This window comes from Panicum virgatum, chromosome 7K, assembly GCF_016808335.1.
Source record: "Panicum virgatum strain AP13 chromosome 7K, P.virgatum_v5, whole genome shotgun sequence".
Classification (NCBI taxonomy): Eukaryota; Viridiplantae; Streptophyta; class Magnoliopsida; order Poales; family Poaceae; genus Panicum; species Panicum virgatum.
In genome coordinates, this window is record NC_053142.1 from 34246636 (window position 1) to 34389288 (window position 142653).

General features: G+C 46.1%; 8 protein-coding genes, 3 long non-coding RNA genes and 3 pseudogenes across 20 annotated transcripts; 6 read left to right on the top strand and 8 right to left on the bottom strand.

Annotated features, from left to right (window-relative positions):
* Window positions 1-3347: 3347 nt before the first annotated feature.
* Window positions 3348-7921, bottom strand: LOC120641161. The gene is made up of 2 exons (XR_005662157.1): window positions 7694-7921; window positions 3348-3955 (listed from the first exon to the last, which is right to left on the bottom strand). It is a non-coding gene; the product is annotated as an uncharacterized LOC120641161 (long non-coding RNA).
* Window positions 7922-11976: 4055 nt separating this feature from the next.
* LOC120641163 lies at window positions 11977-19461 on the bottom strand. 9 transcript variants are annotated; one of them, XR_005662166.1, is made up of 5 exons: window positions 19109-19461; window positions 17297-17407; window positions 17096-17195; window positions 12856-16999; window positions 12725-12739 (listed from the first exon to the last, which is right to left on the bottom strand). It is a non-coding gene; the product is annotated as an uncharacterized LOC120641163 (long non-coding RNA). The 9 variants fall into 9 exon arrangements; XR_005662163.1 differs by having other exon boundaries at window positions 12856-17195; XR_005662165.1 differs by lacking the exon at window positions 19109-19461 and having other exon boundaries at window positions 17297-19102.
* Window positions 19462-19587: 126 nt separating this feature from the next.
* Window positions 19588-23795, top strand: LOC120641162 (mitochondrial phosphate carrier protein 3, mitochondrial-like). Its single transcript, XM_039917161.1, has 6 exons — window positions 19588-20081; window positions 20541-20902; window positions 20979-21022; window positions 22815-23029; window positions 23111-23235; window positions 23333-23795. The coding sequence occupies exons 1-6, from the start codon at window positions 19806-19808 to the stop codon at window positions 23379-23381; spliced, it is 1071 nt and encodes a 356-aa protein (XP_039773095.1). The 5' UTR covers window positions 19588-19805; the 3' UTR covers window positions 23382-23795.
* Window positions 23796-25495: 1700 nt separating this feature from the next.
* LOC120641165 (zeaxanthin epoxidase, chloroplastic-like) lies at window positions 25496-31530 on the top strand. 2 transcript variants are annotated; one of them, XM_039917163.1, is made up of 16 exons: window positions 25496-26170; window positions 28031-28193; window positions 28281-28355; window positions 28437-28537; window positions 28631-28746; window positions 28856-29067; window positions 29181-29272; window positions 29466-29580; window positions 29772-29875; window positions 30034-30079; window positions 30156-30220; window positions 30333-30422; window positions 30508-30562; window positions 30653-30741; window positions 30832-30919; window positions 31053-31530. In XM_039917163.1, the coding sequence occupies exons 1-16, from the start codon at window positions 25665-25667 to the stop codon at window positions 31143-31145; spliced, it is 2010 nt and encodes a 669-aa protein (XP_039773097.1). In that variant the 5' UTR covers window positions 25496-25664; the 3' UTR covers window positions 31146-31530. The 2 variants fall into 2 exon arrangements, with proteins under 2 accessions (XP_039773097.1, XP_039773098.1); XM_039917164.1 differs by lacking the exon at window positions 25496-26170 and adding an exon at window positions 26877-27578 and having other exon boundaries at window positions 31053-31527.
* Window positions 31531-45430: 13900 nt separating this feature from the next.
* LOC120641166 (mitochondrial uncoupling protein 3-like) lies at window positions 45431-48099 on the top strand. Its single transcript, XM_039917165.1, has 2 exons — window positions 45431-45982; window positions 47315-48099. The coding sequence occupies exons 1-2, from the start codon at window positions 45614-45616 to the stop codon at window positions 47849-47851; spliced, it is 906 nt and encodes a 301-aa protein (XP_039773099.1). The 5' UTR covers window positions 45431-45613; the 3' UTR covers window positions 47852-48099.
* Window positions 48007-56462, bottom strand: LOC120640164 (annotated as a pseudogene).
* On the bottom strand, window positions 48701-52505 carry LOC120641167 (annotated as a pseudogene).
* Window positions 56463-59633: 3171 nt separating the features above from the next.
* LOC120643046 (probable fucosyltransferase 7) lies at window positions 59634-61692 on the bottom strand. Its single transcript, XM_039919581.1, has 2 exons — window positions 61386-61692; window positions 59634-61151 (listed from the first exon to the last, which is right to left on the bottom strand). Exons 1-2 carry the CDS (start codon window positions 61623-61625, stop codon window positions 59673-59675), a joined length of 1719 nt encoding a protein of 572 aa, XP_039775515.1. The 5' UTR covers window positions 61626-61692; the 3' UTR covers window positions 59634-59672.
* A 6941-nt stretch (window positions 61693-68633) lies between these two features.
* On the bottom strand, window positions 68634-73407 carry LOC120641168 (probable protein phosphatase 2C 40). The gene is made up of 9 exons (XM_039917166.1): window positions 72699-73407; window positions 72418-72589; window positions 71948-72098; window positions 71798-71861; window positions 71117-71224; window positions 70586-70711; window positions 70251-70498; window positions 69345-69547; window positions 68634-69259 (listed from the first exon to the last, which is right to left on the bottom strand). Exons 1-9 carry the CDS (start codon window positions 72927-72929, stop codon window positions 69225-69227), a joined length of 1338 nt encoding a protein of 445 aa, XP_039773100.1. The 5' UTR covers window positions 72930-73407; the 3' UTR covers window positions 68634-69224.
* Window positions 73408-76149: 2742 nt separating this feature from the next.
* On the bottom strand, window positions 76150-81070 carry LOC120641169 (uncharacterized membrane protein At3g27390-like). The gene is made up of 9 exons (XM_039917167.1): window positions 80465-81070; window positions 80194-80302; window positions 79763-79958; window positions 79484-79617; window positions 78828-79116; window positions 78631-78737; window positions 78343-78520; window positions 76838-77280; window positions 76150-76687 (listed from the first exon to the last, which is right to left on the bottom strand). Exons 1-9 carry the CDS (start codon window positions 80589-80591, stop codon window positions 76519-76521), a joined length of 1752 nt encoding a protein of 583 aa, XP_039773101.1. The 5' UTR covers window positions 80592-81070; the 3' UTR covers window positions 76150-76518.
* An 8969-nt stretch (window positions 81071-90039) lies between these two features.
* Window positions 90040-91499, top strand: LOC120641170 (probable carboxylesterase 13). The gene has a single exon (XM_039917168.1). The coding sequence runs from the start codon at window positions 90310-90312 to the stop codon at window positions 91258-91260; it is 951 nt and encodes a 316-aa protein (XP_039773102.1). The 5' UTR covers window positions 90040-90309; the 3' UTR covers window positions 91261-91499.
* Window positions 91500-107193: 15694 nt separating this feature from the next.
* LOC120641171 lies at window positions 107194-108343 on the bottom strand. The gene is made up of 3 exons (XR_005662167.1): window positions 107830-108343; window positions 107648-107743; window positions 107194-107490 (listed from the first exon to the last, which is right to left on the bottom strand). It is a non-coding gene; the product is annotated as an uncharacterized LOC120641171 (long non-coding RNA).
* A 10391-nt stretch (window positions 108344-118734) lies between these two features.
* On the top strand, window positions 118735-119958 carry LOC120640165 (annotated as a pseudogene).
* Window positions 119959-123278: 3320 nt separating this feature from the next.
* Window positions 123279-134065, top strand: LOC120641173 (polyadenylate-binding protein RBP47-like). The gene is made up of 6 exons (XM_039917169.1): window positions 123279-123726; window positions 124634-125087; window positions 132339-132394; window positions 132476-132606; window positions 132694-132790; window positions 133614-134065. The coding sequence occupies exons 1-6, from the start codon at window positions 123355-123357 to the stop codon at window positions 133767-133769; spliced, it is 1266 nt and encodes a 421-aa protein (XP_039773103.1). The 5' UTR covers window positions 123279-123354; the 3' UTR covers window positions 133770-134065.
* The last annotated feature ends 8588 nt before the right edge of the window (window positions 134066-142653 follow it).

The following is a 142653-nucleotide window of genomic DNA, read 5'->3' on the forward strand; positions in this document are numbered from 1 at the left end:
TTATCAGTCAATAGCCAGAGCCCCTCGTAGATTCATGGATCCCAGGTACGGTTGTTCCGTGCCGTGGTAAGTGATGAGCGGGAGAAGCTCCAACGCATCATGCGGCAGGAAGATCCGGAGGCGAGACGGCGTCTCCTGCAGGGAGTGACACCCGACGGGGATTCGGTGCTCCACGTCGCCGCCAGGTTCGGCCGTGAGGATATCGTACAATATGTGTATCTAGGAGCAGAGGCAGACCTGGTGGGCGGTGCCGCCGTTGAATACTTGACGGCGCGCAACAACCGGGGTGACACGGTCTTGCACCATGCCGCAACCGAAGCAATGGTGCGGCTTCTGTTCTCGATCGGCGAAAGGTTGCCGGCGGAGCAACCGTGGCTGATGGCGGAGCTGCTGAGGGCCGCGAACCACGGCGCAGAGACGTGCCTGCATGAAGCTGTACGCCGTGGACGCGTAGATATCGTGAAGGTGTTGGCTGAGAAGGATGATCAAGTCCAAGATATAGTGGCCGCCCACTGGCGCAGTAGTGGACGGCGAGGGCGTCTCGCCGCTCTACCTGGCCGCTACCTTAGATTATCGGGTCGGGTCGACTGTCTTTCATGAAATCACTAAAATTCTCACGGACCCAGGTCGCAGGTATCGAGCGTCCTATGCTGGACCTCAAGGGAGAACTGCGCTTCAAGCTGCCGTCCTTGTCAATTCCATGGGTATCTCATCATATGTTGTATACTTCCAATCCAATCACTGTATATACACTAGTCTATCAACTCGTGCTCCCGCACGAGCTAGTTAAAGATATCTAATAATTATTTATCTTACGCTCAACTAATTATTAAATATTCTAATTCAGTACATATTTATCATTATGTAATTGTAATGAATGTGATAGGTTTAGTTACTAATAATTTTTTCTCACTTTGCATCACCCATCCAATATGTTCGATATGTATTTAATTGAACATTTTGTTTGAGCTATGTGAACAACATAAAAATTGATATTTTTATATCTTCTCTTATACACGAATATTTGGTGACACACATATTGTGGTTAGTATTTTTATGTAAATAATAACATAAATAATATATCAATAATGATAGAAATAGTAATTTAGAATTTTATATTGATGCGCTTTAAGATTTTATTGTAATAATATAATTTTGATTCAGATTTCAGGTTTATTTTAACCTTTTATTATGTTAGCATTGCATAATATATATAAAAATTTAGGGAGTTATTTGATATTATTTTATAATGGCATAAGTGTGTAATTTACATGAAGATTAGAGGGTTACTTTAGATTATTTTTTATAATGGCAGAGGTGGGTAATTTAGATACATGTTTAGGGGTTACTTCAGTCTATTATCATAATGACAAAGGTATGGTTAGTATTTTTATATAAATAATAATATAAATAATATATTAATAATGATAGAAATAGTAATTTAAAATTTTATATTAATGCGCCTTATTTTATTGTAATAATATAATTTTGATTCAGATTTTAGGTTTATTTTAACCTTTTATTATGTTATCATTGGATAATATATATATAAAAATTTAGGTGGTTATTTAATATTATTTTATAATGGCATAACTGTGTAATTTACATGAAGATTAGAGGGTTACTTTATATTACTTTTTATAATGGTAGAGATGGGTAATTTAGATACATGTTTAGGGGGTTACTTTAGTCTATTACCACAATGGAAAACATGAGTAATTTATTAGAAAAAAATAACAGATCTAATGGCTAATATGATTAGAGTTGTCGAATTGATGACCTGATGTTTTTTATTTTTTTAGAGTTTCTGATTTTTTTAGAATTTGTAGGATTTTTTTATTTTTTAGAATTTGTTATTTAATATCATCTGGAGGCTTTAGTAATAGTAGTAAGATAATATACATAATCGGCCTGTGTTGCGCGCGAGCTTAAATAAGGTACACGGCGGTGTGCTGTTCAACTGAACCACGAGTTGTCCTCAATTTTCAGTTATCAGCACTGCGCTTGTGCATTGGAATTCCGGCACCGACAGCGATCTCATCAGAGAAGCAGATGAATCTGGGAGCACGCCGCTTCACTATCTCGCGTCCTCGCGCTCCTCAGTTGCTATCGCAGAACTCATCTTAGGAGGAGCAAATGCAAGGACCGCCTACTGCGCTGACTGAAGGGGCTCGCTTCCCATACACGTCGCAGCCGGACATGGGAGGCTCGAAATGATCAGGCTGCTCCTCCAAATGTGTCCCGATTGCGTGTTTTCACGCAATTCCTCCGGCAAGACCATCCTTCACATCGCCGTTGAGAAGGAGAGGTCCGACGTGGTGGCATACATCTGCCGCCTACGAGGCGACGACAGAATGATCGCCACGACGATCCTCAACGCGAGGGATAACCAAGGAAACACGGCCCTTCACCTGGCAGTGCACAGAGCAAATCAGCCGGCATTGTTCCGCCTTCTATTGAGTAGGAAGGAAGTCGATCTGAATATCGCCAACAGGGACGGGCACACCCCGCTTGATCTTGTTTTCTTGAGCGGAAAAGTGGACCCGGATATCACCGGCGCGGAGGGGTACGTCGTTCCTCATCTGGCTTTCTTGAGCGGACAACGTACATTCAGATATATGCAGGTACCTACGACGTATGTGTCCTACTCCTTCCTACTCCTGTCTTAGGTTTATGAAAGATTTACTATTACTAGTAGTGCCCATGTGCGGCACGCACATGTTTTAAAACCAAGAGATTTCTATATATGTCCACATGCGGCATTTACATATTTTTTTTAAAAAAATTAGAAAATAACCACTTTATATTTAAAGCAATGTTGTGCACGTGCTACAGGCATGTGTTTTAAAAAACCAAATAAATCTTCAATGCATAGGAGCACACAATGTCATACAAGATTTGCATTTTCTCAGTGAAATCTATGTTGTGCAACAGATCCCATTAGATCATTTTGTAAGTCCAAGTTTCCTGATGAGACAAATATACAAAATCTCTAACACAGATTTTTTATTTTTTCATTACATAAGTCAAATTCAGACAAAAACCTTCATAACTCTGAACCCACGCATCTTCCTTCAAAAACCAATTATCTATCACATCTCGACCTGAGGTCTGATCCCACCATGCGCTAGTCTAACCATCAGTTTATCCCATTTGCCATCTTCCAATGGCATCGTTCTCCTTTCGCATGCCTCCTCTCAACGTCACATTTTAAACACGAAGATGATGGTTTAGAGCTCCCACTTATACAAAGGAAAATTATAATAGACTGGCACTTAGATATATTGGAAAAAGAAGACGAATTATGAGGGACCAACACAGGCTACCCATTTGAAAAGCGAAATCAATGAAACTGAAATAGTGCTGCACAATGTTAACTTAATTATGAGACTTAATAATCTCCATCGAAGTTCCCTACATTAGCAATCTGTCATAAAAAATTAACTTATAAATTTTATATCAAAAACTTTTAACTCCTCTAATTTGTTCTAATTAGCAAATCATCATCACAATTAGAAGGAAACAAAATAATACTTGGTACTCCACCAACTCTTTAGCTTGCTCCGTTTACTTATCACTCGATCACATTTTAGCAGAACAAGAACAAGACAAGCAAGTCTTAAAAATTTAAAATACTAAACATGTTTCTATTAAAAATACAAATTTGATGAGATGAGCTAAAACATTCAGATCATACAACATTGAAGTAAAAATATATAGCAATCAATTTAAAGTATATACACATTTGAACTAACTAACCTTAGATTGGAATTCTCAACTGCTTAAACATTCAGATTTGGCAACTTGGTCCAGTGTTAGATGACAACAAATTCAGTCAGCAAGCAGAGAGTCCTCTATGATACCCTTTGCACAGCTCTGCATTAGCTTTGGCACCACAAGCTCTACTTTCCTATTTGAAGCAACTGATGCTCGGATGCGAGATATACTTGAGCTTCTGTAAAGAAAATTTTAAATTTCTTAAGCTGCACATAAGCATGGCTTACTATCAATTGAATATATTTTAAATTTGTGAAGGGCTAACATCAATGACCGAAAAGGAGACAAATAGCAAGGTACATTGTGACTGGTTTAATAAATAGACAAACTATCAACAAAGAAGAAAACAAATATTTATATATACAATTGACGAACAAGTGAACAACAAACATAGCATCTATCTGTAGCCTCTTGGTAGAATACCTATGTAAACCACAACACACTTGGTAGAATACCTATGTAAACCACAACACATTTACCCAATTGCATTAAGAACAAACTCACTGTAAAAATGCATATCCACTAACTGAGAATTGAAGAGTTATAAGCAGAGTTTTAATTTCCGACCGGACCGGCCTAACCGCCGGGCTCTGGTACCGGTTTACCGGTCTGGTTAGGCCGGTTACCGGTCGGAACCGGACAAAACCCCGTTTGAATTTGTTTGAATTCAAATCTCGGCGTTCAAACGGTACGGACCGGTATACCGGCCGGCCGGGCCGGTTTACCGGCCGGTTTGGCTGGTATACCGGTGATGTGGGAGGGGCAGCTCGAACCGGTATACCGGCCGGTTATACCGGTATACCGGCCGGTTGGACCGGTATACCTGTTAGTTTTCCGCCGCTTCAAAAATAGATCCCGGTGTAAAATAAAAGAAAATTTCGGCATGAGCTATGCACATTTTAATGTAAATGACCATACCAAAGCAACAAGTTATAATCATACATACAAATACAACAGTAATAAGCGTGCATACAAATACAGAGTCATACACCTAGACACATGAAACGAAAGTTCAACGTAGAAATGGGAAGACCCCATTTGGGACGCGGTTTGGTATTCGGCGTTGGACATCAAAGCGATACCTCGCACTCTAAGCAGCTCAGCCTTGTAGTGTTGCCAAGTTTGGCCCGTCCACACCGATGTTGTCTGCCATTCCTGAACTAACATAGTGTAAAAATGGGGGTCTTCCCATTCATACACCCATCTCGTCGGTGTCTGCATGCTGATGTCAGGAATGGGATAGTGAAAAGAGTGCCTCGAATCGCTGTAGGAGGAAGAAGAGTGCTGTGGACTATCATAGTCCGTTGGTCCATCTGTTCTCCTCCGCGATTGCGGTGCTCCATGGTCGGTGTCCTGAGTAGCATGTGTGAACTGAGTCTCCCCTGCAATCAACCATATTTCATAATTAGTAGTCAATAGTTAGAAATATGTGTCTATTTATATGTGCAATGTATACCTATAAAACGAACACCATGAGCACGACCACTACCACCAGTAGCAGCATCAGCACCACTACCACCACCACCAGCATCAGGCTCAGCACCGTCACCATCATCACCATCATTGGCCGAGCTGCTATCCTCGGACTCCTGATATGGAGGACTACGCTCACCTTTGCCATCATCAGTCTCGGTGTCGCTGCTCACTGGTTTTGCTGTTCCTTTGCCTTTTCGACGCTTCGGGTCACCCTTCTTAGGTCCCTTCTGCAACTTTCTCTTCCCTAGGTGAGTGTCACCTATATTTGTACGTGCCCAATCGCTGATGGAATCATTCCCCGTAGCCTCACGTAGATCTGACTCGTTTATTTGATCTCTGACAATATGGGACGGGAGAGGGATGTCGCCGTCATCATCATCCTCGTCCAGAACTGGAGCCCGGTTAGATCTACCATATTCCATCCATTCCCGCACCGGATTTTTCTCATCATAGAAAGAAAGATGGGCTAGCTGGTCAATGAAATCACCTTCTTCACGCATCAGTGGGCCGGAGACCTCCTCAAGTCGGAGACGAAGATTGTAGTTGACATAGACAAGCTTATTAAGTTTCTTGTGCAACAACCGATTGCGAACCTTTGTATGCAGCAAGGCAAAAGTACTCCAGTTCCGCTCGCATCCACTGGACGAACAACATTGTGAAACAAGCCTCATGGCAAGGTACTGTAGTTTTGGAGTACTTGATCCGAACATCATCCACCAGGACGCTGCATGTGCAACCGAGTATGTAAGCAATATTTTCGAATAGAGAAAATAACAATTTCATACAGAATAACTCTTACATGGGGATGTCTTTGGGTCCATCGCCATCCGCATTGCCATCAATATCCCGTCCAGTGGGTGATGCGATACCTTCACCTGCAAACCATATGAAAATCATGAGACACAAGGATGTACGCTCATAGGTATCATTGCAATGAAAGAAAACTTACCCCACTTTTGTGTCTCCCTGACCGCACTGATAAAGTATGGACTATCATACTGTCTTTCAGGAACTCCTGCAATATGGAAAAACTTTGACCAAGCTTTACCAATAGCTTCCTTTGCGTTCTTACCCTTCTGCGTCCAGGAGCCTGTATCAATCCTTGGTTGCATCATTCCTCTTCTCCCACCAGCTGTCAAGTTATAGTCCTCCACCACAGGACTTTCCCTCTGCGAAGTGGACCTTCGAAACATCCTCTGCATAACATTCCCCCTCGTCGAACCACTACCCCCTCCACGCTCATATGCACCTCCTCTCTGTTCCACCCCCCGTCAGAACTCTACTTCCGCTCTTGATAGATCCATGGCACGCTGCACCTGAGCTTCCTCATCTTCTTCATCACCGGGATAGTTTCCCTCCGCTGCAGCCTTCTCCCGTTTCAACCTCTCTCGAGCCCGGTCAGCAGTTGCCTTCTTTGCCCTATCCAACTCACGCTGAAAGAAGTCCCGCACATCAGGTAGCACATTCCTGCAATGGACCACCTCCGCCCCGCGCCCAGCCAAATGTTGTTTCAATCTAGTCGCACCACCTCCTCCTTTCTGCGTACGACAATAGTTGCATCGCCATCCGGGATAAAGATTTTCCCCGTGTTCCCATACAACATCTCTGCTTGCAATTGTCTATCTGCATACATGGACAACAAAAATATATCATCTAATATTCTAACTCCTAAGTCATAGTGTCAAAAATCATCTAAATACACCTAAATCCTAAAACATTCTAAATCCTAAAACATCCTAAATCCTAAAACATTCTAAATCCTAAATCTTACCTACATTCTAAATATACCTAAGTCATACACCTAAATCCTAAAAAAAATCATCTAAATACACCTAAATCCTAGGGGGGAAAACCTCACCTGCCGGCGGCTTACCGCCGCTCGTGGCGGTTTACCGCCTAACCGGGCCGGTAAACCGGCGTCCAAGGGCTGCTAACCGGTCGGTACCGGTAGATCTGGTACCGGCCCGGCTTACCGGTGTGGGGGACCGGTTAGCCGCTCTCAGGGGCCGGATGGCCGGGTCAGGGCGGCGGACGGCGGGTGCTGGCGGCGGACAGGGGTGCCTAGGAGGCGAGAGAGCGGACGGGGGGCGGTTGAGGCTGCGGGACACTTGGGGATAGGTTAAATACGCTGTGCCGCGCGATGGGCTTTAATGGGCCGTCGTTTTTTTTCTTTTTCTTTTTTGATTTAACTTCTAAATTCCGCAAACCATACTAAATGATCAAATATTTGGGAAATTTTGACACCATTAGATTCGTCGTACCTTGAAATATTTTTAGGAATTTTTTGAGAATTTTTCATTTTTATGAATTCAAATTCAAATTTTAAAATTTGGCCGGTTTCATACCGGACCAAACCGGTACCGGTCCGGACCAGTTTGACCGGTTACCGGTCAAACCGGTCCGGTTACCGACGGTTTGGTAAACCATGGTTATAAGTCACCTGTGCAGAAATCTCCCCAGCAGTGAGGTGCTTGCCGATGGTGGGCAGTCGAGCTTGACGAGAGAAACAACCATTCATTCAGAATCATTTGCTCACAATCGTGTGAAGCAGAGCAACTTAAAATGGTTGTCATCGATTGAAGTGGGTGTCTGAGAGTGCCGGGGCCGCGACCTCGCTCGTCTGCACATATTACTCGTCAGTGCCAGCGGGCGTACGCTCTTTACTGATATTTTAAAAGCTATCAACATATTCATAGAGCCATATCCATTGCTTATAGTTCCAGATTCATATCAATATATCTTCTAATAATGCTTGACCTCCAGAATTGCTCCCACATTGAAATCATTCTTCATAGAGCTTTGACAAATAAAACTCGGTGCAATACTGAAGTTAATCCCTTATAGATCTTTTTGATATCCAAAATTTGTTGTAGTAGTAAAAATAATATCTTTTGGATGAAATCTATAACTTCCAAAACTTGGTGAAGCATTCAAATCAAGATCTCTCCAACCATTTTGACGTATTGAGTCTCCTTTTGAGACTCATGCTTGTTGGGAGCTTGTTTTTTGAAAAACTGCACAGTGATACTATCCTCATCTGCTCTTGTTAATCGTTAATCTGTAAGGCAGTCAAGAACCAATTTTTTAATGAAAATGTCTATAAACTGACTTGGTTTTCCTGTGACTTCTGAATAATGTTAATCTAATGGTCATGTAAATGGACAGCACGTATACGAAAATAACATCGTGATCCTATCTGCATTAACAACAATGAGTAATTGTATCATCCTAGTTTTAGGAATATCACATTAAACAAAATGACAGGGGCAACAACCATGAGTTAGACATAACTTGCTTTTAAACATGCATTGTGATGTGTGACATATATCTTTTTACTATATAATTAAAAGAGAAAAATAAGGAAATTTGTTCATCTAAACATGCAGCACGCTTCAACTAAAATAGATCAAGCAAGCATTCCGAAAGTTTTAGCAAGGCATTGCTGCAAGCACCTTGCCTGCTTTATATATATATATATATATATATATATATATATATATATATATATATATATATATATATATAGACACACACACAAAATTCAAGCAATATATATACAAACCAGAGAGTGAGTTATTTACCTCTCATGACTGATGTCATGGACTGCATATGCATGCCCAAATGATCCAAAGAACCTGAGCCCCTCACTTCAATAAATCCACCAAAAATCTTTACTTTATGAAACCCATTTCATGTGGTGCTGTCCGCGGCCTTCTCTTCTTTGAACACCGCTGCCATCTTCTCCTTTGTCGCCACCACTGTTGATGTGGACCTAAACAACATAATATCATATCAAAGTTATAAGAAAATAATCAAAGAACCACCAGCATAACATGAATAATATATAAAGTTTTGTTTTTACATGTTAATTTGGAAATTTATCTAGCAAGTTACTCCAATATGTCGGCTTTCATCAAGGATATATAAAGAGCATTTATCCTTCAACTCTATTTCTAAAGAACAACTGTGATTAAGCATTACGATTGGGACATCAAGTCACTGATAGAATAAAAAATAGTCTAGAAGCATAGGCATTCATGTAAATGTAATACTCAGCAGCTGCATTCTCAAAAAAATTAGTTCTGCTTTCAAACTGTGCAACTTTGGTTCATACATCCAACTAAATCAAAACATAATCAGAACCTGAATATGTTTAGAATAGTAAGATTATCAGCAATCTGAACTTGTTTGGAATAGTAAGATTATCAGTCCAAACTTGTTTGAGCACTGCCAGAAAAAGAAGGAAGTGGCCTTGAGATCTCGATGGAAAACAAAGTCTGAATGCAATATTACTCAAGTCTCTGTGGGTTATTCACAATAGTTAGCACAGTCCTAGCAAATTCTTTGCTCTACGAAGTAAGCGGATAAAAGAAAATTACTGACCCTTTGGCGACCAGACTTGAGGCATCCCTGTATCTGCCTTGTAAGGTGTATTTTCTTCAACACATACCTGCAGTTGCAAAGCAAGCAGCTGTCAAATAGAAAAAAATCAGAGAGGAACATACTGGATACCTAAAAACTTAATATCTCGGCCACACAAACATACAAAATCGAGCCCCTTCTAACTCAGTTGAAAAATTATAGACCACGAACCAGACAAAGAAAACTCCAAAACTATGAAACAAGAAGAAATTATCCACGAGCAAGCTCCCTAGAATAGAAATGGCATCACAGAATTAGGATCAGGATAAGAACGGAAATAAAAATAGAGCAGACGAAAGATTCCGGGAACCTTTCCAGAGGCGATGACGACCGGTTCTCCAAGACCTCGCGGTTCTGGATCGACAGACCAGTGTTGCAATCAAGGGATTCGTGGCGAGGACGGAGGCCGCACCAGGCTTTGCGTTGGCACTGCTTACGGGCGGGTCGGCTGCAGGAGTCGCTCGGCGGGCGGCGCATCGCAGGATCCGGCATGGGTTCCTAGCATTCGTTGGGAAGGGCCCCCGGCCTCCAGGAACGCAAGGCCCACGCGCTTGGTTGCCGTCCGCACATGGGGGAGGAGGAGGGTCCTAGATTAGGGTTTGGATGGAGAAGAGGCGGCGGTAGGGGCAGAGGTAGTGGGGAGGCAGGCGAGTCGCATACGTGGCGCCGGGGACGGAGTGCCGGCGCGGACCCCGGTGACGACTGGGGCCGGATCGGCACCGAGGACGGAGTGGCAGCGCTGACGGCACGGATCGGCGCCACCGGGTGCGGCGCAGTGGCAGCGAGGACGACGCGGACCGGCCGCCCCTGGCCGCCGGTCCTCCACAGCCGCCCGGATCCGCGGACACCGCGCTGCCCAGAGCAGGGGACGGGCGGAGCGGAGCAGAGGAGGGGCCTCGCCATGGGCCGCCGCCCAACGCGTCACCGTCTTGCCATGGCCGCCGCCGCGCCCTCCCTCCCCCCCCCGCCCTGCCATGGCCGCCGCCGCGTGCCCCCGCCCCGCCGTGGAGCCTCGTCGGGCCCGCTCCCCCGCCGCCGCCCTGGCCCCCAGCGTGTGGACGCCATGGCCGCACGCACGGACGGATCGGCGCTCCGGGATGGATGGGATTTGCGGAGGGCAAGGGATTGAGAGCAGGCGTCCGGCGGGGATGGAGGATGGAGGCGTGATTGACGGGGTGGATGCGCGGGGGACCGAGCAGGGGGGAGGAGGGGTGTGATGTGGGGGAGGAGGAGCGAGGAGGGCCGGTGCAGCGAGGCAGGGTCGCAGGGAGGAGGGGAAGGAAGGGGATCAACGCCGCGGTGGGTGGGGAGGGATCAACAAGAACTCGACGCTGCAATCACGGAAGGCAGCACACGGACCAATAGGATGGCGGGTACACAGGGGTGGGTAGAGAACCCCGCGGTGAAAAAAAATCGACGGAGGGGGGTCGTGGGATCGCGAACAACGGGAGAAGGCGTCGTTTTCGGCCTGCCAGGTTCCCTGTCAAACTTTTTCAGCTTACATGTGGGCCCCAAAAGGGGGTTTGTGAGGTGGGTATAGGTACTAAATTTGGTGAGGAATATTTCAATTGTCATGGATCCTTATAGTATAGATATGGAAAAGTCTAGTTTACAAAACTAACACAAAAATCTGATTTTCAACCTTTAATAACTACATAATTGGATAATAAGAATCATCCAGCTGTTGACCCCTTGAGTGGTTTCCTAGGTGATTTTTATTTTGTTAAAATTAAAAATATTCAAGGTTAAACTAAAAAAATTATAAGTAATTATTTAAATTAAAAGAATACGAAATGGGTCCCAGCATTTTTCTAAAAATGTAACATATCTATTGCACTCTATTTGTCAGTTCTTCGGATCCAAACTTTTTTTATATTCTAGTATTTATTGCCTTGTAGTTATGCCTACTAATTTTAAATAAATAAGATTTAATAGAGTAACAACAAATAGTTTATATTTTTGGAAAAATTTTGGTATTAGTTTCATATTTTTTTGATTTAAAATAAATTTGTTTTGATTTCTTTTAGATATAACTAGAGTTTTTCATTTTTTTAAAAAAAATATAAAACACCTTTGAAACCATCCAAAAGGTTACATTTGTCTGGTTTTGATAATTAGATGGCCTCCGTGACCTAGTTTTGTAGTTGGACGTTGAAACTTTGACTTTTGTGACAATTCGAGGGTAAACTAGATTTTTTTTCTTTATTATTATTTACATGTACAATACTAGTACTACATATAGTATGTTCATCTTTCTAAAGCCCTTTCATGGTGAGATTTGTTTTTCAACTTAGAAAAATCCTTTTTTCCCATGGTTTTTCACGTGTTGTGCCCGCATACTATTTCTTCAACAGAATAATCACGACACGACTGGATGGTTTACGACTTGGTCGTTGCTGGGGCGTCTGGTGGCATCCACCGGTGGGACGACATGGCCACGCGGTTGCCGGCAAAGCACGACATGGACAAGGACTGGGAAAATGTGGGCAAGTCCGCCGGCGTACTGGCCGTCTGCGCAGTGCTCATTCTCAACGCATCGGGCGCTGCCTTTCAACGTAGCCGCACGGTACAACGAGCACCCTCCGACACGGAGGGCGAGCATTGCTTTCAGAGCATTCCTTGCCCTCGACGCCGTGGCGTTCGTCTCCTCGGCCGTGGCCACTTTCTGCTGCACGTACGCCGGATTTGCGACGGCGGAGAACGTGTCGCGCCGCTCGCACCTCTACTTCGGAGCCGCCTGCCTCGTAGCAGCGTCGTTTGCCATCGCTCCTGCATTCTCCGTGGGGATGTACGCGGCATTCGGGGCAGGTCTCATAATCTTCCCTACTCTTGCCGTCTTGCTGTTTAATCTGGGTACGCTCAGCGGAATAGTTGTGCCGTTCCGGTCGGCCATTCTCCATAACGGCGCATTAAACGCCAGGCTTGGCACCGGAGCGTTTCTCCGCAGTCTTCTCAATGACAACAGCAGGATGTTCTGCCGATTCTGTCGCCGGCACTCTCTCTCTTCTTCTCTGTGGCGCTGGCTTTGGTTGCCTATTGCGTTGTCGTTGGTACCACCATATTCCTGGACAGAATTTAGCAGAGCTTAGTTCAACATGCATTGCAAATATGTAGAATGCTCAATCAAATTCCATGTTCAGTGAAGTTGTTGTTATTGCAGTTTTGTTGTTGTATACGTACTTGTCCTTGACCACTGAGGCAGACTTGGTCACAATCTGTGCTAGCTGCTTCTTCCTTTTTTTTCGCGACCTTGCTCTAACAAATCATCAGACAATTGAACTGCCAACATGGTAAAGCAGTTGCACACTTGCATTCCAGTCGATTAGCACCTGTAATCAGCTAGGCTTTTCCACGCTCTCGGGCAGACACACTGTAACATTTCTGATAGCGTCAGGTGACAATACTAGATTGTAGTTACCTTCGGTGGTTCCTTGAGAGCTACCAAGTTGGGTGAGGAATGGAACAAAATTGAGCTTAATTGGCTCACCAATTAGGAACATATACCACCTGAACAGCTATGGGAGTCGGGAACTTCCAAGAATAATGTTGTTTAGAACATTTATCATTAGATGGGCATCACGCACCATCTGCATGACTGTCGACAGATAAACTACTCATACATACATGTCGTCCTTGTAAATTGTGACCAGCCTTCAAAAGTGATTGGATAATAAGAAAGGAAAATGGTGTAGACTTTGCCCATTAGCAACAAGAGAAGATTGAACCAGCTACACTACTCACTTGGTTCTATTTCTCAGGCTAGTATTCTCAGTAAATGACTGAACCAGTTTCTAACTCAGCAGTTAAAAGAACACTGAAGTAGTCTCTCCTTTCAGCAGCAGGCTAGATGTTCCTCCTCTCTTGGGCAGATGATTTTAACTTCTGGACCTCCTCCTTTGTCTACAAAGTAACTGATGTAACAAGATGTAATGAAATCAATTGCCATCATGTATGTAAATCTAGAACACAAAAACAAAATTATCCGACCAAAAGGCTTAGTGTAGGCATGCTTTTATCGTGACTGACGGTGTGTTCTTTGAATCTGCACATAAGGCTTTACATGGCGCTTTATCTAATAATTGATATTAAATCCACTGGCAAACCAGTGCTCGAAGCAGATTGACTAAATATAATTATGAATTGAAGCACTACACCTCAAGATGAGAGAGGCAGTGTTCAAGAAATCATAGGATTCAGGTGCATAGTGGTTACTTGTTGCTACTACTGCCCCAAAAGGAATGTTTGTCCAGGTGCATAGACAGAATCACATTCTTTTTGGGATGGAAGTAGTAACTTGTATTGTATACCAGCTCAGAAGGTCTCTTATGGACATGGACAACAAACCCAGCTCCTTCAGAGAGCAGAAGCTCTCTAATAGAAATTTGAATCATCATAGCCACTCAAGTAGTACAAAACAAAAAGGAAAGTCATAAAGCATCATAAAATAAACCATAGAAAAAGGGCTCAGCATCACCTTTGCTCAATCATGCAAACCGACTTCTCATTTCTCTTGCAGCACAACTTACTCATCCAATGTAAGTGGAACTGCGCTGGTTGTCACATATCCAAATGACCCTCCTAGGCAGAATGACAAACAAAAAAGGAATGATACTCACATATGCTTCAAGAGGGGAGAGGGTCACCTCTAATTAGATACTCACAGCTGCCTCAATCGCTCAATGGCATGCAATTCAGAAAAGGTGGAACATCATTGCCCCTCGGCAGCACTTCATTCACAGGTTCGGGCCCATTTCCATGTCTACACTGTCACCCTAAGTTTCACTTGCAATGGCCACTGGGTACTTCCACCCAAGCGGAAAAAAAAACACCTCTTTATATCTCATCATCACATATCCTGATCCCATTCGCACTGTCTAACAAAATGCCACCGAGGTGGGGAGGATGAGCAGAAGGACGAGGAACATTAAGAGCAAATCAGATCAAAGCACACAAAACCACATGTGCTCATCCAGTAAAGGCCATGGGTGTGCACATGTATGTCTGATAATCTTTGAAAGGGATTAAAGTTAGTAGGCATAATACATGTATACACTTGTAATTAGATCAGATTCGAATATAAAGAGCCAAATAACTAATTATTACAAGTTATTTGGCACACAACCGCTACTCCCAATCAGAGCATCTCCAATAATTCCCAAAACCCACTCCCAATCTTGTTTTTTGGCAGGATTGAAAGAAAGCCCTCTCGAACAACTCATCCCAACTCCCAATGTTTCCGCACTTGGGAAAATCGATCGATACGCAAATGAACAACACATGTGAATAGCACACGCATAGAGAAGCTTTCGCACACATGACCAAAAAAGTACAGCCATGCCATGGCAATGATTTAACATGTCTATCCTTTTGAATCATCAATCAAGATTCATCAAGGCCATGGCATGCTATTAGGACCACTAATGCCAATGCTGGCAGTCCAAAGGGATACCACAAAAGTAAGGACACATTAGGGAACCACTTATGAGCGGTGGAAGAATTAAAGCAGTTAAATGAGAATGTGGAAAAGAAACCATTCTTTAGAACGAAATGAGCAATTCATCCAATTAATCTTACGTGACATCAAATCAAAGTTGACATATTGGTCCCATCTGTACTAAAATCCTGGTCCCAAGTTGAAATCACTGAAAAAGGTAGGATACATGAATGAAATAGAATCATAAACAAAAGTATATGACGGACCAGAAAGAGTAATGTCACATTGAATGGCTCAGATTTGCCCCGGTATCAACACAACACTGACAGAAGAAACATATACTCCTCCATCCCTCTCTAAATGAACTTTTGAGTAGAATTGTTCATTTGGAGATATACCACACTACCACCATACCAATGACAACAATTAGTTGCAAACTGGTTGCTTGTATATGGTACAAGCCATCCTAGTTTAGCAGTATGTGGAGCAAAATACCAAAAGTAACAATTCAGGATGCTAAAAAGTAATAGCTCTATAGGACTGGGGCATTTGAAATCACAGCCACTGAAGAGCAGTTCCAAACAAGAAAGGAATATCAACAACAGACAAGTGACAACAAAATATCTGAAAAACAAAGGAATGCATAGGAACTACCAAAATGGATCAATGTTGCACACTGCAAGGTACAATAGTTATGATGGCTCGAAGGAAGTAATTGAGAAAACACAACAGCCAAATATAAATACAAACAGAATGAAGCCAGGAAATATCTACGTTAGACAAGAAAACATGAAGCAACAACATATTCAACAAAAAAAGGGAAGAGACAGCATAAAATCGTGTTTCCTTATTCCCTTCTCTCTGTGTGTACGTGTGTGTGTGTGAGGGGGGGGGGGGGGCTCAGCTTCGCCTTTGCTCAGTCATTTAACCATATCCCACCATCTCTTATCACCACATCAACATGTCCTGATATGATAAAGTGGAGCTGCCCTGGTTATCACACATCAAGAGGGCATGACCATCCAAGGACAAAGCCACTATCATTACAGGATAATTGAAAAAGGTTTCGAAGAGAGGAAGGCGAGGATTCCAGTTTGGTACCCATATAGCAGCCTTGATTGCTCAAAGGCACTTTTGTCAGCCATGGTTGTTGATCATTGCCCCACACTTAAAATTTATTTCTTTGTCAACCTAAGAGATGAAAATGACTTGGCATATCAGTCCCAATAATATTGACCCAGGTCGCAGGTTCGAACCCAGCAGGAAGGCAAGTGAAGAACAGCCTTAGATCAGGGTAGAGGCGGACAGCATCAACAGGACATGCAAAAGAGCACAAAAGAACAAGCAGATAAGAACACAAAACTGTTAGCCTAGAGCCCTAAACGGTCATTTAGCCCGTTTACACACCATTTAAACGCTACACTGTGGTACACCGTTTCCGTTTATCGGTTGTTTTGAACGTTTAAACGGCCGTTTTGCCCATTTAAACACCCGTTTTTGCCCGAATAATGGGCTAAACGGCAGGTGACCGACTGTTTACCATTAGTGTTTAGGATAACACTAAAATATAAATTCAAAACAGAATAAAAGTATGAACAACTCAAGGAGAAGATTAAACTGCTGTGGGAGTAGTGTGGTGGTGGTGCATGGTGGGTATTCATACAGTGGTACTAGAAGAAAAAGGAGTTCACTTGAGTGGCTCAGATTTAACCATTATCAGCATATCAACTGCAATTTATAGTGGAAGCACAGTGTAATCCCCCTCCCTCCCTCTCAGCCACATAACTGGTTACTTGTTGCTACCACTGCCCCAAAAGGAATGCTTGTCCAAATGCATAGACTGAATCGCATTCTCCTTTTTCCTTCTTAATATATTGATGCGCAGCTCTCCTGCGCATTCGAGAAAAAAAATTGCATTCTTTTTGGGACGGAGGTAGTGAGTTACAAGCCATCCTAGTTAAGCAACAAACAGAGAGGATTGCATACTTTTTTGGACGGGAGGTAGTAACTAGTATGGTATTAGCCATCCTAGTTAAGCAGCAAATGGGAGGTACCAGCTCAGAAGATGGTAGAGTGCAGAAGCAATCTAATGGAAATTTGAACCATCATAGCCACTCAAGAGTAGTACAAAATAAAAACGAGAGACATAAAGAATCATAACATAAACCATATCAAAAAAGGGCTCACCATCGGTTTTGCTCAATAATGCAAACCAGCTTCTCATTTCTCTTGCAGGACAACTTACTCATCCCAATGTGAGTAGAACTGTGCTGGTTGTCACATATCCGGATGACCATCCTAGGCATAGGCAGAACCACAAACAAAAAGGGATGGTTAAAATAGGCTTCAAGAGTGGGGAGGGTGAGCTCTAATTAGGTACTAGGCCTCAATTGCTCAAATGGCATATACTCCCTCCTTCCACATTTGTAGGGCGGATAACCTCCTACTCCAGAGACCAAGGAGCATTTACTCCCGTTTGCATGAAGGCATGCAGCCCCTTGAATCTCGTCTCTGTTTAACCGCTAATTAAACTTCCTCCGCAGCAAACTTTCTCTCACCCAACCACGCGCGCCATTTGCCTGGCAAGGGGCTTAATTACGTGGCTTACCGAGGTAAAGAGCTGCTGAGCGACGGGGTGCGCCCTATATTTATAGAAAAGTTAATTTTGCTCATACGCCTAAGAAACGGGGAAGGAGGGAGTAATTCAGAAAAGGTTGAACATCATCACCCCAGGTCAGCACTCTATTCATCGGTCTGAGTCCATTTCCATGTCCAGCATGGTTGGCATAAACAAATTTTTCACAAGGGTACTTTGCCCAAGTCTAGAAAACCAGCTCTTTATATCTCAACAAGCCCCCCTTCTTATGTGGACAAAAAGGAGAGCTGAGGGTGCCATGGTTGCAGGAACTGTTGCCATGGCACTCTCCAGCTCTGGGGTCTGATGAGTTCTTAGCTGGATCTCTTTGCCATCAGGTCTCTCTCTGCAACGAGCACCCACCAGGTATGCCCACCCATCTCCCTTCCTGCTGTACGAAACCGAGCACCTAAACTTAAGACATTTGTATTCAGATCAGATACGATCCAATTACAAGTGCCGATCCTTTTGCAAAGCAAAGATTATCAGGCATACATGTGTACAGCCATGTCCTTTACTGGATCCGCCCCTGGTGGCAGCGGCTCTCCGAGACCCGATTAAAATCGGATTCTGGGTTTGCCCCAGGCCCCCACGACGAGGATGAAGAACATCTCGACAAACGTCCAGTGGTATCGATGATTATTTTCACCGACAAAGTTCTCGCAGTAACAATGATTCTTTTCAATGTGCAAGACACAGGAACTGTGACATTGAACTAGCACTCTCTCTGTGCCGCGGGTGGGAGGCCGCGGTAAACAGTGGGCGGGGTGGAGAGAAGAAAAGGCAGGGGAGAAGGAGAGAAGATGTGCCCCTTGGATGTTGATCCGGTGGCCCAGATTGAAGTTTGCATGGTTTGCACGAAGGGGTTGGTTTGCACCCGATATGTTCCCAAAGTTAAATATCCCACAGGCAACATCATGGGAAGAGATCACCACTGCGTCGCACCGCAGGGGTGCAGTATCCATGATCCATTCATCCATCCATCAGGAGTAACGCAGCAGGGCGCCGCATCGGGCGAAACCCGACTCGGAAGCCGCGTCAGGCGTCACCGCACGGTTCCCTGCCCCTGCCGCCACCGACGCCAGTTGCCAGACAATGGAGCGGCGGCGAGGCGGCACCGTACTGGTGGCTAACTGGCTATGTGAAGCGAAATCCGATCCAGAGAATGGTCCGTGCACAGCCTCGATTCGATCTACGGTTTGGGTTTAGGGGATATGGAAATATACAGAAACAAGAGCATCTCCAGCAGATAAGTACTCCCTCAATCCCAGAAAGAATGCAATCTAGCATTCAGGGTTAGTGGCACGACGGCGACGGCGAGGACGAGGCGGATAAGGACGAGCAGGAGGAGACACAGAGCGTACCAGAACAAAATATTGGCAATCAATCGAAGAAGATTCCACCAATGGCGGCTCAGATCCCGCGTCGCCCGAGGCCCGAGCACGGGCCCCGACCCCCGCGGCCCCGCCGCCGCAGCACCGTCGCAAGCCCCAAGGGTCCGCAATCCGACGCGGCGTGGCGGGGAAGGGTGGCTCCGGGGGGCGGATCTGAGGACGGCCACCGCTCGGGAGCCGCCCCAGCGCCAACAGCGGCGCCCTTCTTATCGCGCCGCCATGTTTGTTCCAATGAGCTTGTGGGTTTCAGTGGTGTCGTCGCCGGCACCGCGAGTGGGAGAGCCATGCCACCGAGCTAGCGAGAGGAATGGCAGGCAGAATCTCCAAGCTAGCCGGGCTGGATCGTGTTGGGTTTCTCCTTGAAATTGGGCCAAAAATTTAAGCCCATTGAAACACCATCGCGTCGTCGCCACCTCTATAAAAGCCCATTCCTCTCTGGTGGCGGAGAGGGCGGGGGGTTGCCCTAGCAACCCGGGGAGCCACCGGTGTCTCCTCCCTCCCCGCGAGCGAATGGCGGCGGGCCTCAGGCCGTCGCGTACAAACGCAGCGCGGCCGCGCTCGCGGGGCTCGCCGCCGCACACGCACAAGCGCACCCGCCTCGTCGAGCCCGAGTCGAAGCCCAGGGAGGCACGCGAACCGACGAGGGAACCAGCCCGCGCGCTGCGCCATGGCCCTCTCCGAGAGCTCGAGGAATGCGCTGCTCCCCGCCTTCCTCTACGCGTCCCCTGCCACCGCCTCCCCCGGTGGCGTGGGCGGGCGCGCGGTCGCCGCTCCGCCTGCGGCGGGGCCCGCGGTGTGGGCGCGGGCGCCGAGCGAGCCGGGCCGGAGGATCGAGATGTACTCGCCGGCGTTCTACGCGGCGTGCACGGCCGGTGGTATCGCCAGCTGCGGGCTCACGCACATGACGGTCACGCCGCTCGACCTCGTCAAGTGCAACATGCAGGTGAGCGTCTCTGACGGCTTTGTTCTTCTAGTGGGTAGTGTGTGTTCCTTAGTGATCTGGATGCTGTTTCGATTCGGATCAGATGTTTGGGGTCTGGTTCAAATCCTCATTGTTTATCATTTGCGAGGTATAAAAAATAGATAGTCGTTTTATTGATGCATCCGTGTTTACTGCATTGCTCGTGTCTCTTTGGTCATTTGATCCATTTCCTGATCCCTATGTCTATATTTGAGTTTGACATTAGTTGTTTGATGCCACATGCCAGTATGTGATACTTGAAGCTGTTACTGTAAATTCTGTGAAACCGTCAATAATTATGTCAATCACATTTTCGTGCATATCTCATGTGCCCGGATCCAGGAACTATTGGTTGCCTTGCTTGCATGTTTATGCTCATTTATGTGATAGGTGACAATGCATACTGATTACTAATGAAACATTGTATTGGTTGAATTTCAGATTGATCCGGCTAAGTACAAGAGCATCACTTCTGGTTTTGGTGTTTTGTTGAAAGAGCAAGGCGCCAAGGGTTTTTTCAGAGGCTGGGTACCCACCTTGCTTGGATACAGTGCTCAGGGAGCATGCAAGTTCGGTTTCTACGAATTCTTCAAGAAGTATTACTCAGACATTGCTGGCCCTGAGTATGCTGCTAAGTACAAGACCTTCATTTACCTCGCGGGATCTGCTTCGGCTGAACTCATTGCAGATATTGCCCTCTGTCCAATGGAGGCTGTGAAGGTCCGTGTGCAAACACAGCCTGGCTTTGCAAGAGGTTTGTCTGATGGTCTTCCCAAGTTTGTGAAAGCTGAAGGCTATGCTGGGTGAGTTGTAGCATTGCGTCAGCTCTACTTTCATACCTGTGTCGTGACTTTTCTGACACTATGTGGATTTATGCAGGCTGTATAAAGGAATTGTTCCTCTCTGGGGCCGACAAATTCCTTGTAAGTGCATATTTCCTGTTCCGTTAATTTCTTTCTGTTTATTTGACATAGGTGGTATGTAATTCTGGAAAGCAAATTCAGTATCTTATCCTCTAGAAATGCTTAGGTTTTCTGCAGTTATAATGTTGTATGTGATGTCAGTGATGCATTTGAAATACATTAATGATGTCAGTAATATTATCCCTATGATATTTAAACACCCTTATTTTTTGAAAAACCTAACACCCTTATGATATCATGCATATTTATGATCATCTCATAGTTCTGTTTGACACCCATATGATGCATTTCCGTGCATATATTTCTTGAGATCACAATGTGATGAGAATGTTTAAGTCTACACATGAATATTTCCACCTTGATAAGTCGGTTTTTTTAAAAAAAAATTGCGGATCACAGTTGAACAATAATTTCATTTCTTACTGATGATGAGTCTTACCATCTCATTGCTGATATCTCACTTTTTTATTAAGGTATAAATTGTTAGTTTTGATAGAATAATTTTGGTGCGCATAGTTCTTGAAATTATATAATGTTTTCAAGATTTTATTTGCGCATATATATAATTTTATCACACTGCTTGAGTCATCTCCATAATTATAGCTGGACCTAGACTCCAATAACATGGTGTATATTTATTTAAGAAATTGTTGTGCTCTTGGATTTATGCAGACAAGTCTTACTGGCATTCTTCTCTTTTTTGTATGCCATTTTTTATTATTCTTGTGCACATAGTTCTTCTTGAAATCATATATGATTTTCAAGATTTTATGTGTGCATAAACAAATTGTCCATACTGCTTGAGTTTTCTCTACTACACTAGAGCTAGACTCCAATGACGTGGTATACATTAAAAGAAGTCAGGTACTTAGGTTTATCTTGTTGAGATTTAGCTACTTGTCTATTTTAGATTTGCGTCTTAAATCTTCAGTTATGAGCTAACATCCATGGCTGTAAAATTACGGTGATCATTTGCGTGGTGTTTTTCCCCCTTGCACATAGTTCTTCTTGAAATCACACTATGATTTTCAAGATTTTATGTGTGCACATATAAATATTCCACACTGCTTGAGCTATCTTTGTTGTTATGGAGCTAGACTCCAATGAAGTGGTGTACATAGGAAAATAACCTAGCAGGTTTGTTTTGGAGTTTCCTGCCATTTTATTTCAAATTTGCGTAATGCTATTCAGTTTGGGAAATTGACATTCAACCATGTCATGTTTTGTTGATGCTTTGCATGTAGTTTTGTTTTGATGTGGCTAATTGTACCTGTTCCTGCATGCTAGTGCGTTTACTTTCATGCACATAGTTCTTCTTGGAATCACATTATGATTTTAAAGATTTTATGTGTGCATATACAAATTTACCACACTGCTTGAGCTATCTCAGTTATTATGGAGTTAGACTCCAATGAAGTGGTGTACATTAACCTAGTTCTCATTATCAGTACCCTGGAATAAACATACTGTCTGCAGTGCAATGCATGATTCTTGGACCCTGCTTATATGTTCATTTGGATAGTGTTTAATCCACTTCTCTCCATTACAGTGGGGTTTAAACTCCTGTTTTGCTTGCATTTATACAATGGCTACTGAAACTTTTTGCAGAACTAGATTTATTTTTCTCGCATGTAGGGTGTTTGCATTGAGCTTGCTTGCTTCTGGCACATGCTTCTTCAGTTCTTATTTTTGCTTTGATATTGTGTTAGTATGCTGTTGCACCCAACTTTTATTATGAATCTTGAATATTTAAGAAGGCTTGTGCGCCATCTTATGATTTTACTTAATGCAGACACTATGATGAAATTTGCCTCTTTCGAGACGGTTGTTGAGATGATCTACAAATATGCCATCCCTGCACCCAAGAGTGAGTGCAGCAAGAATCTCCAGCTTGGAGTGAGCTTTGCAGGGGGCTACATCGCTGGCGTGTTCTGCGCCATCGTTTCTCACCCAGCTGACAACCTCGTTTCCTTCCTCAACAATGCTCAGGGGGCAACTGTAGGCGATGTAGGTTTCCAAGATATCATTCTCTGCTCAGGAATGTACGTTGTCATGTATAAAAACCTTAATAACTTATTGCTTGCACAGGCTGTGAAGAAGATTGGCCTAGTGGGGCTATTTACCCGAGGGCTGCCATTGCGGATAGTGATGATTGGAACCCTAACCGGAGCCCAATGGGGTATTTATGATGCTTTCAAAGTCATGGTTGGACTGTAAGTATTTCTTTTTTTGTCGATATTGGCTCCTCGTCAACAAATCCTAGTCTTTCAGTTCATGAAAACTTAACGGGGCTAAACTATGTTTGTCCAGCCCAACTACTGGTGGCGTTGCTCCAACACCTGCTGCAGCTAAGGCCTGATCCTACACTGCTGAACTTCAGAGAGCAATTTTGGCGCCAGCCTGGATGATGACCAAACAGCTCCTGTTTCCCTGAGCAATTCTTTAATTCTTTTAGGAACGCCTAACTGCGGGCCCGCTAAAATTTCAGATGAGCCACAAGCTCAGTACATCGTGGTAACTAGAAGAAGAGAGATTTAGGAACATGTTTAGTAGATGGTCATCAGGGGTATGATGACTGCCGTGGAAACCGTGGAAACCATGGCGTCCTTTTCTTTTCTTTTTCTTTTTTTTTTGCATGTCATGATTCTGGAAACACATTTTTATAGCCCCTTTTGACTAGAGCTGTGTTTTGCTGGCTCGATGTGACTGTGTCCAGTACATTTACCATTTGATACTTCCGTGAATGAACACAATTTTGAACTGGGATTGCGAAGCTCTTGTGTATATGCTGGTTGTTTGTGTCCTGGACTCCTGGTACCCTTTGAACCCGTGCGAACTCCTTTTCCTTGACGGTCGAACAAACGGAAGGCTGGCGCCCAGCCGCCCAGGCCACGGCTTGGTCTCTGGAGATGCTGAGGATGTCAATGAGGTTTGCCATTTCTGACCGTGGCGCGGAGTAATAGAGTCGGCAGATATTTGAACTGTCACTCTCGGTTGGAACCGAGCCCGACGTCTGGGGAATCGGATGAGCCATACGCGTCCTGGCGAAAGATGTCCAAACTCACCTATGACGTAGCAACTTGCCACGTCTACGCGCGAGCTTCTCAAGTTGTCTTCCAGATCTTTTGTGGCATCCTAGTACGTTCTAAAAACAAAGTAAAATAAACAATTTCAACCCTCAGCTCTATTCAAAGGCTCAAATTCATCCTATCAAAGATGCTAATTTAGTCCTCAAACATTTCATTTGAATTCATTCAACTCTGGTGTAATGTGGCATGCCTATGTAGCATGTGAAATCATCCCAAAGTCTATGTAAAATTCTTGGTATATTACCAGTGCAACACATGTATCAATCTAAATGCTATAATAACCCATAAATTACTATGGCTGAAGCAGTAGCCGCTACAGCAGCTAGCCGCTAGCAGCCACTTTCTGCAGCCATGCAACCAGGAAAAATGGCAAACAACCAAGCGGTTGGGTTGTGCAACTGCAGCTGCAGCCGCAGCCGGTGGATTTAGCTGAAGTGAACAGATCTCTTTGTACCTATGAATAAAAGGTTTACAATTTTGTTTATATATGCATTATAATTGACTATTGAACCATACTTTTTTTACGAGATATCGAATGAGGAAAAATCAGAGGTTAAAGAGTTATGGACTCATTTTACATCCTCCAACGATCGCAAAAGTCTGATTTTCAACCTTCAACTACAAAACCGGACAACATAGGCCATCCAACTGTCAAAACCGGGCAAATTTAGCCTCTGAGATGGTTTTGAATGTGGTTTTCTATTTTGTGAGAATTAAAAATATTCAATTTTACACTAAAAATTTTATACGTAATTCATTTTAAGTCAAAAAATTATGAAATAGGCGTCAAAAGTTTTCTAAAATGTAACATATCTATTGTCACATGACTTGTGAACTATTCGGATCTAATTTTTTTATGTTTATAATATTTAGTTGCTTGCAGTTATTTCTATTATTTTTATTAACAAAGATTCAAATGGAGCAATAATAGATATATTACATTTTTAGAAAAAAATTTGTACTAGTTCCACATTTTTCTGATTTAAAGTGAATTAGTTTTGATTTTTTTGGTACTAGTTTCACATTTACGTCACTCATTGTTGGACATGCCAACATGGCACGCCGCATAGGATTAGGGATGAATAGAAAAATTGAGGGTTAAGTCTGACTTATTTCACCTTAATGGTGTCCATCATATACAGTAGCTTTTTTAGATATTTTTCCAGTGTACCTACCTACTGTTGCACGGTTAGCTACAGAGTTGCCACCACACCGGAGGCTGCCCGCAGAGGATATTGACATGGCAGGATAAAATCCTGGTCCCGCACGATCGGATTTTCCAAATGGGATCAGGCGATTGGCTCTGGTTCATCCTCCGCCCAGCACCACCAGTCCCCCTCCAGCTCCCCGTCTGCTTCTCCTCCCTCCACAACCCTTGCCCGATGGCGAGTTCTAGAAGCAAAGCTGCACGGCGGCATTAACACCTCCCCCTCCACCGCGCTCCAGTTCCACCTGCCCAACGCCTTCTCCTACGCGAGCTTCCTGGCTCCCCCCTGAGGCAGCTTAATCGGCAAGCTATACATCTCGGTGCGCGCGCGATCGCGGCCGCGGCCATGGCGCTGCTCTCCGCCACTTCCCCGGCCAAGGCGCACTTCTCGGCGCTCTTCCTCTGCCACGACGAGCCGCAGCACGGGCTCGCGATCCCGGCCCCGCACCCGCAGTGCTCGGGCGCCGGGAGGCGGCGGCAGCGGGCGCGCAGCAGGCTGTCGGTGTCGGCGGCAATGCGGCCCCCGGACGCCGCGGCCGCCACTCAGGCGGCGGGCGAGGCGGGGGGCAAGATGAAGGGGAGGAAGCCCCGGGTGCTGGTGGCCGGCGGCGGGATCGGCGGGCTGGTGCTGGCGCTGGCGGCGCGGCGCAAGGGGTACGAGGTGACGGTGTTCGAGCGCGACATGAGCGCGGTGCGCGGGGAGGGCCAGTACCGCGGGCCCATCCAGATCCAGAGCAACGCGCTCGCCGCGCTGGAGGCCATCGACATGTCCGTCGCCGAGGAGGTCATGCGCTCCGGCTGCGTCACCGGCGACCGCATCAACGGCCTCGTCGACGGCATCTCCGGCTCCTGGTACGCCCATCCCCTTCCCCTCTCTCGCCAGCCTCACCTTCTTCCTGACTGTTCGCTCGCCCAGTGGTTGCCGCCGCGCGCGCTCTGCTGCTGCTGTAGTCTAGTCTCCGAGTCCACGCGATTTTATTTAGGCGTGCGCGAGCGCGACGTCACCTGTGCCAGCGCGCTGCCTGCCGACCTCGGCACGATGGCCACACGTGGTGCGCGCGGCGTACGAAGCCAACCAGGGGCCCATTTCAGGGAGGGGGGAGGAAGCACCGTGCCGCCCACGGCGGGCGGGCGGGCGCGCCGACCCGCCCGACGGGACCCGACCAAACGATCGAGTTGCCGGCTCGCCGCTGCCAATTTCGCCAGGGGGGTATGGGCGCGCGGCGCCGTGTCCCCTGCCCACCGCGGGCGCGCCGGCTGGTCGGCCGGTACACGGCGCTCGTTTCCTTTCCCAATCAGCGACCCCGCCCCCACCCCACCCGGCCACCCCGCGCGCTCTGCGCTGCGCCGAGCGGCGAGCAACCCGCGGCCGCCACGTACCGTGCCCACCCCGGCCGCCCAGCCGCACCGAGGGAAAAGCCTCCACCAGTCCGCGTGCTGGCTCGCCGGTACGGCCACCCCCTGCTGAGCTACAGGCTGAAAGCTCCACTCAGCGGCGAATTCCATTCTCCTCCGGCACTGCCATGGTGCCATAAAATTCGTTATCTTGGCGCATCGTGCATCCATCGGGACACGCCTCTGATCTTGTGCTTCAGAGATTCCGAGCTTCCTCCTCTCTTTACAGCTCCCAGTTCTTCAGTCAACCCGACAACCGATGCCAAATCGACAGCATACTCAAGCAAGGCATGAGCTCCTGAGCTGAGAGCTGAGGTTGACTCCAGCCACGACCTCTGTGACTCGCCGGCGACGCAGTAGCAAGAAACAGCCACCTCGCAAAGCTTTCCACTACCATGCCGAGCACCACGCCGGCCTCTCGGACGGCGATCTCGCTCCCCTCCGCCTCCCCGGCGTCCCGCCTCGGCAGCCGGACTCTCCGCCTGCTCGCGCTCCCCGCCCCGCCCGTGCCGCGCCGAAGGATCGGCCTCCCTCCTGGCCGCGCGAGGCGCCCGGTGGCGGCCGCGGCCAGCGCGGCAATGCCGGCGCCGGGGCCCAAGGCGCGCGTCCTCGTGGCCGGCGGCGGCATCGGCGGGCTGGTGTTCGCGCTCGCCGCCCGGCGGAAGGGGTTCGAGGTGCTGGTGCTGGAGCGGGACATGAGCGCCATCCGCGGGGAAGGGAGGTACCGCGGCCCGATCCAGCTGCAGAGCAACGCGCTCGCGGTGCTCGAGGCCGTCGACGCCGCCTCGGCCGACGAGGTCATGGACGCCGGCTGCATCACGGGGGACCGGGTCAACGGCATCGTCGACGGCGTCTCCGGCTCCTGGTAAGGGAGGCAGGGTCGTCCCGGCGCCACAGCAGAATTCTTACACTAAGTCACCGAGAATTTGATTGTTTTTTACGCTGCGCCGAGAAAGATTTGGCCTTCTTGGCCAGTTCGAGTGGTAGTGTGGCAAGGGTTCATTGGCCTGTAGTGTTGGCAGTTTGTACGAGCCAATTGGTAGTTGACTAGTCGTTATGCTCTCCTGCTTTAGTAGATCATAGCTTGTCTATGTTGACGCGCAAACCTCCTACTTGTTCTGGAAAAAAAAACTATAGCTGCCGAAGCAATTTCGGCTCCTATTTAACAGTGTTGATGTGAATGTGATGCTTATCGTTTCGTGCTTAATTGACAGCATTTGTTTTGCATTGTCATCCTACGTCACTTTGCTGATTAGCTTTAAGATTGCAATTCCTTTGCTGGAGGCATCCATTTGACAGTGCCAAGTTGATATTCAGGTACTGCAAGTTTGATACATTTACCCCTGCAGCTGAGCGGGGGCTCCCAGTCACGAGGGTCATTAGCCGCATGACGCTGCAACAGATCCTAGCTCGTGCGGTTGGCGATGATGCTATATTGAATGATAGCCATGTAGTCGATTTTATAGATGATGGCAGTAAGGTGAGTGAGCAATTATACTTTGGTTTCCATTCGAGCTGAAAAGTGTTACCAGTTTCTAACGCTGTAGTATTTGTTGGATGAGTGTAGGTTACTGCCATATTGGAGGATGGTCGGAGATTTGAAGGTGATCTTTTGGTCGGTGCTGATGGAATATGGTCAAAGGTAATGTAGTGACTTCACCTTTTTGGTCAGAAACAAGCACAGAAGTGGCCTGATTCGCTTGAGGTTTCCTTCACTGGATAGGTGAGGAAGACACTATTTGGGCATTCAGAAGCCACTTATTCAGGTTACACATGCTACACTGGAATTGCAGACTTTGTGCCTCCTGATATTGACACAGTTGGGTATGTTTCGTGGATCCTGTAATGATTAATGTTATTTTCAAAGATTTTGAACTTTCATTGGGTTACAACCAACTTTCTTTTCCTCTCTTGAAGGTACCGGGTATTTCTTGGTCACAAACAATACTTCGTCTCTTCAGATGTTGGTGCTGGTAAAATGCAATGGTATGCTTTTCATAAAGAAGAGGCTGGTGGCACTGACCCTGAAAATGGTGTGTGCTTGGAGTGAAGTTTTTGTACATATAAGTGAAATGGATTCTTATTGACAACAACTCTACCTTTATATGCCCAATATGCTTATCATCTCCTAAACATTGACAGGTAAAAAGAAACGATTGCTCGAGATATTCAGTGGTTGGTGCGACAATGTCATAGATCTGATTAATGCAACTGAAGAGGAAGCGATTCTTCGCCGTGACATATATGACCGCCCACCTACTATGAATTGGGGAAAAGGTCGTGTGACCTTGCTTGGTGATTCTGTCCATGCTATGCAGCCAAATCTGGGTCAAGGTGGCTGCATGGCTATTGAGGTATGAAATTTCTTGCTTGTCAGGGATATGAAAACACTATCAATCTATCATAATGGTCTATATGTTTCCTGTACAGAGATAATCGCACTAACACCTTGATCTTGTCTTTATAGGATGGATACCAGCTGGCTGTGGAGCTTGAGAATGCCTGGCAGGAGAGTCTCAAGTCCGGAACTCCTATGGACATAGTTTCCTCCTTGAAGCGGTAATTACTTCATATATTTTAGCATGCTAATTGGTTTTATGTAGCATTGATTTAAACTTGCACTTGGTAATTCAATGCTTCAATTGAATCCAGCTTCAAAACCATCCTTTTCTTTCATGGTTTTTGATGTGTGATATACTGTTCTGTACTATTTAGTAAATTGACTTACCATTGTTTGCATATTGGGCTGCAGTTATGAGAAGGAGAGAAGGCTGCGTGTTGCTGTTATACATGGATTGGCAAGAATGGCAGCAATCATGGCAACCACTTATAGACCATATCTGGGTGTTGGTCTTGGACCTTTGTCGGTATGTCTTAAACTTCACAGATTTATACTAAATAATGCACTTTCTTAAACTTAATTTTCAGGTATACTACTAATGAATTTATTGGATTTCTGAATTAGATAGGTTACCTCATTATCATCCTCCTAAGAGGATCACAGTTTAACTGCATACTGAAATCACTTGGACTGCATGCTAAAATTATTCACCTGTAGTTTTTGACCAAGCTGCGGATACCACATCCGGGAAGAGTTGGTGGAAGATTCTTCATCAAGATTGGAATGCCTGCAATGCTGAGCTGGGTGCTTGGTGGCAACAGGTGCGTACTTAACTGCCGTCATTTGTTCTCATTTCAAGCACATACATAATAGTAGTACGTTTTTGTTGGTTTTAGATGCCCCATCCAAAAAAAACTGCGCCAAGTCTCTTCTTAGCATATGTTACTCTACAGAAATGAAACTTTTCATTGATGTGCAGTTCAAAGCTAGAAGGAAGACCTCTAAGCTGCCGGCTTTCGGACAAGGTATGTTTCTGAATGAACTACAAATTGAGTTGGTAACATCCCTTATTCTCTACTGACATTTAGCATCATGCTGAAGGCCAACGACCAGCTTCATCGATGGTTTGAGGATGACGATGCATTGGAAGAAGCTATGGGCGGAGAGTACGCTCTTTGCTTTTTTCTAGTTATATGATAGTTAAAACATAATGCTTGATTTGTCCCTTGATTTCAGCACCTTTGCCTAAGCCATTCCTTAAACTACTATTATTTGCAGATGGTACCTCTTCCCCACAAATGAAGGAAACAGCAATAGTTTGCAGCCTGTCCGTTTAATCGGGGATGAACAGAGGACAATCTCTGTTGGGTAGGTCTAAATAGCAAATCATTTTCTTTCCTAATGGCAATCAATTAAGTCCTTTTTGGAATTAAAAATACATTTTCTTTTGCAGAAGTCGATCAGATCCCAGTGGCTCTGCATCTTCCTTGGCATTGCCCATGTCGCAGGTTAGTTAAGAAGAATGAAGCAATGATTTTTTTTAGTGCACCTTCTTCGGGATTTGCATTATATAAAGTTTTTTGTCAATAAACGTGCAGATATCAGAAAGGCATGCTACCATCACATGCAAGAACAAGGCTTTCTATCTGACTGATCTTGGAAGTGAACAAGGCACATGGATTACTGAGTAAGTCCTGAAAGAAGTATTATTCCATGCTCTTCCTCTAGAATTTCAGTAACAATATTGTACTCAAATCAACTTCATTTGACTATCTAGCAATGAAGGTAGACGTTACCGTGTCCCACCAAACTTTCCGGTTCGTTTCCACCCCTCTGATATCATTGAGTTTGGTTCCGATAAGAAGGTACCTCAACTTGACTCCCTCTTACCACCTTCATCTTTTTTTCTTCACATTTTGGTTTGTTCCCCCGATTTCTTAAATTATTCAGTTGAATGAGTTTCTTCTGAATTCTGAATGGACTTGTGGGAAATTACAGGCCATGTTCCGGGTGAAGGTGCTGAACACGGTCCCATATGAATCCGCAAGAAGAGGGAAGCAGCAGCAGCAGCAAGTCCTTCAGGCTGCATGAATGGAGACACGAGCCACCACTCCTATCATCAGCCACACTGTACTGTACAGCATTCAGTAAACGCAACACTGCATCAAGGGAAGGATATAGAAGATACGTCAAAAATAAAGAAGTGATTCTTGCATCCATCCAGATGCCAAATAGGATTTTGAGTACTAGCACCTAACGGATTGAAATTGCAGTTCTACGAGAAGAACTGAGTTGTACAATGCAATAGGGATAGGCAATTTATCTGTTGCCGGACCGTGTACATTATTGTACCATCAAAGAAAATATTGTACACCAAGAAGGCATATTGTAATGAACACACGAACACAGTTACACTGTGATCATGTAATGTATACTGATACCATAGTTATTTAGCATTGAGTCAGATAACAAAGAAGCTTATATGTCACATCAATTAAATTGGAAAAATAAATTACGCATACATAACTTATGCAATTTAGTCAACTCACAGGAGACCACTCGAGAACTACTTGAAACAGGTTTAAAAATTACATAGATGAAATTAGGAGCAGTATTTATGCATATACAACTTGTGCATTTTATTCAACTCACGCATGTTGGAGATTATTCCATAATCACTTGAATGAGCGGAGAGTACATTCTTTGCCTTCTCTAGTGATATGATTGTTTAACCAATGCTTGATTTATTCCTTGATTTCAGCACCTTTGACGCTTTGACAAAAAAAAATTATTATAGACTAACAAAAACTCAGCCTGCATATGGTAGGAACCCGAGGCATTGAATACGAGAAGACCTCTCACGTAGTCCAAGAAAATTCCCGAACCCATGTGCCATTATCCATACTATAACCCGTGTGAGAGCGGGTCAGAACCTATTTTTCATGTGCTTTGGTGGACAGGATAAAGATGGAGAAAACTCTATAATTGTAGAAGAGTGTAGAAGGTGGACACATGGCAACACCATATGATACATGGAGTCCTATAAACAGAGATGCTCTCCTTCCCCCTTGCCATACCATGGCATAGAGGTCTCAAGTAGAAGATGACAAGGTTGCCATGTAGTGTAGTGGTGTCATGGTAGAATAGTCACATAAAGAGTGTAAGTGTCTGCTCTGTTGTATCAAGTTGAGTTGTGAATAAAGATTTGAGTTCTTTTATACAGAGTCGGTCTCCTATATTAGTGCTGGTGTGAAGGTATCCACAGAGAAAGTGGTGTGGATAAGGGTCCACATAAGGAGTTGGTGCTAAGGTTAGGGGCACCGATTTCTCAAAACTCCTCTACTATTTTCTCTGTGCTAGTACCCGCCTTATCCTTCTCCACGGTCTTCTCTATGCTAGTGGCCTTCTGCATGCTAGCAACCTTGATGATAGTATCCATTATTCTATTAGCATCCACCTGTAATGCAAAAGGTAAGAAAATTGAACCAATATTTTATGATTTGTATTGATATTACTAGAAAATTTTGGAGAATGGTTTTAATAAAATAAAATACACGGTACTTATTGTTACACCTATTATGTAGCCTATATTTTTCACCTTGCATGCTGACGAATTCACAAGTGAACTCTCGGTACTAGCTCTTCATCTGTTTCATAGCTAGAAGCAATAGATTCAACACAGATTTGGGAGCTAAGTGTTAATGAATAGAAGCCTAGTAAAAAAATTACTCAGGATAGCACAATTTTCAATACAGAACAACTGGGTATGAAGTTATGTTCTAATAAAGAACTATAACATTGTCCACACAACTAATGCTAGAATATAGAGTTATTTGTTGCAGATTATGAGTCATCTTAACTACTTATTAATATAGGTAAATGAATGGATCTAGGTGATGCCTAGAGGGGGGTGAATAGGCGAACCTGTAAAAAATCTGAAAAAAATTTCGCAGCGGATTAGTCTGAAGGAAGTTCCGACACCTTTGTAGGAAGTTCCGATGGATAGGAACTTCCTACAATTGTATAGAAACTTCCGACAATGGTAAGAATTTGAATGAATTACAAGTTTTTAGATGAACCTGGAAAAAGTGTTTGAATCAAAAGTTTGCCAATAGGTCCTAGAGCAACCTGCAAGTGATCTCCCACAAAGGAACACTCCACAAAAGTAGATCGGGACAAAATGAACTCAAAGTCAACAAGAACAAGTTAAGAACAATAAGAACAAGAGACACTCGATTTGTTTCCCGAAGTTCACACCCAAAGGTGCTACGTCTCAACCGTTGAGGAAGGATTCAAGAGTCGACACTTAAGAATCCCTATGCTCCTCCCCAAGGGCGAGATCACCTCTCAAGCCCAAGGTCACTTACTATGAGATGTTGTTGTACAAACTTCCCGAGGCGCACACACACGAGAGGACGCTCCACGGGTGATGCCTAACCGTCTAGAAGCAAGCTTCAAGAGTAACAAACGTGAATCGACGGTTGGAGATGCGTCAAGTGCTCATGAACCGGAGAGGGTGCCTCACAAAGTCAATGGCTTAAGTCTCACACCTCAATCCTTGTCTCACCCAAGCCCTAGCTCAAATCTCTCAAAGATTAGCTCAAGAATGCGAGTGGGGAGTGAAGTTTGAAAGCTTGGAGGTGTTTCTTGCGAGTGTAGGCAGCAGCAAATGAAGGAGGGGGTGAAGGGGTATTTATGTTAGATTTAGTATGGGCTTGGCTCATATTTTATTTAATTAAATCAAATAAATTCTAAGACCTGTATTAAATTTTGCGCTTTGAGAACGCTAATTATGGCTGGAAATAATCTTTGTGGTGCATGATGCGGTGTGTGCATGCATGGCGTGACTGAAACTCAATGCTATTAACGTTGGTTGGAAGATGTTTGGTCTTCTAATGAGCCAAGTTAAATGCTAGCTAATGGAGAGCTAATGGAGGGGGTTACAAAAGTTTTTGCTCTTGATAATAATAGTCTTTTTCATGCATGCACTACATACTCTCACGTGAGTTACATGAGAATTAAACGTCACTAATGGAGGGAGTTACAAAATTGATGAAACGATTTTGTGCTCTTCCGTGAGGCTCAGGAGTTTACTCCTCCACCGTGACTAATGTCTATGCACCCGTTCGTTTTCTGAGCTGAAAATAAATAGCAAGACTCTCTCATGGTTTTGGACTTGATCGCGCACTTGTCTCCACACTTTTGTTGCATCCATATCATCTCCGTTCTAGTAAGTCTGGGCGCACAGACTTGCTGGAAGAGCAGGCCTCTGAAACTCCGTCCTCTTCGAGACTCTGCACCGAGTTGAGGGCGATCAAGTTTTTGGGGAGCGCATCAGCGCGACTGCTCACTGCGAACAACTACTTCGTCTACTTCTAGGCGTTCGCCTCTGCACAGCGAACACCTGCACGGCATCGACTTTGATCGGCTACATCGAACAGGCTCGACTAGCGATGTCGGGTAACGGCGCATCTGGTTCCTTCGGAACTGGCCCCGCCTCTGGGTACTTTCTGAACTTCATGTTCATGTTTATTGTTTTTGTTACAAGCACGTTGGATCATGCTCTTAATTTTATCTATAAAAATGTCATGATTTATGCTCTCATTTTTTGAATTAAAATGAACCATATTTGGCCTCTAATTCCAACAATCCAAAAACTTGATAGGGCTTTTTCGGTTTCTGGTTTCGCTGCACATCTCAAACCAAATCCTTTTGATGGAACAAATTACAAGAGATGAGTCCGCAAGCTTGAGTTGTGGCTCATATCGATGAGCGTATGGTTCATCACTGAAAGTCCTACTACTGGACCTCACACTCTCGAGGAGGAAAGAGCATACCAGACTGCTGACAACTTGTTCAGAGGGGCTGTGATCAGTGTTCTTGGAGAGAACCTGGTGGATGCTTATATGCATATTCCCTCTGGCAAGGAACTGTGGGACGCACTTGAAGCAAAGTTCGGTGCCTCCGATGCAGGCAGTGAGTTGTACGTCATGGAGTAGTTCTATGATTACAGGATGGTTGATGATCGTTCTGTCGTCGAACAAGCTCATGAGTTACAGGCGCTTGCAAAGGAGCTTGATAACTTCAAGTGTAATCTACCGGAAAAGTTTGTGGCCGGCGGAATAATTGCTAAGGTGCCTCCTTCTTGGAGGAATTTTGCTACCTCTCTGAAACACAAGAGACAAGAGTTTACTATAGCCAGTCTGATCGGCACTCTTGATGTTAAAGAAAAGGCGAGAGCAAAGGACACGCATGCTCGTGGCAATGAGGGAGGTTCTAGCGCCCATGTGGTGCAGAAAAAGAATTTCCAATCCCACAAGAACAAAGGCAAAGGGAAGGTTGATTACAAGCACAGGGTTGCTAAGACTACCAACTTTAAGAAGAAGAAGAACACGGGAAAATGCTTTGTGTGCGGTGGTTCTGATCATTGGGCGCGGGACTGCAAGGACCGCAAAGATAAGCAGCAGCACGGGTAGAAGAAGTCTGCAAATGTTGTTATTGGCGATGCTGAGAAGGGAACATCAGGGTATGGTAATCATGCTATTGTTCTTTCAGTTTGTCATTTACTAAATTGGTGGATTGACACCGAGGCTAATATACATGTATGTGCTGATATTTCTCTATTTTCTTCTTACCAGGTCACAAGGACTGGATCTGTGTTGATGGGAAATGGCTTGAATGCGGCTATTCGTGGTGTTGGTACGGTCGATCTGAAGTTTATTTCGGGAAAGATCGTGCGACTGAGGAACGTGCAGCATGTCCCCTAAATAAATAAAAATCTTGTTAGTGGATCCCTTCTTTGTAAGGATGGTTTTAAGTTGGTGTTTGAGTCGAACAAGCGTGTGCTGTCTAAATTCGGTTCCTTTGTTGGTAAAGGATATGAATGTGATGGTTTGTTTCGCCTATCGTTGTCAGACTCTTGTAATAAAGTTGTGAATCATGTGTGTAATGATGATGCATCTAATATTTGGCATTCACGACTTTGTCATGTGAATTTTGGTTGTATGTTGCGGCTTGCCAGTTTGAGTTTAATTCCAAAATTAACTTTGGTCAAGAATTCTAAATGTCAAGTATGTGTGCAATCTAAGCAACCACGCAAGCCTCACAAAGCTACATAGGCAAGAAACCTGTCACCTTTAGAACTCATTCATTCTGATTTATGTGAGATGAATGGTGTGTTGACTAAAAGAGGGAAGAAATATTTCATGATTTTGATAGATGATTCAACTAGATATTGCTATGTGTACTTGCTTAATCAAAAGATGAGGCGTTTCATTTTTTTCAAGGTCTATAAAGCCGAAGTAGAAAATCAGCTTGAGAGGAAAATAAAACATGTTAGATCGGATCGAGGTGGAGAGTATTTTTCAAATGAGTTCAATTTGTTTTGTGAGGAGCATGGTATTATTCATGAGAGAACTCTACCATATTCTCCTGAGTCAAATGGAGTGGCTGAAAGGAAAAACCGCACTCTAACAGAGATGGTTAATGCCATGTTAGAAACAGCTGGACTTTCTTGGGAATGGTGGGGTGAAGCCATGTTGACAGCTTGTCATACTCTTAATAGAGTTCCTATGAAAAACAAAGAGAAGACACCATTCGAGGAATGGGAAAATAAAAGATTAACACTCTCATACTTGCGTACTTGGGGCTGCTTAGCTAAGGTTAATGTACCAGTTGCTAAGAAACGTAAGCTCGGACCAAAAACAGTTGACTGTGTTTTCCAAGGTTATGCTTTTCACAGTGTTGGATATAGATTCTTGATAATTAAATCTGGAGTACCGGACATGCACGTTGGTACAATCATGGAGTCCAGAGAGGTTACATTCTTTGAAAATATTTTTCCCATGAAAGAAACACCTAGCAATTCTAGTCATGAATTTGGTGAAACCCCTGAAAATAATGATGAAATAGTACGCTTTGACCAACCACTTGAGGGAAATAATGAGAAGGATGACAATGAAGTAACTCAAAAGAGCAAGCGACAAAGGACTGCAAAGTCTTTTTGTGATGACTTCATTGTGTACCTTATAGATGACACTCCAAGAACCATTGCTGAGGCTTATGGATCACCTGATGCTGACTATTGGAAGGAAGCAATCAAAAGTGTGATGGATTCCATAATGTCTAATGAGACTTGGGAGGTGGTCGATCGTCCATATGGGTGCAAACCTGTAGGATGCAAGTGGGTTTTTAAGAAGAAGCTTAGGCCAGATGGTACTATTGAAAAGTACAAGGCAAGACTTGTGGCTAAGGGTTATACCCAGAAAGAATGCGAAGATTTCTTTGACACTTATTCACCTCTTGCTAGACTGACAACTATTCGTGTACTACTGTCCTTGGCTGCCTCACACGGTCTTCTCGTTCATCAGATGGACGTTAAGACGGCTTTTCTCAATGGAGAGCTGGATGAGGAAATCTATATGGATCAGCCTGACGGATTTGTAGTAGAAGGTCAGGAAGAAAAAGTGTGTGAGCTATTAAAATCTTTGTATGGCCTGAAACAAGCACCTAAGCAATGGCATGAGAAATTTGACAAGACTCTTACGTCAGCAGGCTTTATTGTGAATGAAGCTGATAAGTATGTGTACTATCATTTTGGTGGGGGACAAGGAGTGATCATGTGCTTGTATGTTGATGACATATTGATCTTTGGGACTAACCTCAATGTGATTGAGGAAGTGAAGAGCTTTTTGTCTTAAAGTTTGAGATGAAAGATATGGGAGTGGCTGATGTGATTCTGAACATTAAGCTACTGAGAGATGGCAATGGTGGGGTCACACTTATGCAGTCCCACTATGTGGAAAAGATTTTGAGCCGCTTTGGATATAGTGACTGCAAATCTGCTCCCACGCCTTACGATCCTAGTGTGATGTTGCGAAAGAATCGAAGAATCACAAGAGATCAATTGAGATATTCTCAAATCATTGGCTCTCTAATGTATTTAGCTAGCGCCACGAGACCTGATATTTCGTTTGCTGTGAGCAAACTCAGCAGGTTTGTCTCAAATCCTGGAGATGAACATTGGAAGGCTCTCGAGAGAGTGATGCGCTATCTAAAGGGCACAGCGAGCTATGGAATTCACTATGCCGGTTACTCTAAGGTACTTGAGGGCTATAGTGACTCGAACTGGATATTTGATGCTGATGAGATAAAAGCCACAAGTGGATATATGTTCACACTTGGAGGTGGCGCTGTTTCCTGGAAGTCTTGCAAGCAGACCATCTTAACAATGTCAACAATGGAAGCAGAACTCACAGCATTGGATACCGCCACAGTTGAGGCTGAGTGGCTTCGTGAGTTGTTGATGGATTTGCCGGTGGTTGAAAAACCAATACCGGCTATCCTAATGAACTGTGATAATCAAAGTGAACAGTTCAAAAGACAATATGAAGTCATCAAGGCATGTGAAAAGGCGGTTGAAATCTGTTAGAAAAATGAGAAACTCTGGAGTAATAGCATTGGACTACGTTCAGACTGCTAAAAATCTGACAGATCCTTTTACGAAAGGTCTATCACGAAATGTGATTGACGAGGCATCGAGGGAGATGGGACTGAGACCCACATGAGAGTTATGTCATAGTGGTAACCTGTTCTATTTGATCGGAGATCCTGTGAATTAGGATAGCGAAACAAACTATTGACTAACTGAGAAGAAGAATACTATTGTATAAACCCACTCTATTGAAGATGCACTTTTTCCTTTTTCTGCATGGTAGGTTGGTGAATACCTTAATGTGATCCAAGTGGCTTCTTGGAAGCAAAGATGTTGTCATGCAGAAACATCTTTTGAGGAACACACCTATATGAGTTCGGCTACTAGTCACAGTCTATGAGATCGGGTAATTTCTAGAGACTCATGAAAGGACTCGAAGTATGACTTATATGCTTCAACTAGAGGGGATGCTTGTTGCAGCCTAGTACCAGATAAAGAACTTTGGTGAAACTCATTTCGCACAAAACTGTCAATTCAAGGTTTAATCCATTGTTCAGTTGTGAATGAGTGTAACTCTTGTTCTAGGCGGATGTTCAACTTAACAGTCTTCGTCAAAAGTCTGGTATATAAAAAAATAGTGAATTTGAGAAACATTTAACACGTGTCGTAGAATTTGGTGGGGATTGTTGGATTTAATATGGGCTTGGCTCATATTTTATTTAATTAAATCAAATAAATTCTAAGACCCGTATTAAATTTTGCGCTTTGAGAATGATAATTATGGCTGGAAATAATCTTTGTGGTGCATGATGCGGTGTGTGCATGCATGGCGTGACTGAAACTCAATGCTATTAACGTTGGTTGGAAGATGTTTGGTCTTCTAATGAGCCAAGTTAAATGCTAGCTAATGGAGAGCTAATGGAGGGGGTTACAAAAGTTTTTGCTCTTGATAATAATAGTCTTTTTCATGCATGCACTACATACTCTCACGTGAGTTACATGAGAATTAAACGTCACTAATGGAGGGAGTTACAAAATTGATGAAACGATTTTGTGCTCTTCCGTGAGGCTCAGGAGTTTACTCCTCCACCGTGACTAATGTCTATGCACCCGTTCGTTTTCTGAGCTGAAAATAAATAGTGAGACTCTCTCATGGTTTTGGACTTGATCGCGCACTTGTCTCCACACTTTTGTTGCATCCATATCATCTCCGTTCTAGTAAGTCTGGGCGCACAGACTTACTGGAAGAGCAGGCCTCTGAAACTCCGTCCTCTTCGAGACTCTGCACCGAGTTGAGGGCGATCAAGTTTTTGGGGGAGCGCATCAGCGCGACTGCTCACTGCGAACAACTTCTTCGTCTACTTCTAGGCGTTCGCCTCTGCATAGCGAACACCTGCACGGCATCGACTTTGATCGGCTACATCGAACAGGCTCGACTAGCGATGTCGGGTAACGGCGCATCTGGTTCCTTTGGAACCGGCCCCGCCTCTGGGTACTTTCTGAACTTCATGTTCATGTTTATTGTTTTTGTTACAAGCACGTTGGATCATGCTCTTAATTTTATCTATAAAAATGTCATGATTTATGCTCTCATTTTTGGAATTAAAATGAACCATAATTGGCCTCTAATTCCACAATTTATACCCAAGCCCCCAAAACTAGCCGTTACAGAGCTGTTATGCACTTATCGAAACTTCCTACAACCCCGTCGGAACTTCCTATAAAAATAAATCAGCTGGCCGAGCACCCCTTATAGGAACTTTCAAGAAAGTTCCGATGGGGGTAGGAACTTCCGACAATCCTTGAAGGAACATCCGACCCCTACAGAAAAAATAGGATTAAGTGCTCAAGTTTGTGCAAAGTGTCTCTCAAGGGTAATTAGCATTACAGTTAAGCACTTTTGCATCTCCAGGCCATCTTTTCGCATCCCTCTTAATAGTACGGTGTTTCCTATACTCAAATTCAAAATAGAAATTCATAAAAGATCTTCCATGGAGCTCAAAACACCGTCTCATTAGCAAATATGACGCCGTTACATGCTCTTTCTCATTTCAATGATTTTTGAACCTGCTCATCACTTGATAAACGCATTAGCTCCTTAATTGTGCATGTCATTAACACCAAAACCAACATTGGGGGCCAAATGCACTTTCTGTAAATAAAGAAACAAAGGTACATATTTGGGTAGAAATCTAAATGGAAACTAGGAAATGGCTCCTCATAAATGAATCCATATAGTTTAGTGAATTTAAGTATATGGATATTTTTTGAGTAGTTTACAACTTTATGTAATGTAATCTTATGAAGTATGACCATGCTTAATGCATGGGAAGCCTGGTACCTAATTGTATCCTGGGTCATACATAAAGTGTTGAACAGTAACACTAAATGTGCTTACCCCATCAAATTCAAACGGAGCATCAAAATCAGCAAGCTCAGCTTTAAACTTGATCGGCATTTTTGTAAGAACCTTCTGTAGTCCACCTTCAAACTTCTTTCATCTTGAAGAGGGACATCATCCTTTTCTAAAACTCTGTACCAGTGTACCTCTTCATTTGAATGCTCGATTAATTCGATTTTGGTCACTATGTTGGCACGCTCTGAAGCCAAAGCTTTTACTCTAGAGTTTTCTGTCTTCATATTCACAAAATCACAAGTGCTGCAACAAGATCAGAGTTATCTGCAAATAAATAGATATAACACACAATAGGATACAAGCTGAGAAAGAAAAGAAGGACAAACAAGTTCAGGAAACAGAGTTAAAAGTCATAGGAAGCAAAAGCTCGAGTTCATGAATAGACACTAGTAGACAATATTGCAAAAAAAATGATGCTAGAACACATGAAGGGTGAAAAATAAAAGTGGCTTGCTATAGCAAATACAACCTTATTGCACATTAAAGGTTTCATTGCTCTTTCCATTAATTTTTTGCTGAAGTTAATCTACCACTCCTGCTAGAATGCCACAGGCAACCGACAAAGGTAAACCAATATTTTGGTTGGTTGGATACAAACATCTCAGCTAATCATGTATTTTAAAAATACTTGATAGGAAATAAAAACCTTTTGTTGAATGTTTCTTCACACTTATTTGAATAGAGTGTAAGGCTTTAGGTCTCATAGAAATTTGTAGGCACATATCCTATATTTATTTTTAAAATGCACTTTGTTCTGGCCACAACTAACACATCATATTTTGTGAGACCATGTTTTGTTGTTGCATACTTTCTTGCTATCATGAGGGCCATGTACCATAAAAAAAATATGGGTACGAGTGTGAAACATGAACAGTTGGATGTCTCTACCTACACATGCAACACAATCAACCATGCAGGTATTTTTAACTTCCTGACTCCTGAAGCTACTAGAAATACAATAAACATGCATTGACACAAAATAATGCTCTTTATGTTTAAATGAAAAAAACACTAGGAGAATGGTAGTATCATGTATGCAGTAACTAAATGTACGAATTCGCAATCTTGAGCTACCAAGTAATATCATGTATGCCGATGGTGAATGCTGAATACACCAATACATATCAAGCCCATATGAAGCATAGGAATGATACACCATGCTGTACTATTGTTATTATAGCTATGGCATGCAATATATAACAATAAGCAAGCCAATTGCTTCTGAAGGAAAAGAAAGAAAAAAGAGAGGAATCAAGAAAGGACTGAAATTGTGATATAGCTAGTGACAGGGTTAGCAACAGCAGAGTGAAGCAGGGGTCAGGATCCAAATGTCAAGTAGGTGAAAACTTAATATAGCATATGTTATATAATCTGAAATAGTACCTCAACAGAACGGCGTGCATGACATAAACTGAAGGCCTAAAATTATTCTCTAATAGCTGAAGTAGCTAAATTACAATGTCCCTCTTAAAAGTAACACCGATAAGTCATTAATTTAGTTATTATTTTAGATAACATATCTTGATTCTAATTCATATTACTAAACCAGCTCCTAAACACCAAACTCTGAAAACCTGCATGGAGAATGGTTATTAGGCATCTAAATTTGCATGATTGTCACAACTAAGCCCCTAACTTGACAGATTATGTTCTTTTTTTTTCCTCAATGGTTATAATAATACTCATTAGCTACCAAAGTTGCAGCAAGAGGTCCCATCAGCATGAGGTGATATTCAGTAATCAAGCCAGATCTAGCTTAATTAAAATGGGGGAAAAGGGAACATAATATTATTTTTCAAATTTCTAGGTCGCTAGGTAGGACAACTATCAAAGCCAAGGCAGTAGGTGAAACTCTTCTAGACACTATCAAAGTGTGCTTTAATTTCAAAATTTTCTCGCACTAGTGCCTCTGGCTCAATATTAGTATCACAGTAATATACCTTCAGTGATCCATGAATCACCAACGCAAAAGAAATAGTTCACATTGCCATTGTCTATGTTACTCAAACCTATTACTATTTTAATTCAACTACAATTACTACTCTTTTAATTGCGAAAATATACCATCAAAAGTTACCTTCATTGATAACGATGAAGGTGAGGTGGGCAGTCTTCAGAATCTGCTCAAGTTTAGACTTCTTGAGAACCAAAACATTTAATAGTCCACTGAGTTTGTGGTACTCTTGCTCAACCTACATTGAGATGAAATAATACATGTTAAAAAAAAACTCGACCGGGCGGGGGAAAGACCGCCCCCGCGGCATTATATTAAGAAGAGGCCAAGTTGACCCCGGCCGAGAAACGCCCCGAACCCCGGCTCTTGATCTTGGGACAGGTGCCACGTTCCTGGGACCGTTACCCAACGGGCCAGGACCAAGCTGACCACTCAGCCCACTGGGTCTGGCGCCACGTTCTTGGGACCGTTACCCACCAGGCCGGGTCCAGGCTGACTACACAGCCCAAGCCATCAAGAGCACAGTGAGGGGTTTTTTTCCGCAGGCGGGGGAAATCCGCCCCGGTGGGGGTTCGAACCCCCCACCTACGGGTGCTGCCGGTTGTGCCCAGACCGACTGAGCTAACAACCTTAGGCTGAAATAATACATGTTATTGTAGACAAACACAGCTTCACTATCAAATTATACAGTTTTAGAAACCAAAGACTTACTTTGTTGATGAACTCTAGCGACAAAGCATTCGCTTCAATTATCTCATCTGCCAAGTCCACATCAATGTAATATGCCAAACATATGAATTCCTGCTTCTACTCAAAAGGCACAAGTAAAACATCCCACTATGATAGAATTGCCAAGCCCCTTTTCATCAGCTACACACACATAGACACAAATGTCAAATTTATGAGCCTCGATAAAACATTACAATACTACATAAATGGGGAAACATTTTAATCTGAATACGAATGTGAATATGGATCTTATCGAATGCAGAATGGGAAAACATTTTAATCCGAATACAGAATGTGAGAACATTTTAATATGATCTTACTTCCCTTTACGTGTTATCATATTACCAAATTTATTTATAACTAAATTTGTGCATTAAAGATTTATCCAAAAATATGAATGGATAGCATGTAAGTATCTATCATCATGCAAAGTTTGAAGGTTGAACAAAAATTTGTGGAAGAAGAAACAAAAACAAGAGAGAAACTTGTACTCGAATAGTTGCGGGTTCAACTATTCATGGATATCCGCAACTTGTAACTATTTATGTGCAAGTTTTTCTTTTTTGTTTCTTCTTGCACAAGTTTGTATTCAACCTCAAACTTTGCATGATGGTATATGGTTATGTATTCTATCCATTCATATTTTTCAATAAAATTTTGATGCATAAATTTAGATATAATTAAATTTGGTAACACGATAACCATAAAAGGGTGGTATGTAACACCAGATATGTTGTTATGTTATCACACCCTTGACCAGTCCTTACTGTTGTTGTATCGTCAATGCATGAGCTCACGTCCTGACCGACCGAACGCCCAACAACATCATATAGCGCCATAGCCTCACCATCGCTTACTCTCTTTTTTTTTATTAACACAGACACTCACAACACACACGCATCACTCTTACTTGTGTGATGCAACATAATATGGGATTGGCCGAGGCAGTCGTGGTCGTCGGTGCGGGCATTGAGGTGGTCATGGTCGTGGCGGCAGGAAGCGCGCAACCCCTTGCTAGACATGGCAGAGCTGAGTCGGGGGTGGTGAACTGGGCGGAAAGCGGCAGCGATGGCGCGCGTATCTGGTTGCCTGGGCTTGCGATCACCGCGGCGGGTCCGGCTAAATAGAGGCATCCGCATCGCACGGCCCCCGACAGCAGGTGGAGGATGGGCTATGGCAGCAGTGACCGGCGACGAACCCGGTGGGTGAGATTGGGGGTGGCAGGGTGCCAGCGATGGTCGTGACCACAGCGGCGTCACCGGTTGGGGCAAATCGTAGGATAAGGGAGTGGGAGACGGCAAGGCGGATCCGCCGGCAGGGTAGCTGGGTTAAGGCCAATCCGGAGTGGCTGCTCCGGTGAAGGCTGCCTCCGATTCGGAAAGAGGCAGCGGTGAGGTAGCGACTAGCGAGGGGGTGGCAGTGGAGGCCCCGTTTGGTTTCTCATAGCACAACTTGCGCTACAAGAGAATCTTGCATGCATAGAGTAATAAAAGAAATTTATTTGTAAAATTTTTTACATATAAATGCAACTTTGCGCGACGAATCTAATGAGCCTGATGAATCCATAATTAGCTACAATGATGCTGTAGTAATTCTCTAATCATGTGATTATGTAATCAAAGGTCACGTTAGATTAGTCTCGCGAAGTAATGCAGGAGTTGTGTTTATTTAATACCTCTAATTACTGCCAAACCAAACAGGCAGGCAACATCGGGGCATGTACAATGGGCCGCACCTAGCAGGCCGACAGACGCGCGCAGACAGGCCCAGGGACTTTGAGACGTCGTCGTCGAATGTGAGTGACTTCTGGCATTTCTGAAGATGGAGTTCGTCCAGGAACGACGAGAATCTGGTTAGGCTGGAGGTGCATATTCTGGCAAGGAGTGCTATTTCAGATTCTTTTGTCAGGTTGTACTCAGCAGTTTTGTCAGGATTTAGGTTCCAATTCGCTTGCGTTTCAGAATTTGGGTGGGTTCCAATTCAAGAAAAAAAATCTAATCGCTGCATTGCCAGAGAAGCCCAGAGAGATGCCAGCCGACAGTGCCGAGGCCGGCGGCGGCCGCCGGGGGACCCTGGCCAAGGTCTCCCTCTCGTCGGTCTCGGCCGCCATGGCGGAGGCCTCCACCTACCCCTTGGACGCCCTCAAGACGCGCCTCCAGCTCCACCGCAGCCCCGGCGCCGCGGGCGGGGGCGGCGTGATCCGCGCCGCGGCCGAGCTCGCCCGCGACGGCGGGGTGTACCGGGGCTTCTCCCCCGCCGTGCTCCGCCACCTGATGTACACCCCGCTCCGCATCGTGGGGTACGAGCATCTCCGGTCCACCCTCGCCAGCGGGGGGCGGGAGGCCAGCGTCGTCGAGAAGGCGCTCGCCGGGGGACTCTCCGGCATTGCTGCGCAGGTAAAATTTTCTTAGGAACGTAGGAAAGGTCACTTTATTTAGATCCATGTCCAATCAAACGATGCAAATTTTGTGATGTCCTCACACTCATAAATCATAATGTGAGCAGTGAGAAATAACAACATGAAAATACAGTTGTCAGAGAAGGTGACGAGAAGAAATCAGGCGAGTTCTGAAAAACAGAACTGCAATTCGAAGTGAGATTTGCTGATAGGTCGTGACGTTGTTACTATCACAGTTTGATTAGTGATGGATTAAGAACATATTTCGGGTTAGTAGGCCCTGAACTTTGAAATGGATGAGAGATATAGCAAGATGTTGATCCAAAGCTCCAAACCATAGTTGACTCACATGCTTTTTAGTTTCACAAGCTGTTCATTTCAAACAATGCTGAGAGAGGCGCTTTTAATTGATCCCTGTCATTAATTAATCATCGGCCTCAATATTGAAGTGGTGTGATGGATGATAAAGAAGCGCACCCTCAGTCTAGACTTTTTTGTTCAACTGTTGTATGGCACAATGATTCAGTGACTACATTGAGCAGTAGCAGTAGCGACAAGCCAAAAACTACAGTATATGGTCCAGGAGTATCACTATCTACATGTGCTTGTATTCTTCAACCCCCATAATATGATCATTTGCTTCCAACACCTCTGGTCCTCCCCAACAGTTGGCAGCTGCTGACAGGGCCCTCTGGCAAAGGTACTTACCACAATCAGGTCCCTGTCACTGCTCCCTAGGCCTTGATGAACTATCAGATCATACCAAGACTTGTAGAGAGTACTAAGGTGCAGGTTGTCAGTATATCTTGTAACGAGGTGCCTCAATGTGATTCATATAGAAAGGTGACTCCCATGATGGATATAGATGGATGGGATGATACTGGAGGAGCTGGTGATTCCCATGATGGTGAGAATATGGTTGGACAAAATATAGAAAGGTGACTCAACTAGCAGTTTTGTTCAGGCCTAAATTAATCCTCTTTAATAAATTTACCAATGAAACTTGAAACAAAATAGACATCCTGAATAGGTCCTGATGGTAAGGGCTTTATCTTTTGGTTGAATGGGATCGAATAGGTCAGCACATAAGCGTACCATCAGTCAGCTTAACTTGGTTTTTTCCCGGAGCTCATTGGAGGAGTAGGATCCTCAGATATTCAATTCTTTTAATGATAACATAATATTAGTTGAAATGTGATGTTTTAACTAATTATGGTCTGGTGTTGACTTTCCAAAATCATATTTTGTATGCTTTATGTAAAAGTTGCTAACTGCTAAATTTTCCTAGCTTCACCATTAGTATTTTTATTCCTGCCACTCTGCAGTGCAGGTGGTGGCGAGCCCGGCTGACCTCATAAAGGTAAGGATGCAAGCAGACAGCAGGTTGTTAAGCCAAGGTATCCAACCACGGTACACTGGAATCACAGATGCCTTCACAAAGATTATACGAGCTGAGGGCTTTCTGGGACTTTGGAAGGGGGTTGTTCCAAACGCTCAAAGGGCATTTCTTGTCAACATTGGTGAATTGACGTGCTACGATCAAGCAAAGCATTTCATCATTCGCAAGCAGATATGCGATGACAATCTATATGCTCACACATTGGCCTCTGTCGCGTCTGGGCTGTCCGCGACAACCTTGAGCTGTCCAGCAGATGTGGTCAAAACTAGGATGATGAACCAGAGGAAGGAGGGCAAAGCTCTGTACAGAAATTCTTACGATTGTTTGGTCAAGACCGTCAGCCATGAGGGCATAAAGGCTTTGTGGAAGGGTTTCTTACCCACATGGGCGAGGCTTGGCCCGTGGCAGTTTGTGTTCTGGGTTTCATATGAGAAATTGCGTCGTGCATCAGGTATTTCATCATTCTGACCTGATAATGGCGGCTGGATTTCATATGAGAGGCTCTTAGATCACAAAAGTTTGCATTTCTACACCTTCATTGTGGTTTCATGTAGGATACAGCCCTTTATATGTGCATTTACTTGACTATGAGCATGTATCCTTATTGTTTCTGAGGGAAAATGTAAATGAAATTGCTATGCCTCACTTTGTATTTTTGACAGTTTTTGTAATTCAGACAGTCTCAATTTGTCATCTATATAGAGGTTTATTCATAATCTTTGACTAATCACAGTATACGACGAGAGTAACAAAAATGAATATGTGATGCATGGAACTAAATAGCAGTAGCTCATGACTCCAGCAACTGGACACCCTCCGGGAAGTCCTCGCAGTGCCGGATGTGCTGGACCATCCTGCCGGTGTCACCTCTGGCCTTGGCCCGGCAGTCGTAGTTGGGCGGCTTGTGGTAGCACGTCTCGATGGTGGGGGCCAGCCGGCACGCCGTGTCCGGCGCCTTCCCGTGGTTGGGGGGCATCAGCACCCACGGTCTCAGCCCGGCCAGGCCCTGGCTGACGTACCCGAACGTCGAGACGCCCACTTGAACGTTGAGGATCTGGCCGTAGAACTCATCGGTGGAGATGGGCGCCCACTTGAACGTGCGCACCTGGATCCCCACGCGCTCGTCCGCCTTGGCAAAGTAGGCGGCGTGGTGCCGCGCCACCATGCCCCACACCGAGTTGCTTGGGTGGAAGAGGTAGCAGCCGAGGTGGTGGAACACGGTGTCGCGGCGTGGGAACATGCGGTGGAGCTCCCGCTTGAACCATACAATAGAATTGAGATTTTGAGAACCATATCCCAGATTGTGGCATTAACATCTTACACAACAAACAAATTAGGTATGAATTGAATATAGCGCATAGATACCACGTAATTCGCCTACAGCAGAGAACATACTTAAACATCAGTTCGCAATCTTCAGTATGAGAAATACAAAGCAGGATGTAATCACATAAGCAATCCCTGATACACAAGAGCAAGGAAGAAAAATCCGTTTAAAAGGATTCAGAAACAACCTCCTCTGTACACAGTAAAGAGTGGTGCAACAAGACTTGTCTGTGTTCAGGGATTGCTATCTCAGTATTAACTGCTGTTCAGGGATTGCTATCTCAGTATAACTGCTGCATTTCTCAAGGTCAGATACCTTTGGACGTATTCATCGGGAAGCATCCTGATCCGCTTGAACACCTCTGGATCTGCATAGCGCAGCTTTGTCCTCGGATCCATATACGGTGCCTGCACCGAGAAATTTAGTTCACTTGCCTCTTGGCAGCCAAAGAGTAAAGAGAGAATGCAGTAGTAGGGAATGACAAGTTTGATAAAAAAATAGCAACGCAAATAAGTTTGTCCAGATTCTTCTTTCTAGAATTCTGTTTCACTAGGGATTATTGTCCACTGCTCATTGGCTAGGACAGGACTGCGCAACTCAGCCAAATTAAAACATAGATGTCAGTGGAGGCCTGAGGATATCCAAAGCACAAACTATTAATATCAAGGAACTGCAATAAAGCTTCTACATGACATCATCTAAGGAAGTCCAATATACAAGTTATTAACATCATAGGAGGTGAAGTTCATCAAGGCTTTAAATCTCCCGCTATAGCCCGCTATAGCTATTTGAGGCATGGTACCGCTATTTAAACTCTTGTGTAATTTAGCCGCAATAGCCCGCTATAGCCTCATTTAGCCTGCTATTAGCTGTTTTTTTTTAGTCCAGCCGCTAAATCTCTTATCCCGCTATTTAGAACCATGAAGTTTATACATTATGTCACTCTATGAGTTACTGAGTTGATGCCAAACAAGTTAGTAAAAAAGTCTAGAAAAAATAGACAAAATCCTTGCCATTAAACAAAGTGCACTAAAAAATGATGTTCAATAATTTCAACAGCTAACTGCAAAATGTCAGAATTTAGATAGTCAAACCAGCAATCAATTATCACTTAAATTTGAAGACATACAAAATATGCACAAAATCTTGTATCATAAGGGTTCCAACACAGACTAGCAACTTATAGATACAGGTGACTAACTTGTATGAAATGACTGCCAGGAACCTATAATTGCCTAGTCATTCTAATCTAGCGCTACAAACTCCTAACAGTTCCTAGTCTAGCACTATCAAGTACAGGTTTTCTTTCTCATGGCTTCCACACACACAAAATATAGTAAAACGAAAAGTCATACTGTGTGAGTCCTAATCAGAGGTTTCATGAAGGTGGAAATACAAGCTCAAAAGAGTATCATGATAGACACATTCTCAAAACACCCATCATCATCTTCACAGCTCCCAAAGAAGAAAATCATACACATTTTCAAAAGAAAAAAAGACATGCAAGGCTTCTTTAACATAATAGTCCACTGTTCAAAACTCAAAAAGCACCAGTATTGACAAACATACTACTAACAGTTTTGTTTTTCTTAGCTCTAGCTTCTTATAAGCTACCCATTTGTCTTTCTTCCAACCCAGCTAATTATTGCACATAATGTAAAGAAAGATCAGCTTTTATGTCCTACAGACAAGTATTAAACAGGTCCCATGCGGATAATACAATTACATATCAGATCACAAGTTAGCACTACATCAATATACAGAAATACAGAATGGCTGGTATTGGTAGTAATCCCTCCTTTACTGCAACAAGTAGCACACTGTCTAAACGATCCATAATTTGGAACGGAGGGAGTAGTTAGGAACACAATGTGACATTTTGTTTTTTTTTATCTTCTAATTTGACATTTAAACGCTGAATATAACCATTTAATGACCTTCTCAGATATGTATCCAAAAAGATTCCCAAAAGAACTAATATTAAATTAAACTTACCTCAAAACCTGTTATGTCACAGTATCTCTTTGATGGGTAAATGGATGGGGGCGATTGAATATTCAGATCTGCATAAAACCAAATTGTGTCACATATGATGTTTGTCTCGAACTAGAAAAACCACATATGCAGCATATTTAAGATAACATCAACCATGCAACACTCATCAAAATCTCATACAGGATTACCAGAGGCCATATTCTTCAGTACATGATATTATATTATCTAAAAAAACTACAAATGACAAGAATAAAAACCTGTCAATTTTTCTAGTACCATCAATGCCAGTTTGCTGGATTTTTAATATTTGATACTAAGGACAGTTTTCTGCTGATTTTTCATGTCACGAGCTTTCCAATAATATAAAATAAAATGAGAAAGCGACAATTTATATTTGTTCTCAACAATTTATTACAAGGTTCCCTCTACAATGGTTTGCAAGAACCTAAAAATTTTATCAGTTTACATCAAAGATCTCGACATTATTAATTGTATTGACATAATACAATAGAATTGTAATGATGACATTAACCTAATGCTTTGTGTGTGAACAGTCGAGCAGTTACTCTAAAGACAAATTTCAATATGATATGATACTTCTGCTGTCCAAAACTGTACACGGCTCCAGTTCTGAAGCTCTTTTTCTTTACTAAAACACATGCATCCACCAGCCATGAAGAGTAATAGAGCATGATCTAAATCTACCAAATTTTATTTAAGGTAAAGTAACCCAAATAAACATGGAGAACGGAAGGGAAACACCGAAACAGGAGATTTGCAAAGACAAAGGAGGCAGCAAAGCCTAAGCACGGCCATAGCGCACAATAATCGAGCAAATCTACCAGAACTCAGATGGGGTATCCAATCTGAGAAGAAAGGGTGGATCGGACGGGGCTCACAGTTGGGGCGGTCGGGGGGGCATGGAGGAGGCATCTGCAGCCTGGAGGAGGTGGCGTAGGTGCTTCCACTGGCGCCCCCGGAACTGGCCCTTGGGATACTTGTCCGCCGTCTGCACCTTCTTGAAAGGCAACGACGGCGCCAGCACCATCTCCGTCCTCACCACCTCAGATTCCATCCTCTTATACTCTCCTGCGCTGGCAAGGCGGAGCAGGATGAGACCAAGTCTCCGGCGGTTCCTTCGCTTCGGGCTCTAGGCGACGTCGGTTGCCGGCGAGCAGTGGCGGAGCTAGAATCTCACGGCTGAGTATTCCACGTACATAAAAAAATTCGATGTAAATGTGCAATAGTAATAAACAAAGTCTAAGCATAGTGGCATAGTGCCATTGTCTCTATTAATTATTAAGAAAAAAATACAAAACATCAAAGCAGGCTCAAAGCTACTAATAAAAAAATGTAACTCTACAATGCAAATATGCTATTGCTAGCACCATTCTTCTTCATCTATGTTACAAGAATCCAATGCAACAAAAAATCAGAAAATGAAATCTTAACTTTTTACTTTGAAGAATGCTCTGACATTGGTGTGCTCACCTTGCGGCCTTGCCTCAAGCAGCACGGCAAGCCGGAGACGAACCGAGGCCGTCGTGGCGCGCGGGTTGCCGGCAGTGAGCGCCGGGCTCGCCGTCGTCGTCGCCTGCCGGTCGCCGGTCGCCAAAGTCGGGATGCTTGCCGCTAGGGGTAGGCTCAGCCGCGTCCGCGTGCCCTCGTAGCCGCAGCAGCGGCAAGGCACGACCGCCGACGGCCGAGCGCCGAGGGGAGACTGGGAGGGCAGGCCGACCGCCGTTCTTGGTCGGTCGCCGTTCCGCGTCGCCGCCTGGATGGGTGGGCGTTCGGCTTACCGAAAAAATTCAGGTCGGATATTTCGGATTTTCTAATATTCGGGTTTTTAGAAATACTACCCAAAATTTATTCGGGTTTTTAGAAATACTACCCAAAATTTATTTAAAAAACAATACCCGACATTTCGGGGACTCGAAAGTTGAGGTTCGGGTTCGGATTTATCCGATATGCCCGAAATTTCCCAATCTGCAAGCCGCCGCCGGCCGGCCGGCGCTCCTCTGCTCTCCCCGAGGTCGATGCGCAGCCGCCGCCGGCCGGTGCTCCTCTGCTCTCCCCCGAGGTCGATGCGCAGCAGCCGCCGGCGAGGGTGGCGCTGCGGCACTCGGGAGCGGCGGCGACGCGAGGTGAGTGTGCAGGTGGAGGCGGGCACCGGGCAGTGGCGTGGCGGCGGCCGGCAAGAGGGGGCGCAGTGCTCAGCTCGCGGCTAGGCGGTGGCCGGTGGGCGCTGCCGCGCTGGGTCTGGGGGCGGCGCCGGCGGGGCGCTGTGCAGGCGGCGGTGCGGGTGGAGTGCGGCGCTGGGGCTATGGCATGGGAGTTGGACTGCCGGGGGGCGCTGCTGCACTGGTCGGCTCTCGGCTTGGGTGCGGTAGGGTTAGGGTTAAGGTACTTTGTGCCTTGGTGGGCTGGGATCAAATGAACAAATACACATGGGCTGGGCTATTTTTCGGATTCTTCGAGTATTTCGGATATCGTGGCCTAATACCCGAATTACCCATACTAAATTTGGGTACTGTGGGTTGTAACTCGAATTGGGATTCGGGTTTTTCAGGCTCGGATTTTTCAGGTTCGGACTCGGATTTTTCGGGTTCGAATTTTGAGTTTTGAGTTTTCTGCCCAGCCATAGCCCTGAGGAGAGCGATGCGATTTGGGGGAGAGGCAGCTAGCTAGCCACGAAAGAGGAAACAGGATGTGACCTTTTTTTTCCTTTGGTGCCTTGGTGGGCTGACTATCGCTGCTTTTCTATTAGGCTTTGGGCTAGATACAAGTTATACCATGATACCGTACATTAATATATATGTATGTATTTGTATTTGTTTCTAAAACCTTGGGTATTCCATGGAATACAGGAGAATACCCCTAGCTCCGTGCTGGCATTTTTTATGCCCAATAGAATATAAATTCAGCAAGCGCACAGAATCACCGCTGTAGCACTTCACCTTGGAATATTCCAGGATATCGTATTTTTCCTCAAGGAACCACTATGGTAAAGAGTATCGTAAATCGAATGATAATCGTACTAGCTTAATCAACCGACTAACTAGACGGGATTAAGCCAGATATAAGGATATGATAGATGGCCAGTCTATGACCGAATGACACGCGGAGGCTCAACTCCTTAGAGAGCAAGCAGCTGGGAGGACAACGAGCGAGATAAGACACCTGATACACTTCTGAACTATCGAGCTAGCCTCTCTAGATCAGACTAACTATCTGACTAATTCTCGGAAAGATAGAGCTTACTTCGGCGGCCTCAGAGAAGGACTTAGACTAGGATGAGCAGGGAGTCCAATGGCAGTCGGCACTACTGCTATGAAAGCACCCGAACATGGTGGACTACGAGAAACGGACAGGGCTATCACCACCTGCCGCCTACCACAACGGTTCTGTGGGGTGGAATATACTTTCTAGCTAACACTAAGTTCAGACACCATGCTGCACTCAGTGTTAGGATTTCTCTCGAGGCCTTCGAGAGAAATTCCCCTCAACCTAGAGCACTAACTGTAGATACACTAGTCCGGGCGAGAAAACCCATAAGATAGGATCCCGAAAACTAGAAAGATAACTCAGCCTAAACTAAAGGATACAACTTCCGCACTCGAACTGAATACTCAGACTCGAGAAGGTAAAAGAATGCGGAAAGTAAAACTGACTCAAAAAAGTAGAGAAGATAACTTATATTAATAAAGTCGAAAGAAAGATACAAGAGCTATACCAGACTTTCGATGACTCCGGAATCCCGAGCAAGCTCGACTCGACTCTAACTCCCAAACTACTAGCCTACTCTCGAAAGTAAAGAGAGGATGAGCTCCAATGGTGTGTGTGTGTCCACAAGTGATGGATGGGGGTTCTATTTATAGCCTTCCAAGGTCGGTTCTGAGCAGGTGAAGCACGTGGCGTCAGTTGTAAGCGGTTGAAGTTGGTGTGCTTGTCTTCCACGCGAAGCCGGGGCGCCAGAGGCTGCCAGGTAGGGCTGGCCGGCCTCCCTAGGCTGGCCGGCCAAGGGGTGTGGCCACGTGGCCACCGCCTTTGCATGGACGTCTGTGATCATCTCCTGAAGTCGGTGTTGGTTGCGTAGCTCTGAAACAGACAAGGCCAGGCCGGCCGGCCTCCCTCTGGCTCCTCTCGGCCCTTCGTTGCACCAACATTACACTTGTACGATTGTGATCTTCCTGAGAGGTGGATTGGTGACTTGGACACGAGTTTGCACTGAGTTGTGAGTCCTTTGATCCTTGTGCAAGTCTTTCGGTCCACTCGGTCAAACCGACATCCAATCCTCGACTCATAGGCATTTGAACGTGTCACATTGCCCCTGGATCGAAGACGTGGCACGATGTGTGGAGGTGACAGGCTGACCAGCCTAGGAGAGGCCGGTCGGCCTGGGTTTTTGCCCGTTTTCGTCCAACTTTGGTACATGTTCACCTGAAATCACAACTCATCCAAAACTTGTGGAATTTATTAGAATTAAATAGAATATGAATGAAACATAGTGTAAAGCTCAATTTATTTCCGGGAAGTTGACGGTCAGAATATAAAATTATGGCCATCAACACTCCACTAGTGCCCGGCTCGAAGTAGTTGTCCGCCTGGAACACGAGCTAGAGCACGCACCGCAGCTGGGCGTGCACGTCGTCGCAGAAGAAGAGCTTGTCCTGGGCGTTGTAGTTGTGCACAAGGTGCGCGTACAGCCACAGCGTGTTGCCGAGAGCTGCCGAGGCTCTCGAGAGTGTCGACGGCGAGCTTCCCAAGGGCGGGGAGGTCCCCGCGCGGCAGGATCCACGTGGACCCTGGGAACGGCTCGCAGAAGAGGTCGTCGAGGTCGCCGCGGCTGCCGTCGTCAAGGAGGAGGACGCGGTCGGTGAGGAGCGCGTAGAGGAAGCCGGCGGTGATGGAGAGGATGCGGTTGCCGAGGCCCGCGTTTGGGGTCCACACGAGGTAGCTGCACGAGGGATCGGTAGCGCCGTCGCCGGAGGAGGAGGCGTTGGGCGGCGCGCGAAGGCGCTCGATGGCGCGCGCGTAGGCGAGGGTGCCGGGGCCGCAGAGGCGGAGGGACTCGTACCAGCGGAGGGAGGCGACGAGGTGCGGCGAGAGCACGTGCAGCGACGCCCGGCGGTACCGCGAGGCGCGGTAGCGGCTGAGGCAGGAGCGATCGTCGAAGTCCGACGAGAGGAGGCCGCCCAGGAGCCTGTCGCCGGGGTCCGGCACCGTCGCCAATGGGACGGTGCCCTTGTCAGACACTGTCGTACGTTCACACAGAAAAACAAGAACAAGTTTAGGCCCTAGTTCCTAAAAAAATTTCTACCACATCGAATATTTGGACATATGCATGGAGCATTAAATATTGTTGAAAAAATAACTAATTACACAGTCTAACTGATTAGCACGAGATAAATTTTTTAAGGCTAATTAATCCATAATTAAATATTATTTGTCATGTAACAACGAAATATGCTACAGTACCAAAAAAATTCAAACTTTTCATCAACACACCTTAGCAAAGCGATTACAATTTTATGCGAACGTCGTCTATCTAGTTTATCACTAAACCGTGAGAGGATGTATACCGGCGTTCATGACGACGCGGACTCCGGCCGAGACCCATGTCCCGGCGTCGCTGGAGGGCGTCCACCGGGCGCCGAAGAGGACGGCGGCCGCCACGATCGCCGCGGTCAGCAGCACCGTGGTCGGCCGCACGGCCGACGATCTGCTCCTGCCGGCGAGCTGCGACCGTGCCGCCATGCTGCCACGACTCGGCCTCCGATCCGGTCCGCCGCTAAGCTGCCTAGCAGGAACGTCGTGCTCCGGCTTGCTGCCATCGTCGTGCCTAATTATGGTGCTATAGCTGAAGCTTGCACCTCGAGGACGCAAGGTGGTGCGCGCGCTGGACTGAAGCAAGCGATCGACACTAGCTGCAGAGCTTCAGGGTCAATGCTTCGATCGTGGCGGAGCCGGATGCACCACCAGGACAGGCCAAAGGCCAAACCTACCATCAATAATACAGGGCTGTGAACTGTACGCAATCTGGGCATGATTTCGGAGGCAGGACCCGTTCCGACTGTCCAATGTTAAGCAGCTTGGCGAATAATCAGCAAAGAGGAGTGCAAAGGTGATGAGTAATGTTTTCGTCCACATTGTAAAACCTCGAGAAGCTCCTTACTCAAGAACCAAGCAACCTTTACCCAGTTCGGACAAATGCTTGGTCAAGGAAGTTGGCAGAACCTGCTGGCATGTAAGCGTATTTTACAATGTGCACATGTAAACGGCTGCCTTGCCCGAGAATCAACGTTGTCGATCGTCCTTGAGAGAGTTTGGTTTCATCTCCACTCATTGGAACCATTTTTAGAGACAGGTCATGCCGTCACCCGTTATAAATGTATTTATAGAAACCGGTGATGCCAACATTGATGCCCTAAAAATATATTTCTAGGTACTGGTGATTGTATCATCCGCCTATAAAATGGTGGCTATTTTCAGGGACGATTGACGTCATCACCCGCTTCTAAAAATACATTTTCAAGGCCGGCGAATTGCTACAGTAGCACCACTCTCTTTGTAGGAGTGGATTACCTTTTAACCCGTCTCTAGAAAAAATAGAGGCATTCCTATAAAATTATTTTTTAAGTAGTGATAAGGTATCTATTATCTTATTATTTAGCCAACAAACGGAGCCTCCACGTTCGGTCTCAAGGCCTAGAAATTCTCACAATAATCGTAGAAAATAAGAGAAATTAAAATTACCCACCACTGCCATTATGATAAAAATCGACCCAAAATACCCCTGTGTCTGATTAAATATAGCCCACCATGTCATTATAAAGAAATTAATCCAACCACTGTCGTTATGATAAAAATCGACCCCAAATACATATGTGTCTAACCAAATATAGCCCACCACGTCATTATAAAGAAATTAATTCAACATTTAACATAGTAACGAGACTCCAAACAACTAGCTTTGGATAAACTAGGAGATTCTTAAAAGTTACTATCATGATTTTTAATTTATTTTTTCTACAGCCATAAATATTGATAAAAAAATTTCGGAAAAGCTTCATAAAAATATTTGCACACCATAACACCACGCTAGAAAAAGTAGAAAAGTTGTAGCCTCACAGTTTACTGAGATATCTTATTATTTGGCCAACAAACGAAGCCTCCACGTTCGATCTCAAGTCTTAAAAATTGTCACGTTAATCGGAGAAAATAAGAAAAATTGAAATTACCCACCACTGCCATTACGATAAAAATTAGCCCTAAATACCACTGTGTTTGACTAAATATAGCCCACCATGCCATTATAAAGAAACTAATCCAATATGTAACATAGTAATGAGACTCCGAACAACTAGCGTTGGATAAACTAGGAGATTCTTAAAAATTACTATCATAATTTTTAATTCATTTTTCTACAGTCATAAACATTGATAAAAAAATTCGGACAAGCTTCAAAAAAATATTTGCACACAACAGCACCACGCTAGAAAATGTAGAAAAGTTGTAGCCTCACAGTTTACTGAAAAATACTATCATTATTTTAGTTGAATAATTATAATATTATTTTTAGCATACAATAGAAACATGTATAGATAAAGTTAATATGTGTTCTATTTACTAACATTTCAGTCAAAAGTCATGTTGAAACTAATAAATGGCGCTGAAAAAACTAGAAACAACCTTATGTCAACCATTGTTTATCTCACTATCTTAGTCAAATCAGTTGCAGCATATTTGAATTGACAAAATGAGTACACAAGGCTAAGAGAGGAACAAAATAGGTGCACTAAATCCATATTCCATTGTAAACAATAAGGGAGATGAGAAAAAATAAGAAAAAAGGAAAAGGAAAATGAGAAAAAGAAAGGCCATAAGCGCGCGGATACGGAGTGGACGACGCGGAGGAGTGGAGTGTGGAGTGCGGAGGAACTATTATTAGATTAGGGGCAACAGCGAAGAAATGAATGGTTGGGAGTGAATAGAATTCACACGCTCTATCAATTCTACGAATTAAGTTGGGAATGAGAGAGTAAACCTCTCCTTTTTGTGTCTCCCCTTGAGCAACCAAGATAACAGCAAACAAGAAGCAGCAGCATCAGCAGGTGAGTACCAGGAAGACGCCAAGAAGTTGCTGCAAATCGTTGACTTAGAATCCAAATTAAATAAATAAAAACATTACGCTACAATATTAACTGTATCACATAAACCTAAAAAAATGCTCAAATAAATTCTTATGTCAAATATAATACTACCTCTAAATGAATAATAATTTGTTTGCCATTTACGCGATCCTCAAAACACAACTTTGAGTACTATTAAAAATTTACACTTTAGTAAAACTAAATAATTTTTAATCAACGTATACAACAATAAATTTAGAACTATCTCAAAATGGTATTCAATTCAAACCTAGAAGGAGTATGAAAATAAAATCAAATTATTGATCCTCAAAATAGCTTTAATAGATCTTGATTTTCGTCAACAAAAAATTGCTTTATGAAAGACGATTAAAAAAGTGTAACCTTAAATACACAAATAATAAATATAAATTATTAAATTATTAAAATATGTAACATTATAGATGGTAATATCTAGCCACTAGGGGTGGTAATGGGCCATGGCCCTAATGGCATCTTCACAGCCCAATAAAGCCCTTAAAATTTTTAGTTCAAAAATACATATGTTTAGAGCCCGGTCCTTTTAGGACCCGATCCTTAGATTTTCTAGTTCAAAATGTTGGGCCCTTTACCACCCCTGTAGCCGCGCAAATACGCAGGTGGCCTTCCTAGTTTTTATATAAATTGGTAATGTATAGTACATCTAGTTACAATTGGATAAACATGGTGTATAATATATCACACTTTTATGAAAATCTTGTTTACCGTTATAATATGATAATACAAACAAACAACCCTCTCCTGTAGCAAGCACAGATTTGTTTACATGAACAGTTCATCACTCCACCAACTGCACGCCCTGCGGGAAGTCCTCGCAGTGTCGGATGTGCCGCACAATCCTGCCGACGTCACCGTTGGCCCTAGCGCGACAGTCATAGTTCGGCGGCGCGTGGAAGCACGGCTCCATGGTGGCGGCGTGCCGGCACGGCGTGTCGGGCGCCTTCCCGTCGACGGGGGTCAAGAGCACCCAGGGTCTCAGCCCCGCCAGCCCCTGGCCGACGTACCCGAACGTCGAGACGGCGGTGGTGACCACCGCGTCCGAGAAGCTGAGCAGCACCATCTCCGCGAGCGCCTTCTGGTTGTGCTGCTGCTCGCCGGAGCGCTGCGCACCCAGCTGCGTCGGCTGGTGCACGCTCACCGCCGACCCGTTCTTCTGGTACAGCTCCCTGAGCTTCTCCGAGTACTCGCCGTGCAGGGACACGACGAGCACGGCCTTCTGTTTCGCCGGCTGGCCGCCGTCGTTGGAGCCCCCGGCGGCCGTGGCTGCGGCGGCGGGGACGGGCAGGATGCCCTCGCGCTGTGAGCAGTTGAGGATCTGGCCGTAGAGCTCGTCGGCCGAGATGGGCGCCCAGCGGAACCTGCGCACCTGGATGCCCACGCGCTCGTCCGCCTTGGCATAGTACTCGTCGTGGTACCGCGTCGCCATGCCCCACACCGTGTTGCTCGGGTGGAAGAGGTAGCGGCCGAGGTGGTGGAACACGACGTCGCGGCGCGGGAACATGCGTTGGAGCTCCCGCTCCAGCCCCGGGACCAGGAACAGGCCCGGCACGAAGTAGTTGTCCGACTGGAACACGAGCCACGGCACGCGCCGCAGCTGGGCCTGCACGTCGTCGCAGAAGAACTGCTGGTCCTGGTGGACCTTGCGGTAGTCGTGCCGAAGGTGGACGTACAGCCACGGCGCGCCGCCGGGATCCTCGCCGCGGCGCAGCACGGACCGGAGGCTCGCGTGGTGCCCGGCGGTGAGGTGCCCCATGCCGAGGATGGGGAAGCTCTCGTCTTCCTCGAGGATCCACGTGGAGCCCGGGAACGGCTCGCAGAAGAGGTCGTCGAGGGCGCCGCCGCTGCTGTGGAGGAGGAGCACGCGGTCGGTGAGGAGCGCGTAGAGGAAGCCGGAGGTGATGGTGAGAATGTGGTTGCCGAGGCCCTCGATCGGGTTCCACACGAGGTAGCTGCACCCGGCCGCCGACGAGGAAGAAGACGGAGCGGCGGCCGCCGAGGCGTTCGGCGCCGCCGCCGCGCGCAGGCGCTCGACGGCGCGCGCGTAGGCGGGGGTGCCGGGGCCGCAGCGGCGGTGCAGCGACTCGTAGCGGCGGAGCGCGGAGACGAGGTGGGAGGAGATGGCGTGCACCGACGGCCGGCGGTAGAGCGCGGCGCGGTAGCGGCTGAGGCAGGAGCTTTCGTCGAACTCCGGCGCGAGGAGTCCTCCCAGGAGCCGGTCGCCGGGATCCGGCACCGTCGCCAGCGGACCGGCGGTGCCCTGGCCGTTCTGGTTGGACACTACCATGCCACATGCACGCAGAAAAAAGGAGATCAAATCTTTTTTTTAAAAAAAAAGAAGCCTTTGCACGCACGTTGCTTGGCTAGTTCATGCCTGCAGATGCTTCTAAAATTTCATGTACGTAACATTTTAGGGGCAGGTCATGCCTGCAGATGCCTAGCACACATGTTTAGTTTAAACCGTATGGTCACGTGTTGAGAAGCATATATATACGTCGTTGTGCGTACCGGCTTTCAGGACGTCGCGTACTCCGGCCGAGACCCAGGTACTGTTGCCGCCCGAGGGCGTCAGCCGGACGCCGAAGAGGACGCCGGCCATGAGCAGCGCCGCCGCCACGCTCGCCGCGACCACCAGCACCGTCGGCCGCGCCGCCGCCGCTCGGTACCACCGCCGGCGCGCCTCCAGCCCACGACACGGCGACAAGTGAGATCGTATCGCCTTGTTCTGATCCATCACTGCCTAGCTAGGAACGAGCGCGTACGAACTTTTGCTGCTGGCTGCTATAGAGCTAAATGCTGTGTGTTCCGGCCGGCCGGCGCACTGCACTCTGCCTGCTGATAGAGCTAGGGCTCGGCGTGGTTCTTATGAAGTGGGAGAGCTTGCAGCTTGAAGACGACGCAACATGTAGTAGGATAGACTTGCTGGGTCAATGCTTCGATCGGGCCAAAGTCGTCCGGCCACCACGCTCACCGTGATCACCATTCACCGCCGTTGAATTCCTGGAGGAGTTGAATTGTTATTTTTCCTATACGATCTTGTAACCGAATTTCTATATGCAATGAAGTCCACAACACGGAAAATGTGCCCTTTTCTACCAAAATGTACATGTGCGTAACTGCATTATAGCTGCTACACAAACTAATTTTTCTAATTAAGTAAAACTCGAGAGCCGTGGAAGGATGGAGTTGGGTGGGCGGCCACTTCAATAGTTCAATTGGAAGCCGTATGTGTGCATTGATTTGGCCTGACGACCAAGCCTGGACTGACAGAAGTCACGATAGGTGCAGGAACGGTGGAACGAGGTCTTGCAAGTTTGCGAACAGACGCACGCGCCCGGCGATGGGAGCAGCTTGCTGCTGTGCTTGGTCGGCCGCAGGAGAGGAAGAAGATAACCAGAGGCAGGACAATCATCCATTCGCATCATGCCTTCACGCTGACAATCCTTCGTGTCATGCTATATCAGTAAAAGTAGGCAAAATAAACGTATCTTTCTCTCACCAATGGTAAAAGTATGTGTCATTTTAAAGCTAGTATTTGAAGATATACCATTAATAACGATGATAAAAAAGTTGCAAAAGAGCATCTAGTCTAGTGATTACAAGAGCATCAGTAGCACCCAAGCTCGACTCTTGTGGGAGCGAATATTCTAGAATTAAATGACGAGTGGTAGGTAACGTTCCCGTCGAGGCGTCGACATCGAGGCGCCTATGGTGACTTCGTCAATGCTGGTGTGGCTCGGGCTTTGATCCCACTGATCTTATAAAGAGAAATACAGTATATGGCTGCATGGCTGGTGTAAACTGTACACAATGTGAGCATGATCTCGGTGGCACGACCTGTTCCCATGTACACTGTCCAATTTAAGCAGCTTGGCAGATCAGCAAAGAGGCACGAAGACCATTTCGTCGTCTTATCCTAGCTAGTAATGTCCCGTCCATATTGTCAAACCTTGTGCAGAAGCCGGAAGATGGAGTAGAGATCATGAACTGGTGGCTGAAAGAGCCGGCACTTTTGCCAAAGAAGACACGAAGACTCGAGGCATCGCTGATGATTTATGGCGCTTGGAACATCTATCTATTATATTAATAAGAGAGTGTTAAAAGAAGTCACCACGTTCGCCGAGAGAGTCTAGAAATTCTCACGTTAATCTAAAAGAGAGAAAGATTTGAACCGTCGGATTTTATGAAGATCTGACGGTCTAAAGTAATGAGAAGAGTCCATACCAATTCAATTAAGATGCAACGTGCAAATTAATGTAGAGTCCATATCCAATTAAAAACTATTACTTGGTTGAGTCTAGAGTCCGTATTGCATTAGAATCTGGCTTATCTGCCGCATGCTTAAAATGTTCAATAAATAATATTATAGGATTTGGACAAGAAAAATAATCCAGCCAAATAAATAAATAGATGGCCCACTAGCAGGTTCTGCGTAGCAAAATCAACTAGACCTATGAGCTTTTTTCACGCCTTGATCTTTGCGCCAGTTGTTTTGACTTTTTTGTAGCCGGATGCTCCACTTGCTAGGAATTCAAATCGCATTCTTTTTGCAAACATGTATTAACAATCCAGATTACCACTACACCTTATCATTTTCTATCAAGTTCAGGTATTATCCCATGCCACCTCTTCATCATGTTCTACAGATACGTATCATCTTTTTGCAAAACTTTTATAGGTAGTAACAATATGGCATACAAGAAAGATAAGACAACCGACAACAATGGGTAGTCATGGAACATTAAAGTCATAAGAATATGAGAATAAATTAATTTTGCAACACATAAACTTATGAGCTTAGATATGATTCTTGTGGATGAGCAGTTTTCTTTGCATCACATGTTTTTTACAGGATGAAACGATTCATGCTACTATTTGGAAATACGATTAGAAAATAGCTAAATTTGCATTTAAAAAATTAGGAAATTAGAAGTTAACCAGAGCGTCACTATAAAAACATCTTGCGTTATATTTTTAGACAAAAGTCAAACAACAAAAGGAAAAAGTAACGGCACCCTTCATGCAAACACAACTTGATACAGTCATCTTCAACCTCTCCTGCAATGCATGCAATGCTGAACATGGACAACACACAATCGTTCAACTAATAATGTGAGCCTCATGTGTTCATACTGTCACTATTGATCTCGATTTCATATATGTACGTGGGCTCGAGCTATAGTGAGACATTGATCGTTCAACTAATAAACAGCTCACCTTCAACCCAATGACCTAGAAAGCTACACTTTGTGGCGAGAGAGAATTGAAAAAAAAATATAACATATAAAGAGACGATGGTGGGAGAATCTTGCTTGCACAAAGGCCAAGATGCAATATGAGAGTGGTATATGGGTAGGTTGGTTGTGGATCTAAAGAATTCAGGCAATACATTTTATGGATTGGGTTAACAGTTGACTTGGATTGTGAGGGGGTATTATGACCATAATTACTAACTAAACCAAGCTATCGTATTACTGAATTAAACTTAGTAAAACAGTGCCAACAATTGTATGCAGTAGTTATTATTGAATTTTTTCCAGTAATTTTACATGTAGTTACCCCTGAGGTGTATAATAACATATATAGATATAGATTCAATTAAAGAGAAAATTTCATGATAGAAAAAGACAAATGATCAAATCGGCACCCATACTATGACAATAGATGTACCACAAATGATGAATTTAACCAAATAATAAAATATCATCTTTTGGCCATTGGGAATTATGGTGGGAGAAAAAAAAGAATCACTCCATCAAAAACCAAACAAAAGTGTGGTATATTATCACGTTGCCATGCATCATCGCGTCTTAAATGTTTGTTTCCATGCCATCTCTCATCTCGCCAGCCACCTCAAACTAAGAATAAAATTTGAGCAGCATTGTTGTTCACAACACATCAACACGAAGAAGAGCGCTTCTCTAACTGCCTACTAAGGAGTTAGAAATCAACATCAACATGGAGAAGTGCGCTTCTCTAACCGCCTACAAAGGAGAATGGCTCCGGAGCAGATAGCCAAAAATGTATAATACTTGAGATTTAAAAGGCTACAACATACCACATCCATTTGATGTCGGTCGGGAGTTAGAAATATGCATGTTAATTAATATGAAAAAAATAAATATATACAATTTTTATTTATTTATTTGGTGAATTAACTGCATCAACACTAGAGAGTTATAAGTATAAACAAAAGTTTAGATTAAAAAGAAGTAAAGAAAACCAATCAATTTTGTCATGTTATATAGAGTTGTTAGTGGGTTTAACTTAAGTTATTTCAAAAGCAACATGTGGTATAGCCTTGAAATGAAAAAAATAATAATTTAGTAGTGTCTAGACTAGCTAAAATAGGGGCACTAAAATTATCCCTAGGTACCATAATGGGCTAAATATGGAGTTTAGCTCTAATCAGGACTAACATGCTCTAACAACCAACTAAGCATTATCTTGGCAATTAGATTACCAATTGGCCCATATTTAGCCCTCTTATTTGGCATCCAAATAACAGAGCTAAAGTTTAACTTTGAGATCCAAACACCCCCTTAATACTTAAGTGTTAAATGAATCCAATAGACGCACTTATGGGTTTATAAATTACCACAATAATAGGTCAAAAATCATAAAATATCTCCATCATTGATCTTAGTGGATCTATGTCATAACAGATCAATTTTTTATGACACAAGAGTAAACTAAAAGCATCTCGATCAGGATGACACACCTATGAAGATTACCTTAAGTGTGTAGTATATAAGTGCAGAGTGAATTAGTGTTCGTAGAATCGTCAATGTGCAATGAGGGAAGTTGAGGAGATCCGTTGCACCCTAATTTCTAGAGCCAGTCTAGAGAAAGATCAGTGGAGCAAATGCAAGAAGCTAAATAGAATCAGTGAATGAGCTTGCGGAAGGTAAAGAGGCTTCCTAGCTACGGGAGGGTGCACGAGGCATTGGTACATGTCAATGAAATAATTTTAGAAGTAAATTTTTTTGTGAAACTATAGAAACAGTAAACAAAATAAAAAAGTATGAAACAACTAAAATTAAAGATCCATAGTGAATCCAAGAAGACAATAGAATTAAGTAAAATTAGCATCATAATTTTCATACAATAGTAAAAGTAATCAAATAAGACTGTATATCAGATACATAAAAGTAACTCCTAGAGATTTTTAAACAAGTTAAGCAAATCAATATATTTTCATACATATTTTTTATGAGACTATTTTCATAGGTATCAGGAAGAAAAAGAAGTAAAAAAATGACTAAATCTAATTCATAATAACTAAATGTTTAGACAAAAAATGGAACAAAAAAGTATCAAATACAATATTAAGAAAAGGGACACTAGGGAGCAAAGGAGGATTGAAAGAATATAACATAACCCCTGCTTTTAGTGTTTTGCTCTTAATTTCATAATTTATACGTCCTAATTGAGGTACATGGATAACGAGATGGGGACTAATCAACCAAGAAAAGAGTTTGTAGAAGCTCCATCAAAATAAGGCATATGCATCTAAATTATGTTTATACATAGATATTCCCTTTTATCATGTACATGTTTTGCGCAATGAAATAAGATGATAAAAATGTGATATCATAAATTGGGATATTTTGACAAAATAATAACAATGAAATAACAAAATAAAATCATTTATATATATATATATATATATATATATATATATATATATATATATATTTACTTTTAAGTTGAAATGATGCCAAATATTATCATGAAATAAGCTAGCTACCCGCGCTATTAGCACGGGCCACCTTGCTAGTTTGGAAGGAAAGAACCGACGAGTTTTTTAACACAAGCAAATGTCTTTGGCTGAAGTGCTGCAACAAATCAAGGCTGACGTGATCGTCAGGAAGATGGTCCTCATGGAGGGCTAGAGTTATCTTAGTTTCATGATTAGTTTTTTTAGTTTTGAGCTCGAGTACACTCCTTTCTGTGTAAGAGAACTTTTACAATGATTGAAAAGATAAAAGCCGTCCATCTGACAAAAACGTATGATAATCAAGATAGAAAGTACCTAGAAGTATCTAGACAAGTAACTGGTGGTACAAAAATGTGGGACCAAATACCACATAGTTTTTTTGCAATGATTGTAAAGTACCAATAGGTACTTTCAGATACTTTTACCTTACATTTTTTATAGCTTTTATCTATGAAAAGTATTTATAAAAATTAAATTAAATTAGTATCCGGTCCCATTTTTTGGTACTTGGTCCCATATTTTGGAAGTACCAGGTACTTTATTCTAGGTATTTCGGGGTACTTTCTACTTTCACCGTCGTAGGATTTTATCAGATGGATGACTTCTACTTTTTTCAATCATTGAAAAATTTCTCAATACCAAAAAATGGGATCGAATACTAATTTAATTTAGTTTTTGTAAATATCTTTCATTAATCAACGGCTAGAAAAAATTCAAAGACAAAAGTACAATGAAAGTAATTATTGGTACTTTATAATTATTGTAACAGAGCTCTTTGTGTAATTTTAATTCTGTAAGACTCTATGTTTTTTTCCTTGAAAACGTCAGGAGAGTTGTGCTTCTTTGTATTAAGATAAAAGAAAACGGTTCTAAGTTACACTTCGCGTCACGACTTCATATACTGGCTCACCTTTTGCCAGATTACACAATAAAAGTCTGGACCAAGAGCAACAATACAAAAACGACTACTTATACTAACTAAACAACTTAGATTTGCTTAGTGCGCTGACTCTAGGTTTGCTTCTACTCTCTTAAATGATATAGCCGTGCAAGCTTTCCAAAAAGAACATCGAGAGGCTCGAATTGAAGGAGGGAGGGAGGGAGGGAGAGAGAGAGAGAGAGAGAGAGAGAGAGAGAGAGAGAGAGAGAGAGAGAGAGAGAGAGAGAGAGAGGACAAATCTTCTTCACTCGAGAACCGATGATGGCACCTTTACTGAATTCGTACTGCCCTGCCCAGCCTGCTGGCGTGTCGCCGTATTTTTACATTGCGCACATGTAAAAGGTCGCCTTGCCTGAGAATCAAATATGCCCTCTTTGAGACTTCAACAACCTTGCTAGATGTTAAATCGTGAGAACTGAAAGGATAAGATATCTATAAAATTTATATAGTTAGTCTTTACTAGAGATTTCTCTCAACATACAAACTGTCCACCTCAACAATACACTATCACATGCAATTAAAATCCACTACACTAGCATTATATTATTCACGTCAACATGTCATGCAATCTAGCATTAATTTATTAGAAGTTTGCACTGGAGCACACTCTTGAAGGATGGCACTCCAGTGTTCCACACATCTCCAAATCTCTTCTGATTCAGAAAGAGCTATATATTTGTATTGCCTACACGTACGTCTGCCTTGCAAATACGCTTCTTTGTATTCACACTAACTATAAATAACAGAAATATTTTGAGACATTAGCATCGACCTGGCTTGTAGAAACATCCCTCTACCAAGATTCCAGGGCGATGTCACGCTCCCTCTAGTCGGTCTTGGCTGCCATGGTGGAGGGCTCCGCTTGGCCACCTTAAACGCCGTCAAGACTCAAGATTGCATGAAAGGAGACGCCAGCCACAACTGTCATCAGCCACACAATTGTACACCAGTAAGCACGCGACACTGCATCAAGGGAAACGAGATTCTAGTGACAACCCCTGCATATGGTCAAGGCTCACAAGCCTCAGAATCCTTATCAAAACAGTTGTAGGTCATCAAGGGAAACAAGAGGGACAGATAGATAACCATGAACAATTCTTCTTCACTCGAGCTTCAAGTGCAGCATTTCAGTACAAGCATTTCAGTACAGCCTGGCATGCCAGCGCAGTATTTACAATGCTTACACGTAAACGAAATCATCGGGTCTACAACACCGATCTTCTTGGATGTAGTAATTACAGTGTTGAATCATGAAGATTATAGGGCACCATACATTCTACATGAGAGCGGGCTACATTGTTGTTGACCTTTAATTGAGGCCTCCCAGTTGAATTACAGGGTCTCAATGCTTAATCCTAGTCGAGAATTACAAAACCGCAGCTATTTGTCACACACCTCTATAACATGAATAATTTACATGACTATTGGCCATCGTCAACATTGTTTGCTAATCTCTTGGCATCACGCCTGTCTGCCACTGCCAGAGCCCTCTATATCAAGAGTCGATCAGATTTGCTTCTACAATCCAGTACTGTATAACTTCTCCAACATATATAGGCTAGGCACAGTGCCTCCCAACATCTGTTACAGGGATAATGCTGATTGCAACAAAAGCATTAGCCCTGGTGCACGCCACTAGTTGGTTGCCTCAAGATGACTCCTGGCCTTGGATACTATTCACTTGACCCACTATTTCTTGATGATGACTCTGTGAATGTAACATTAATGATTTGATTGTTAATACTGCTGGATTTGATAAAAGGTATGAAATATAACTTGGGACAAATATATACCTCGTGAGTGACGCTTCCCCTCCATTGCCTCTTTCTTTTCCTGGCAACTGTGACAAAGGAAAGGGCCATCCCAGGGACGCAACTTTCCGGGCTTTGACAAACCCTCGTGTATGGATACCCCCTGACCAGATCCCAAGTCAATTTGGCAAATTGCGCATGCAAAGAGTTTGAACATATTCCGGACTGGATATTCAGAATTAAGCCTGCATTCACCAAATACCAAGTGTTAGACGTGCCATCATGATCTAAAATTTGGGATGCTTCAGAGGCTCCAACTCCACATGATGTTTTGAGAAAATAATCTTGTTTTCACTTATTTCATCATCTCATGGTCTTCTCACATCATAAAATCACCATAATTAACAGTTGCTCCTTGATGACTCTGAGAAATTTATATTTATAAATTAAAATAAATGCAAATGAAAACACTACAGCAATCAGTTAAACATATGCCATAGATTGAGAAATGTATGGGGAACGACACGCTTGAAGTGTCAACATAACAGCACATGCTCAAATAACGACAAATATAGCACCTTGAGTCCCAAATTACAACACTATTAACTTCCCTGTTAAATACTTGACAACAGCATTTGTTATGCTCTGTCAGGATCTAAATTTTTGTTGTCAAGGCATGTCATCAGCCATTTAAAAAAAAAAGTTTGTATTCCAGCACAAACAATTTCTGCATCCAGGAGAGGTCCTTTTCAGTTGCACATGACAAGGTGCTCCATGAAAAGGTAAATAATTCCAGCTCAAATGGAATCAGGCAAGTAGCAGGAAACATCGTACTTCTTTGCTAGCTACAAGCACCTTAGCAGTAGTGAAATGGTGCTCCATAAATGATAGTCAATTTATTTGCCAACTGTTATGCATCCATCATCAAGATGAGGTAAGGGTACAAACCTCCTTGAAAGGAATGGACATCCGTCCTCGAAGACTTCCTCCACCAAATCTGGCTCAGGATAATTATCCTTATCCGCAACAGATAATGAGTCAGACAATGTTTTCCTCAAAAAGAAACTTTTGAGAAGGCCAAGGCCTTTTCCTGGTGTTTTTGGAGATTCTATAGTGGATTTTGGTTTCTTTGGTGGTATTATATCAATGACAATGCAAGTTGTATCATCTCTCAATCCTTTTGATGCAACAGCTTCCTGGAAACAATGGATTAGTTAGCAATAGTACCGCAGAAGATTTCAGGACAAATGTTATGATGGTCAAGTAGGGTATTAGGACTGTACTTTGACAATTTGATCAGCTGCAGCCTCAGGAGAAAGACCTCGTGCGCAACTAAAAGCCATTTCGGCAGTTAAAGCATCCCAAACACCGTCACTTGCAATAATAAGGCGGCCTCCAGAATTAGACAACTGCAGCAAGGATTATGAGACTATAATTCTTCGGAATGTGATCAAACTAAAACGAGTTAAAAGGTACTTCAGAGAAAACCACATAATAATCCTGTAGTAAAGAAAACATAGTTACAAGCCTACAGCAATGGACAAATTTTGGAACTAATGAAGTAAGGATGAAAATCGGCAGTCACTTCATAGATACTGCAAGATATCCAACTTGACAAATGATCTAACATCTGAATGTAACCGGGTAAATATACAGAACAGAGTATAGTTTGACCTCAAACATTAACCAATTTACAAGGACAATCACATAGCAACAAGAATACAGGTTATGAAATAATAAGAATACCAAACAGTAGATCATTTTGTATATCTGCGAAACTTTGGAATTTGGTATTTTCCAGAAATGGTGTGTACCTTCATCTGCTTCACATAAGGGACAGGAATTATAAATTCACCTACGTCCTGATCACCAATTGATCTTGACAGGCACAGACCACCTGGCCAACATCTAAGGGGACCAATCTGGATGGGCCAAAAAAGGGATCATGGATCAACAGAAAGGAATAAATCAGATGTACAAACCAAAAGATGCCACTGTAAAGGAAAACCTATGGAAAGCTATCTAATACATGTGGCTACTAAAATGTCCAAGACAGTACTCACACGCAGGTTGACTTATCAAGTTATCAGTCTCATAAATTCAAAAATAATAAAAAATAATAGAATGGATACTAGGTGCAGAAACATAGATTTGCCTGACAATTTAAGAGCTGCATCATTTTAGTCAAAAAAACAAAAGCTGCATCCAGCTACCAGCTAGCACGACTTGAAGCCCCACTTACCCAGTGAAAACACTAGATGTTGATTAACTAGACATACGCCATATATTAACCACTAACAGACATCAAACTTCCCGAAGCTGTTTTCCAAAAAAATGCACAGCCTCAAAAACTTCAAAAAAAAAGAATATTGTACCAAAAACTCAACAACAAAAGACCATGCCGGCTGTTTTTCAATAAAGACAGCTCTTTGGCTACCAACTGCAAAAATTAAATGGGAAACTTTTGAGTGGCCATAAAAGGCAAAAGAACAAACCTCGGCACCACCGACGACATTTAGCCTTCCAACTTCGCCTCCGCATTCTGTTACACGTCCAACCCTGCAAATCAAAAACTAACCATTGAGAGGAGCCAAACGTATAGCCAACAGAGGACGACGGCAGGCTCAGTGACAAAGCAATCTTACTCCTCTTCACTGGCATCAAAACGATGGTCAGCCGACAAATAGTAGATGGATCCCTCAGCTTCAAGGACACAACGCGAATCGCCCACGGAAGCAACAGTCACAACGGAGCCGTCAATTATGACGAGCGTCACGGTTGTCCCTGAGGAATGAGCTGAAATGAAAGATATCACACATTAGTTGACAAGCAACGCTCGGCTCTTGTACTGGTTAGTACGGCGTGCCACCAGACCATGCACACGGTCAATTTGAATCAATCACCAAACTGCCGCCTGGCCATAGAGACGCCAGTTTTTTTTTTCTTGGCTTTTTTTTTACAGGACGCCAGGTTGAGTAATTATGGATAGATGTGTTGGTACTCTACTAAACTGGTAGTACAGCGGAGTAGTACTTTCTTTGCTATAGTTGCTCGGGAGGGCACCAAACAGATTAGTTGCATTTCCATGCATGGAATTGGAAGGAACTTGGGTCACCTTTAGTCTGGAAGTCCTTGTCGGTCTTGACGAAGCCCGCGACGAGCGCCCTCGGGAGCGCGGCGAGCCACTCGTCCCCGCTCAGATCGGCGGGGACGCAGCCGAGCACGTTGCCGAGGAGGTGCTCCTTGGCGTACACCGCGGCGGCGCTGCCGTTGTGGCCGTCGAACAGCTGAGGAGAGGCGAACCGTCTCAGAACACGAAGCAGGCGGACTAGCATTGGGGGGAGTCGGCCGAGACTCGAGAGAGAGAGAGAGAGGACGAGGGGGCGGAGCGCTTACGGCGAAGGCGGAGAAGGAGGTGGACGGCGCGCCGGGGCGGCGCTCGCAGGCGGGCTTGAGCAGCGCGAGGTCCTCGCCCTTCTTCGCGCGCCCGGCCTGCCCCGCCGCGACGGCGGGCCGCTCGCCCCCGCCCGCCGCCGCGGCGCGCTCCGCCGACGCCTCCCGCCGCAGCAGGTCCCCGAGCGCGACGCTCCCGGCCCGCCGCCTCACGCCCCGCGGCGTCGCCGACATCCTGTTCCTCCGCGTCACGGCCCCGCCGGCGTCAGATCCCGGCCGCGGCGGCAGATCGGGCGCGGGCGCGGGCGCCGCGCAGCATGCCACCGCCACCCCGCCGCGCTGGCGCCTAGCTAGCTAGCGCGCTGTGGCCTGGCCTGGTCGGGGAGCACGAGCACAAGCGCGCACCCCACCTTTCCGGTCTCCGCTGCCTGCCGCGCTCGCCTTTTTGGGTGGTGGGCGGGCGGGGTTTGGCTGGCCGGGGACCCCGCGCTGCCCCGCTCGGCGCCTTTGCTTTGCCTGCTCTGCTCTGCGGGATGAGGGAGAGGGAGGGAGAGGGGGAGCAGGCGAGCGACCCGTCACATGGGGCGCGCGGTACAGGACGCGCAAATCCAGCCCGCTCCCACGCGCGCCGGCGGCCTCTCTCTCTCCCTCTCGGGTGAAACGAAAATCCCCGCAAAGCGGCGGCCGGGGAGCGGGAGTGCGCGGGCGCGGCGCACTGATGACCGGCCGTGGGCGCGGGCGCGGGCGCGTGCGGCTTTAACGCCCGGGACGCGGCAGGCGGGTGGGTCAAGGCCGCCAGGTGGCCCAGTGGGGGAAGAAGGGGGGCGAGCCCGGCCGAGCGGGTGCGCGCGCGCGCTGGGCCGCCGGCCAGTGGGAGCGCGGTCGCGACGACTCGTGCGTGTCTCGGTCCTCGGCGAGGAGGTCTGCCTCTCCACTCCAGTCGTCCGGGTCTCGGGCAGCGCCCTGTTGCTGCTGCACACCAGCCACCGGCATGAATGAATTTTCTGCTCCCTTCGCATGTGGACTGTGGCCGCGGAGGCGTTGCTGTCCCAAGAGGCAGGATCTGATGTGCGGTCAGATTCTCGGAAGCATTTCCTTTTTTTTTCCAAACTCAAGCGGCCGCGTCGGCTTAAGATGTGTGCATGTGGCTCGCATCGCACGAACGAACGCATTTGCCACTGAAAATGTTTTTCTTTCCAATTATTCCTTGTGCGAATGGGAACATACTGAAACCCTCCATTCACCGTAATCCGTAAGACAATGTTCTTCCAACTTTCCGAGCTAGGGACCTAGCAATCCAGAATGACAGGGCAACTTTCCAACCGAGCTACCGCTCGTTCTCAGCTGTTATAACGATCCCTTCGTGCGAGTGTTATTAACCTAGTGTTGATTATGTCATCATCACCACATAAAGGAAAGTAAAATTTCGAATAGCGGCACAACACGGGGGATTAGCTGAGAACGAGCGGTAGCTCGGTTGGCAAGCGAGCCCGCCCGTGTTCGAGCGCGGGTGCTCACCCGGGAACAGTAGTTTCCTGTTTAATGTGCAGCCTCTCACGCATGGAGCCACAAAGAGACTGCGACGCACTTGTCGTCTGTAGAGCCTTCTGGTGATTTCAAGATGGACGCGATTTAGATTTGAGTGTAGTTGTAGGTTAGTTTGTACATGTGTAGTATGAGTGAGATATGCGCGTGTAGAGTTGGGTGTGTGTGTATATGTACGAACAGATGTTACAGTTGTACCCAGACGTGAGGCTTCAAAAAAAAAAGGGGGCTTAGGATTTTTTCCCCCAGATACAGAAGTTTGATAAGAAGTGTTAATGCCATACTACATGAAACGGAGCTCTGTTTCTTTTTGTTGATTGTTTGACGTCAAGTCTGCGTCTTCCATTACGTACTGGCCATGATGCCCCTGCGCACTGTGCTAGTTCATCAGTGTGGGCCGACTGAAAAGCTAAGGATCCGGCCATCCAATGTCAAGCTCTGTATTTTATTCCCTGTGTTTCTGCGACGGATCTTTCTACTACGATTGTGATCCTAACAAGAAAGCTTCAGTCAAGCCCCACAAAAGAAAACAAAGAAACTAACGACCCAAGGCTGAAAGCAAAAGGGTAATCGAGAAGAGCTTTCGTTCGGTTTTCTTTGTGTGTTAGCGTGGATGCAAGCCCGTCTGAATGTCTGATTTCTCCCGTTCCCTATCATCGACCGGCTCCTGCTTGTTTCCTACCTCGCGTCAACTTGGCGGGATCGACGCGAGCTGCCTCCGCGTGACCGGATCCAAACAGCAACGTTTCTCGTGTCATTCCTGTCACCTCCCTTTCGAGTTTGGAACCGGCTTACACCCCTGGCCTCTTCTATCCAATCCTCCACAAAGATGAAAAGAACCCCCTGTTGTGTTGTCTACATACACTTGGTTTAGCCCCCGTCTTCTTCCTCCCAAGTTGGCGTCTCTGCTTACGACTTGGTTGCTGTGTCCCCTACTCCCCTGCCGTTGGTTGTGGGCGGAGAGACGACGACGGAGCCCGTGCGAGGCGGCCGGCCGCCGATGGCAATGGCGCGGAACGTTTCTGCGGTGGGTACGTGGAAGAAGCAGCTGCTCCCGCGCTGCCACCTTTGGTCTCAACATTGGAGGTGGCGACGAGCCGACGATCGACGAGAGGCCGAGAGCCACGAGACCCCGTCGCTTACTGTCATCACCAAGCTGTTACCGTTAGTAAGCTAAGCAATGCACTAGAAATTTCATTGGAGTTTCAGGCGCCCAATTAACTGAACCGAAACACACGTCTATCAGTGGCAGCAGGCCGGCCGGGCATAACGGCGAACGGGCCCGGTCAGAACAGTCGGTTTCAACGGCGAATCCGAGTCCTCCAGCTGGTGTCAGCATAAGCCTCCAGATGGCCAAACGGGCGCACAGGAAAGTTCAGCTACCGGACGAGCCGAGGACAAGCGACAGGGGGCTAAACGAACACCCCGGGAATCTCGCCCGGATTGGCCGAGCGGAGGAGGAAATCGGGGGCGTACTCTGAAGATTTTTGTTTGGTTTCGGCACCGTCGGGCTCGGCTGAATTCTTGCTTGCTTCCTCAGTTCCTCGTTGCTCCTGTGGTGCCAGGTGCCCACCGTGCCAGCTTTCGACAGGCTATCGATGGACCTTTTCTTGTAAAGATATTGATAAAGAAAGAGGGAACCGTGTGAAGAAAGGTCACAGCTTTTGTTCGAGGGATAAGGGCGTCCGCAATGGTAATAGCCACTACTAACTACGTAATCGACTAATGTGGAGGTGAGAGATAAAAGAAAAAACTATTTTATATTATTGGACCCACACACTCTTCTCATATATTCTTGGACTACGTGAAATATACTAACTATTTACTCATCGCTAGTGACTATTCTCTTTTACTTTTTTATTGCCACATCAGATCTAGCTAGCCAAATAGCTAGCCATTGCAGACGCCCTAAGAGGGACAACACATGTGCATTGGATTGACAAGCTATACACAATCTTTCGGGAAAAAAAGACAAGCTACACACAAAAGAAAATGTACCAAGTGTGCGGTGCAGCCGCTGACTTGTGCCTGAAGTTTCGGCACGCGAACGCCTCTGATCAGCATCTGCAAATGGCGCCTATCTCCTGTAACGACTACTAGTCGACACTTGTACAGAAACCTGAAACCTCCTTACTAGGCTTGAGACACACAAATGGCAGGCACTGGCAAAACGGCGTGCGATATTTACTGAAGGAAAAAAAAAGAACGAAAAAAAAACTGGAGCTACCTGATCCTAAGATGGCTTTAATTACAGTTCGGGATCGCTCCGAAATTAAATTTACACGTCGAGCTGTGTTATTTCGAATAACGAAACCGAGTGGTTCGACGCCGACGACCAGCACGAGCCATCCCGCTCGATGGAGTACGCGATGAGCAGCTTCACGACGTGCCTGTACCTTCTCCTGTACGTCGGGAACTTGGACAGGCTCCTCACGATCCCGACCAGCCTGCCAATACATGCGCGTCACCACCATTAGAACAAGCACCGATGACACAGACGACGAGGAAGATGAACTGATGATGCAGCGGTCGCACTGAACTGAGCAGAAATCAATCAAATCAAGCATGGTTCTCTGAAGAAACAGCATCAAGTATACCTTCTGCTGATGGCCTGAATCTGCGCCAGCCTGACGGGATCCTGGGGCACCTCGTCGCCGTTGTCCCACGCGCTACCGCCCGCGGCGTTGCCGACGAAGAGGGTCAGCTTCTCCAGGAACCTCACCTCCTCCTCCGTCATGCTCAGCACCTGTATCTGCTCCTTGAGCACCAGCACGGGGTGGAAGAACCAGTCCAGCAGCCGGTCCTGGGGCCTGTTGAACTGGTTCACCTCGACGCTGCCCATCAGCAGGCCCCCGGCGCCGGCCTTGATCGACTGCAGCACGCTGCACAGCAGGGAGTAGGAAGGCAGGCCCAGGCTTATGGTCTCGTGGCCGCTTTCCTTTCCCCTCAGCCACTCGCTCAGGCCGACGGCCGTTATGACATTCAGGTTCAGAAGGTCCCTGCCTCTCTGCTCGCACGCCTTCATCGTGTTCTCCCAGATCTGCGAAACAAGGAGCCGAATTAGGACTTCAGGCATGATTGTGACTTGTGAGTGAGCAACATGGGAGGAGGCTGTGCAACTGTATCATCTCTGTAAAATGCTGGAATCATCGAATAATGATAGGCATACTAGTCGGCATTGACAAGATTTCAGCTGTCGTGGACCAATATGGAATTATCAGCACTGAAAATCCCTAAACTTCACCTGACAGGACATCTACCAACATAAACTACTAAACTAGCATTCATAAAGAACGGGATAACCTGATTATTAATCAATAAACTAACTGCCACTTGGGATAGGCTTATTATCTGTTCTTTGTAGTGGTCACAATACAAGGCAAACTCCCATACAAAGAAGCATTGCAAATTTGCAATTGCTTCTTTTGTGAGGTTCCTTTCGTTGGTGAATCATAAATTGCTTCGCTTAGAAATGCGACAATTCAAACGTCTACCTGTACCTACTCTTGTGTGCCTCTTTCATTTATGCAATTTCCTCAATTAGAACAGGCTCACCTACCAAAGAAAGCGTGACCACAGCAACACAAATTTGTCTTGCTATTGCCTACTTGGGTGATGGAGCAGTATAGTTCACAGTATAGTCCCATTCATGACATTAGTACCTTACACGGAGCAAGCAAAACCTAATAAAAGGTAGCATGGGCACAGCAATCAGAAAGTTCTTCTTTCTTTTGTGACATTAACACGCATAAATTACTGCTGAAGGAAATAAGGAACAGGCCCCTCGAAATCTCTGAACTCGACACTGCTTTACTCTGAAGACGGGAAACATTTATGAGTAGCAGCAATTTCCTCTCTTTAGAATGCACAGGAAGACGTATTGCATACATTAAGTAAAAAAGAATGTGTGAACTATAACTAGAATTATAGGAAATTACACAGAACCTCACACAGTTTTACCAAGTTTGCAGGCAGTATCAGAAAAGTTTTCTAAGGTGAAAGCTTGAATAATGTTGTGTCTGAGTAAATTGTGTGCAGGTTGCAGACAAGCTGGGAATGCCATGAAAATTAAAGTCATGATTCATGAAAGAAGGAAACATACCTGGACCATTTTAACTTCTTGTATAGCCTCTCTTACTGATCTTGCAGGAGCCAAATTCGGAACCAACATTGCTGGTGCTGCACTGGAACCAGAAGGATGTTCAGCTCCTTTGACAGAGGCATTTGTTCTGACTGAGAACTCTGTGGAGTTGGATGATTTCCTCTTTCTGTAGGAAGGCCTAATAATTGTTCCAAAAATAGAAGGTTAAACAATCGGGTAGCGAGGAAGAAGCACATGACAAAGGACATCAGGATGTTCAGATCAGAATGGTCAAGGGAAATGCTATACTTTGGGAGAATTGTTCCTTCGCGGAGGTAAAGCCAATCATTGGTGTACTCATCGAACTCTGCAACCATGGCTACGACATATGAAACTCCCCTCTGAAACGATTTCTCCTGCAACAATGAGGCAAGAAAAATTGTAAGTTACATCACATAATCTTCCCCCACAGATTAGCAATAATTCACCACTGGCAGTTCAATAACCTGGAAGACAATGACTGCGCCGTAGAGGCCCACGAAAATGCTCGAGACAATAGCCAACAGGACGCTCCCAACCACCGCCAGTGGCCAGAAAAGGATAGCCAGGCCAGCGATCGGCACGCACACTGTCTCAAGGAACGGGCCTTCGCGGCTGATGAGGTCGTGCAGCAGCCTCTGCCAGCCTTTGAAGAGCATGTAGGGGCTCTTGATCAGCGCGATCACCGTGTAGAGCGGTATGTCCACGACCAACCCCAAGAGAGCAACAACTATACATGAAGGCACATCCAGCAACCTGCAAACAAAATTCAAGATGAATTCACATTATCTCTTTCAAAAAAAGATGAATTCACATTGTGCACCCAGAAGTCACACCTTTCCCTGATTTTTTAATCTGCCAATTGCAACATTGATTTCAAGAAAATGCAGGCAATGTGCGTTGCGCACCAATCATGATGGTGGGATTTGTGCAGAATATACTTCAGTAACAGTCTAACACGGAGAGATGACACATTACCAGAACAGGGTATTTTAGAGTCCGGAAAAAAAAGGCTAAGCACGTCCTTTTCATGACAAACCCATCCTTGTCACCAAGGATTACACACAACACGGAGCTAATCCTAAACAACTGGCAAGCAGTGGGAGGACAGACAGACAGGTACCTTATCGAATGGGGCTCGCGATCCTGGGAGCTCTCGCGCAGCTCCTTGAGGTAGACCGGGTAGGAGTGGAAGCACATGTCCGCGAAGTCCCTAACCACCGTGCAGCTGCCCTTGATCGTGCCCCACGTCCCGTCCTGCCCCCATCCAGAACCATCTCCGCGTTGTCAGTTGTGAGGCAGGCATGATTAGCAGCCGCAGCACCTGAACTGCCTCCGGCCTGCGCCGTGCAGGAGGCAGGAGATGATGCTCTGGAGGACAGGAGGAGGAGCAGTGCCTTACCACAATGCCGTGCACGAACTTCTTGGCCTCGCTCTCCTGCCGGAACGCCTCGAAGGTGGAGATCCAGGGCGTGAAGAAGCCGTAGCCGAGCGCCACCAGCGCGCTGCCGAAGATGCCGAGCCCCAGCCAGAGGCCGAACAGGACCGGCAGCGCGAGGAGCACGGCCAGTTTCAGGCCCGAGTTGATTCGGTCAGTCCTGGATAAAGAATGCGATCGGTCAAACAGTCTGACAAATTTATTTATCCTCGCGAACGATGCAATTGGCAACCGATAGAAACGATTTTTTGGGAACGAAGGGGACGGCAAAATCAATACGAGTAGTACTTGCCAAGAGGATTCTCATTGCAACCGGTGGCAAAAAAAAAAAAAAAAGGGGGGACGAATTGACGGAGCAAGAACACAGCAACCGGAGTTCGTTTCGGGTGGCTTACTTGACGAGCGAGTAGATTGTCCACCAGACGTGCGCCGGGAAGAGCACGAGTATGACGCCGACGTTGCCCAGGATCATCAGCGCCGCCGCCACGGGGCCGACCACCATCGCTGCACACCCATTCAAGAAGCCAGCAAAGTTTTATTCACCACACGGCGCAGGCGCAGAAGCACCCCCACCAAGCGCTGCAGGAGGCTCCGAAATCGAACGAAACATGGCGAGACGAGACCCAGGACGGCGGCAGCAATTCACAGGGAGGGAGGGGGGCGTGCCTTTGATGCCGCCGAGGAAGAAGGCGGCGCAGAAGGAGAAGACCACGTAGGCGACGCGCAGCGACTGCTGCATCGACGTCATGGGCTCCGCGTAGTTGGCCGCCACCCACGCCTTCACCGACTCCATCGACCGCCGCCGACGGACGCTCTGCTGCCGGGGGGGTGCCTCCCTCACATCTACGGCCCCGCGCCGCCGCCGCCAAAGACGAACGGGCCAACCACGCCTCCGCCGCCGGAATCAAGAGACGAAGCGACTAATCTTCGCGGACGGAGAGCGCGAGACGAGAGAAAGAGACGGGCAGGGAAAGAGCCAAAGAAGCGCCCCGCACGCGCGCCCGCCCGCCGGTCCTCTCCTCTCCTCCTCTCGCTCTCGGCCGAGGGAATCCGAGACCGAGCAGGCAGCCGGCGCGGGAAAACGTGAGCAGCTTGCGCGAGAGGCCCGTTACCGTGGAGACCGCCTCTTATAACCTCGCGGGCGGGTCAAACCGGCGGCCGCGCTCGCGCCCCTGTTCTTGCGAGAGCAGAGGAGGGCACGGAGGGGAGAGAGAAGGTTCGCTCGGGGGGGTTTTGCCTTGGGTTTTTTTTTTCGAGTTTATTTATTTTTCTGCGTTAACTGCCCAGCTGCAAGCAGCCTTTTGGTTTGTCTGCGCCCAGGTGGGCCCCGTGGCAACTGCCGGGCTGACGGCGTTCAGGTTTCAGCGGGGGAGGGGAGACCGAGGGAGGTCAGAGTTAACGGCACGGCAGGTAAAGGGTGACACGACATGGGCTGTGTTTAGTTCCACCGAAAAAACACTGTAGCGTCAGAAAAAACACTGTTGCTCACTGTAGTATGTTCCGTTTGTTTGTGGTAAACATTGTCCTACCATGACTTAACTAGACTCAAAAGATTCGTCTCGCAACGTACATCAAAACTATGCAATTAGTTTTTTTATTTAACTACATTTAGTACTTCATACATGGGTTATTTACTATATTTAATGTTTCGATGTGATAGGGGATGTGATGGAAAATTTGGAAATTTTGTGGGAACTAAACACACCCATGGTGGTCAGGGGTTTATCCGCAAGCGACGGGGTGAATTGACAGGGCATCTTAGGGCATGTTTAGTTCATTTTGCAAAATAATTTTGTAAAGGAATCTTGGTCATTTGAAGTACTAAATAAAGTCTATTTGCAAATCTTTTTGCATTGATGGGTTGTAAATCGCGAGACGAATCTAATGATGCTAATTAATCCAAAATTAATTAATAATTAGCGGATTGTTACTGTAGCATCACTGTTGCAAATCATGGATTAAGTAGACTCATTAGAATCGTCTCGCGATTTACAGCCCATCCATGCAAAAAGTTTTGTAAATAGACTTCATTTAATACTTCAAATTAGTAAGATTCCTTTTCACTTTAATGTGTTTACGGCTTTTTTGCGTTTACATGTAAAGAACTAAACAGGGCCTTAATAGAGTGCGTGCTGGGACTAATCTCTGGTTCTAGGTTCTCCCAAAAAAATTTCACTGCCTCTGAAGTGGAGTGGACGAAAGTTTCGTCCTTTTTTTAATCATCACGAACTAACGTGCGTATGCATACAATGTGAAAGCGTCAACTGCGTAGATTAATGGGTCATACGTGGCATTTCTTAATAAAAATGAAGGAGGTGCAGGGCGGATATTTTATCCATTATCTAAAAAAATAGAAGTTCGCCTCATCCCTTGTCCTGAATAAGATCTCCAAATAGGCGCCGATGAGAAGCCCCCCTCCCCCCGCGTCGTCTCCTCCCGGAGGCGACTCAGGCGGCGCCCCACCATCCGCCGCCTCAGCCACCCCTCCCTACCTCCTCTCCACCTCGCCACCGCCGGAGCAGGGCACCGGAAGCCTATGTAGCTGCTGGGATGGTGGTGGTGGGGTTTCCCTCGACTTTCCTCGACCGCTCCCGCCCCCTGGTCACCAACGATCCGGCGCCAGCCATGGAGGCGGCGGCGGCAGCCCGGGGCTGCAGATCCGGCGTCCTGGGGGCCGGATCCGGCGACCCTGGGGCCGGTCCTACGCGGTGCGGCGGCAGCGGCAGCGGCTTCCCCACCTGCTGCGGCGCGTGGACCATCAGCGACGAGAGGTGGCGCGTGGCGGCCCTTGCCCCTGGACCTTCCTCGCCTCGCTAATGCTGCGGCTGCGAGCGCTGGCGGCGAGGCTCTCACCCTGGCTGGCCAAGGGGGCCAGGATCTCGCGCGGGCGTCGTCTCCCGGTGGCCGGGCTGACGTTGCGGCTGGGCGCAGCGATGGACGCGGAGGTGGAGCCGCGACCGCAGCCGCTGGCGGGTGCTTGTGCCGGCGACGGTAGTTGGCGACGACCCCATGTGCGGCCTGGCCGGAGGGGGTGGCCGACGTAGCTGTGCGGCTGCCGCGCGCAGCCGACGCGTCGATACTCCTCCGAAGAGGCGGCCGGGTGCATCAGCCATGGCTACAACTCATGACGCTGTGCCTTGCTGCTCGTGCGAATCACCAATGATTCAAACAGCGGGGTGCGGCCTAGGCACGGCAATGGTGGTATGCCTCGCTACAATGCGCGAGCTGCTGAGGGCTCAAGCAATGAGGTACATGGTCGGTGGAGTCGCTAGTGAAAACCTTGCCGGAATCTAGCTGGCCTCGACGACGACGATGTTCTTGGCGCCGTTCACCTCCTTGGAGGTGTCGCCACCGCGATTCTACCCCTCCCATCCTTGCCGGTGAAGTGACGATTGATGTGCAACGAAAGCGTTGCGCCCGATGCGCGGGGAGGTGCCCACCTCCGCACATCAAGTTATTACATACTCGCGATGCCTGATGATGTGAGTTGTATCTCTTTTATCAGTGGTTGTGCCACAGTTGTGTCCTTGAGCTAGGATTGTTGTTATGTGACTATGCCACAATTCGTCTTATGCTAGGCAAATGGTGTAAATTTTAATTATCATGCAGGCCGTTAGGGGCCACAATGAAATGAATCGGGTGGGGGATTCTCTCCCCTCCCGTTGAACCTTCAAAAAAAATCTCCAATTAGGCTACTGCATACTACTAGGGAAAAAAACTTATTGCTTGCCCGCAATACGGTTCATTAAAAAAAATTTATTGCGAGTATGGGATGATAGTACTTTTATATGAGTGGGGCATATGAACCAGCTGCTTTTGTCTCCAAATCTCCTTTCCGTAACTGTCAAATCTTGTCATTTTTTCTGGAGTTAACTATTCTCGATGACCACACCGTCACTTCCAAATTCCTTTTTGTGCCAACTGTTGAGTCCTGGCCTTTAATCGATTCTCTTTGGGTCGTCGTCCAAGTTGGCCTACGGCGTTTCGCAATCCGTCCAAATTTTGAATCTCCACATCGACCTAGTAAGCCAATTTGGTCTGCTGCTGGACCCATCCGCTTTGTCTCTTTTCAGCTGATGAGCCATCAGCCCGGGAGTCTGGACAATTCAGCTGTACCAACGGTAGTCTGGCAGTACGTAGAAACAGTACTATTTTTTTTCGAACGAAGTAGTAGAAACAGTTTTAGCTTCGTCGTTACCAACAAGGTCCGGGACGGCGGCGGGTTAACGGCGTTCTGCTCTGCACCCGAGTCCTTGGAGCCCTCATTTGTCCTGGCCTCCCAGGCTCCCACGGCCACGCTTCCCTTGGCTCTGGCCTCTGGCTGTGGCAGTGTGGCTGGCCCGTGTCAGCAGCAGCCTCTGCTTCCCCTGCGTACCCAGGTGCTGCTGGCCAGGCCAGCTCCTGTTCCGGCCACAAGCGGCCGCACGTGCTGCGCCTTTTTGCTCCGACCACGACCACTGTTTGCTTATTCTCCTCGTCCCAAAATAAATATAATTTTAAAACCAAACATGCAAATCAATACTATACGTAAAATTATCAAAACATTTCTAATCTTTTGTGATGAGTGAATGAGGTATTAGTTGTCTTTTGTAAAAATATTATAAAAATTATTTTGTTTTTTGTGGTAGGTATATCAAAATTAATATTCTTTATGAGACAAATTTTAAATTTTGTAGTTACATTTATTTTCGGATGGAGGGACTTGTTGCGCGTCCGACACAAACGGAGATATCTGGCCAAGAGGCCAGTTGGACCCTCTGAAAATTTCGTTGCAAAAATGTTCTCGGATTCCGCTCTTAAAAAAGAAAGGAACGGCAGCGCGATGGCCTGTTTTTCTAAAACAAAAACTCTTAAAAATAGCGCAGGTTGCTAATATCCCCTTGACTCCCCCATCAGAATATGTGATTGCAGCCGTCAAATCTGACAGGCAACATCTCCTAGGCCGCGTTTAGTTCCCAAAAAGTTCCAAACTTTTCCGTCACATCGAATTTTTTAACACATGCATGAAGTATTAAATGTAGTTAAAAAAAATAACTAACTACACAGTCTGACTGATTACCACGAGATGAATCTAACGACGTTAATTAATCCATGATTGGACATTAATTATCAAATAAAAACGAAACATGCTACAGTGTCGTAACCCAAAAATTTTCGCGATCTAAACGCGGCCCTAGTTCCTACTGGCGACACCCTTTTCTTTCTTTCTTTTTTCTCTCCTTGCGTGGAAGTCAAGACTGTGGAGCGTCACCCGCTCTGGAAGAAGAAAAAACTAATGGAAAAAGTCTACTTAACCTCCTGAACTATCAATGGTACTCTACTTCACTCCTAACTTTAAAACCGTCTACTTTATCCCCCAAACTATCCAAAACCGGTCAAATAACCCCCTTAGGCGGTTTTGCTACAATAATACGATTTTATTTTTTTATTTTTTATTTATTTTCACTAAATCTTTGAAAAATCATAGTAAATCACAAAAAAATCATAAAATAAAAAAACTAATTTTGTTGGACTTTACATGAGTAGATCTACACAGTGAGCATATAATATGGTATAGTTTTGTATAAAATTTTTGATGTAGCTTTAGATATATATTTTTCTATAATTAATTGGAATAATTCATATGTGTAGCTTCTATGGTCCAATTGGGGTGAAAATTTTATGGTAAGAAAATTATTGTATGCTTGAACAGTAATAAAAATTTCATACTCATTGGACTATGTATAATCTAGTTATAGATTTATTTAATTTTATGCTCGTTAAATCTATGCTCCAAATCTATTAAATCTATAACTAATTTATAATTGATCCATTGAGTATGAAATTTTTATTACAATTCAAGTATACAAAAAAATTTCTACCATAAAAATTTCACCCCAATTGGACCATAGAAACTGCACATATGAATTAATAATTTATATTTGCAGCTTCTATGGTCCAATTGGTGTGAAATTTTTATGGTAAGATTTTTTTTTTTGAATTTGCTTTGGTGACCGTTGACGGGCGCGCGCAAGTCAGACGCTCGGATGGGACCGTGGAGAAGCAAGCTAAAGCCTGAGTTGACTTTGACGTCTTGACGGGCCGGGGCTGCCTTGCCGCGCACTCCAGCAGCCTGCCCCAGGCAGCAGCAATAAAGAACGCCTGGAACGGGTGGGTGATCCGGTGATGGATGTTGGAAGCAGCAGTTGGGTTGGAAAAGAAGGAGATCAAACTGGGCTTCAGCGAATGGTCGCGTCCGCCGCCTCCCAAGCGATCATCAAGGACAGCAGGGGGCACCGTGTCCCGTCGCGTCACAGGGGCGTGCCGCCGGCTGCTGCAGCGACCTGGCCCCCAACTATTTGTATAGGTACGCTGCAGGCTGATTCGGCCGTATCCGTACCCCAATTTTTTTTTTGAAAAAAAAAACAGATTCCTATCGATCCTTTTTGTTCTCTCCCTGCGAAAAAACTCGTCGGGAAGATGCAACGTGTGAGGGCGGTGCGTGCTAACTGACAAGCAGCGTTTCTAGCTACTAGTTAATTTGTTGCTGACTGCCAAGCATATATAGATTGTTTTTCCCCTTTTCTTGTTGTTACCGTGATACTGAAAGATCGCGTGATGTCAGGTAATGCTGTATATATGCAGTCACTTGTGACCAATTTGCCTCAGCGTGCAAGACTCGCAACCAGAGAACAATGCCCTCACAGCACCTCCTCCCTCCCAAGTCTCACCCTGCTCGCTAGCTAACTGTATGTAACGCCGACAGGCATGCAGCTGCAGCTCGATCTCCTCCACCTCCACCCCTCGATCCTGATCCGGGGCTGAGCCATCGAGCAACACTTCGAAGCTCCATCGCCTTGGCGGCTCCTAGATGGTGGCACCGGCGGCTAGCTGCGACAGGCACGGATTGCCAACCGACCACGTCAGATCGGAGGAGTACCGACCTGGCACCGATGCCGCGCTCCGGATGCCAATCCGTCAGCCAATCGCACGCGTTCTATTGTGGGTGGTGGAGGCAACGAGAGGGAGAGTTCCAGGACAGCCGGACACAGACAGACGACCATAGAAAGAGATGACCCCGGCCCCCCAGGACAAGGAGATGGCAGCGTTCCGAGGAGCGTGCAGGAGAGGAGCAGCCGCGAGACGTGGAGCTCCCAGCTGGGACACGACACCATGCTGGCGATGGCTCCATGCTGACGACGCTCGTGCGTGTGTATTGGATGCTGACATGGGAACCCTGCTGGAGGTGCTAGCGCAGCTCACCCTGCAAATGGGCTGAAAACCAAATTATATCCACATCACTTCATTCTCATGAGAGAAAATATATGACCTCACTCCACTCCAAACTACCACCACTACACACTAATCCAACCCAAACATTTGAGCTCATAATGTAATAAACTATTAGCCAAATTATAGTTACAACCCAATAAAAATCCGTTTCTCAAAAAAATCTATAATGTAGATCTTGTCACACTGTTTTTGCACAGAGTAGCTGCCAATTATACTGAATCATCTCAAAAAAATTTGGTCAATCTCGATAAAATTTTATAGTGTGAACGCGAGGTTTTAATCAGGGTCCGGCTCTTGACATGGGCCCCACGTGTAGGTCTAGTCACACTGCTTTGCACAGAGTAGCTGTCAGTCATACTGAATCATCTCTAATAAATTTTGATCAATTTCGATAAAATTTTATAGTGTGAACACGAGGTTTTAATTCCAGTTCCGACTCTTAATATGGGGACCACGTGCAGGTCTAGCCACACTGCTTTGTACAGAGTAGCTACCAGTCATACTGAGTCATCTCCAACAAATTTTGGTCAATTTCGATAAAATTTTATAGTGTGAACGCGAGATTTTATTTCTATGGTCCGGCTCTGCACAAAGGATCCATTTTAACCCACTTCAACCCGCATTTATATTGAACCTGCTCTAACTCACTCCATTATTTAATACAATCTATTTTAGTCCACTCAAATACATTATATATTAAAATCCATTTCATTAAGCGTATTTGAACCACACCGTCTAAAGGGTGAAGCGTAGCCGGATTGGTGGGTGCAAGATTATTGGCCGCGAAAGCCAAAAGGGCTCACCTTTTCCGATGTCACCGGCTGCTGGTTCGCCGGGGCCTGCGCGCGCCTGGTGTCACGGCTTGCATCACGCGCGCGGAATGAGAAGAAAAAAAATGGGGGATTGGATAGGTACGCTGTACTTTCTTAATCTCTCTCTCAGTTAGATGGTAGTTGCTAGCAAGAGACTCCGAATCTTTCTTTGTATATTTCCAGATGTGCATATGTGATGACACACATACGTGTCATGTACCTAGCGGATACTAGCAGTACAAGCAAGTACTCTCTTCGTTCTAAATTATAAGTCATTTTAAAAATTTTGGAGAGTCAAACCATCTCAAAGTTTTACCAAAATTATAAAGAAAAATATAAAAATTTATGACATCAAATAAGTACACTATGAAAATATAACTAACAAAAAATTTAATAATACTTAATTGGTATAATAAATGTTATTATCTTGTCATATAAATTTGGTCAAATTTAAAAAATTTTAACTCTCCAAATTTTTTAAAATAACTTATAATTTGGAACGGAGAGAGTAGTACTACATGCAAGCCACCGGCAAACGTTGTTGGCAACGAAAGAAAAGAAGGCCGGTCGTTGTTGTGTGCACGTGTCAAGTCAATGTGTTCGTCGACACGCGCGTACGCCGCCGGTCGAGAAGGTCAGAACACACGTCCGCATCGCAGACGGCATCGGCCGTCCATCAGCCGGCCAGGAACTCGATCAAGACCCATTTGTTCCGGACACAGGTGTGATCGCTCGCAAAGAGGAGTGGCAGATCGATCAGGTGTGAACTCCATATGGTGCCCCGCATCTGGTAATGGTCATCTCCGATAGATACGCATGCGTACGTCTGCGGCCTTGTTGCCATGCACATCCGCAGGCCGCCGCCGCGCGCGCACGGCCGGCGGCTCGATCGGGACGCGAAGGAATTAAGCCGGCACGTCAAAGTTTCCAGAAGCAGATGGCCATGGAAGAAGGCAGCCAGCGGCTGAGCGGCGTAGGCTGGGTTTCTTCCGTTCTAGATGGGCGACCGTTTGTCAGCGCCATGCTGGAGCCTGCCCGGAGAGAACCAAGAGGTTAACTACTCCGCCGTCTCCATCACGGATGGAGGAAGTGCTTGTCCATGGGGGCCCTGCAGGCTGCAGCCAGTCAGTTTGACCGAGTTCTTTTCCATCCTAGCCCATTGGGCCTCAGTTGTTCAACAGGCGGCCCTTATCTGAAACGACGGGTCGCCTCGACAACTCAAATGGCCGGCCCATGACAAGGATTTCGGCCACCCGGCATCGCCCGGAAATCCTATACATTTTCCACTAGATTTGTAAACTACCTATCTTTCATTATTTGAGATTCGTGCAATTCTTATCAACCATACAGATCGCATCCGAGCAACGTCCGACTGCAACACGCTAGCAGCGCGTGGGGAAAAGCCATCCCATAGGTTGAACACGTGTCGCGACCACAACGAAGACTGAGGATGGGAACCCAAATCAATTTCGAACTTCAATCAATCTTTTCTCTTAAACTATTCATCCAAATTAAAATCTATTTGAACCATTATATTCACTGGAATTAATGCCACGAAATGAGATCCAATATCATGTTTTTAATTATTTATTTCAACATTTCAAAATACTTGTTCAACATTTTCAATATATCACTTAAACATTTGTAATATACGGTTTCAACATTTTTTTAAAAAATGTTGAATTAGTTTTTCTAAAATGTTGAATTAGCTTTTTAAATGGTTAAATTAGTTTGACCAAAATGTTGAATATACTATTACAAAGATTAGGTAGAAAAATATAATGGAATAGGTAGAAAAAACATAATGGAACAACAAAAAAAAATAGCACAGAGGGCCACGCATGAACCTCCACTGACCGCAGCAACAGGTACCAGCACCAACAGCCCGCTTTTTACCTTAGTCATGCGTGTGTGCCGCAGTTTGGGCCGTAAGTTACTGCTGGGCCTTAATGGGCTGTTAGATTGCTAGACTTTCCACCTTCCGGAAGCTGGATAGGAGCCCCCGGCATCGCCGGCGACCAGGCCGCACCGCGGCAATGCAACCAGTGCTTCTGCTCTCCTCTCGGTGGCAAGCCTCCATTGCTACACTGCCTACACCTCGAATCTTCAGTAGAATGCGCGTCGGGTGTGCGGAACTCTGGATCCGTCCCCGTCTGATCCATCCCACCACAAAACGTGTGCCCTACCGGCCCCGGCGCTGGCATTGCAGGCGGCGGCATTCGTGACTCACCTGCGCGCCACCACCACCTCACCGGCCCACCGAAACAACGGGAAGCAACGCGTGCCGCCCCGCATCTCCTCGTACCAATCGCCCGCAGGTGGTCTTACAAATAGCAGGGCCCGCGGCGGAACCGACGACGCCTGCTCTCGCTCCAGCCGGTAGCTAGAGCCGCACGTCGCCGACGCTCGCGCACGGCGGGTGACACGATGATGTCGGGCGCCGAGGCCGCTGCGGGGGACGACGACGAGGTCGTCCACGACTTCACCCCGCTCCTCCTGGTGTACAGGAGCGGCCGCCTCGAGCGGCCCATCGCCATGCCGCCCGTCCCGCCCGGCGTCGACGCCGCCACGGGCGCCGCGTCCAGGGACGTGGCCCTCTCCCCGCACTCCTTCGCGCGCCTCAACCTCCCGCCGGCGGCCAGCGAGGGCAGCACGCGGCTCCCCGTGGTCGTCTACTTCCACGGCGGCGGCTTCGTGAGCGGGTCGGCCGCGTCCGCCGCGTACCACCGCTGCCTCAACGACCTCGCCGCGGCCTGCCCTGCCGTCGCGGTCTCCGTGGACTACCGCCTCGCGCCGGAGCACCCGCTCCCCGCCGCGTACGAGGACTCCCTCGCGGCCCTGGAGTGGGTGCTCGCCGCGGCGGACCCGTGGCTCGCGGCGCACGGCGACCCCGCCCGCGTGTTCCTGGCCGGCGACAGCGCGGGCGGCAACATCTGCCACCACCTCGCCATGCACCCGGGCGTCCGGGGCGCCGGCCTCAGGGGCGTCGTGCTGATCCACCCGTGGTTCTGGGGCCGGGAGCCCGTCGGCGGGGAGCCCCGGGGCCCCGCGAAGATGCAGAAGGGCCTGTGGGAGTTCGTGTGCCCCGGCGCGGTGGGCGGCGAGGACGACCCCCGGATGAACCCGACCGCGCCGGGCGCGCCGGGGCTCGAGGGCCTCGCGTGCGGGAAGGTGATGGTGTGCGTGGCCGAGGGGGACGTGCTGCGGTGGCGCGGCAAGCTGTACGCGGAGGCGGCGGCGCGGGCGAGGGGCGCCGACCCGCGCGTGGAGCTGTTCGAGTCGGAGGGGGTGGGGCACGTGTTCTACCTGCTGGAGCCCGCGGCGGAGAAGGCCAAGGAGCTGCTGGACAGGATCGCGGCGTTCGTCGGTGCGGAGTGATGAGCAGGAAGGCCGTTCGGTTCACGAATGGCCACAGTAGCAACAGCATTTTATGATTTTATCACAAAAAAGGTGACAGACAGAGATGTTGATGGTTTAATTTGAATTAGTTTTATACGCGCCTTATCTGTATTCGGCCGATGGTAACAGAGTTGTGTAATTTTTTTTGAAAAATTAGCATGTAAATTATTTGCTGAAAGAGATGCATCGCTATTCATGGCTCACCAGCCCCACGACAACCTACGACCGCTCACCCGGCACATGTGTCGCCATGCAGCACCCATGTCTCAGTACCGGACTCGGCTGCTTCGCCGAGTGACACAGACACTCGGCAAATACAGGAAAATACATGGTAAAGTGCATACGTCATTTTTTCTTCCGGCGAAGCCGGCTTTGCCGAGTGTTTTTTCTTGAACACTCGGCAAATCTTTGCCGTGTGCTATTCCACACTCGGCGAAAAAAGTTGAAACGGGACGGACGGACGGGCGAAATGTCGAACGAAACGGGCGAACGGGACAAGGGACTGAAACTTTGCCGAGTGCTAGACGTGTGGCACTCGGCAAAGATTCAAACTTCGCCGAGTGCTACCTGGTTGGCACTCGGTGAAGTTTGAAACTTCGCCGAGAGCCGCATGTCTGGCAAACTTCGCCAAGTGCCTAGGTAATTGCACTCGGCGAAGTCTTTTTCCAGTAAATAGAAAAATAGTTGCTTTGCCGAGTGTCGGGGTAAAAACACTCGGCAAAGCTTGCTGTTTTTTTCTATTTATTATGTAATAACCACATTCATCATCACAAATAAAACATATATACATTCTAGACATTTAATATAGTATATATGAGGCACATCAATCACAAATATCACATAATAACATAAATATCTCACGCTACATCGCACGAATATCACAAATAGCACAAGTCCAACATCAATGCCATAAGTGTAACGTTCAACAAGCACAAGTCCAACAAATTAAACAAGTCTAGTCCAAAAACCACAAGTCTGTAGAACAAATACCATAAACAACTCCGAATCAACTCGGTGGCCACTGTGACGCCGCCGGTGCCGGTAAATGCTCGTCCGGAGGCTCATTTGACCCCAATCGATTGATTCTGCAAAAAAGAAATTGACATAGAATTATATCTTGACAAATTGTAAGAGTTCATGTCCCTCGATAGTATGACATTTCTAAACTCAATTTTAAAAGATAAAATATTAAATGAATAGCCGCTTTTCAACTTTCATATTCTTGACTTAGCTCATCTATATATCAGCTGTATAATCATTCTTATTAAAGCATATGTCATTAATCAACCAAGCACTAAGTGAGTCTAGATGTTCTTTCAGATATAGCACATGATATATTGACATAAAGTATCTCAAAATAGATTCATACTCACAGGAGTCCCTGCAGCGTCAGGTGGAGGAAAGATAGAAGGAAGGCCTAGCGGTGGCAGCGGTGGTGGAGGCCAGGGCATCGTTGGCGGCGGTTGATAGTTGATTGTCGCGCCAAGGCCTTGGAGGTATGAGAACATGGTCTGCATCTATTGTTGCGCGGCCTGTCGGTCAGCAAGAAGCGCCTGTTCCATCCTTTGCCGCTCCTGCATCCGCTCTTCCTGCCACCTGCGCTCTTGCTCCTGCCTTAGCGTCCGCTCCCCCTCCAGCCTGGCCTCGATCTCCTCCCGCCTCTTCATCTCTTCGTCCATCCGGGCCTATAATATTTCACCCAAATGTTACAATGCGAATAAAAGATAACTAAAAGCAACGAACGACAAATGGAGCAGAAATAACCTGGATTACATGCACGCTGGCCACTGAAGTCTCAGGCCATTGTTGTAGTCTTCATTGTTTGGGACAGAAAGTTTGCCGTGTGGCGATACCTTATACACAACATCCCAACCCTGAAGACGTTTGTCGGTTTGGCACGGATATGAGAGATAATAAACTTGTGTGGCCTGTTGAGCCACAATGTAGACATCGTCGCCTGGTAACTTTGAATCCTGATGAATTTCGACTAGACCAACATTTGGGGTCCAACTCGTTAATGTAGGATCAAACCAATGGCATTTGAAAATAACGGGAGTCGGCGGTACGGAACCATGAAACTTGAGTTCATATATTTCTTCAACTCTTCCATAATACTCGACCCCTTCTTGGCCAGGCGTAAAGACTCCAGTATTAGTGGTTTTTCGATTGGGCTGACTTTGCTCATATCATGTTGTGTGGAAGCGATATCCATTCACAACATAAATGTTAAATGACTTAACCCGATAGCTAAATCCATCGGCAACTTGTCTCAACTCGGCACTCATGGACGAATTTGTTTGCCCCTGAAAGCGAAAGGGACAAAGTTCGTCATATTGTTTGAAAGCGATAGTTAAATGACTTGAACCTATAGCTCTAGCGATATCCTGTAAATTGGAGTTTACCTTTTGTTGCAACCAATACATGAAATCGGGCTGAGAATTTCCAGCGCCATTTTTAAGAAGAGCCTCCATTTCGTTCTGGGTCGGAGGCCTTGAGCGACGCCAGAATTGGCGAAGAAATTGCCTGTGTGAAATATGATCAAGGGGGTTGGATGCTAATTAGTGCAAACGCAAGAACATGTTAAATGAGATGCTGAATCGTGGAACATCGTGAACACGTTATGTGAGAACTTACCCTATGTACGGCTCCACCTCAGAAAGGTTGGTTAACAAATAAAGCATGATACGGCGCCACTCTTCATGGTTCAGGGTCTTGTACCTCGCATCACTTGCACTTCCAAGTTGTCCTTGAAAAATGCTGAGGCTCGATTCATTATCGCCAGCATTATAACGAGGTGGTGGATTGTGCACGCTAGGAAGCTTCTCTCCATAGTATTTAGTTGTGAAGTTTGACATCTCCTCCAAAATATATGCCTCTGCAATCGAAGCCTCAATTTTGCATTTATTCTTACATTTCGTTCGAAGAACCTTCTGACATCTTTCAACTGGATAGCACCAACGGAACTGCACATGCCCTCCCATTCTTGCCTCATAAGGCAGGTGCAGAAGCAAATGCTGCATTGGATTGAAGAAGGTTGGTGGAAAGATCTTCTCCAACATACAGAGAGCATTGGATTGAAGAAGGTTGGTGGAAAGATCTTCTCCAACATACAGAGCAACACAGGAGCCATTTTTTCCATGTCCGCAATAACCTGGAAGTTCCGGATTGGAGAATAATGCTGAAATATATCAATCAAATGATGAATTAGTCTCTAATTGTTCTGCTCAATCACATTATGGTCATCATCAGTGCTTTATGGCCACAGCTGAAGACAATTCAGATTCAGATATTGATAGTGGTAGTGATTGTGATAGTGATGATGATGACGAGGAGCTAATGCTTGAACTTAGAAAAGTAAGAAAGAAGAGCAGAGAAACAATCCTTGGGCTGATGAAAAAGGTGATGAAGCAAGATCAAGAAATAAAGAAATAAAAGAAGGTTCTCAACAAAAAGGATGATGAAATCAAATGTCTTGCTCTAGTAGAAGAGAGAAATCATGCTCTCAAGACTGAATTGGATGAGATTACCAGCAAGCATATGGACCTTCAAAATCTGCATCAGAAACTCAAGTGCTCCAATGACCAACTTGTGGATTCATTTGTCAATCTAGAAGTTGCTCATGAGGTCATAGTTATAATAGTGAAATCATACAAGTAAATTGACAACACTTGCTCACAAAATGAGAACAAAGAGAAACAATCTTGGTATGAGCAAGTGATCGGGGAAGATTGCAATGATGACCTCGCCCTAGAAAATGAAGTGCTCAAGTAAGAGGTTGAGAGGCTCTCACAAGACTTGTCAAAATTGAAAGGCAAGAGTGTTGTACAACCTTCTAAAGATAACCATGAGACCATGGTGAAGAAGTTTGAGAAGGGGTCCACCGTGCAAAACTCACGCAATCTTATACACAAGTCAAAGGAGAGCAAGTCTCAAACAAAGAAAAAGAATTTAGCTCATGTCAAATGCTTCAAGTGCTCCAACATGGGACATTATGCTTCAATGTGCTCATTCAAGCAAAAAGGCCAGCAAACTCTCTCCAAGAGACAAAGAAGCCTTGCCAAAAGAAGATGTTTTGGCTGCTGCAAAATGGGACATAGAATTGCAACTTGCCCAGACAAGTTAAGCAAACCCGGAAGTTCTGGAGTGTACAACCCGGAAGTTCCGGTTTTGAAATCACAATGGCATTTCAGGCTAAACAAAGGCTTCAAGAAAGCACAAGAAAAATACTTGGAGAAGAAAGCAGTTAAGGACAATAAGAACAATCCATCAAGCAACATCAAGCACAAAGTTTGCTATACATATCGAGAAAAAGGACATCTTGGTAAGGATTGTCCAAACGGTAACTCTCCTAAGCCAAACTTGATCAACAATGTACCTTTATGCTATAGGAGACCTTCAAATGGTGTTGGTGCCGGTAGGATGATGAGTTCATCAACTACTCGCCCAAGAGCCATTTGGGTTCCCAAATCTTTGTTGACTAACTTTCGTGGACCCAACTTGGCTTGGGTACCAAAATGTACATGAAACAATTAGCAGGTACTTAGAGATGCATTATGGACTTGGCAAACTTAAGAAAAGCTTCACTTCAACATCATTGTCCAAAAGATCATCTAGAAAATCGCCAAGTTCAACTCAAACCGATCCATCAATCCAATGCATCTCCGATAACAAGTATCTTCTTCTTAGCTAATCAAGTTCTAATATCTGAAATTGCTTAGTGTGGTTTCAAGTAGAAGAATTGTTTAGCATCCTTTGTAAATTTGAGTTATCTATGCAAATATCAATTGTGATGCTCTTAACAAGCTCTGTGGTGGAGCTAGTGCTTTAGTAACATTACAGGAGCATCTACAAGTGTTGAAGAATCAAGAAAGGTTAAGAATTCATGGATTACACTAAGTCAAGAAAGTCTGGTAAATCCGGAAGTTCCGGATTTTGCAACCCGGAAGTTCCGAATTTCTAAAGAAATCACAGTCAAGAAATATCTGGAGAAGGACAGTGGTCTTGACCTGACTCTTAGGACTGTGAGCTCATTGTTGACTTACTCAATGTTTTAGATACAATCTTTGATTAAATTCGACCAAGATATGAAATGAGTCTCCTCAAGTGTCTTTATTGATCACAAGTGCATATCTCAAGAATCCTATCCTTGATGCACTTATTTAGGGGGAGCTTATTTCATATTTTGTTTCTTGCTACTAACCTCGCTTTCAAGGCTTCATGTGTGTAGAAAACATATACATGATCACAAGGGTAATATGCTTCACTACGAGTATGCCACTTGACTTCAAGGTCACCAATCCAACTTGAAAAAGGCGTATCTAAACTCAAAATTGGATTGATTATCACTTTGTGTGACTGCTCTCCATAATATGGCTTAAGTTCCTCATTTGGTCTTAATCGATCAAAAGATGCACATATACTTGCCTCCATATACATGTGTGCATTATTCACTCTTGAGAAACTTAGTCCATGTTATGAGGCTTTACTGCTTGACGATTTATTGTCTTCCACATTTAAAGAATCATCAAGCACAAAGCTAGGGCTTGTACTACTAATGTGATTTACTTGGACTTCTGAGCTTTTCATGATTAATCGAAAGAAAAGAGTTCAAGTTATGTTTATAATGATTATGTGCAAGCCATGTATGTGAGATCCTTCTCTTGTGAAGGACATGGAACCTAAAGGGCCAAGGTATGTTTTATTAGGGTCAAGTATTTATGATTTGCATCTAGACCCTCTACATGCTAGTGTGTGCATGTTTTGTATCAAGTAATTCAAAGTCATTTAGTGTAACTTTAGATATTTGGTTGATACCTTCTTTTGAGATTGACTTAGTGTCAAGAGAACTAAATTGTTGTGAGGTATGAGACAAATATGCTAAGGACGGTGCTTGACATGAGTTACTAGATACATGAGTGTTATAGGATCGATTTTTCGAAAACCCAACTAGTATGCTAGGTTGTTTGCTGTTTGGAAACTTTTGGTTCTTGGTCTTTGTGACCATGTCAAGTTGCCTTGTGGTTATAGTTACACTTGTTTGATTGTTGGCTAACCACAAAGCAACAAGACTCTCTCAAGTCCATAGGATCTATTCCAATCTCATCTCAAGGGCTATATTCTTTGGAAATGCCATCTCTCATCAAATTCAAGCCTATGTTCCTATTTCATATGGATATCTAAGACAAAAGAACCAAAATATCAAAATCTTTCTCTTGTCAAGGCCCTCTCATCTAGAAATCAAACTCTATCAACACTTTTGAGATATTTTGCCCAATTCTGAGAATAGTCCGGATTCTCTAGGTTTCAGCCCGGATTCTCTGGGGTGGCCCGGATACTCTGGTTTTTCTCCCAGATTCTCTGGAGTTTACCCAGTACAGCAGTAACCCCGAAAATTCCGAGTTTGTCACCCGGAAGTTCTGGATTTAGTGGGTAAAAATATTCACCACCAAAGTTTTGAGAAATTTCCATGAATATATTTGTTCCAAAATTTTTATGGATATAAGTTGGAACTCACATTTGTCTCGGACAAATTCTCCAATATCAAGTCTTGACCGAGGGGTAATGTGAAACTCGGAAGTTCTCGTTTTCTAAACCCGGAAGTTCCGGATTTCAACTGGTATATCACTATTCAGCCCGTGACTTACCCTTTCACCTCTCATTCTCTCTCCCACTCACTGCCCGACACAAACACTGTTCGGGAGAGGCGATTTTGGGGCGATTCGGCCATTTGATCAAGGATTTCAAGGATTGAAGGGCGGCTCTTACTGATTACAATCCAGAGGTTCCGGATCCATCCTCCCGAATTAATTTCAAACCCTTCCCACCATGAGCAACGGTACAAAATCAATCTTTTTGCCCGGTCTCTTTACCTAGGATTGATCTGTTCGATTCCTTTGGTAGAACACCTACATTTAGACCATAGTTGTTATCCCTAGCAAAAGAATCATGTTTCCTTGGTCGATTTAGATGATACTCGAATGTAGGGTTTTCTGGGCAAACCCGGAAGTTCCGGGTTTCAAATCCGAAAGTTCCGAATTTACCCAGAAAACTGGAATCCAGCTCTGATCTTCCAAATTGTCGGTTTCTTTCACTCAAAATCATTCCTGTCCTAAATCCAAGGTTCCTCCTTTGTTTTCACAGATAATTCAGCTGCGGAAAGGTTTGTTTTGAGGAGGAGGAGCAAAAATCCTAATGTTCCTATTGGGACAAGGAGATCCATGAGGCAACTTTCCAGAGGCACCTTGCACATTGCAGATGAGCCAGAGATTCAGGAGGAAAACAACACCTCTAGTGATGATGGGGAGGAAAGTGATCCAAACTATCAGGAATCACCTCCCCATGGGACAAAGAGGAGTGGTATGCAAATGAGGGGCAGCAGCAGCAGTGGTGGTGCTCGACTCGATGATGATGATGAGGAAGAAGAACATGTACAGCAGTCCGGTCAGCCACTCTTTGTGACTGGAGTCATGTTGAGAAAGCCAAGTGTTCTCCATGACTATATCATGACTGATTACATGAAGAGGGGAATGACAGACAAAGTAATAAAAGAAAGATTGAAGAATTCTTTGCGTGCTAAGAAAGGAAGAAGTGTTGATGATAGATTTCAAACCAAGTTCCATCAAGACTTCTATGTGAGTGCAATTCTTAGCAAGAAATATAAAGTGGCACGCTCTCAATTTATGAATTGGCCAAAACTTGAAAGCATGGGAGATCCAATCTTTAATGAGATCATTAGTGCATGCAAGGCTAAGCACATATACAAAATTATGGCATTTCAATATGATTGGAATATTGAAGTGATTGCTCAATTTTATGCCACTTGCTATTTTGAAACACATGATGATATGAGATGGGTCCATTGGATGACAGAGGGAAAATGGTATAAAATTAATTATGTTGAGTTTGCAGCCATGTTTGGATTTGGGAGAGCTGATGCAGAAAGAGTTAGACTTCACCTTAGCTCTCCTCTCCCCAAAGAAGAAATGAAATGCATGTACTTACCTAGCATGGAGTCAGAGTTTGGGGGGCCTAAAGGACTAATTCCATTTTATGCATATCTTAACAAGTTCTTTAGGAAGACACTTGCTCCTAGAGAGGGTGATGCTCACAACATATCATCATACGGAAAGAATTTGCTATATGCTTTAACTCCTAGTGAGCCAGAGTTCAGTGTGTTTGATTACATATGGGAGGAAATCAAGTCCATATCTGAATCACCTCAAAAGTGTTGTGGTTTTGGAGCTTATCTCATGTTCATGATTGATCAAAAGACCAACAAAAGATTTGAGTGTGATTACAAACATCCTCCTGTTGATGTCAAGATGGGCTCACACCCCGGACCCACTCTTGCTGAAATTATTGCATCTAGAGAGCAAGCTGCAGCTCCAGGTGATGGTGATATAACCCCACATGCTCCTACACATGCTCCTAGTGCACCACATGTCTCTACTCGCTCCTATTCTAGGTGTGGTGGCTCTAGATCTCAAAATCGGGAAAAGCCTTCCTATCCAATTAGAAAGATGTTCAATATGATTTTTGGGATGTGCAAGTCCACAAATGATGTGGTGCACAAGGAGAGGGAAAGGAGGAAGAACGACACTTTGAGGCTAAAGAAATTGCAAGAAGCCATGTTGCCCAATGATCCTCCCACACCCATTGGCTCAGAAGGGCAGCAAAGTGAGCCGGAAACTATGGAGCAAATGAATGCTAGATATTAGCAAGAAGATTATTGGGGACAGCTCTATGGTAGTAGCACCACATCCTTTGTTAACCCTACTTTTGTTGACCCCTCGACCGCTCCTTTCATGCCTCAGGCTCAGTTTCCACCACCACCTCCTCCATATGTTGCACCATCTTATGGGTTTGATGCCTTTGGATCTTGGTTGATTGATCAACCTGTTGGTGATGCCGGCCAAGGGACTAACGGGCAAGGCGGAAGACAAGATGATGAGGATGATGATCAGCAGTAGAAGCTCCAGAAGTACTCCCCATAGACCCTTCTTGGTGATGTATGACAAAGGGGGAGAAATTTTTGAAGATTAAAGCTTCTATTCAGATTTCAGTGGTTCTGGTCTGGCAAACCCGGAGGTTCCGGGTTTCCAAATCCAGAAGTTCCGGATTTGGGTGTGGTATGCCACATGCCATGTAATAAATTCTTTTTAGCCCATGTGGACTTGAGAACATTTTGTAATGTGTGACATTTTGTGGTGAACCATGTTTAGATGCTTTAAATTAAGATGTGATGCTTGTTAGTGTGATAAAATATGATGAAATGATGATTTGTTGCTTTAGGCCAGTTCTGCCTGGCAAATCCGGAGGTTCCGGATTTGGAACCTGGAAGTTCCGGATTTGTGTGGACAGAACTGATCATTTTATTTCATCTTGCTATTGTGTGAGATTTCTGTCATATACATCACGTATTATATGTTCACACATGTATTTTGCACTCCACGGTTGATGAGATTTAGGGGAAGCTCTTTGTTTTCTTGTGAACATGTGCAAAAGGGCATTTGAGGCCAAATTATTCGAATTCCATTCAATGCACATTGTAAAGGGGAGCTCCTAATAAATCTGAAAACTCAAAACTTCAATTGATTATATCTTTTTGTAAGTTTTAATCGGTGTTGTCATCAATCACCAAAAAGGGAGAGATTGAAAGTGCATCTAGGCCCCTAGTGTGTTTTGGTGGATTGATTGACACCACGATTAAAGGACTAACCATCTTGTTGAGTATATGAGCAAAAATTGATTATCATATTTGTTATGTCTGTGATGAAATGTATCAATGTTCAAGACAAAACTCATATGACAAGATGAATGCAACGACATGATCTAGTATGAGAATGATAACAAGCAATGAGTATTGTGTGAATTGGGATATGTGTTATTGATGAAGAATTCACTCTTATATCTAAATGAAGCTTGTTGAAGTATGTGGTACTCAAAATGACAAGTCAAGGTATTGAGAATGAGACAAGGTTGTATGCTTATGCATAGTCTCATATATTGGAAAAATTATCATAAGAATTGCAGGTGATATTTGATGATCAAGCAAGTATGAAAGAAATGGTTTTTATTATAATGTAAAAATCAATGTGAGTTCAAGAGGGCTCTTGAGAATAAATGGATGGGATCGAAAGGCGAGTTTCTAGAGGCTATATAAGCAAAGGCTTGGCATGAGCAAGGAAACCGATAATGATCAAGTCCAAGAATTCTAAGAGACAAGTAGAATTTTACATTGAGAAGCATTATTCATTAGAAGAAGAAAAATAGCTTGAGGATCAAAATGGATTTCATTGTAAGTTAAATGTGATACAAGCCTACATGAAGCTATATGTGATGCAAGGATGAAGAGTTGGAATTCGGGAATGGGTTTCTAGGTACTAAGCTTGGAGAAGGGCAATTGTGGTTGTACCGAGGAACCAATGCTAGGGTGACAAAATATTCTTTGGGTTCAACTTGAAGAATCTTGGTCATGTGTGGTGTTCATGTTGGCAAGTATCAATCTTTCTAAAATCTTATTGTGAAGACGGTGACTTGAACTAGAAGTGGATTTCATTCAAAGATAAAGATTCAAGGTCACTAGCTCAAGGAAGATGTGCTCAAAGTAAAGAAGCCAAGTTGGATGCACACCTCAGATTGTGATTGATCAACACACGGCATATGATGAAAAAGAGAAGTTCAAGAAGTTGAAATGTAATTTATCTTTGATTTTGAGTTTAGGTATGCCGTACTATCAAGAGGGATGCATCACAATGATCTTTGGTTTAGTCTCAGTGCTCAAGTAACCCATGTGAGTTGAGAGAGACACAAAAGCCTTACGTACACATTTTAACATTGCTGCCAGGGCAAATCCGGAAGTTCCGGATTTGGAATCTGGAAGTTCCGGATTTGGCACACGTGGCACTAACGGCTAGTTGGTTTGAAAACCCAGAGGTTCCGTGTTGTAGAATCCGGAAGTTCCGGGTTCTAACTGTCACATAAGGGCTAGTTTTGTTGGGACCGGCTATTTATACCCTTGAGCCCCCTCCTTGGTGGGCTGCTGTTCCAGGCTTTATTCTGTTCATTGCTGGTCGTCCCAAGAAGCTTGGTAGCCATAGTTGAGTTCTCCCCAACCTCTCTTTGTGCGATTGTGTGATTAGTGTATATCCTTGAGTTGGGTTGAGAGAGTACAGCAAACCTTGAGCACTTGAGATTAGCCGTGATTTATGTGAGTCGCATTTGTTACTCTTGGAGGTGAAGCCTCATAGATGGCTAGGCGTCGCCGGTTAGCTCCCAAGGATTGTGGTGAGCAGCGGCAAGTTTGTTGCAGCACCGATCTTGTGCCACGAGGGCGCATGGTCATATAGTGGAAGGAGGAAATAGCTTGACCTTGGGGTCAATATAAGCTTCCTCAACGGAGACTAGGATTCACACGTGGGTGCACGGGGTGAATCTGAACTTCGGTAAAACAAATCCTTGTGTTCATTGCATTCACATTTGTTTTGTGGATTTGAGGAGCTCTCCAATAGACACTTGTGTCTTGGAGATTTTGTTGTTTCGTATGTGCAGGATCTGCGTGAACCTTCTCAAGGAACTTCTCTGAGCAGACTCTACAATTGGAGTTTGAATTTACATTCATTTTTTAGCACTACTTTTATTGTGTTCACTCTGTTTTGAGTGAACTCGGAAGTTCCGGGTTTGGTAGATAGTCAATTTTATCCGTTGCGTTTGAGTGAAAAGTTGTAGGTGCGCCTATTCACCCACCCTCTAGGCGACATCAAGGTCCTCTCACACCCATTTGGACAAGAATGTATCTGCTCATATGGCATCTTAAGTGCATCGAGAATTTTCTGTGCCTGATACATTGACTTTGGCAGAATGTGATCTTCCGGAAGCATGCTTCCAAAAACGGTCAACAGACTGTCGAAGGCGTCTCGACTCAGGCTAAACTGAGACTTCAAGGCCATTAGCCGCCCGATACCGTCCAGCTGAGAAACCTTTGTGTGCCCGTGAAGTGGTTTCTGTGCCGCCTCCAACATCTCGTAATACGCCTTTGCGGATGCCTCTGGCTCCTCCTCCTGCGGTCCTTCACCGAAATGTGCTTCATGATAGTCATTTAACATGTCTCCAACCCCACCATCAGCATCACAATCATCGAAGCGTTGCCTCACGACCTCATCCCTCATATAGTGGGCTTCACCATGGAAGGTCCACCGGGTATAATCCAGCGTAAATCCATACTTGCAAAGATGTTGGCCCATAACCTTCTTCGTTTTCCATTTCTTATTTCCACATTTGATGCACGGACACCATAAGAAACCGGATCCTTCAGCCTGACCCCATGCCCTTTCCAAAAAATTGTTGGTATTTCGAATCCATTCATCAGTCATGGTAGCCTGACTTGGACGGCCCGTGTACATCCACTGACGGTCATCCATCCACTAGACGGCAGTGAGTACAATAAAAATCAAATGCATCTACATGTTGTCCCTACATTCTAATAGGTGAAGGTAGGTCCTAATCCCACCCGAGGATGCGTAGATACGGTCAGTTTTCATGACCCACTACCATACGAGATAAAATTTCAGCAGCACCTCCCCGCTGTTCTCCAGATACACGTCCCGGAAGGGAGATTGTGTATCCAGAGAACAATAGGGAGATGTCGCCGAAACTCTGTCTCGGATGGGAGTTGATCATGGTAACTATCCGTATCTACGCATCCTCGGGCTGTCCAAATAACGTGGACAATTCGAAATAGATACAATTATGGATATGCAAAGATCTGCATATCTCAATTGTATCTCTTCCAAACGGGAGACGCCTAACTAGGTTGCGGTTCCATGATCTACGAACATTATCAATAACGGGGGCGGTTGCATTGCTTACCGAGGATCGACAGTGTAGTCGTGGCCGGCGTGGAGTGGACTCGCGGTTCCGGCTTTTCGCCGAACACATCACAGGCAGCATTGGGGGCGGGGACAGTCGCACCGGGGCGGGGTCGCGGCGCACCGGGGGTGGGGGTGGGAAGCGGTTGCTCCGAGGGCGGGGATGCACGCCGGGGACGGGCACCGGGGTGCTCCAGGGGCGGGGTTGGGCGCCGGGGGCGCGGCGCGGCGCTTCGGGGGCGGGGACGCGCGGCGGGGACGGGCAACGGGGCACTCAGGGGGCGGGGTCGTGCGCCGGGGGCGCGGCGCGGCGCTTCGGTGGCGGGGAGGGGCGCGTGGGGGCCAGGCCGAGCTCCTCCTCCTCCGGCGGCGTGGAGGCGGCAGCTCTAGGGGGCGGCTCGTGCCGGGAATGGGGGCGGGCACCGGGGCGCCGGGGGCCGGGGCGAGGTCCTCCTCCGGCTTGGCGGCGGCGACACTCCGGGGGCGCGGCGCGCCTGGGGCCGGGCGGGGCGGGGCGCGGCTCCTCCTCCTCCAATGGCGGGGAGGGGGAAGGCGGCCAGGCCGAGGTCCTCCTCCTACGGCTTGGCGGCGGTGTGGAGGCGGCGGCGCTCCGGGGCGGGGCGGGGCGGGGTGCTCCGGGGCGTGGAGGCGGCGGGGCAGGGCGCTGCGCTCCAAGGCGTGGAGGCGGCGGCGCGGCGGCGTGCATGCGCGGGTGCGGGTGTGTGCGTGTGTGAGCTGTGTGTGTGGCCGACACGACTGAGTGCTGGGGGCGGGGGCAGAGACTTTGCGGAGTGCCAGATCAGGGCACTCGGCAAACACACGACCGCTTTGCCGAGTTCCCAGATCTGGCACTCGGCAAAGTCGCGACCGCTTTGCCGAGTGCCAACCTGGCAGCACTCGGCAAAGCCAGGATTTCATTTCAAAATCCTTCAATTCAAAATTTATTTAAACATATTTCTTTGAATATAATTCAACATTTCATTACTAAACTTATATTTCAGACAAATATATCATGCTTCAATGAAAAAAATTATATTATTTGAATCACTTTTAGCTATATTTCAATTTGTATGAACTAATTCTCTACATTTGACAAAAAAAATTAAAACATATGAAAACATTTCAAAAAATAACCAAAATGTAACATAAACCAATTTAAGAGGTCTATTGCGTATATAAAAATTTAACATACTTTAGCCAAAAAAATTTCATTATTTCATGCAGTATAAGTTCAAATTCAATTTACATAGTACTAAAAAAACTTTAATAATATCAAATGGGCTAAAAAATAATGAATTTACATAGTACTATCCATCATGACCATTGCCTACACAAAAAGTTTTGAAGTCATAATTCAATTTGATGGTCCGTTGGACTCAAAAACTTAACTGACTCATTCAAATGTCTCTGGAACTTCTTCGGGATTCCTCATCTTGTAACCAACGTATGTGATAACTTTTTTGAAATCTTCTCAAATTTTTTCTACAGCCTTGACTTATGATATCATGTTTTCACTACAAATTTCATAATTTTCTGACTTCATTTGTGTTTTATAGAATTTAAAATCTATTCGGCCACAAATTTGTTGCTATGTTTCCTGAATAAGATGTTTGATTTTTTAAAAAATTCTTGTACAAACCCTCAAATTTGACTCAATAACATGAATATAATTTTTCCATTAATTATCCACACCTTTGACAACGTTTTGCAGTTCAAATTTAAATTATCCACAAAATATTCTTGTAATGAATTAAATAATCTAAATATAGTAAACATAAAGGAAAATTTGCCAAATTTAAATATGATGTCTTTCACATAGTATGAGAATGGAGGAAAAAGTTTGGCGGTTGTTGGAGAAAATTTTTGTATTTGTTTGCCGAGTGCCAAAGCAGACACTCGGCAAAGTTTAGTAAATGCCGAGTGCCTGGTCTATTACACTCGGCATTATAACGTCTTTGCCGAGTGCCCCAAGCTAGCACTCGGCGAAGCATGCTTTTGCCGAGTGTCACCTAGCTAGCACTCGGCAAACAATAACGGTAACGGTTGTGAAAAAATGGGAACGTTCGTGGCAATGGCGTAATAGTCTTGGGAACTGGCGTGTGCGGTGCACGTGATAGAGTTTGCCGAGTGTCGACTGTGGGGCACTTGGCAAAGATCTGTTTGCCGAGTGTCCCCTTGTAGGCACTCGGCAAACAAAAGCAGCCCCCACCATAACGGTCATCTGCGGGTGTGTGCGGTGCATGTGACGCTCTTTGCCGAGTGTCAACTGGCCGGCACTCGGCAAAGAGATATTTCGCCGAGTGCCAGTTGTTCGCCGAGTGCGTGTTGTTTGGCACTCGGCAAATAGTAGCTTTGCCGAGTGCTCGAGATTCTGCACTTGGCAAAGATCCTGGCACTCGGCATACGTGGGTTTTCCGGTAGTGTCTCTTCTCAACCGACAACGGTGTTTATAAGTAGCGGCCACCACTATGTAGGAAAAGGCCTATAGTGATGGACGTCATCTCCCTATGATGACGGGCATCGCGCTTGTCACTCCTACATCGTCACTGATTAGAACAGAAGGGTGACGGGCATTTGCCCGTCACCTATGTGACAGACAAGTGACGGATATCAGATGAAGCCCGTCACTTTTCTTAGTGACCAGGCCCCCCGTGTGAGGTCTTCGACCGTCACCTTTGTCTACTACAGGTGACAGGCCTATAACAAAACCCATCACTTATCAATGTTTAGAAGGTGACGGGCTTCAGTTTAGCACCGTCACCTTTCTTGGTGACCAGGCCCCTCATATGGGGTCTACGACCGTCACCTTTGTCCAACACATATGACGGTTAGCTCACGACGCCCGTCACCTACGATTCTAGATAAGTGACGGGTTGTGCTTTACTGCGCCATCACCTGGTGAGTATACAGCAGGGACGGATTTGGTTGTTGCCCGTCACCTTAGAACCTGACCCCTGCAAGCTGAAATTTGTTTCCTGGCTGCATCCTAGAGCACAACTAGAATTTGGCAGCCTTCTTGTTGATCCAGCAAACACACAGAATAGAACTCAATTGATATCTCGCAAAGCTTACATAAAAAACAACCACCAACTGTACATGACAAACTATATATTGTATCTCTGCACTATAAATTAACAGTACACATATACAATAATCACATGAATTGAGAGTAGGTCCATGAAAGAATTAACAGTACACATATACAATTATCAGTTCATCAGCTGTGACAGTGGAAGTCACCTTTGTCGCTTATGACATCTAGAAGCAAGAAGGAGGCAAGCTTTTCTCTAATACCCAAGAGCTGCTTGTCGTCCAATTGCTTGTCCGGATGACCCCGCACATCCTAGCAAAAAGTGACAGTCAAATGATGAGTGCTTATACGACACACACACACACAACTAGTGGTGACAGTCAAATGATGAGTGCTTGTGTGTGTGTGTGTGTCTGTGTGTGTGTGTTGATGCAGCAAGCGGTCAGAGATATATTTGACAAAGGCATACTTTTGATTCTTTAAGGGTTTTGAAACTTGTAGCAAGGCGGATCATGTGGTATGCAACATAGAACCCGCATACATTTCCAGGTCCTTGCTGCATGCACTGCTCAAGATGATATATACTATTAGCACAAATATATTATTTAGTGAAATCATGAAAACATAGTATGCAGAAGGTCAGAGATATACCGAAAAATCGGTCACGTGCGTCAACTTGGTTTTTGGAAGACAGTGCTCGGCTCGAAAGGTGGGGAAAGTACTGCATTAGGCGTTATGGATGTCGTTAGCTGCAAATTAAATAGGTGACAGGCTCCAAATAAGAAGATTGCAAATGTGGTAACTCAGAGATATACCTATCAATAACCGCCTTGGTGCTGGTGAAGTCTCGTTGTCCCAGAGTGATGCCATCGTCGCCGAGTGATCTTAAGGAGTCTATGTACCACACTATTTTCCACTTCGGACAGATGACGGCTAGGAAATAGTGGGAGCCTGTGTGGTGCGCGGCAAGCACACAACATGGTGAAGAGCCCAAGACCTTTGTGATGGCAGACTCTACGTGCTGCGGATCCTTATTGATCACTCCGGCAGAGAAATCCTGGGTGTCAATGAATTCAACACTAAGCTCACGGTTCTTTGATTCTCTGGCCAATTGCCTACATACAAATACATTAGTTTTCAGAAAGTTGACATAGGGTTTAGCATTACGAAGTAATTAAAAATAACAGGAACAATCTTTTGTGCTATATATACTCATAGTGTCAAGCAACAGATGAGGGAGATGTCCAAGGCATCGAGGTTGAAGACGTCGTACAGATCAAACCAAGAAACGGAGAAATAACCAAGCCCACTGTGCAAGTCCTTAGCCTTGTAATGACCCATGATTGACGCATCATCACCGTTGGCATGGGTCATGTAGTGCTTGTGGAGTCCCTTGGTATTCACCCCTGCAGTGGCCAGATCCAGCTCTGACAACATTGGATTGCCCATCACAAACTTGTAGTGAGCAGAAGTCCATACATTTTTTGCAGCTGGTTCCTTGGGTGCCGCCTTACCCTTTGATTCCGTTGCTTTCTGTGCTGGTGGCTTGGGTTCTGCCTTACCCTTTCCCTTTTTCTTTGGGGTGGCTGGTCTCTTTTTCTTTGGTGCGGCGGGAGGGTCGTCGCGTGGCATCCTTGTTCATATTTTCAGGATCAGGTGTTGGGTGCGTGACCGCTTTGGGGCACCACTAGTTGTCGACCGACCAATTGGGGGATGATAATACCACTTTTCATCCATTGGATCCGCATGGTAACGGCATCCCCCAAAGTATAAATGTCGGCTTCTGGCAGCGGGATGGGCAGAGCAATATCCTTGGCATTCTGGTGGACAAAATCAATCTTGACCACGACATACCCATCCTGCACTGGCACTATGTGGCATTCCTTGTCCCCAAGTTGCACAATCCCCTGTGCTAGCTCAATAAACAAAGTTGAGTAGCTTCCAGTTATAATGCTGCAGGGGGTTGGAACATTATTGAGCCTTTCAATGAAGTCCGGCTCATCAAATATAGGATATTGCTGCGCTGACCGGGGGAGGGGGGTTAGGCAAGGTTGCTGCTGCTGCTTCTGGATCTTGCTATTCCACCTCCTTGGAGGCGCAGTTGCTCTTACCATGGGCCGCAGCTAATAATGCTGCTTCAACATCAATCCCTGCTGCCCTGAGTGTAGCAAAGATGTCATCCTTTATCTTTTGTTTTAGGCGGTCGGGATCCACAATAGAAGACTGTTTCTTTTTCTTCCACAAGCCTTCATGTTCTTTGCCGAAGGCTTCCTTCCAACCCCTTGAACTGGAGACTCCACGCACGCGACCGGTGTGCTCTGGCATATCAATGGCAGTGGAGAGGATGCCATATTCTCTTACACCGCTCTCATGATCCTTCAGCTCGATCACCCGGTCAGCCAGCCTCTTGGTACCATCGCTACTCCAGGTGATTTCCCCGGTGGATGGTGTTGGACCAGCCCTGGCCCTTAAATATGGCTCTGATCGCCCAGGATATTGTTTCCAAGGGTTCTCTGACTCCGCCTCCTCCATTGCCTTGTTCTCTTTGCTCCACCTCCCCTTCTCTTTCCTAGCATAGCCCTCTGGACCGAGGCAGTGGTTGTCTGTGATCCTAGCATGAAGGTTCTTGAAGTGCTCACTCTTCTCTTTGAACTGCTCCGAGGTGGCAGTCTCCACGAACATCTCCCAGTCTTGGCGATCCAAGTGCTTGTGCAGCTCGAAGGGCTCTTTACCATCATTGACATAATTTCGTACCAGATTGGACTTGAAGCTCCTGTGGAGCCTGGCGATTGACTTGCATGCTGCCCCTTTGACACGATTCAGCTCTGCCTCGGATGTGCCCTCAGGAAACTGCAAGTATTGCTTCATGATATCGAACAAGCCCTACCGCATGGGCTCTTCCAAATCCTCAAAGTGGACATTGATTCCAACCCTTTACCGTGCGATTAATCCACAGATCAGTCGCCATCATTTTATTCCATCATCATTTGTTAGGAACCCGTCACTGTCGAACCCTGCGACTTTGATGATGTCACTAGGCCACTTGGTTTGTGCTCTTGGGTTCCTACGCTGGGAGGTGCTACATGCACCTGTTTATGCAGACACTTCGGGTTGAACATTCAGCACTTGGTCAACTTGTGCATTTGAATCAGAGGATCCAGTTTCCGACATGGCTTCTTCCACTGATTCTGCAAAAATAGGCAGCAAAATAAACCATGATGATCCAATTAAATAGACAGCAAATGTACCACATCATCATTTGCAGAAAGATTCAATAAAACCAAAATGATCCAATAATACATAAAAAAATGATCTTAGACATAAAAGATCAGCAGCTCTTGCATGTCAACTATCAAAAATATAACATACAAAGGCATCAGAAATGGGATAGATATGTTTCGATTAACTAACTATCCATGAAGACCTCAGCCTCGAAAGGCAGAAGCACATGCCACAGTACTCCAGCAAGTGTACATGCCATATGCTTCATGCCTTTTGAGGTTGACCTGTTCATGGCAACAACTCAATCTCTCAATTTTATTTGTCAGAGGTGGCAATGACTTATTCACTCTCCAGAATCCATGAAGAGCTCAGCCTCAATGGGCAGAAACAGATGTCACACACTAGCGAGTGTTCATGACATCTGCTTCATGCCTTTTGAGGCTGACCTGTTCATGGCAAGTACTCAATCTCTCAATATAATTTGGGAAAGGTGGCAATGAGTGATTCACTCTCAAAAATCCATGAAGAGCTCAGCCTCGAAGGGCAATTACAGTTGTCACACACCAGCGAGTGTTCATGGCATCTGTTTCATGCCCTTCGAGGCTGACCTGTTCATGGCAAGTAACAATCTCTCAATCTCTCAATTTTGTATGGCAATAAGATTTTCACTATTCCCATATCTTCATTTGCCTCTAATTGCAAAAATAGACAACAAATCCAAGCAATTCAGACAGATGTTTCGGACAGCAAAAATAGACAGCAAATCCAAGCAATGTAGACTGATGTTTCGGACAGCAAAAATAGACAGCAAATCCAAGCAAATATATGACAGCAAGAACAATTTTGCCTGAAGACGACGACGGGCGCGACGGAGTGACCGGCTCTGAATCTTGCCCGCTGGCGGCGCCTGGGCTCTGGATATTGTCTGCGCGATGGCGTGCCCAGCTCTGGATCTTGACGGCTGGCGGCGGCTGGCCTTTGGCTCTTGCCTGGGCGACAGCGTGCCCAGCTCTGGATCTTGACTGCTGGCGGCGGCTGGCCTCTGGCTCTTGCCTGGGCGAGGCCGAGGGCGGTGGTCGGGGGCCGTGACGAGGAGGCGCGACGGCGAAGAGGGCGGCGCAACCGGAGGAGGCGAGGAGGTGGGCCTGAGCGACGGCGAAGAGGGCCTACTGGAGGAGGCGAGGAGGAGGGCGCGACCTAAGGTTTGAAATGGGAGCCGTAAAGATCTACGGTTAAGGGGGATGGCTTTAAGTACAGTTGGAACTTGTAACGACCTAAAAAATTCACCAAATAAATCACACGCTAAATTTTTTTCAAAACTCTTTTTCGTCGTTGAGCTCAAAACCACCTAAACCCTGAATCCTAACTCCCGAAAATCTTTCCTCTGGCCCGAGCACCCAATTTCCAACTCTCGATTCCATTCGTCGATGTCACCTTTTCTTTTCGCCGACCGTACCTCGCTCTCTCTATTTTTCCTCACCACCGTCTCATCGCGCGACCGCCGACCGCGATTAGCGCCGGCCGCACGCGCCACTGTCCCCCTGGCCTGCGCACCCGGCCGCACATGCCCCCCTGGCCCGCGCACCCGGCCGCGTATGCCCCCCTGGCCCGCGCACCCGGCCGCGCATGCCCCCCTGGCCCGCACACCCGGCCACGCACGCCTCCCCTTGCCCGCGCGCGCGACCGACGCCGCGCGTGGCCGACCACGGCCGCGGTCGCCGCGGTCGCCGCCGGCGCGAATCCCGTCCTCCTCCTCTCTTTCTCTCTCCCTCCTTTTTCTTTTCCCTTTTCTATTTTTTCCATTTTCTTTTCTTTTTTCCTTTTCTTTTCTTCCATTTCTCTTTTCTTTTCTCCCTCCCTCCTCTCTCTCCTTCCTCCCTTCATTCCCCGTCACGCCTGCCTGCCCCGAGCCGCTCCCTGCCAGTCCTCCCGCGCGCGCCTCCCTCCCTTGCCACTCGTGCCCGGGCCATGGCACCTGCAGCGCACGCTCGCGCCCACATGCACGAGCGCACGCGCACACAACGCTCGCCGCGCTAGGCCGAAACGGCCGCACCGCCCGCCGTGGCGCCGCTGCGCGCCCCGCTGAGCCAGTCCACGCACGCGGACCGCGTGCCGGAGCGCCGCCGTGCCGCCCGCCGCTGCCATGCCCGCACCGCCCACCGGCCGCGCCAGCGCCACCTCTCCCTATGCTGCTCGCCGCCTCGGCGCGCGTGCACGCGTGGCCGCGCCACCCGCCGGCCGCCCGGTCCCGTTCGCCGCTACCCCGACCCCCCACGTGCGCACGCCGCACAACGCCGCCCTATGCTCACCGCTTCCGCTTATGTCCCATCATCCCTGCACCACCTCGCTGCCCATGTGCCGCTCCACGACGTGCGAGCGCGGCCGAGCGCCATTAAGGCCCGCCGCGCCGCCCGCCGGCACCTACTCGCCACCGCCGCGCTCGAGGCGCTATAAATAGACCCCAAGCCCCGCCTTCGAGCTCCGCAACCGCCACCACCACGAGCCGCGCCTCCTCCCAAGCTCCAACACTGCCGCCGCGAACCCACACTGCCGTCACGACTGCATCCCGTGGACTGGCCTCCCTACTCCCCTACAAACAAAGGTGAGCAGGGGAAGTCGAGCTCCCGAGCCCCCTGGTGCCTCTCTCTCTCTCTCCTCCTGGCCGCCGCCGGGCTCAGCAGCGACGCCACCTCGACCATCGCCGCTCGCCGCCGCTCGCCCTCGCGGATAGGCCGCCCCGGTTCACCCCAAGCCAAGCCGCGGCCGGGTATCAGACCCCGCGCCTCCCCGCTCCATTTTCCCCCTCCGCCCGACCACGATTAAGGCCCAGACCGCCGGATTGGCCGCCGCCGACGAGCGCCACCCTCCCTCCCCTGTTTCCCAGCACGGGGGAAGGAAGGGGATGGCAACTTTGCCAAAAACCCCTCCCACTTTACGCTATTCCATAAAGAACCCTTCCACCTATTGCTTTTATTCAAAAAGAACCCTGCCCTTTACTCTTTTTTCAAATAAACCTTTTCCACATATAAACATAATTCTAAATATAACCTTGACCCTCCCCGAATAATCCAAATAGTTTCTAAATTACAAACCAAGCCCCTACCTTCTCAATTATAATTACAAATAGGTCCATGGACCCCTGTTTAACCCTTAAACCATCCTGTAACCTATCATTTCATGCACCAAACGAACTCTGATCGGCCCGAACCTCTTCCACGCCTTTCTTAACCTAGTTTCGGCCATGCCATTACGAAACCACCCAAAAATATTACTCCAAACTCCATATCTTAATTATTTCCGATTCGAGCTCAACGATAAAACTTTTATTTCTTTTTCTTGATTGTGTGTTTGTTTGTACGTGTCGTAGACCACGGTGTGAACAAAGGAGAGCCCATTGACGAGAAGTACTGTGAGCCCGTGAACGAGGACCAGATCCACGACCCCGAGCCCGAAGGACAGTGCTTCGACCAGAACCTCTCCGAAGGCTTCGAAGACGGCAAGTTCAATCCCATCCTTTGATGCAAGCTTTTATCCTAGTTTTTATAGTCACAACCCATTGGCCTGTTTTACAAAATTGCATATGTTTTGCTTGCATGAAAACACGGTTGGATAGCCACCCCTTGATTGGTGACAACCATTCCTTGACCACCTAGATTAATGTCTGATTTTGCTTGGACGTTAATCGATACTAGAACGCTTAGGACCTGCTACTTTATACAACTTGTTTTATAAAGAAAAGGTGTGTGTGGGAAGGGATAAAAGTGGATTTTCGAAAGATGAGTCTAGACGGGATGGATGGCATTTCAGTGTGATTTGCCGTTTGGTGTGCTCGTGCCAGTATGGCAGGGCAAGGAAGGGAGATATCCATCTTGTCACCCCTAAGGACCGAGTTGGTGTTACATCTCACCTAACTCCACTATCGTGCAAACCACTCGACCGTTGTATGGGCAACGGATTAGCATAAATCCCACTAGTTAGTCTGATACCCATCAGGAGAGCTGAGAGCAACGGGTGACTAAGGAAAAGGGATAAGCCCCGAGTGTCTTATGCCCGGTTAAACCTAGGTGAAAGGTCGATGACCCCTTGGTGCATCCCATGATGGCTAGTCAGGTCTAGCTAAGGTGGGTAATGGCTTTGCTGGGATCTGCACCGACACTAAGGTGATCGTGTTGTGGTACCCCACTTGTGGGTAAAGTTGCACACCTCTGCAGAGTTGAAACCTATTCGAATAGTCCGTGCCCACGGTACTGGGCGAGTTACGGTGTGGTCTCACAACTAGTGTTTACTTTGGGATGGGTTGGCGTGAGTTGTTTTGGAAATGTGTCCGGCAGTTGTGCCGTGTGCTACGGCGGATGAGGAGTCCGGTAGCAGTCTAAAACTTGGATCCCGTGTGGATCAACCCTTTGTGTTACTCGGTATAAGAAAACTGGTTTTAGAAATGTTTTCTTTCAAATGAACCCCTGCATAAAATATTGCTTTCCGCAAATCAAACCCTAGCCTTATCCTTGATTTACCCTGTGCATTATACTCTATTTATACCCCCCTCCGTGGGTGTGGTTGGACTTGCTGAGTACGTTTGTACTCACCCCATTATTTATTTTTACAGAGGAAGATCCAGACTTTGTACCCGACGATGTTGAATAGGGGTACCGTCCTGCACCCAGCCTCGCCTGTGGATTAGGGTCACTCGCAGGAGATACCGCATGATGCCAGACTCTGATGATTTTCTCTTTGTTTTTAATATCGTTGCGTGTGTGTGGATTGTAATCCTCGCGATAGTGGCGTTCCTCTGCTCACTACCGCGTAGAGTTGTACGGTAATGAACCATCTGATGTAATAAATGTGTCATCAGCCTCCTGGGACTGATGTTTGTAGCACATTTAAGTTCTCTCTTATGAGGGGACGCTTCAGAACTTGACCCAGGTGACGGGCAAGGAATGTGGCCCGTCACCTTTCTATTAGCTTTACAATGCAGCGCCTGGAGATTGTTTCCAGTGTGGCCCGTCACCTGCAAATGTTTACAGGTGACGGGATCCACATACCGCACGTCACCTATCTATTTCTTTCGGGAATCGCAACCGCCGCCCGTTGCCCTCTCCGCAGCCGCGCGCCCGTTTGAATTCCGCCGGACCTTTCGCATTCCGCTGGCCCTATAAATACTGCCACCCGGACTCTTCTTCTTCTCCACTCACCACGGACGTTGCTCTCGCGCGCCTCAGATCACACAACTGTTTTCGCACGCGCAGCTGCCGCCGTACACCAAGATGTCGGGTGGCTCTCCCTCCCGCCGATCCCGCCGCCGCCGCCGCTATGTTCAAGCAGCGGACTCGTCGTCCTCGTCGCCGTCTTCCTCCCCCTCCTCCCCTCGTCGCCCTCACCTTCGTCCTCCGTCACCTCCGGCGCCAGCCCCTGCTCCGGCTCCGGCCGCTGCGCCGATGGAGGACGTCTTCAACCCCAACCCCTTCGGCCCAGGCGACAACTGGGCAATCGGCGTCCTGAGGGACTCGTTCAACTCGTTGAACGAGACCCGCCACCGCCTTGGGAGACCTCCGGTGAATGCGCCAATCGTGCCGAGCGTCGCCGGATACGTCTACGCCATCTTCATGGTGGCGGAAGCTATGAGGGGACTGCCATAAACTATGTATATCGTAGTTTCTATGTAGCTCCTTATATATATATATATATATATATATATATATATATATATATATATATATATATATATATATATATATAATGAAATTCTGGCTGCTTGCATTGTTATCTCGCAACAATCTCGCAATTTCCAAGGTTTTCTACTCGCGCTATTCTCAGCATTGTTACCTCTCAATTTTCATCGTTTTGTTAGAACTGCGGCGACGTGCGTGTCCAACAAAAAATGTCTAAGTTCGTGGCCACCGGTAAGATGACGCATACACATAAGTGACGAACTATACGCGTAATGCGTCACCTTTCAAGTAGTATAGGTTAAGCGCATCACAAGACGCGGTGTCGGGCTAAGTAAACGCCGTCACCTTCGTGGCTTCAGTCATTGTCCGTCACCATTGGATGTAATCTAGGTGACGGTCAAAGAATGTGGACCGTCACCTTCGCAGCTTCAGTCATGGCCTGTCACCATTGAATGGAATCTAGGTGACGGTCAAAGAATATGGACCGTCACATCCAGTATAGGTGATGGTCGTTGTTAAGATCCGTCACCTATCTTGTCTCAAAGGTGACGGGCCACGTTTCTGCCGAGGCCTCGCGAGGCCCAAACTGGTCCGAGGGTGACGCGCGGAGATAAAGCCCGTCATCTCTACTTGTGGAGTGACAGGCAACAACAGCAGATCACTTTTGTGCACGTCACTATAGGTCGTTTCTTACGTAGTGCACTGACCGAAGCTAGCTTGAGATCGACCAGGAAGCAACAGCGGACACTCTCCGACGAGTAGTCACCCTTGCACACGAATGCCGGCATGGCGTGGGAAGCGACGGCGACGACGAGGTCGTCCACGACTTCTCCCCGCTCCTCCTGATCGATCTACAGGAGCGACCGCCTCGAGCGGCCCCTCATCGTGCCGCCCGTCCCGCCGGGCCTCGACTCCGCCCGCCATTGGCGTCGAATCCAGGGACGCGCCCCTCTCCTGTCATAAGAAAGATAATGGTAATTCAAATTTAATTGGATGCTTAATTTAATAGTTACTATAGCTTTTATTTTATTTTGAGTTTGCATGCATATGCATGTAGGTGATATCATATCAGCATTGTTTTACTTCTGCATGCATGCATGCCAGTGTGTATGCTTCATTATTGGGCTGGCGATCCATCTAAATTCCATTTTAATTAATCCTTTCAGGAATTCAGGTGATGGTTGATGTATAACCGCACCCGCCCGTGCCCACTGAATTTTCTTTCCGACATTCATGGCTCACCAGCCCCACGACACCCTCCGACCCCCTCACCCGGGCACATGCGCCGCCATGCAGCACGCCAGCCAGCGGCGGAACCAGAAATTTTGAATAAGGGGGGCCGAGCAGATACTTTATACTATACGTGAGAAACATATCAAGATATATATACGTATTCCTAATATTTTAGATAGAAAAAATGATTTACATATGTTCTGTTTGCACTTTACAACTTCGCAGACGTATTGCGAATTTGTATTCTCTTTCTTACATAAAATAATATCAAATGTCTTCGTTTTTTTAGTTTGACCATGTTTTCTGAAAAAAATTATAACATACTCCCTCCGTCCCACAAAGAGTGTAGTTTTAGGAAATTTCAGACACATTACTTATCTAAACAAATGACTTTGTTACCCCTAATTATTTCTACCAATTATGATTGAAAACCGCATTATTTATTTGGTTTTCTAGAAATGTAGGGTATTCACTACCGGAAAACGGTATTTTGCCGTGTGCTAGAATCTTCGCCGTGTGCATTATTTCGGGCACACGACGAAGACCTCTTTTACCGTGTGTCGCCAGAAGAACACACGGCAAAGCAAAAACACACAGGAAACCTTACTCTTCGCCGTGTGCCAAGGGCCAGCACACGGCAAACCTTGCTCTTCGCCGTGTGCCAGAACCAAGGACACACGGCGAAGTCTGAAAGTTCACCGTGTGTCCACGGTGCAGACACACGGCGAACAGACGCCGACGCCGTCAGCTAGCCCGGACGGCGTCTTCTCGCTTTTTTTCGCCGTGCGCCTATATATACACACGGCGAAAAGGTTCGCCGTGTGCGCGACTTTTGACACACGGCAAACAAGGGCTTCGCCGTCCCTGTAGCTGCCGTCGGCGCTTTGCCATCGGCGAACAGAAATGTCATGCTACTTTAATTATTAGCACATATTTAGTTAACCAAATAGAGTCCCAATACTTAATAATTAGGGTAATTAGGGGTAGGAGAGTCTTTTATATAGCCATAATTTATTCTAAAAACTCCAGAATGCCTTATATTTGGTGACGGAGGGAGTAATATTGGAGTCTTCGGGTTGGATTTGACTAGTATTTAGCTAGCTGCCTAGGTAGATGTGTATACGTGCACTGTTCAATATGTGTTGTTGGGTTTGTTAAGGACGATGGCCGAAAAACTTAAGTACAAAGCATCGTTGCATTGATTGACCTTTGTGTTGGGCTTTAGAATATAGGTAGGGGTTAAAAATTTTCACTGATTTTAGGGGGGGGCCGTGGCCCCTGCTCGCCCCCCCTGGTTCCGCCGTTGACGCCAGCACCCATCATCTCTTCTCAGTGGCGTCAACAAGTAGCGGCCACACTGACCGAAGCTAGCTTGAGACCAGAAGCCACAGCGCGCGGACCCTCTCCGACGAGTAGTCACCCTTGCACACGAATGACGGGCGCCACGGTTGCCGTGGGAAGCGACGGCGACGACGACGAGGTCGTCCACGACTTCTCCCCGCTCCTCCTGGTCTACAGGAGCGGCCGCCTCGTCCCGCCGGGCCTCGACGCCGCCACGGGCGTCGAGTCCAGGGCAAGGTTTTAAATAGCCGGCTATAGCTTCCGCTACAGACGGCTATAGCTTCTAGGAAGGATCACCGCTATGGCATTTAGCCCGCTAAAACCGGCTATAGCCCGCTAAATGCCGGCTATAGCCCGCTAAACGCCGTAACGGTAGCCTTGCCGCTAAATGTCTCAGCCGGCGATTTAAAACCATGGTCCAGGGACGTGCCCCTCTCCACCTCCTTCGTGCGGCTGTACCTCCCGCCCGGCACCAGCGGCGCGGGCGGCGGCGGCGACACTGACACGATGAAGGCCAGGCTCCCCGTGGTCGTCTACTTCCACGGCGGCGGGTTCGTGATGGGGTCGGCGGCCTCCTGCGTGTACCACCGCTTCCTCAAGACCTCAACGACCTCGCCGCGGCCTGCCCCGCCGTCGCGCCGGTCGTGGTGTCCGTGGACTACCGCCTCGCGCCGGAGCACCCGCTCCCCGCCGCGTACGAGGACTCCCTCGCGGCTCTGGAGTGGGTGCTCGCCGCGGCGGACCCGTGGCTCGCGGCGCACGGCGACCCCGCCCGCGTGTTCCTGGCCGGCGACAGCGCCGGCGGCAACATCTTCCACCACCTCGCCATGCACCCGGACATCCGGCAGGGCGCCGGCCTCAGGGGCGCCGTGCTGATCCTGATCCACCCGTGGTTCTGGCCTTCTGGGGCAAGGAGCCCGTCGGCGGGGAGAGAGAGTATAGAAGCCAGAGGAAGCGCGCGGAGGAGGCGCGGCGCGGCAGGAAGAAGCACCTGTGGGAGTTGGTGTGCCCCGGCGCGGCCGATGGCGTGGACGACCCCAGGATGAACCCGACGGCGCCCGCTGCGCCGGGTCTAGAGGGCCTGGCGTGCGAGAGGGTGTTGGTGTGCGTGGCGGAGGGGGACCACCTGCGGTGGCGCGGAGTGGCGTACGCGGAGGCCGTGGCGCGGGCGAAGAAGCAGCGCGGCGAGCAGCCGCCGGCGGTGGAGCTGTTCGAGTCGGAGGGGGTCGGCCACGTGTTCCACCTGCTGGATCCCGAGATGGAGGAGGCGAAGCGGCTGCTCGGCAGGATCGCGGCGTTCGTGGGTGCGAAGTGAGCGAGGCGAGCTGGGGATGGATCGGAGGATGCATGCGGGAATGCATGCACGCACGCCGTAACCGGTCAAACCGGTCCGGTTACCGCGGTAACCGGTCCGGACCGTTTCGGTTCCGGCTGGTTTCAAACCGGTCCAAATTCAAATTTTAAATTTGAATTCAAAAAATGAAAATATTTCTAAAAATTCCTAAAAATACTTCAAGTTGCGACGAATCTAATGGTGTCAATTTTTTTCAAATATTCGTTCATTTAGTATACTTTGCGAGCATTTGAAGTTAAACAAAAAAAACGTGCATACAAAAGTATACAAATACAATGTAAAACATGTTATACATTGCATTGGAGGGTTTATTTAGGCTAAAACATGTTATACAATCATTCATTTAGTATACTTTGTGGGCATTTGAATTTAAACCAAAAAAAGAAAAAAATTGAATTTGGCCGGTTACCACTTAAACCGACTGGTAATCGGTCAAACCGGACCGGTAAACTGGTCAAACCGATCGGCTAACCGGTGGAAACCGTGTGAACTGCCGTTTTTTATTTAAAATTTGAATTTGACTGGTTTTTTCCGGTAACCGGTCGAACCGGTCCGGTTTACCAGAACCGAAGGTGGCGGTTTCGTCGGACCGGTAAAAAAAATTCTAAACAGGACACGGCGATCCAGGGACAGGGAGGCCAGGGACAAACTGCGTCGCCTCCTTGAGCACACGGACTATTGCAGGCTGTCGCCCTGAACCTGAGAAATATACCACCTGCTGCGCGCGCGCACCGACTCGAGAGCCGACGAGGCAGCCAGCATCGCTCCCGTCCGGGATCCTGTCACTGGCTGTCTGGCTCTGACCGGGAGTCCAAGCCATCGTGCCTACACGCAGGATCTGCACAGGCTAGCACGTTCACTCACAGGCCGCGCGCGAACCTCGGACCGAAACGATCCCTAGATCTGACGGCGACCAACCCCGGATCCCGCAGGTCGCCGCCCCGACCCGACACCGCCCGGTGCCCCGATCGAGACGTGGTGCGTGGACGCCCTCTCCTCCAGCTCCTGCCAGGCAGCTGCAGCTGGGGCCGCCCGGGTCAACCGCTGTCGACCCGGCTCGCGCGCCCCGTCAGCCCGTCTCGTCGCCGCCGCTCTCTCCAGCGGCGCGGCATGTGTCCACGAGCCGTGATCGGCCACGGAACCGGGGCCTGCCTGCCTGCCTGGGCCCCGTCATCCCGAGGTGGTCGCGCTTGCGCTTGCAGCCGGCGACGACCGCGACGTGCTCCTTCACAATTCCGTGCTCCCGGTTGGTGGACGACGGGAGCAGGAGCGGGAGCCGGCCGTCGGCCGGGTCGGCGCGGTTGGCCAGGCACCCATCGGTTGGTCCAAAACGCTGGGAGGAACGGGTGAACGAAGTGGCCGTGGACCAGCGAAGTTTCGCATAAAAGCCAAGCAACACGGCGCGGGCGGGGGAAGCAAAGCGCACGTTTGCTAGCTACAAGCTTGTTCCACCCGTCGGCCGTGGGGTGGGTGCACGGGCGCTTGCATGGGCGGGCACTGTCGTCAGCTCGCTAGCTCGATGCAAAAGCGCGGCCCGCCCGGCTGTCACGATCGCCCACGCCCCCCCCCCCCCCCCCCCCTTTTTTTTTTCTTCTCTCCGGCTGTTGATCTAGAATAATGGGAGATCACGTCCGGGAGGGGAAAGACAACTTCTAGGCTAACTTTCCAAGCGCTTAATAACAAAGGTAGTTTGGTTACACACTAATAGTTCTCATGAGCTAGGGGTCCATCAGCTTTTCCATGCATGTATCGTTTCTTGAAGGTCACTATTTGAAAGAATAAAAGTTTGTAAACCAATGAAATTCCCGATGTGGCATTTTTACACAATATTTAGCCTTGGTATATATAATGTCATGTTATGTTTAACAACGACCTGCGGATAATAAGTCATCAAATCGGTTCGGTCAATATTGTACCACTAAATATAGGCATATAGCGCATCGGTTGATTAGTGGACCTTCTTGGTCGTGTTGCCTAAATAAAGCCATTTGTAGATATACTCTTCTTTAGCTACATGCATTCACAGATGCACATACAAGAATAACAAATTTTCTTTATGAAAAAAATGTACTCATGTTGTTTAAAAGCGTATAGCAAGAGGTATAATGTGAGATGAACATATAACTTATAATGTCATGTGCTTCCAAATCAGGTGCTTATGTGCTTCTTCTTCTAAAAATAGAGCAATTCAACCTCCGTGGCATGTAGGATCTTGTAGTGTTTATGCTAACTTATGCCCATTAAAAGTTTATAGAAAAAATGCTATTAGAAGCGCAGGAAAGTACAAAAGAAAATTCAAGGCCAATTACTATTCAAACACACGAACAGCAGAACACAAAAGCTAGATAAGTGTATATACTTCAATTCAAAAAATGCAAACCCAGGTAAAGAGTGTTTGGTAGAAATGGTATAGACCGATTCAAGTAGAAAATTGTATAATAAAATGGATTCATCATGCATGAGAAACATGATATGTAGATTGAATTTCATAACAGCAATAAAAATAGAAGCTTATGCGATCAATATCACCATCCCACTGATTGAGTGTATTATACAATACTTATGACCTTAACCATGGAGTTTGAATACTCAATTTAAAAAAATAACAGTCCGGATTAGAGTTCAGTAGAAGGTTGATAATTTTATCCCCCAATGTTGGGTTTCTATTTTTCTCAACATTAAATTGCACATGGTGGTCTCAAAACGTGCATAAAAGTTTCCCACGTGAAGATGATAGTGGTTTTTGGAACAACTAAACTCACACATAACTTTTGTATATCTTCCACCGTGTTATGTTTTGATGATAACGATTTTTGGAACTAAGCTCACACAGAAGCACACGCGCAACCTTTGCATATCTTCCACCGTGTGTTATTTTGATGATAACGGTTTTTGGAACATCTCGCACATAAGTACACGCGCAACTTTTGTACATCTTCCACCGTATTTATATTTTGATCTAGTTATACTAATATTGTACTCTACTCACAAACATGGAGCAATTCCTAATTATGTTACTGGTTAAATGAAGCTTAATACTTTTGTGTTTGCAGTTTTAGACGTAATAAATAGGCAGAACAAAGAACACGCACAGAAAGGCAAGGTGATGTGGTTTCCTCACGCACATCACTGCCGGAACCACACAGACCCACATGCCGCCCCACACGTCAGCCACTCACCCTCGCAATCAGACGGCCGACGGCATAACGAACTCCAAGATCTGACGGCGCAGATCCATTTCTAACCCGGTATATATTCAGCCTCACCCCAACCACGAGCTCCCTCTCTTTTCCGCCCTCCACCCTCGCGAGCCCCTCCAATCCCACACGACCCACCTCCTCGGCGGCTGCGGTGGCGATGCAGATGGCGGCGACCACCACCGACTCCCAGGCGGCCGTGCCGCCTCACCACCCTCACGCGCACCCCCATGCGCCGCCACAGCACGCGCCTCCGCACCACCACATGCCGCAGCCGCGGTGGGTCGTCATACCGTACCCGCCGCCGCCGCCCATGGTGGCCGCGCCGCCGCCGCCGCCGCAGTTCGCCAAGCACTTCGCCGCTGGGCCGCCCCCGCCGCCACAAGCTGCGGCAGGGCGCCGCACGCCGACCCCGCCCGCGGCCGGATCCGGCGGGAACGGGTGCGAGGAGAATAAGACGATTTGGGTTGGCGACCTCCAGTACTGGATGGACGAGAACTACCTACACAGCTGCTTCGGGCCCAGCGGCGAGGTTTGCGTCTCTCCCGATCCGGACTCCTCCGTGCTAGATCTCTGGAATACAGCTAGATTTATACCATTTCCGCGCGTTGATTCGTGTGTTTTTGCCTCGGATTGACGTAGAAGCTTAAAATTCCGCTTGATTGTTGCTTGATGCGAATAAAAGGTGCGATATTTTTGGAATTAGACGTGCAAAGATGCTTAAGGCGCCAACTTTGAGGTCATTCAATTCAGTACGGATGGGATGCTCCTTTTTGTTTGGTCATTTATATCTCCTGTGAGCCGTGTAGCCGCTTCAAAACGTTATTTTCTCCGTGTTATTTTTTTCCTTATAGATTATAGAAGAAGAAGGGGTCGTCGTATTCATTTAGAATTGGTGCGTGGGTGGTGACAAACGTGCCGACCTCTGGTAGGATTTATACATATAATTAACTTGGAGGAAATGGTCCTGATGCTTGATGATTGATATACATTTGGAATGGGCCAAGCTAGTTGCTTCACCTTGGTAGATACTGTATTAGTATAATTAACTTTTGGAGGTGCAAAAGGAATCAATAATTGCAGCCTTGGACAATTATCCTTTTTCGGATATGCTCACTGATGTTGACAGCAAGGGAAAAGATGCTTGATCTTATGGTCGTTCTGATGGATACTGATACAATGCCTGTTTAGGAACAGATTTAATTGGACAAAGCAGCTTGTATCCATTCTTGTTTTTGTACTAGCTAGTAATAGCTGCCAGGAACCTTTCTTGAAACAAATCTAAAATGGCCACTTTCATTTTTTATCAACTGCAAATAAGATACCTGCCGTTTGGGCATCATTTACAATTTCTTCTTTCTTTTTGTGTTTGTGTGTTCATGCTTACCAACTCTCTGATCAGTAATCTTATTGCCTTCTGCCACTTCACTTTTTTGTAGGTAGTGACAATAAAAGTTATCCGGAATAGGCAAACTGGACAATCGGAGGGGTATGGATTTGTGGAGTTCTTTTCTCACTCATCTGCAGAAAAAGCTCTTCAGAATTTTACTGGTCATGTGATGCCTAACACCGATAGAGCATTTAAGTTAAACTGGGCATCATATAGTATGGGTGAAAAGCGATCTGAAGTAGCTTCTGATCACTCGATATTTGTTGGTGATCTAGCTGCTGATGTTACCGATGAAATGCTGATGGAGCTTTTTGCTAGCAAGTACCGATCGGTGAAAGGAGCTAAAGTTATTATTGATGCAAACACAAGCCGCTCTAGGGGCTATGGATTTGTTAGGTTTGGAGATGATAATGACAAATCTCACGCAATGTCTGAAATGAATGGTGTATATTGTTCTACTAGGCCAATTCGCATTGGACCTGCTACTCCCAGAAGATCTTCAGGTATGTTCATCTTTCATTACAGCAATCTGAAATTGAACAGCCTCTTTCATTCAACCATAGACTTGTGTACTTTGTTCAATGAATGGTCCAACTAATACTCAGTTATTTTATGGAATGGGATGTTATCAGGCTTGGCCTGGTTATCAATCCAGTGAAGGTCTTGTGTTATCCTTCAAATTGTATTTTATAGAAATTGTTTTGGTAAATGTGGCATGGATATATTACATATAAACGTTTTGGGATTAAAATTGTTCAAAACATTTTTAAGCGGTTCTTCTCAGCATAGACAACTACCTACGTCCTCTATTTTTTGTTTGCTAGCATGCTTAGTCCCTTCATGCCAGACTGCATATGCAAGTTGAACACTAGCAGACATGTATTTTGTTATTGTCTGCAAGCATTGGGCCAAACTGATTGCGTAAGTGACTGAACAGCCTGCACCTGACCGGAGGAGGTGCCTATCTGTCTTTCATTATTTCTAGACCTATGGCCTAATCCGTGTTTATTGATGACTCTTATTAATGACCACATCTTAATAACCACTGCTTCAAACATTCTGAAAATCGCTTCTTTTTTCCCTATCACCTCCTAGGATCCTAAAGTATTTTAGAGCAATGTTTTCAAATCGTCTAGTCGGACCTAGTCGCCATGAGACCGATAAGACGACTAGTCGCGATTAGTCGTCGACCAGGCCGATTAGTCGAGCCTAGTCGGTCCTAGTCGTCTGCCTAGTCGTCCGATGTGTCCCAGGACCGATATGATATATGTACTACATATTACTTAATAAAAAGCAAGCACAAAGGCAACAATGATGGTCGATTTTTCACTTACTTGTGAGAGATGATTTGTGAACTGTCCAGAACTCTGCATTCCTGTCCCATAGTCCATATCCTCGCTGATTTGCTGTTGAATCTGAAATTACAAAGAAAAGAACTGAAGTAAGTAGCAAAGAATAAGCCATATAGTAAGAACATAATAGTAGTAGTGTAGTACAACAGAAGAGCAAAGAATAAATATATATTTTTTAAAAAGCACATGACTTGATAACTAAATACAACGGCGGAACCAGGGGGGCGAGCAGGGGCCACGGCCCCCCTAAAATCAGTGAAAATTTTTAACCCCTACCTATATTCTAAAGCCCAACACAAAGGTCAATCAATGCAACGATGCTTTGTACTTAAGTTTTTCGGCCATCGTCCTTAACAAACCCAACAACACATATTGAACAGTGCACGTATACACATCTACCTAGGCAGCTAGCTAAATACTAGTCAAATCCAACCCGAAGACTCCAATATTACTCCCTCCGTCACCAAATATAAGGCATTCTGGAGTTTTTAGAATAAATTATGGCTATATAAAAGACTCTCCTACCCCTAATTACCCTAATTATTAAGTATTGGGACTCTATTTGGTTAACTAAATATGTGCTAATAATTAAAGTAGCATGACATTTCTGTTCGCCGATGGCAAAGCGCCGACGGCAGCTACAGGGACGGCGAAGCCCTTGTTTGCCGTGTGTCAAAAGTCGCGCACACGGCGAACCTTTTCGCCGTGTGTATATATAGGCGCACGGCGAAAAAAAGCGAGAAGACGCCGTCCGGGCTAGCTGACGGCGTCGGCGTCTGTTCGCCGTGTGTCTGCACCGTGGACACACGGTGAACTTTCAGACTTCGCCGTGTGTCCTTGGTTCTGGCACACGGCGAAGAGCAAGGTTTGCCGTGTGCTGGCCCTTGGCACACGGCGAAGAGTAAGGTTTCCTGTGTGTTTTTGCTTTGCCGTGTGTTCTTCTGGCGACACGGTAAAAGAGGTCTTCGTCGTGTGCCCGAAATAATGCACACGGCGAAGATTCTAGCACACGGCAAAATACCGTTTTCCGGTAGTGAATACCCTACATTTCTAGAAAACCAAATAAATAATGCGGTTTTCAATCATAATTGGTAGAAATAATTAGGGGTAACAAAGTCATTTGTTTAGATAAGTAATGTGTCTGAAATTTCCTAAAACTACACTCTTTGTGGGACGGAGGGAGTATGTTATAATTTTTTTCAGAAAACATGGTCAAACTAAAAAAACGAAGACATTTGATATTATTTTATGAAAGAAAGAGAATACAAATTCGCAATACGTCTGCGAAGTTGTAAAGTGCAAACAGAACATATGTAAAGCATTTTTTCTATCTAAAATATTAGGAACACGTATATATATCTTGATATGTTTCTCACGTATAGTATAAAGTATCTGCTCGGCCCCCCTTATTCAAAATTTCTGGTTCCGCCGCTGACTAAATAGGTTCAGGATATAACTACATATTACATAGTTGATAAATTGGTTCACACTTCACACAACAAAAGCTGAAGTGCTCAGCTGTCAGCTCAACACAACACCATTCAAGAGTTCAACAAGTCAACAACAAAATAAGACAGCCATCAGCCATGCATCTAATTAAGCAAATCAGAATTCAATTGGAAGCCTCCGGCCGCAGCTATTGCACATCCTCCAGAATCTGCATCCTCCTGATCTTGATCCATTATTGCTTCTGAATCAGATCCATCAAGCTGGTCATTTGCCGCATCTATCATCTCATGATCACTGTCATCTTCTTCAGCAATATCTGTAGCTCGTTTCTTCCTTGGACGCTTCCTCTTCCTAGCATAAGTATGGCTGACAGTAGCAGCAGCACGAGCAGCAGCAGCCCTAGGCAAGCCACGACCCCGTAGAGCTTCAGTTGCCTCACTAGCTACATCCACTTGAGCCCAAGTCAAAGTATTGCCAGCATCATCAGCTGCTGCTCCTGTGTGAACTGGTTCACTATTTTCATCAACCCATTCATTCTCCCATTGAAACTCTTCAAGTAGCAGGGGGTTCGATCTCTTTCCTTTGGAACCGAGTTCTCTAATTTTTTGAAATCTATTTGCCATCTTCCGGTTGTAGCTAACATACACCAACTTGTTCAGTCTTTTGTGCTCTAATCGGTTTCTCTTTTTGGTATGGACCTGCACAAATAAATAAAACAAAATCAGAATAGTTTGTGAGGAATATTGCTACAAAACTCTAATTATTAGCAGTATTTACTACTAAGTTACTTACATGAGCAAATGCGCTCCAATTACGCTCACATCCAGATGCTGAGCTCACATCCAGATGCCGAACAGCAAAGACTTATGATTCTTTTTGCTAAACTTTGGAGCTCATATGCTAAGCCACCATATGATCCCCACCAAAGAACTGCAATATAAATACAATGCTCAGTGGAGAAGTAAAAGAACAGTATTACCAATACCAAAGAAAGTGGAGAAGTAAAAGAACAGAAACTGCAATACAAACAATTATAGAATTACTTACTAGGATTCTTTTTATCTCTATCTCTTATTGCTAATGGCTTTGAGAAGCAATCACCTTCAGACCTTTCGTAATCATCAGCTTGCTTACTAATCTTGGTCTGTTCATTATCAAAAAAAAACTCGGCCGGGTGGGGAAAGACCGCCCCACCGGTATTAGCTTTAGAAGAAGCCTCGGCTTCCCCGACCGAGAAAATCCCCGAACCCTGGCCCCGCCCTGACACCAGGAGACGTAACCCCTGGGAACTACCTGCCTGGGCCATGTAAGGGTCCTCAGGCCGACCTGGGTCGTCTCACAACCAGTGCTTTAGCACACGGGGCCAGCGAGGGGATTTTTTTACCCTCAGCCTGAAATTCGCTCCCACGGGGAGTTGAACTCAGGACCTGAGGGGTGCCGCCGGAGTGACTAACCAACTGGGCTAGCATTCATTATCATCCAAGACCATCTTCCAGAAAACATCATTGAACATGGACCTTAGCCTTGCAGCTTGTCTCCTGTCATTTTCCCTTATAGCAAAGAACTTGCCTGGATTCAAGAATAGGGCTGCACCATACAACTTTTGCTCCATTTGATTTTCCCACCTCTTCTCATAGCACCCCATTACTTCATTAAGTAAACTAGGTTTGTCTTTCAGAGATTCCTTGATGGAGCTCTTTGCAATATCCATTGCTGCCATGATCTCAGGAGCTGCTGGTGTCTCATCTCCATCAGCTATTCTTAGAGCAACAAGGAGTGGCTGAGAAGCTCTTAGGCAATTTTCCACTTTGTTCCAAAATGGCAATGAAAGGGCATTTTTTTGACATTGCTGTCCTTTAGCAGTTTTAGACAAGGTGTTAGCTTGCCATTCATCACTAACAAATAAAGTTTTCAGACCATTCTTGTGCTGATGCATACTTGCCAATGTGAGATATGAAGTAGCAAAGCGAGTCACATCTGGCCTTACAAGATCTCCACCTATCTTATCCCTCATAAGATCAAGAAGCCTTCCATGCTTGTAGATAAATCTGGACAGTTTCTTTGCCCAATTGATTGCTGTGTTGAAATCCTTTATCTCTCCAATGTCCTGCAACATCAAATTCAAGCAATGTGTAGCACAAGGTGTCCAAAACAAATGTGGGATCCTCTCCATTAAAATCCTTCCCGCTGCCTTGAAATTGGCTCCATTGTCAGTGACTAGCTGCACTACATATTCTTTCCCAACTTTGTCAATTTGGTTCTCCAACAAATCTGCTAACATATTTGCATCTGCTACCTCACTTGAAGCATTCACTGAGCCTAGGAAGAAGGTCCCTGCTGGACTATTGGCAAGAAAGTTGATGAGATGGCGATGGCTTGTATCTGTCCACCCATCCGACATGATTGTGCAACCATATTCTTTCCAAGCCTCCTCATGTTTCTTCCTTAGTATTGCTGTCCTTTCAACAGCCCTTTCAAGCAACGGACCCCTAATGTCATGGTATGTTGGTGAGCGATACCCATGACCATATTGGCCAATGGACTCAAGCATAATCTCCTAGCTTCTTGAGTTGATGGCATTGAATGGTATACCATTCTCATAAAAGAAATCAGCAACATGGTCATCAACAATTTGTTTTGCCTCCATCTTTCTTTGTGCAATGCTCAAGAGTTGGCCGAGAGGTCTTGGATTTATGTCTTTTTGCTACTACTTCTGGTGTATCGCAAAGCATGGAACTTACGGACTTGGAGTACTTCTGTGTCTGTGGCTTTACTGGACCGGAAACTAGGAAGGAACTGATTGCAGTTTGAGCAATTTTAATCTTTGCTTGCTTTATTTTTGTCCCAGAACTGGGAACTCTTGCAGGTTGTTGTTTAACTTCACCAGCTTGCTCTTGGGCTTCACCACCCTCTTGCCCCTCCTGAGCTTCACCTTGTTCACCTTCATCCAAATTCAGAAGCACAGTCCTTGAGTTCTTCTTCAAGTAAGCATGCATCTCTTTCCTAACCAACTCTGGAGCTTTTGGACATTTCACTGCATCACCAAAACCCCCAGCAAGGTGCTGCTTAAACCTTTTGATTCCTGCAGGGACAACCTTCTTACAAAATATGCATTGCACCATCTCCTTCTTCAGAACATCTGGCCAGAACCCATACTTCCATCCAGGGTCACTAGATCTTGCCTTTCTCTTAGGATCTTGAGCCATCTCCGCAAGATCTGGTGGTAGTGCAGCTATGGCCTTTGCTGCAAGGGATTGGCCATCTGGAGCGGCTGAACAAGCAGTTTCAGCAACTGATGACCATGTCCCTGTGGCACCTGCTTCATTCTCAGGCAGCAACACTTCCACAGCTCTGTGGCGTCGATCCACTTCTGCACATACACATAACACTAAGCAGAGGAGAGAAACAAGCTAGAAGAATAGCAAGCAAGAGGGGAAACGGAGCTCGAGCATGAGCAATCAGTAAAGCAGGGGAGGGGAGAGCACAAAGAAGAAGCACGAGCAGATAGTAAAGCAGGGGAGGGGAGAGCACAGAGAAGAAGCATGACACTTACCGTCGGAGGAAGAGGAGCTCATCTTCAGGTGCTGCTGCTGGTGGTAGTCTTGCGGAACGCCGGCGCCCAAGGCTGGTGGAGGCGGAGGCGGAAGGAAGTCAGGAACAGGGCCGCCGGCCGCCGTGTCCTTCCGCAGCAGCAGCAGCAGGCCGCAGCTGCGCCGGCGGAGGGCGGACGTGCAGAAGGCGGCGGCGGTCCAAGGGGGGCGCGATTTTGGGCGGGGCGCCGATTCGGCGAGCGAATGGCGTCGGTCTGGAGCGGGCGGACGGCTGGGAGCTGCAGGCCGCAGCTGCGCCGGCAGAGGGCGGACGTGCAGAAGGCGGCGGCGGTCCAAGGGGGGCGCGATTTTGGGCGGGGCGCCGATTCGGCGAGCGAACGGCGTCGGTCTGGAGCGGGCGGACGGCTGGGAGCTGCTCTGTCTCTCCTTTATACCGAAAACCTAATGGGCCACCTCACTAGCCCACTACCGGCCCAGGCCCATAAATCAAACAGCCCACAAAATAACTCCAAGTCTGATCGTTTTTCAACCTAATCGGTCCGACTAATCGCGATTAATCGACGACTAGTCGGACGACTAGAAATTAGTCGCCCAGACCTACTCGGAGTCCCTTATCGAGGTCCCCGGACCGATAAGCCCGACTAATCGCGATTAGTCGGACGACTAGATAACATGGTTTTAGAGTAAATTATTGAAACACATGTTTTATGTTTTTAGTTACAGAAAAGTTCCAGACTTCCAGTATATTGGCTTGTGGCACCTAAGCCCTTCTTTTATGGCCATAGTGTTTGAAAAGAGTGAGCTATAAAAAATCGTACCATCTGATTAACTGCCCTGGCCTTGATTGAAACAAGTCACCACAAAATTGCTGGAGCGAGCACTTGAACCCCTGACCAGCAGGCTCCCTTAGACCCTTGCTAGCGGCACTATGGCAGGTCCCCTCCACAAGCCTCATTGATCATCACACCTCCTTGTCCTGCTGGTGCAGTTTCTACTTCTGTGCTGATCTTGCTAGCTCTGATGGATTTCATAAAGTTCATGCATCTTGACACATCAAGACCGTAAATGATGTGGTTTTGTGCCATAAAGCAAGATATTCCATATTTTCTGTTCCTCGACCATAGAACTGTGTTTTTCTCATTTACCACTCTGCTATTTATCTATAGGTCTATATGTTTTTGTCTCGAGGACTACACATGTAACCTCCTTGAATAACTAGGTTCCTAACTTGCTATATATTATGCTACAGATAGATTAAATGAAATCAAGTTAATGTGCCCAGAGGATCTTATATATATCATGCATTTTCTTTGTAGACGACCTTATGGTGTTTTTCTTTCTTTTCTGTAACCACTCTGGTTTTGATCATTTGTTCATTCAATTTGATGTCTGCTTTACTCAGGTGATTCTGGCTCCTCGACTCCTGGTCATTCTGATGGCGATTCTTCTAACAGAACGGTGTGTGATACTCTTTTTCCTGTGGTGTTTGTCAGCTTGAAGTATTATAATTTTTAATCTATGGTTGTCTACCTGCTTTAGGTATATGTTGGTGGGCTTGACCCAAATGTTATTGAGGATGAACTTAGGAAAGCCTTTGCTAAATATGGCGATCTTGCCTCAGTAAAAATTCCTCTAGGAAAGCAGTGTGGCTTTGTTCAATTTGTTAGCAGGTATGTACCTGAAGCATTAACATGTTTTGCTTATTTTCTCCATAACTTGGTTGAAGTGATATTTAAGATATGCGACTATATTTCTAGAACTGATGCTGAAGAAGCATTACAAGGATTGAATGGATCAGTCATTGGAAAGCAGGCAGTTCGCCTTTCATGGGGCCGTAGCCCATCACATAAGCAGGTTTGTCATGTTTGACAGACTTCCTCTATTTCCATTTTTTTCTTTGGTGTGGGTTATTCCTTCCTTTGTGGAATTACTTGTTAATTTGTTGTAGTATCAGTTTCCATTGATGCAATCAGTTTGTTAAAATGCAGCATTGCAACATTTAAAGACTTGCTAACTTAACAGCAATTCAGGAAAACTTAGTATTAATCCTAACTTTGGATATGCCACAAACTAACCATTTCACTATAAGGCCGTGTTCATAATATAATATACTCTTGCATGAAGCTACTGTATAGTGTATAACTGACTACCAGCCCAATCATGTATTCATGTGGAGCTTGATATATTCCACTTCCTCCACAGCCTATTATCATTTTGATGGTATTTTCTTGGTTAGCTTGGTCACACGATCTAGCTATCTGAAACACCACTCCAAAGCCTGAAACTGGTGTTGAGCTTCACACGAGTAGTTCATTAGCCCTTGCAGTTGCCCTCACCGTGTACTTTTCATCTGTCCTGTAAAAGAATAAGCTGACTATAAGAAATAGTTCGCGAGATGTTGCTGTACCCTTGACTTAGCATCTCTTGAATGATTAACGTCTTGTTGATCGTTAACTTGATTTATCTGCAGCATAATTGCTCCTTCTTTCGCCTTTATCAAACTAAATACCAGTTTGACTGGAGATACTACAATTTAGCATGAGCTGACTTTTTCTATTTAGCATTGCATATTTGACATGTTTATGCTTGCCCAACAGTTGTGAAAGGTAGTGACCAAGTTTTTGTGCAGTCATTTTTAACTTCTTCCCCTTACACCCATTTCCTTCTCTGTCTCCAGTCTAGGGGTGACTCCGGCAACAGGAGGAACATGTACTATGGCACACCATTCTATGGAGGATACGGCTACGCCTCCCCGGTGCCGCACCCAAACATGTATGCCCCTGCATATGGTGCGTACCCGTTCTATGGCGGCAACCAGCAGCTGGTGAGCTAGATATGAGCTAGAGAGCCTCTCTCGGTTCCGTCCCCTCCGACGGGAAACAAGGTTTTCGTCCGGTGAGCGTAGTAGCGTCAGGTGAGAAGGAGGTATAGCCTTATAGGTTGTCCTAAAAAGTGGGCGAGATATGTTGTTGAACGGATGGTATGGTGCCTGTAGTTGTGTATGCGCGTCGCAGGAACTGGATGGAACTCGTGGCTTGTAGTACACCAGCGAGTCGTGTCGGTATTCTTTCAAGAAATTTTGACTTTGTAATAAATTAAACTATTGTTTGTGCGTCCATTTTTTTGCCACCTCTCGATTGTGCATGGCAATCAGTTTCGTGCTTTTGGATACGTATCGTTCGCGTTTTGACGTCGTGGTATGCATTTTTTATGTTTGGATTTGAGTTTAGGATGGTTTTAGGCAAGTAGTGTTGTGCACAATCTATTTGTATAGCCCATGTACAACTAGAAAGGTCATAATTGTGTCACACCGTGTCGTGCAGGGCATTCGGCTCATCTGGGTGAGTTACATCGTTTTGAATTTGAATTTTGATTTATGGCTGCGTTGCATCCCGCCGGTTCGATCGATGATTCAGGTTGGTTTTTGAGAAATGGGTGAAGTCGAGTGTGAGGAACCAGCTGAAATTGATTGCATTTGATCAAGTCATCGTCTATTGATTAACCCAATTAAAGAGAACCAATCCTGGTAGTCAAACCAATGCCCAGGATTGAAACACACTCCACAAGCACAATAAATTAAACATCATCACACAAGCGCGTCCATTCATAGGGTTTACATTCACTCTGTTCGCTGTGCTGGTGCTGGAGTGGTGTGAGAGAAAAATACTGTTGGCTGGAGGCTGGTGCTGGAGCTGTGTGAGAGAAAAATATTGTTGGCTGGCTGGAGGAATCAAACAGCGAACAGAGTGATTACATAGAGGTTCAAAGTAAATAACATAAGTTTTAGAGTTTTGCAGCCACCAGGCATAATACAAAATACAAAGGTTAACACTTATTCCATACATAATACAAAATACAAAGGTTAACACTATATGCATGCTGATAGTGCCCTTTTCATTGCCACCAGCCATCGACTCCCCACCTGCACCTCCGTCCACGAGGTAGAATTACCCAAATACAGTCTCCAGTTGCGGATCACTTGCATCAACTTAACGATAGCACCATGAGTACATAATGTACTTGCAGGACTTATCCAATATGGATATGTACTTGCCTAACCTCAAGAAAAATGCATTTGGTTAGTAGCAAGGAAAGATCATGGTATTTAATTTTTGCATAAAAAAAATCTAACTTTGATCAAGTTATAATAAGCAATGGACATAGCCTCTATGATCTCTATATCATACATCAATACAATTGTACAAGTAAAGTGATCATAAATCATGGCCTCAATCTTCCATGAACCCTTCTTACGATAATGTACGTTGAAGTCTAAGTACAAGAGCTTGGTCAATGACTGAGAGCGCGACTATTGTAATAGATCAAAAGCCTACATGGGTGTACAACTTTTTCCACACAAGAACAAGACCAACGACCATATCCGTGGCCAAGGATAAATATAATTCATGCCTCAACCGTTGACATACCCATATCCAACTATGGGCCAAGGATAAATATAATTCATGCCTCAACCGTTGACATACCCATATCCAACTATGAGCGAACAGTCTGGGGGTGGGGGTGGGGGGACAAGTGCATCGGAACCGCCGATCACACTTTTCATCACAACCTACATTGAATTTGCTCAAGGCAAGGTGCGACTTATGCTACTTAGCTTACCATTCCCATTATTTAGTATATGGTTTGTATGGAAAAATGTTTAAGTATCATAACAATAACGACCGGTCCTTAACCAATCCAAGCAAGCCTATCCATTTGGATTCCACTCCCAACATGGTCCTACCATGCTTGCTCGAGTCCGGTTCATCATTCTTATTTGTTCAACTTTTATCCATCCTTGACTAATCATATGGAATTAACTAGCTCAGGAGTGGTAGTGACCTTGCCACCTCTCGTCTTCTACCGATGCTAAGCATAGCTAAGCATATAATTCGTAACACCTAACAAACATACTAAGCTATGAAATAAGGTTCTAAGCAAGGATGGTAATGCATCAATTAGGTTCTAAGCAATCATGGATACATATAGTAACTCATGTGCAAAAAAGACATATATACATCTTTGATCCAAAACAAGGGGTAAAAGATGCATAGGTGCTTCCCTTTATTCTCAATGGGGGTATCATATCCCACGGTCTCTAGCTCACCCTCCTTTTGCTCCAGCGTTACAGTCTCTGCACAAGTGCAATGATGCTTGATAAATAAATATGTCATGATAGGCTGCAATGATATGAAAAAGCATGCTTTAACATTGTAAAACTATGATACAAGAAGCTAGACATATGGTAAATATGTGAATTGTTTATGGGTAAGTGCAAGGGTAAACAAGTAAACGCAGACCATCTGACTTAGAAGAAGCAGACTGTTTTGCTCTAAATGGCGGACTGTTTGTCGGCCAACTGCGGACTGTTTTGGCAGAGAAACATGTTTTGTATGTGGTTCATTTTAGTGTTGAAAAATGACCTGCGGACCATCCACCACTAGGGGGGAGACCTCTGAAATAAAAATTTCTTGGAGGTCCAAAAATTTCCAGAAGCTCTATTGGTCAGGTCGGGTGACTAGCAGACTATTCGGCCATGATGGATGGACCGTCCGTACCACGGCCGAGGCTCACCGGCAAGTTCGCCGGCGGTGATTCCGACCATAGTTTGGGATGGGGTTTCTTCCTAAAGGTTCCTGGGAGTGTGGGGAGTCTATTTTGGTAGCTAAAACACACATGCATTAAGACTATAAAGCTCTAGGTCTTCAATGGTGAATAGGCTCTAGATGGCTTCATGGCTTCCAAACCTAGGGCAATGAGAAGGGATCGGGGAGGGGATGAGGTCACAACACTGGCAAGGGCTGTAAGATGGTGTAGGTGACTTGGTGGAGCTCGAGCTCGTTCTTCTTGCTTCACACTTGAGGAAGGGGATGAAGTCGGGGAAGAAGCTTGGAGAAGCTTCACTCCAAGGAACAAGATGAAGTAGAGGTGGTGCAGCTCGTTGACGTCGTACTCCGAAAGTCCTCCGGCAAAGCTCCGGCAAGGTGGAGGGGCTTCAATGGTGTGGGGGAGAGAGAGAGAGAGAGAGAGAGAGAGAGAGAGAAGTTTGAGTGAGTGAGAGAGAGGTGCTTTGGGGAGAAGGAGCTCGGGCCGTTGCATGTGGCCTGTGGGGGGTACATGGCGTCCAAGTTCTACGTGTTTGACACGCATCGGGGATGCATTAGTGGACCGTTCGCGAGTGGGGCACGGACCGTCCGTGGGTGTTGACATGGCAAATACTTGACTCGGTCATGTTGATGAATTGAGGACAGTCCGCCATATAGGGACGGATCGTCCACCTCTATAATTTCCTAGGCTGTTACATCGAGCCACACATGTTGGCCACGTGATGGTTAGGTTTTCTAGGATCGGGTATGTTTAAGTTTCGCTTTTTTGGCCAAATAGGCCATAAGGAGCTTCTACTGCTTCTCATTCTCTGTCAATTGCACGGTCGTGGACTAGGGATGACGTCTAGTCTCAACAGTCAACAAATGCACCCGACCACTCAAAATTTTGGCTAATGGGTTTTCGTTAACTAGAAAACAGAACTACGGATATTTCAAGTTACATAAATTACATTAACCATTGATTATAGTCTCTGCTCGTCAGTATACATTTGTAGTTTATATGGAAGCTAAGAGGCATCTACCACATCAAAGGAATACACTATGAAAATGTGTTTCATAATAGATTTCCAAAGAAATTAGTATCTTAATTGTCATTATTCTTTTCTATGAGTTTAGATTTTGGATTAAACTAAAAATGATTATATTCAAGGGCGGAGAAGTATGAAGTTTGGAACTCTCACACAATAACAATGTATGTACCCGCATGCTAATAGAATTTTAGTATGTAGTATGCTTATCATGAATATCTTTGTGTAGGTCGTCTGCAAGGCTAACTAGCAATGAGCTCATGCTAACTAGGATTTTACGTAATCTCTTTGGTAGCGTAACTAAGATTTACAATTGTTCCTCGGCTAAAATAATCATAACCTAGCCTTCTCTATTGCTATTTTCTATCCAGCACTACCTCCTCTCATCTACCATGCTCATGGATGAATGTTATGTAAGAGACATGTCTCTATTTATAGGCCAAGGGACCAATCTATAAGACAAAGTGTCCTCTTTCTAGAGAATTCTAAAATATTCTAACATTTTTTAATTTTACTTTTTACTAATTCTAGAATGATTTATGGCAAATATCTCCTTGCATGGTGGAGAATCTTCTAAATATCTCCTTACATGGTAGAGAATATTCTAGAAGATTGCCTTGCTCTTTTCAATAGGTATGTTGAAATTGATCCAGACACATTGGCAGCAATTTAGTTTGGATTTAGTATGTGATTAGTGTTATGCCCGTGCGTTGCCATGGATGTTAAGAAATTTCTAGCATAATGCATAGAGATGAAAAATTATGATATTACAAGTATGATTTGTAATGAAATAATCTCTACTACTAAAAAAGAGAGATTGGGTGACAAAAGTTTTGAATCAGAAACAGCTTTCATCACTTTTTTTTTGCATAACTGCTGCATAATTTGCTTCCTGATTGGTTGAACTCCTTTAAAATGAAACCACATCGTGCCTGCTTCCGCCCCCGGTCCACGGCTCGCACCCTATGACCCGCACCCCGAACTCCATGCACCAACACAGCCCCACCTCATCTATTGATGTCCAAATGGCCCGCGTCTGATAAGTCGTATGGGCATGACACTACAAAATATGACGGGGACACTCCCTAACACGGTGGCCTTAGTGTTCATGCTGGCACAACATGGTGAGGAACGAGAGTACTCTATCCTGCCTGTGATAAGTGAATTGTCAACCGTGCGGTGTGATCGTGCGCTTGGTCTCTGGATTGCAGGTACACGGGCGTCGAGTGTCGACGGGGAGCTGCCGTGGAGGTGCTGTGGCCGATGGACCGTGCGGTGGACGGCGGTGAAGGGCAGCTGGGACCGGAGCTCGGACCGGGCGGCAGCTGTGGCGTCCACTTCTGGATCGAGGGCGTCAATTTCTCAGTACATCTTTGGTGTCTTGGTCCTCTCGCAAGCAGGCTAGCGTAGCGCTTTCTTCCACAGAAGCTGAGTATGTTGCCACTGCTAGCTGCTGCTCCCAGATCCTTTGGATGAAGCAAACTTTGCAGGATTATGGATTGAGTTTTGGTAGGGTTCCCATCTTTGTAGACAACATGTCAGCCATTAGTATTGCAAAGAACCCTGTCCTACACTTCAGAACCAAACACATTGATATCAGGTTCCATTTCCTGCGAGATAACCATGAGAGAGGCCACATAGACTTGGTCCATGTCCCTTCAGAGAGGCAAACCGCAGATATTCTCACCAAACCGCTTGAGCAGGACACCTTTGCTCGCTTGCGAGGGGAGCTTGGGGTTTGTTACCCCTTTTGATTGCTGACTTTTCCTTGGTTAGCTTTGTAGGTTTTATTTGCTTCTCTTTGTTTTCTAGGTTTGGTAGTTGCATTGTACATATGCATTGTACATATTTGCATTTTGCATTGTCTCACTTGCACTAGCATTCTTGTATACATTGCTATGATCTTCTAGAGCCTGCTAGTGTGAGTTGATAAACTTGATCATGTATAGCTTGCTCCACTGTGTATATGACATCATCTGAGTTAAGCTATTTTGATTTGAAAATCTGAAAACATGATCACCCTGTCTTGGCTACTAGCATGTTAGGGTGTGTTGATATGCTTTGCTATCTTATTCATGCTAGTGTAGCTTTTCGTTCAGCAATTCATACTTGAAATGATCTAAATCTGATAAAATTGCTTGAACTTTTCTTGAAATGGATTGAAAAGATCCAGGTGAGATTGCTTGTCGCACTGATCGAGCTTTCGGGACGGCTCACTTTGCACTTGTGAGAACCCGGGCAAGGCTGTGCATGACTGAAATGAGTGCTTTAAGCTTCTGATTGTCTTTGACATAGGCTTGGCCTCGTTGCTAAGTAAAGCATGACAAGCTTTCAACCCCTGGCGTTAAGAATTGATTGCTATAAATTTAATTGAAAAAAGGATGTTGACAACTTCTTTTTGGCTGGTTTGGCTCACCTGTATGAGTTTGATTAGCACTGCTTTCCATTTCCTACTTGTTGGTGCTAGATCATGGGTGATGCTTTTATTTCTCCTAAACAGAACTTGCCTAACTCTAGACTGATTTGATATACCCTGTTGAGCTAGATGCAGGTCCTGTTTATGGATGCACACATGCTTGTGACTAGATGTTGCTCATATCCTTGTATCCCTGAATGCTTTCACTTACACCTCCTGCATTGCATTCATTGCATAGCATCTGTTCAGGGGGAGTCTCAGCTTCAGGGGGAGCTTTAGGTCTTTTTAGGCTTGATGTGTGCATGTGCCAACAAGGGGGAGAATTTTGGGAGAAGTGATCGAACATGGGTGAGACTTGTTTGATTTTTGAAAAACCTGTTGTGCACAGGGCTTTGAGACTGTTGTGCACAGGGCTTTGAAAGTGCATCATTTTGGGAGAGTTGCACTTGTGAGAGGGAAAAACTTTTCTTGGGGAGTTTCTGCTTTGGTTTTGGCTCCTGGTTTCCTCGTTTTCCCTCTGCTTCTTGCATGACTGCGTCGAGTGTTACCTCTGTCTTTGAGGAGTCATGTTTTGGCTTTTGATCGATTGCGTCGAGCCGTTGCCCTTGTCTTAGGGGATCGATCACTGCTTGAGTAAGTGACTGTTTCTGCTTTTCTGAGCTTTGTGTCACTTGGTTGAGTTCTTCACTTTCTGGCTTCTCTTTTTATCACTTCTCTGCTTTCAGGTGGTGTGTTGACAATGCACTCATCAAGGGGGAGATTGAGGAACGAGAGTACTCTATCCTGCCTGTGATGACTGAATTGTCAACCGTGCGGTGTGATCGTGCGCTTGGTCTTTGGATTGCAGGTACACGGGCGTCGAGTGTCGACGGGGAGCTGCCGTGGAGGTGCTGTGGCCGATGGACCGTGCGGTGGACGGCGGTGAAGGGCAGCCGGGACCGGAGCTCGGACCAGGCGGCAGCTGTGGCGTCCACTCCTGGATCGAGGGTGCAAGCGGCGATGGAAGGCGGGTTTCTTGGTTTGTGCCACAAAACCAAGGAGGCGGACGGCAGTTGAAGACGCCAAGTCGTGGAGGCACGGGCGTCGGTCTCGGGACTGACGGAGGCGACGGGCGTCGACGGCGTCTAGGGCCTCGCTGTGGGCGAGGAGGTGACGGGCGTCGGGCGGCGTCTAGGGCCGTCAGAAGGCAGAGGTGGGAACGGCGTCTAGGGCCACGGCGTGGAGGTGGAAATCTTCCCGCGCACGAGGTTTTGGCGGTTTTCTCAAAACCGGCCACCTACCCGGGTTTCGCGGACACTCCAAAACCGCGGACCTGATCTTCATCAAGATGGTGGCATCGCGGAGAAGACTTTGTTTCGAAGAAAGAACCTCAGCCGTCGGATGAGATCGTGTACAGGGGGTGCTGCAGGCCAACCGGTCTGACCGGTCCCTGGCACCGGTCTGACCGGTCCCTGGCACCGGTCTGACCAGTCTAACCAACCGGTCTGACCGGTCCAGCGTACCGGTCTGACCGGTCCCGCGGGTATAAATACCCCTTCACTTGTGTTAGGTTAAGAGCGGCTTTTGTAATCAGTTCGTGAACTATTCTGTTCTCCAGGCCGCCGCCCCTGTGTCTCCCTCCCTCTGTTCTTCTCTTTAGAGTAGAATTTGATTATGGTTTTGTGAGACTTTGTATTGGATTTGATTGGGAAAGGAGGCCCCATCCTTCTTGTGCCCTCTAGGCTTTTGAATCGATCCAATCTCGTCGTTTTTGTGCCCGTTTGTGATGGATTTTGGGTTTGTTTTTGGTGCACACGATTGCGACGGTTCCATGAGCTCTTTGTAGTGGTTCCTCTGCTTCTAGCCTCGTGCCAAACCTTCTGGAATCGCTAGCTCTTCAGATTTGGAGTTCTAGAGTTTTTGAGAAAACCCCAATCCTTCTTGATCTCTCCTCGAATTCTCTAGATTTGTTGATCTTTAGGACGAGATCTCTTAGGGATATGTTCACGGGGTAGGGGCGAAGCTTTCCTCCAAGTTTCATTGATTTTTGTGGTCGTTTGGTTGAGATTCATCATTTGAATCCAAGTTTTCGGGGGTTTTCTGGGTGCCACCGGTCAGACCGGTAGGCAAGACCGGTCAGACCGGTCTGCTAGTTTTTGAACAGCCGCGACGGGTCAGACCGGTCCAGTGCACCGGTCAGACCGGTCCTGGCAGATCAGTTCTGCGGTTTCTCTTGATTCGCTTCCGGTTTGCTTCCTGGTTTCGCTCGCACGTTCGAGGCCTTTTCTTGTTAGTTTAGCTTTTCAATAGCTACTCCAAACTTTGGTCAGAACGCTTGAGGGGTTGGGTGATTTTGGGACATAGGCCGACGATTCAAATTTCGAAGAAATTTTGATCGGCTCCCATTCACCCCCCCCCTCTGGTCGCCGGCTTCGGTCCCTCAATTGGTATCAGAGCTCGGTTGAGGTTTTCAGTACCTTAACCGGTTCGAAAACCACTCAGCGACCATGGCGAGTCTTGGTAAGATCTCTGTGTTTTCCGGCGAGGACTATGCCTACTGGAAGGTTCGCATGAGAGCCTTCCTGCAGAGCATGGGAGCCGATGTCTGGGAGATTACCACGAACCAGCTTTACGAGGTGCTTGCTGTTCGGACCACACCTCTCCAGGTGACCCAGCACGAGGCTAACA

Bases quoted from the DNA above. Each gene is read 5' to 3' on its own strand.
- LOC120643046 (XM_039919581.1), bottom strand. From the start codon at position 61,625: ATGGATCAGAACAAGGCGATACGATCTCACTTGTCGCCGTGTCGTGGG. The intron at 61,152-61,385 runs GTATATATATGC...CAGAACGGCCAG, and splicing joins AAGCCGGTACGCACAACGAC to GGCACCGCCGGTCCGCTGGC.
- LOC120641169 (XM_039917167.1), bottom strand. From the start codon at position 80,591: ATGGAGTCGGTGAAGGCGTGGGTGGCGGCCAACTACGCGGAGCCCATG. The intron at 78,521-78,630 runs GTATAGCATTTC...AACAATTATTAG, and splicing joins GAAGGAACAATTCTCCCAAA to GCCTTCCTACAGAAAGAGGA. The intron at 76,688-76,837 runs GTATACTTGATG...ATGTATTGGCAG, and splicing joins ATTCAGGCCATCAGCAGAAG to GCTGGTCGGGATCGTGAGGA.
- LOC120641165 (XM_039917163.1), top strand. From the start codon at position 25,665: ATGGCGCTGCTCTCCGCCACTTCCCCGGCCAAGGCGCACTTCTCGGCG. The intron at 29,068-29,180 runs GTATGAAATTTC...TTGTCTTTATAG, and splicing joins GTGGCTGCATGGCTATTGAG to GATGGATACCAGCTGGCTGT. The intron at 30,221-30,332 runs GTACGCTCTTTG...TATTATTTGCAG, and splicing joins GAAGAAGCTATGGGCGGAGA to ATGGTACCTCTTCCCCACAA.
- LOC120641168 (XM_039917166.1), bottom strand. From the start codon at position 72,929: ATGTCGGCGACGCCGCGGGGCGTGAGGCGGCGGGCCGGGAGCGTCGCG. The intron at 72,590-72,698 runs GTAAGCGCTCCG...GCCTCTCCTCAG, and splicing joins CCTCCTTCTCCGCCTTCGCC to CTGTTCGACGGCCACAACGG. The intron at 71,225-71,797 runs GTTTGTTCTTTT...TGGCCCATCCAG, and splicing joins ATGTCGTCGGTGGTGCCGAG to ATTGGTCCCCTTAGATGTTG.
- LOC120641162 (XM_039917161.1), top strand. From the start codon at position 19,806: ATGGCCCTCTCCGAGAGCTCGAGGAATGCGCTGCTCCCCGCCTTCCTC. The intron at 21,023-22,814 runs GTAAGTGCATAT...TACTTAATGCAG, and splicing joins CTGGGGCCGACAAATTCCTT to ACACTATGATGAAATTTGCC. The intron at 23,030-23,110 runs GTAGGTTTCCAA...TTGCTTGCACAG, and splicing joins AGGGGGCAACTGTAGGCGAT to GCTGTGAAGAAGATTGGCCT.
- LOC120641166 (XM_039917165.1), top strand. From the start codon at position 45,614: ATGCCAGCCGACAGTGCCGAGGCCGGCGGCGGCCGCCGGGGGACCCTG. The intron at 45,983-47,314 runs GTAAAATTTTCT...TCTGCAGTGCAG, and splicing joins TCTCCGGCATTGCTGCGCAG to GTGGTGGCGAGCCCGGCTGA.
- LOC120641170 (XM_039917168.1), top strand. From the start codon at position 90,310: ATGATGTCGGGCGCCGAGGCCGCTGCGGGGGACGACGACGAGGTCGTC.
- LOC120641173 (XM_039917169.1), top strand. From the start codon at position 123,355: ATGCAGATGGCGGCGACCACCACCGACTCCCAGGCGGCCGTGCCGCCT. The intron at 125,088-132,338 runs GTATGTTCATCT...TGCTTTACTCAG, and splicing joins TACTCCCAGAAGATCTTCAG to GTGATTCTGGCTCCTCGACT. The intron at 132,607-132,693 runs GTATGTACCTGA...CTATATTTCTAG, and splicing joins TTTGTTCAATTTGTTAGCAG to AACTGATGCTGAAGAAGCAT.